This window comes from Notolabrus celidotus, chromosome 13 (genome assembly GCF_009762535.1).
Source record: "Notolabrus celidotus isolate fNotCel1 chromosome 13, fNotCel1.pri, whole genome shotgun sequence".
NCBI classification, from domain to species: domain Eukaryota; kingdom Metazoa; phylum Chordata; class Actinopteri; order Labriformes; family Labridae; genus Notolabrus; species Notolabrus celidotus.
In genome coordinates, this window is record NC_048284.1 from 11,788,455 (window position 1) to 11,932,633 (window position 144,179).

At 40.1% G+C, this 144,179-nt stretch overlaps 4 protein-coding genes across 7 annotated transcripts in view; 2 read left to right on the plus strand and 2 right to left on the minus strand.

Annotated features, from left to right (window-relative positions):
- Window positions 1-9,131: 9,131 nt before the first annotated feature.
- Window positions 9,132-34,120, plus strand: armc2 (armadillo repeat containing 2). Of its 3 annotated transcripts, none has more exons than XM_034699098.1 (18): window positions 9,133-9,347; window positions 10,949-11,228; window positions 11,478-11,550; window positions 12,763-12,928; window positions 13,407-13,533; window positions 16,578-16,648; window positions 17,309-17,416; window positions 18,514-18,698; window positions 18,797-18,899; window positions 19,261-19,475; window positions 21,163-21,308; window positions 23,689-23,788; window positions 26,146-26,464; window positions 29,252-29,374; window positions 29,471-29,584; window positions 29,988-30,120; window positions 32,831-32,985; window positions 33,199-34,120. In XM_034699098.1, the coding sequence occupies exons 2-18, from the start codon at window positions 11,011-11,013 to the stop codon at window positions 33,330-33,332; spliced, it is 2,490 nt and encodes an 829-aa protein (XP_034554989.1). In that variant the 5' UTR covers window positions 9,133-9,347; window positions 10,949-11,010; the 3' UTR covers window positions 33,333-34,120. The 3 variants fall into 3 exon arrangements, with proteins under 3 accessions (XP_034554991.1, XP_034554989.1, XP_034554990.1); XM_034699099.1 differs by having other exon boundaries at window positions 16,581-16,648; XM_034699100.1 differs by lacking the exons at window positions 32,831-32,985; window positions 33,199-34,120 and having other exon boundaries at window positions 9,132-9,347; window positions 29,252-29,372; window positions 29,988-30,099.
- Window positions 34,121-34,989: 869 nt separating this feature from the next.
- Window positions 34,990-113,867, minus strand: sesn1 (sestrin 1). Of its 2 annotated transcripts, XM_034699101.1 has the most exons (10): window positions 113,745-113,867; window positions 111,543-111,857; window positions 39,935-40,000; window positions 39,631-39,831; window positions 39,342-39,524; window positions 38,875-39,108; window positions 38,510-38,764; window positions 38,237-38,427; window positions 38,000-38,144; window positions 34,990-37,768 (listed from the first exon to the last, which is right to left on the minus strand). In XM_034699101.1, the coding sequence occupies exons 2-10, from the start codon at window positions 111,813-111,815 to the stop codon at window positions 37,682-37,684; spliced, it is 1,635 nt and encodes a 544-aa protein (XP_034554992.1). In that variant the 5' UTR covers window positions 111,816-111,857; window positions 113,745-113,867; the 3' UTR covers window positions 34,990-37,681. The 2 variants fall into 2 exon arrangements, with proteins under 2 accessions (XP_034554992.1, XP_034554993.1); XM_034699102.1 differs by lacking the exons at window positions 111,543-111,857; window positions 113,745-113,867 and adding an exon at window positions 41,239-41,511.
- A 3,151-nt stretch (window positions 113,868-117,018) lies between these two features.
- cep57l1 (centrosomal protein 57, like 1) lies at window positions 117,019-123,425 on the plus strand. Its single transcript, XM_034700012.1, has 11 exons — window positions 117,019-117,226; window positions 117,640-117,811; window positions 119,984-120,172; window positions 120,282-120,403; window positions 120,640-120,753; window positions 120,839-120,916; window positions 121,878-121,961; window positions 122,066-122,131; window positions 122,234-122,496; window positions 122,578-122,722; window positions 122,889-123,425. The coding sequence occupies exons 1-11, from the start codon at window positions 117,206-117,208 to the stop codon at window positions 123,093-123,095; spliced, it is 1,461 nt and encodes a 486-aa protein (XP_034555903.1). The 5' UTR covers window positions 117,019-117,205; the 3' UTR covers window positions 123,096-123,425.
- Window positions 123,426-128,074: 4,649 nt separating this feature from the next.
- cd164 (CD164 molecule, sialomucin) overlaps window positions 128,075-144,179 on the minus strand; it is an 18,172-nt gene continuing 2,067 nt past the window's right edge. The window contains exons 2-6 of the mRNA XM_034699025.1: window positions 143,859-143,930; window positions 135,460-135,528; window positions 135,007-135,135; window positions 132,037-132,114; window positions 128,075-131,924 (exon numbers count right to left, since the gene is read on the minus strand). Of these exons, the coding sequence (XP_034554916.1) occupies window positions 131,752-131,924; window positions 132,037-132,114; window positions 135,007-135,135; window positions 135,460-135,528; window positions 143,859-143,930 (521 nt within the window). The 3' untranslated portion in view covers window positions 128,075-131,751. The remainder of the gene's footprint in view (window positions 131,925-132,036; window positions 132,115-135,006; window positions 135,136-135,459; window positions 135,529-143,858; window positions 143,931-144,179) is intronic.

A 144,179-nucleotide genomic window follows, 5' to 3' on the forward strand; every position in this document is an offset into this window, starting at 1 on the left:
ATAAAAAAAATACATTATTATTCTTATGTCAAAAACAATTCCAAATACATTTTTTCCCTTAAATTATATTTTCTGCAGCAACAAAATGCATATAACTGACGGTACTGAATATGGGTAACATGTTAAACACTGATTATCAACGATCAGGCTCACAAAAATATTCTCTGTGGACATAATCTTATAAAGTGAAGGCTCATAATACTAACAGAAAAGTACTTCAGACTCACAGTGTCCAGTTTGTTCAGATGTTTGTTGCTGTTGTTGTCGCCAGCCAAAAGGTTGTTCAGTCCAGATGTTTGTTCCACGTGACAGAAAATTGAAAATAAAAATGTGTGTTTCGAGTAATTTCTTAACAATCAATTAATCAATAATCGCTTAAGTGTGTACATCCCTAGTATGTAGTGAATCAAGGGCAGCTGGGTTGCGATTTTTCTAAACCTTTCTCTTTATATTTAAGTTAGAATTTTAAGGATATATTTTGCTCGTTATTTGTTTATCATATTTCGATTTTTGCATATTTAGTATTTATTTTGTTTGTTTTGTGATTGGGTAACACTGTGGGCACGTGAGGTTATTTAAGTAGCATTCGGTAGGCAGAAAGCAAGCATGAACCTGGGTGGGCTTGTGATTTTTTTACCAGAGTAAGAGAGGCAGCAGGAGCCATGACTAACTATGTTCTTTGTTTGCTTGCTTACCATCAAGAAAATGAATCATAAGAAATGCAGAACTTTTGTAGGGACAATGAGCAGTGCATCAGTGACCCTTTGATTATGTTTGATTAAAGTTTGAGTTAAAACATTTGATTACTTACTCAGTTTTTTAGACAAATTGTCACCACAAAAATGAAAAAAAATCATGTCCTATATATATATTGCAAATGGGAACGTAAAAGATAGAGATTAAACTGTACTATGTATCAAGCTATCCAAATGTTTTATTCAGTTGCAATATAACAAACTCTGTAGAGTGTTTGAGGACAGAGAAATTAGCTATTAACTTAGACCATAATTGTTTTTGTGCTGGACCATAAGCATGTTTATTTTTGCTTTAAAGATGAGATTTGATGTTGATAATCTGTTTTATATCCCTACTGTTGATGTGGTATCTAAAAGCAAGTGAAAGGTAATAAAGCAATATATTACATATAATTTTTCGGCTTAAAAGTGCCCTTAGATCTGCAGACCTTTACAAAACAGTTGTTTTTGTATCCATTCTGTTTAATTTAGTTTAAGGTACTCAATCTTGAACCTTAAAAGCCACTTATGCATGACACAGCGGCATAAAAACAGCCGGTCAGAAATAATTGTCCTCTGATGTGAAAAACAGCCATGAGATTATAAAAGCTAATACACCATTATTATTTTCTTAGCTCGTAATAAAAAGAGTGATTGCACCGTTGATCGAGTAACAGCATTGAGTAACAAATGACACTCAGGTAGCAGGAGAAGGTTAGTTATTGTCATGCATGCGTAAAAAGACACAGATGCACTTAAAAAGTCTGACCCTGATTAGCACAACCAAAGCCTGTAAAAGAACAGAGTCTGTAAAGGAGCGGCACAGGCACAAGGGCGGCCTTCACCAGCCCCTGTGTGCACTTGCTGCGAAAGGCCCATTGTGAGAGCGCCGCACATACCGACCTTGATGCTCACTTTACAGACTGAGTGTTATTTATCCAGGCCGAACAACACAGGATGGGAGAAAAGATGTGCAAAATCACAAATATGAAAATACTGCAAATAAAGGTCTGCCATGTTATAGCACATCAATACATCAATGGGTGTGTGTGTTTAGCATGTTTCTGTGGTCAGATGGCCTTACATGATGCAGGGGAGGTACACAGTGAAACACAGAGACAGGTCATCACCCACTCCAGACTATCTATTCATAGGAACAGACATGAGCTCCATCAAGATATGGCTGAGTCGCCTGCATTTTGATTAGTGTACGAAATGAGATGGATATGCCTCAGTGAGATCTGTGAGGGCGATGGCAATCTCAGGGGGAAACAATAATCAGTTCCTATCTGGGTCTACATAAGCTATTACTTCTTAATAAGAGAGTTCTAATGCATATCTGGGGAGTTAAATGGTTTTAGAAATACAATTATTTGTTGTATTTTTAACAGGTAGATAAGCAGAGTAATACTCCTAAATGTTGATTTCATTTTCCTATCCTAACCCTACATTTAGATCATGTCATCTTCTGTCTTCAACTGAAGAAAGTCTACCCACACTGAAAAAGAGAATTGTTTGTTGTTTATCTTTATTGTAAGCTTGAGTTTTGAGTGTATTACAAACCCTGCTTGCCCGTATCGTCGCGTGTCTGCGTCGAGCCTCCTATAAAGCTGTCGATGCGTAATATGAGTGTGTTCGTGTGAGATATTTTATTTTCCATGCACACAAAGAGCGATGAGTGATAAGGCAGTGACTGTCTGCCCCGCTTTATTTGAATGTCTGTGTTCAGTGTCAGTTCACTCCTCTGTCTGGCATTCAGCCCAACTCTGCATCTGACGAGACGGTGTGGAAAGACTATCTCATGACATGGATGTAGACTGCTTGACATTTATTATTAAAAAAAAAACTGTCAGGGAAATGATTTAATGGATAGAGTATACTTACTGTAAAAGATCAAACGATTTTCAAACTTCTTTTTTCCTTTTCTCGCCTAAAAACTGACAGCAGCACTAATCAAGTAAAAATCTGCTTGCTGCCCACAGAGAAGTTACAGTTGCATCTTTTTATCTCTATAAAAATGCAGAGTACACACTGTTCTGACCTCTCCTCTGCTTAAGACAGCAAACTTTCCGTAAAGCACCTAATTCATCACATTCTGACAAAGAGTGTAGCTGAATGTATAATCTTGAACAAGCTGAAGATCACACGCACCATCACGTCAGTCATAGAGGAGCTCACTGCTGCTGACCAAGTACAAAAACCTCAAAATGACTGACTGCTAATTTGTCATATCCTAATATCAACCAACTGGCTCATTAAAACTTTGCCAAGTTGCTGCGTACGTCACCGCCTGAAAGGCTGACTAATAAGTTATAAAAAGCAATGAGAGACAGAAAAGCAGAGAAGTAGAGTAAAACAGAATATCTCTGTAATTTAGAGTCTTACAAAATGAAAGATTTTATTTTTTGACATTGAGACAGGTAGACTGAAATAAAGTTTCTGTGCAGCACCTTGATTTCAAAGGTCAAGAATGAATCATTGACTGGGTAAAGCATTGATATAGTCTTCGTGAAGAGGCCCATTGTTTTTTAAAGCAGAGTTTCAGCCTATCGGTGACAGTTGCCAAATTGAAAATGCTAAAACTCGTAAACTTATCTTCAAAGCTAATGAGTTATATTAAAAAAATCACCCTCAGTACAGTGACTTTTCAGACTCAAATCATTTTTTGTACCAGGCTGTAAACATGTTTATTTTAGCTGTAAAGATGGGATGTTTTAAATGGAGGTGTATGCTGCTTAACCCCAGAACACTATCGCCGGGTTATTTTCACCCGAGCAAACACATTTACATGATTTTCATTATGTTGCGTTTGTCTGAGTGTCGTGGATCCCTGGGTAGCTTCAGTATCGTCTTTGACGTCTTTGAAGGCGTGGGTGTCTCCCTATTCCAAAACCCACTTTATCCTACAGGCATGTGTTCGGGTGATTTTCACCCTTTTCTGTTTCTCTCTCCTGCAGCTGTTTGAGTGTCAAGGAGACTGTGCCTTCACCAGGGAAGTCTCAAATGTCCCAGGAATGGGTGGACCGAACACCAAGATTCCAGTTTCATTGTTTTTTGTTGTAGAAATTTTTGGTCCCAAATTCCAAATGTTCAGTAATTTTAGAGCGTTTTTATAGGGTTCCCCAATGATACTTTTTTTCATTATTTTAGACATTGCACAGTTTAAAATAAAAGAACACTAGTCTAATTTAAAAAAGTACTTTTTATTGGGTAAAAAAAACAGTGACGGTGTTACTAATTTTAGCGATAGTGTTTTAGGGTTGTGACAGCCTCTTGTGGACACTCAATGAACTACAGTTTTAAGCATTTCCATTTTTATTTTATTTTTACTTTTTAACTTGTTTCCGTTGCTGTGCTATCAGCGCTCTTTGTTTGGAAAAGTTTTTCAGGTCTGTTCCCTGCTTCTAATGCAAGTACACACTTTTATTTTTAGTTTTTAAATGTTCTTTCTAAAATGTCCTTCAATAAAATTAAATGTTAAGTATTCAGACACAGCACAACTCAGGGAAGCAGAAGTACCACTGGAGAACTTTCCTAACCTGACAACAGTAAGTTCTCTGATATGTCATAAATGGACACAGGCCCCATATACAGAACCAACAGTCATCGATGCACCATTAGCTGGATGTCTTACCCCAAAATGCTCCAACAAATCTAACTTTAAAAAAAAGGATGTGTACTTCTTGTTACATCAACTCCTTGGCTTTTAACCCAGCATGAGAGTTGTGGGGTATCTGTCTCTGTCTGTTCTTTTATTGGATATTTATTTGCTCTTACAGTGTTTTTATTCTTTTTATTTTTAAAGTGTTTTATTTGTTTTATCATGATTATTTTATTTTATTTGACAGTGCTTTATGTTCTGTGTGTTTTAACTTATGTTACCTCACTGTGCAGCACTTTGCTAAACTTGATTGTTTTTTAAAATGTGCTATATAAATAAAGTGGATTTGATTGGATATTAATAAACACTGCGATAAACAGGCCCAAATGATAAGATTAAACTGGTACATTTTAAATAGTTACTCAGGTGTTTTAAGTCTTTTTTCAAGAAAAATGCAACTTTTCCTGGTTCAGATTCTCATTCTGCCTCTTACAATTAAATAAAATATGTGATTTTGGTATGTTCTGAAAATTATTATTATTATCATTTTTATTATTCTAGTTATTTCTATCATTATTATAATCATTCAGTCATTCTAATAAGTGCTCTCTACATTTTTGAAAGTTTTTTTACATTTTTTGTCATCATGTAACCCAAACATGACATCAAATAATTAAGAAACACTGTACTCCTGAGAGCGACAACAATAACCAGCTGCATTCTTCGTATAACTAGAAAGGTGAGCGGGTGAAAGACAGTAAAGGTAAATGCCCCGTCTGGAGACAGGAAGAAAACAGAGGAGAGTTGGAGAAATGCGGCTCTTCTGGGGTCAAACCAGGACTAAAGGGTGGGTGAAGACGAGTGAAGAAGCCCGTGTCCTACCAGCGGAGTTCAACCCGTGGATCCAAGCTTCTGGACGTAGACAGAGCTGGTTACCAAGGAGACACACCACCTTCAAGCAGGACGATGGCTCTCACAAATCAACCCCTTCATCCTGTGACGTGAGCAGGGGGGGACATCAGTGACGTGTGTGTGAGTATACTACAAGTGTAAGTGACAGAGTGGCTCCACAGGTTATCTCAAACATATAGATTCTGACTATAATAAGGTCCACTGCTTAGCATGTCACTACCAACTGGCCTGTCAGTATGTTTCCTCCTCCCTTAGTGACAATGAAATCACAGAGACCATCTACCTCCTCCCATTGGCTGCTGAGCTCCATGGTGATGCCCTCTGATTGGGCCTGCCCAGCATGCACTCTCGGCCAATCAGGTTCACTGTATCCAAGAGACTGAAGCATGTAAGGCTATTTAAATCCAACCAGAGACTCACAAGATTGTTCAGATGTATATTTCACTGTGAAAAAATAAAAGGAGCAGGGGGGTAAAGGTTTATGAGTGGACGAGTGTGCAAATCCACAAAAACCTGATTGGTGTTCAGAACGGTCGCCCCATGTAGACGGGCTACAGAGACCCAGAGCGGAGTGTGAATGAACTTCTGTGTGATGCACTGAATCCTGAATCTCTCTATGAACATCCACAACATTCTGCTCCAGCTCTGCACTGATGCTCGATGTTGCATGTTCCACGAAGCTTGAAAAGAGCGAGGATGAGCACGGTCAGAACAAATGGACAGCGTGGTAGAAGCCAGAGGTTTTTTTCTCTACATGTATTTGTGTCAGGGGGGACAGAAAGCTGTTGGTCTGTCGTGTTGCACTCTGGACTGGGAACATTGCATCGAAGAAGAGCAACTTGAAGTGGAACAAAACTTCATAGTGCAACTCGCTCTGACGAACACGGCGTGAGTCTGTTGCCATTTTGAGTCCACCCTTTTTTTTGCGACGTCACACTTTCTACAAAATGGCGGGCGAATCCTGATGTCCGTCACGAAACACAGAGGGAATATTGCGCGCTGGACAGGAAATTGTGCAAAATGTAATGATTTTGCTCAAAGTGACACATTTGTATTTAAATAGTGTAAACAGCTAATGCAAGGCTGCTTAAAATATTATTTGTATATATTTTTTGTTGAATTAATTTCATGACTTCAGTCACATAAACCTGGAATGAATGCTAAACTCCTTTACACTGTATTTATTTATAAACAAGCGAGCTCTTCTCTTCCCTCACATGTCCATCTGTGTCACGGAGGATGCACATGTATGTGGATAAAGCATGCTCTCTGAGATTACAGGATTATAGAGACTGACCTGTGTGTCTTTAACATGTCAGAGAGGAGAGAGGTGAAAGTAGGATACAGCCCTCATCGCTGCTCCCAACTACAGCATGACAACAACAGAAGTGCAGAGTGGAGATATTTCAATACGAGCAAAAGAAGATTTTTTGTGAATTGAAATGAATTATATTTGTGAGTTCATGCTGGTATTTTCTTGTTCTGTATGTCATCTATATGCTGTCATGTGTAGAAGATTTTAAATACAGACCACAAGGGACAGTTACGTGTGTTTTAAAGTCAAATATCTGACCTTCCCTGCTGCTTTTACTTGTTTTTATTCAACTACAGTGTATTTAACAAGTGTTTGCATTTTAATGTTTTTTTTTCTTACTGCCCTTTTATTATGCTCTGTAGCATTTTGATATTATTTCCAAATGTAAAGTGCGTGATAAATAAAATATATTATTATAATTTATTATTAAATAACTAGTTCTGCTAGCTATATATTAAAAACGAATTGAATAAACATATAATATATTTTTTTTATTTAACTAAAATTTTAATTTTAAGATTTTTTACTAACTTACTAGATTTTTTAATGGCAGCTTTAGCCAAGCTGTTGCTACAAAAACACCACACACCTGAATGTCATCATTCTATTTCTACACTGGGTGTTTTTTTTAAACCTGTCAATGCTTTCCCTTGAATATTTTTAAATGTACGTCAGCAAATTGCTTTAACATAATAGAAAAAAATATTTTTAATGTGGGCTCTTCAGATCTTTCTTTCAAGAGAATAATGATTTATATTATGATTACATATAATATGTATAACAAAGTATGTGTCTGTGGGTATGTGTATAATGAAGCGATATATAATCTGTATTTCTTGTGTTTATTTTTTTTTTTCCTTTATAATTTTAAATCACGATTGTATGGGTAACATTATCATGCATACACAGTATCTTTGCTAATTTTTTAAATAACTAGATACAATAAAAAAAATATTTGTGCTGTAATGCAAAAACATTTTGGCATTAGTTGCATTTGGATAAGTCATAGATTAAAAACATTTTCAGTGCAGAATGAAGTCAGGACTATTTTCACTGGGACAGTCAAATCATGGCAGGTGTAAAGTATGTTTGACTTAGATGAATGTATTGATTCATCCATCTTCACCCATTCACAAAAAATTAAATTCTTAACCATTTTAAAGCTCATGTCAACTTTTTTGTAATGCTTCGAAGTGTCTTCAATCTTATATTCACCCATACTGTACGTCACCATAATTCAGAGATCTGTCTCCCTTCCTGCTACTTTAGGCCACTACAGATTACCCTGACAGGTTCGGGGACTTGAAGGTTTTTCAGATTTTGATCAAATACAAATGATAAATCAACAAAAAACATTGCATAGACAAAGCTTTACAAGCTGAGAAGGTTACACAAGGACTGTCTTTGATTTAGGGCATGGGTTCCCAAACTTTTCAGCCCACGACCCCCAAAATATAGGTGCCAAAGACTCTCGACCCCCACTGTCCCTCAAAGTGATATAACGTGGCTTCATTTAGCTGGTCTGCAGATAATTATCCTACCTATATGAGCATGTGGCTGTGTTTCCTGTGCCGTTATGAATTAACCCAATGCTACTGATGCTTTTGATAATCAGCTGTTCACTCACCCTAAACTTAGGAGTCATCTGGCAAAAAGAAAGGCAAAAAACTCATTACATTTTCTATTTTCAAGGTTTTATTTCAAGTTTAGCTACTATTTCTGTCTATATTTTTTACTATAATGGGCAAAATTTACTATTTTTGGATAACTGTAGTCCTTCAACTTTTTATTCTATCATTTCTGTATTTCTTTGTTCACAAGTTAACAAATTATACATAAGTAATACAAAACTAACAACTGGAAGAAAAAAAAAATCTAAATAATAATAATGAAATAATAATAATAATAATAATAAACAAGGAAGATAAACAAACGAAAACAAGGTAAATAAACAAAAATAAATAAATGTTTTTAGATAACTTAAAAAAAAAACATTCTGGAAGACATCTCACGACTCCCCATTTGTGTCTCGCGACCACCCAGGGGGTCCCGACCCACTCTTTGGGAACCCCTGATTTAGGAAATAGGTGCATCAAAAACAAATAAAACTATTCCTGAATAAGAACATGTGCAAAAATGAGCATGAAAACAACTTAGTAAACTAGCATTAAAGTCATAGCTTATTCTAAATATTGAAGGCTATTACCAATAAATTATCATACAGACGATTTTTCTCTGCAAAACTTCCATACCTTTACCAGCTACAAGCTGAAGGCAATACGGACAGTATTCCATTTTATAATATATTGCTTTTTTTGGAAACAAAGAGATTGAAAGCAAGACGTTCATTAGTAAAATTGGCCTACTTTTACACTTTATCACTACTTTTACTTGAATAAAGTTTGGTTTTATTGTCGTTCACCCATGTTTATTGAACCATTGTGTTCCCAGACTCTTAATAACATATATTTTGTATGAATTAGTGGCAAGAGACGGCTGCATGACTTACATGATGTCGTGTCACGCTGAAGTTTTCTCCTCTCTTAATTTGAAGCGCGTCCCCGTTCGGCGCGTCATCGCCTCTCAGAGATGAGCGCGCACACATGTACCCCGGACTAGCTTGTTGCGTTCATGGTTCAAGCTGCTAAACTGAAGAGTTTTCAACCTGTTTTCAACACTCTTCAGGTGCCATGGTCGTTTCGTGTTCACTTAGGGGGCTGGGATTTACACTTGGAGTGGAAGCTGCCCCTACTATCACCCACGGAGACTTTTATTAGGGTTAACGGTAAGTTTTTGTGGGGTTTCTCTGCCTTCTGCTCAGTAGTTTAGATAAAATCCACGTTAGCCCAGTTTTCCTGTTCCCTCTTAGTGTTTCGCCTTGTCATATAAAAGTTTGGAACACTTCAGGAGTTTTTAAAAGCTCTTAAAGTGAATATAAAGGCTCAGTTGGCCTTTATTGTGTGCGAGTTTCTCTGTTTGTTTACCATCTTACCACAGCGACATTTGGTCACCATGGAGACGGAGCGTGAACGCGCTCAGGGACTTCTCAGTCACCCATACTGAAACTGACTTTCATTCTTAAAGGCTTTAAATCCATTACATTTGAATCAATAGAGCAGAACTCATTTCAGTTCAGGGGCCACATACACCCCAAGTTGATCTGAAGTGGGCCGGACCAGTAAAATTATAACACAATAACCTATAAATAATGACAACTCTTCATGTTTCCCTTTGTTTTAATGCAAAAAAAGTACAAGTACATCCTGTAAATGTTCACATTTAATGAAATATCTTTGAACATAAATAGCTGTTGTATTTTTTGCCATTATAAGTCTCATATTTGGGCAGAATATTTTACTCTTTAAGCCCTGAAAACTGCTGCGAATACACCAAACGCACAGGTTACCTATTCACCTGGCATAGAGTGCAATGTTTACTGCAAAAGAACAGATAGATTATAATAATGAAGAAGGTAAAGTTGATTATTTTGGACCCCTCAGCTCCAGCATGAACAGTTTGCTTGCCTGGACAGTGTTGTATGCAGGGGTGTAGTGCTATTGTTAGTAGTTAGTGGATCATCTTATAGTGCTCTAAAAAGTCTTTATGAATATGCAAAAAGCAAGTTATCTGTTTTCTTGATTTGAGATAAAACGCTGTTCAGGTGCACTCAGTCAGGTCTGATTTTATGCGACCCCCAGAGGACAAATTTGAAATAGTAGTTACTTTTATAGAAAAATGACAGTTAATGTCTTCCCTGTCACTTTTTCACTTTGCAAAGGCGTTCCACGGGCCGGATTGGAACCTCTGGCAGGGCGGTTTTGGCCCGTGGGCCGCATGTTTGACACTCCTACAATAGAGGATGGAGTTTTGTAATTACACTTTTTAAAGAAACTACAAACATTGTGTTGATTAGTAATCGCATTGACATTGATAATCAGCTTTATGCTTGACACTATTTGTACTTTACATTACAATACATTGATCAATATTCCTGCAGGATGTTGGCATTACTTTCTACTCAGTCAAATTAGTCTATTTAGGCTTTTATACTGTCAGACTTATTTTACATCAAGCACTTTCTTTACGTCTTTGGTAAGATGTAGCTACGTACATTTCCTCTTGTCATTTAGCACATTTCAGATGGAAATATTGGCATTTTAAGTTCACTGCAAAAATCAATCTATAATTATGGGCAGGTGTTATTGGTTAAGATTTTAATACACTTTAAATAGCCATATGAAATAGCAAGCATAAACTACCCAGCAGATAATTGTTAAATGAGCTGCATGTGTCAGCTCTCTTTATTTTAAAGTCTTTATAGATATGTGTCCTTTATTTTCTGGTGTTGTTTTATATTGTAATATCTCAATTTTTCTTTCCTCACAGTGAGATGACCTAATGAAATCAAACCCCTTGAGTCACTTTCAGACTGTCTCAGCAAATGTCACATGGACTCAATGGAGAGAAAGCATGATATCTGCAGCCCCTTCAATCCTCGGAAAAATGCTCTGAGGAAGACGAGTGCAGAAATTGTGAGTGAAGCCAGACAGTCCCTGCGAGTCCAGTCCACCCAGCGACCGTTTACCCCCAGAGATGGGCACAGGCAGCTGTTTGGACAGAGCTCTGCTCGAGCAAGTCAGGACAGCAGGCCTCCATCAGCCTTTAGGTTTGTTTCAAACTCAACGTTAATGAAAAATAATAAAATCGACCACTGCACAATGTAATGACTTTACTGTGACTTTATGTGAGTAAAGTAAACATATATGTTCCTGCAACTGACCAGCACCTGAGTATGAAGGTTGGAGAGCTTTATTTACCGTTAGTATCAACTTAAAGGAACTTCCTGGTGAGGTTCAAAGGTCAAAGATGTTTCCTCTGTAACATGAAGTAATGTTCCTTTTTTCTCACTTTGCAGTCTTCATGCTCAAAACTTTGATGCTCCTGACTCTAGACCAGGTTCAGGGACTCGCCTCACTCCTCTGGGCCATGTAAGTTCTCTTACACACACACAAACACACACATCTATAAAATATGTGGTAGAAATAGTCATTTGTTTTAATCTCCGGTACATTAATGCACTGTTTAATGTTTGACATTTTTTTTGTTTCACAGATAAGTTTATTGACATTTTGTTAAATGCAAACAACACAAAACCAAGACAGCACACAGACAGTGACCCAAAACAACAACAACAATAATAGTACATATTATATTAAAATTTAAATGATATAGAGAAGCGTATACAAATCAAAATGTATAAAGAAATAGGAAAATAAAGTAAATAAATAATTAAGTAAAGGATAAAGGAAGATAAATACAAAAAAATATTTAAAATTAAATACAAAATAAAAACAATTAAAAATAAATAAATTGTTATTGGTCAGTCTGCCGCCCTCAACATCACTTTTGAGAATTGCCACAAAGGCAATCACCTAATCAGGGATCTCAGAGAGGTCCAGCTCCTGCAGATACTTAAAGAACGAGTCCCACATCCTGTGAAATTCCCTCAGGGAGCCTCTCATTAAGAAGATAGTGGTTCTGTGGGTGGAGTTACACCAAACAGTGCCATCATAGCATTTGGTTCAACTGATTTTCCGGTTACTTTGGACAGTACATTAAAAATATTCTGCCAGTAGGAATCTAAAGCCGAGCAAGACAGGAACATATGACCATGGCTGGCCGGAGCCTGATGACACCTGTCACAAATTGGGTCAACATCTTTTTAGATTCTAGATAGTTTAACCTTTGTGAAGTGGGAGCGGTGTATCATTTTGCACTGAATCAGTCCGTGTTTGGCACAAATTGATGATTTGTGAACTTTATTAAGAGCATCCTCCCAAAGTTCCTCCGAAATATCCTCTCCCAGATCCGCCTCCTAACATGCTTTGATGGGTTTAAGGAGACTAGCCGCAAAGAATGTATCTGGTTATAGATATGTGACATTAATCCTTTCAAAACAAGAACATGTTTGACCATTTAAACTATAACAGAAACAGGATACACACATCTCTGCTCACCAATATAAAGTCTTACCTGTATTTAATCAGTTTTAATTATAATGCTAATGAAAAGATGAAAAAGATTGACCTAATAAGTAATCGAGATAACAGGATCTTTGTAAACTTATGTTTCTGATGCATTCATCTTCTGACTCACTGTTCACATCATCACATGTCATGAATATGTTTCTCTGGTACCAGAAGCCAAAGTCTCCAGCCCTCTGCCATTCTGAGGATCCATTCAAGGCCTTTCCCAAACCCCCCACTGACCCACTGGAAACAAAGAGGGGGTTGGCAGGGGCGCGGGCACGACTTCTCCGGGCTGGATCTCTCACCACATTACCTCCTGTAGAGGGGAAAACAGATGGTACGGATTTTAAAAAAGAAAAACTGATGAAAGGCTGAATCATTGAGAAAAAAAAAGGAGAAATTCAAAGATTATACAGTAGTTGCTGATACTTGTTAATCACACATGTTGTGCTCATAATGCTAAAAACAGCACATGAGAAGAAAGAAGCAGAAAACATAAAGCTCTTTGTGTTTCATTCATTGCTGTAAATCTTCAGTGAAGGCGTAGTGCAGGAGCAGTTTTCTCAAAAGTAAATGAATGGATCCATTCACTTGCTGACATACCTGATTTACATTCTCTGTGGTTGGGCTTGATGAAAAACCAAATTTACTGCTGCCGTTTCTTTAAAATCCTCACCTCATAATCTAATATTCAGAGGAAATATAAAGATAAAGAGAGTGTTAGAGAAAAAAAACTGACACATCATACTTTTAACTCATGAAAGAGACAAAAACCTGTAAAAAAAAAAACGTCTCTACATCCTCTCTGTGTGTAGTGAAAGAGAAACTGAATCCAGGCCTGGGACAAAAGCAGCCTCCAGTTAAAAGACTCCCCAGTTCAGACCACAGCGAGGTCTGCAGTGGTCCCCTCAAACCCAGCCCACGCAGAGCTGCGAGTGAAAGGTACGCTTTCCACCCCTCTGTTTGACTTACAGGATCTGTCCATCTCACTTGCCTGCCCCCCCACACCCCCTCCTGCTCCCTCCTTTGGACCAGAGTGACAGTTCAACAATGAGTTAAAGATTTATAGGCACACAAAGGTTGCAGTGGTAGCCATTACTAGATGGAGTTGATTGTGTCTCCCGTTATTGCCTTTCATCAAATCCTCCACTGCCACCTCTTTGCTTTCTTGCTTCCATCTTTTCATTTGAGCCGCTTTGTCCAATGCATTTTCTGATGCTTTTTTGTTTTCCTGTTTTAGTTTATAACTCAAGTCAACTCAACTTTATTTATAAAGCACCTTTCATACATAAAAACATGCAGCCCAAAGTGCTTCACAGAATAACAGAGAGACAGAAAACAACAGCAATGGTAAAATTATAAAAGGGAGGATTATAAATAAAATACTTAAAAATAAAATAAAATCAATACAGTTAAATTAATAAAATAAGTAAGAGTGGAAAGAAAAGTTAAAAATAAGGTAGCATGAACAAGATCAGGTGAATACAAAAAATAAATAGATAAATAAATAATTTAATTTGATAAATATATGTTAAAGAAATGATTCAAATAATAACAAAAATAATAAACTCAATGAGATGTTTAAAGAAAGAAGTATGACAGAAAATGATTTACTAAGACTGGTATTAAAATGAAACAACATCGGAGAAATTAAATCTAGAGTAAGTTGTAAGGGTTTTGTTTGTAAGAATAGTTCCTATAGAGTTTAAACAGTATTTGATTGTGATTAGAGGGACAACCAAAAATACAAATATTCAATTTATGACTGCAGCTCTCAAATGATGAAAGTATATGAGGCTTTAATGACTTTTCTGATAGTCTTTCTGTATTTAAAAAAACGTGTCTCAAAAGACAAAGGCTTCCAGAGCACTGGATCCAAAACCTGTTAGGCACATTCAGATAAGAGTGCTGTCAGCTGCGTATGAAGTGACACCAACAGTGGAGTCAGTTTCTTAAAGGTACAACTTATTCTTCATCCTGTTACTCTGTTCCGATATTAAACCGTCTTATAGTTTGCTGTACGGTATTTTTGGGTCATCATTAAATCCAGTTTCTTAGAAAGCTTCACTCCTGATGAAATGCCTCTATCCGTCATCACAATCATGTGTCAGCTTTTACACCTCCACAGTGCGGAGAGGCTACGAGCTCTTCTCTTTTCTGCCGATCTCATCAGCTGCGTGTCAGCACGAGAGGGCATAACTCTGGGCGTGAGGTCGGGAAGTGTCGTTAGAATCCATCCCCTATCGATCGGGTGGGGCCGGAGAGCGGGACAGACCATAAAACACTTTTACAGGAAATCTGGGCTACCGCCCGCAGCCCAACCTCCTCACCTCCGTCCTCACAAGCCAAGTTAACAGAACCATGTTTGTATAACTTGTTGCTGGATAAGATTAAAGACTTCCTCTTTTGATAAGAGTGAGGTCCAACTTTTTTGAACTACTGTTCTTTGGAATTGCAATGAACGCTTAATCGAGTGAAAAGTACAGGAAAAGTCAAACCAGGCGTACGCTAAATGCAAGTGGAAAAAGACACAGCACGACAGATTAATGTGATGAGTTGGATGAGATATAAAGATAGGGGAGATTAGACATCCACTAGGTTCTTTTTCTCCAATAAGCCGGAGCTTTATAGCTCCAAATGGCTCTCTATTAGATTTGGGTGCCCATCTGGGCAAGGCTGGCAGCAGCGTGTGTTGTGACTGTAGTGCACTGGCCAGGCCTAAGACAAGGATGAGGTCATGTCTCAGAGAATGCAGTATCACACAAAGAGGCCTTATTATCAGCCTCTTAATCCTATCATAGAGAGCCAAAGCCCCCTCTCTGACATTCACTGCAACATGCCTCAGCCAGCACTCCCTGCTGTATATGCTGCATGTGCCAGCTGATACCAAACACTCAATCTCTTTAATCACAACAGAAAGACACAAGCACCCATGTACTGTATGTTAATGCTGATGCCTTAAAGCAATGCAGAAGAAAAGAGGAATGCTTTTTAAAACGCTGAGGGCCTTTTCCTGTCTAATACATGTCATGGAAACCATGAGTAAGTGTCACTGGGTTGTAAAAGCTCAGACAGAACTGATAACATAATGACTTTGACAAAAGTGTTTACCCCATATTCAATGTTCTCTATTCATTCTCTGGTGTGAGATTTGAAAAGTAAATCTTGATGTTATAGAGGCAAGATTAAGATGACTGAATATTTATATCTATTTATCAATAATCATTTCCTCAGTTTGTACAGTAGTAATAAGTCATAACAGGCGACCTGCCATGTTTCACAGGATTTATTGAAGCATTGAGTCACTCTCAAAGTGTTAGTGGAATAGAGCAGACTTGGCAGAATAGAGAGAGGTGCAACGATGACATGCAGAGGGCAAGCCACAACACATAGCTTAGCACGACATGGGGCGTGTTTTGGGACGCACTTCACTGTTATTGCACAGACAGCTCACAGTGACAAAGCATGAACAGCTTTAACCAGACTGCCCACAAAGCCCAGATGTAGGTTCCTGTCTGTTAGAGCTCTTTATGTGATGCACAGACACACAAACTCACAAAAACTTACAGATACACACACACACACACACACACACACACACACACACACACACGCACACACACACACGCACACACACACACGCACACACACATGTATCTGAAAGACCTCAAATGATTCTCCTCAGACAGGCAGACACACTTTTCAGATAAGTGCACCTGCACACAAGTCCCAACCTCTGCTGCAACAGGGACACCTAGTGGCACTGAGTGAAACTACGCTTGCAGACTTGTTGACAGAATACAATGTCAGCAACTTTTTCAAGAGCTGTATTATTTGGCACAACAATTTATTTATTTTTCCTTTTACCGTTATATATTTTTTTACAACATGAGCAAAGAGTCAATTAAACTACAGAGGAAAAATGAGATGTCACAGGTCTCCAAAGCGTGATGTAACCAGACTCCTTCTGATTTTCTTTGTTCCAGCAGCAGGATAAAACAGCCCGGTGATGACTCAGGAGAGAGACCCACTGAGTGTGGAGCAGGACAGAAAACAGGTTTGACCAGATATACTAACTTGCACACACTGCAATTTTTAACATATCTTACAAAATGATAAGATTTGTTCTGCAGAAAGTTTAAAACTGTAATCACAACATGTCGTTTTGAATTTCACCTTTACTTTCTCAACCCCAGCCATATAAGGTTCATTTAAACAGATTTGGCCAGAAAATCATGGCCACACCCCTAAAATGAACAACCCTTCCTGGTGTCAAATTTTGATTGGGTTGCTGTTGCTAAGTGTTTAGTTTTCACCCTGAGAGACTGCCTACAAATTGTTAAAAGAGCTGTTGGTTTGGGCAACCACAGTTTCCTGCATCACACCAGGCTATAGGGTATGCAAATGTTGAAAAGGTGCATGAGGTGCCTCAGAGTATGCAGACATTTGCGTGCACAAACACAAGCACATGTGTTTCCATCTCACATGCACACACTCTCATGCCCCATGCTTAAATTATTACATATCAGCACAGAGACAGAAAAAAAGATATTCAGAGGAAGTGTAGCTGTTCATGGTGACCTTTCATTGTGGCATCGAACTTCCTGCTGTTTTATTTTTACACGGTGAACTTGTGAACCGGGCTCGCAGCACATGTTCACTGTCTGGGTTTTGGAGGTGGCAATTGGCTAACTGTAATTCTCTGTGCACATTTCAGAAGCTGGAAGTGGAGACAACAACACCAGCACAGTGGAGGATGCAGAAGCAGTGATGTGGAGTAATGTGATTGCTCCTCTTCTGCAGCAACTAGAGAGCGTGGCTGGAGGTAGTGTGAAAAATGCAAAAAGGGTGCCCACAAAAAAAAAAAACTGCACACATGAACCATACAGCGCTTTTGTACAGGTGTATTTATATAACCCCAAAGAATATCTAATTTCTGGAACCTACTACACCCACAACATCAGTTCATGATACATTTAGTTGAGGAATTTTAAATTTAAGATCTAATGTGGCCATAATAATTTTGTTTCTCTTCTCTTGTAAGTGCCTCATGTTGCTGGCACTTTTATTTCATTTTTATTTCATTTCACTCTACACTCTTCAGGAGTAAAAATAGATTTTTAGCCCTGGCAGATAGTCATGCATGCAGTCCCACAAAATGAAAAGCACTGTCATTTCAACCACTGAAGAAAAGCAAACTAAATACTGTTATGTTTGGCATCCATGCAGAGCTGTCTTCGCCTGAACTGCAGTCTGGCAGCTCTGAAATGAAACCTATGGTTGTAAATATTTTAACACTCTACAAATTTAATGGAAATTTCATTTGAAAGATAAATGTTAAATATTTATCGTACCAAAAGGCCTTCTGGCTCATGCATAAAACACCTCTCAGATTCAGTGGGAAATTACAGTGGCAGTGTAAGAGTGTGAGACTGCAGCCAAGCTTCTGTAGAAATGGCCAAACCCAGTTATTTATGCAGGGGGAAAAAAAAACGTTTATTTTAACTTAAAAAAACACACACAAGGAAAAGACTCCACCCTTTCTCTTCCTCTCTGCGTCAGAATCGGTGCTGCCTGCTGCAGAACTGTTCCCTTTTATTTGACCGTTGAAACCAAGCGCAGTGTCTTCGAAAAGGAAGGGAATGTTCTCTCTTTTACTGCTGACCAGGGCATTATTAATGTAGAAGATTTAACCTCAAGTTCCTCATGTTAATAATAAATGTACATCATGCCATAGAACTTCACTTTAGTGCTCCAGCATACAACCACATACAGAAAACATCACTCATCTGTATTTACACACACACATACACACACACTCACACACACACACACAAGAGTGTCCTTTTATTTTGGGATGTTTGTCTCCTCTTACCATGCCTTGAACTTGACATCATTTTTTTAATGTAATATCTGTGCCAGGCGGCTCTGTGGGTTCAGTGGACTGCCTGTGTGATTTGTGTGACGGTCTCTACAGCACCTTGGCAGAAGCAGACATGCTTGGCCGACGCTGTAAGAGGAGGTCAGGGATACTGCGAACACTGTTCCGCCTCATCGACCTCAACTCTACCCAGCTAAACCTGCACATCGCCAAGCTCTGCCTCGCCGTGAGTCATCTTGGGTCTGTGTTGTTGTGTCTGCTTCGAAGCCTCCCAACACAAGGACTCCTAATCTAAAATTTCTTGAACTTTTTTTTTTCCTCCAGCTGCGTGTCAGCGGAAACAACCTACTCAACATCTGTAAGCTTGTCTTCCAGATCAGCCGCAGCGAAAGCAATGACGCCTTCTTCCAGAACAACTCTATCATAGGTGAAGAACACTATGTCAAGTCAGGATGATCTTCACCAGCGTAGGATGAAGTTTCTTAGAGATACTTGAGAAAAAACAAACAAGTTATGTAGTCAGTTTAAAGGAGCACAATGTTAAATACTTGTCTTGTGTTTACTGGCCAGATTTTCCCACTATTAGACAAAAATGTTGTGTTTACTTCTGCTATGTAAGCTGCCCCCAGAGTGAAGTGTTCTCTAGTGGCCTGGGGTGAAGTTTTATATGTCTGTTTTTCAGTGTCTGGTTCCATTTGGTTCCTTTTTTGGAAACTCTTGTAAAGTTCCTGCCTGAATTTGTGCGTTGTATGGATTCTAACATTTGTGGGTTTTTTCTCTGTGTTTAGATTCACTCCTGGGCATTTTGAGCAGTGAGGATGTGTCAGCCTCTGGTGAAGCTCTGCTTTACTGTGTTGGGACTCTGAAATTCCTCTCCGGAAACAGTGCAATCCTCAGACTTCTGCTGGACAAGAACTGTTTGGGTGTTTCCCAGAAACTCATTCAGAGGCTCCTCAGAGTGGAAGACGGACACTTTACTATTGCAGGACACATCCTCGTACAGGTGTGTCACAGTGCAGAAAGCACTGCATGTGCTTTAATTTAATGTACACCAATTCTTCAGTCAGTGAAAAACACAGTTATACATTACCGGTCAAAATTTTTAGAACACCCCAATTTTTCAAGTTTCTTATTGAAATCCAAGCAGTTCCCGTTCATTGAATAGCTTTAAATGGTACAAAGGTAAGTGGTAAAAGGCCTTTTTCAGTAACAAGAAATGGGTTGCAGTTCTGCAGCAATAGAGGTTAGTCAAGCCTTGAAAGTAGGTGCAACCAATTCTTACAGGTGTCCCAACTGTCCTTGATTACTTCCTACTCCCTCTGTCTGCATAAAAGTAGGCTGTTTTCGAAACCGCCTACTATACTAGCAGTACGTACTGATTTGGCTAAAGTCCAGTATGTAGTAAGTAGTATGTGAACAAGAGCAAAATCTGCAGTTTGCCAAAACTCCCTGGATGTCGTTCTGATTCGGGAAAATTTCAAAGTATGCATCGGACCAGTCTGCCTCGCGCACTGTTTCCCACAATGCACAGCACTCGTTCCACTTTTTCTTTTCTCTTCTTTTTTGACGGGGGGAACTCAGTTATGGATGCTGTGAAGTTATCAAATTAAATATAAACAACTTCTTAACTTTATAAATCATAAGTGATGCTAAAGAAGCAGTTTCTCTATGGGCTTCGCCGTTCTTTACTTCCGTTTTCCGAAACCGGAAATCCAGTGATGTCATACAGAACAGTCATACTACATATTACATTTGAAAGGCAGTGTGTAGAAGGCAATACCTACTGTCTACTACATTAGTAAGTAGTATGTAGCAGGCGGAAACAGCCGAAGTGTTGGAACACACTGTGGTACCATACCCTCTTGAGCAATATTTGGTCTTCTACTCCAGAAAGTAATGTGTTGCTTAATAAACGGCAAGAAAAAGGTGCCAAAGGTGGCTACCTCGATGAGTCAAAAGTTTAGACTACATTTTGGTTTATGAATTGATTCCATGATTTATTTTTGAAATTCAATTGTTTATTTGTTCGATGTTTTCATTTCAGAAAACAATAAGACATTGAAACATTGACATTGACATTACATGAGACATTCATTTTCAATAAAAAACTTAAAAATTGGGGTGTTCTAAAACTTTTGACCGGTAGTATACTTGTTCAATATAAAAAACTCATCGTTACTTCTTTTTGTGTGTTTTGGCTGATCCAGATTTCCCCACTATTACACAGAAATGTTTTTGTTCGGGTCTGGTATAGAAGCTGCTTCAAGGGCATAATGTTCTCTGCTGACCCGGCCTCTTTGGTCTAAAACAAACCTAACATCACTCTTTCGAAAATGATTGCTTTGAACGGCATAAGTCGGCCCAAGCAAACACTCCAGCCAGCGTTTCATTTGATATCTAACACAACTCATTAAGCTGTTAGTGGAGGGAAATATGCAGACCATGACTTTTCCAGAACGTTCAGTTCTGCCGCGTGTTGGAAATGACCGTTTTCCTCTTGTGATAGAATGATTTATGTGCGTGCTGAATAGTTTCCGGTCTGTGTGGCGCTCTGCACGGGCCAGCAGCCAGCTTTAATGAGCACATGGTAGACATTGTGTGCGGGCCACAATCGCAAAACACTAACATGTAATACTGACATATATATGAACGCTATAAAACACCTCTGTCTGACCTTTTGGCCCCTGCAGCTGACGGCGACCCTGAGGAACCTTGCAGATCATCCAGATTCCCGTCCACTCTTCGTCTCCTTCTCTTTGCTGTCAGAGCTCTGTGAGGTGCTGCGTCATCACCGCAAAGACCAGGACATCTGCACCAACATCTCCAGAATATACAGGTATCACACATGCACTTCTGGTTTACAAATTAAAACCATCAGAAGCTGCTCTTAACTAGATCAAAAGTAGCCATCTGTTTCACCCTCACACTCCTGAGATCTCTTCTTTTAAATCTTACCCTCTTACATGGAGCCTTTGTAGTTTGGTCTGACGAAAGAGCAGGATGTGGTTACCACCTGTCTTTATGTCTGCACCGTTAGAAAATCTCACACAGCAGTGACACAGCTCATTTCTGTTTTGCCTGCAGCTTTATTAAATAGTTTTAATAAAGACGTCTCAGTGTGTTAAAGAGTGAAGCCTAAAAGCTAAATGTAACTACATGTTCAAGTTGTATAAGGACCTTTGATTTATTTATTGCATGTTTATGGGAATGGAACTCAAACAGCTAACTCAACTAAAGTTGACTCTGGCTTTACTCACAGTTGAGTAAACTTGCTCAAACAAATCATCATGTGAAAAACAGCAAGGTGCTTTAGGTCACGAAAGCTAAATAAAAATGCTACAGTCCCAACAGTGACAACAACTCTGACCTAGACTAAAGCTGATATATGGCAGGAAGAAGGATAACTTGGGACACAGGATGTGACAGAAATCTTCACTCACTGTAAAAGATGGCAAACTTGACATTTATACGGTCTCTCTTACTCCAGTGCAGACAAACTTTTCAAGTCCACATCAGAGCAGGCGAGCCATCACGACAACAGAGACTGTACAACTGGAAAAAATCTACGGCCCCTTATGTAGTTCTGCTAGCAAGGATGCTCAAGCATGATAGTTAAGGATCTATGCTGTGATCATTTCAACACTCAGTATTCTAAGTTAGCATTTCTAACGTTAGCCAGTGCCAGATCTAGTAGGGTGTAGCAGCCAAGCAGCAACCTCTGGTGTTAAAAAATTAAGCCAGTGTGGAAGTGGAAAACCGGGTCCACTTGAGACTAACTTCAGGAGACTCCTTTAACACACATGTTAAAACGCTAATTTTCACAGCAGAAATAAACATGTCTTCAGCCTGGATCAAAAACATGGTTTGGTCTGGATATTTAACTGTTATACTAAAGGGGGGTGAATTTCTCTTATAACTTTTTGAATATAGTAAGACCCAGAGTTATGCATAGATTTGCATGATTAGGCCTGTGGCCAAGTTTACTGAGAGTAGGGTGCGTTGTAGCTGTTTACCGGGGCCTGCAGCAGCTCCACCTCTTTGTCTGCTTCTCAGGTGACTGAAAGTGAAGGATGAGTCAGAATGCTTCAACAGTCTATGACAGCAGACTAACTTAAACTTGTTCTTACTCTCATATGTACTTAGACCAGTATCTCGGGGCCAACACTTTGAGATAAACATTACAAAGTCTCAGTTCAAGCTGCTGAAGTTAAAAAAGGACACCGTATTCTAGATAAGATGGAAGAAGCACTGAGCTTTAACGCCGCTGCCAGGCTCCTCACACACACCAATAACAGGGAACACATCACACCATTTTCAGCCTCTCTTCACTGGTTGCCTGTGGGTTTTAGAATTGATTTTAAGATTTTAACACTCAATTTTAAAGCAATAAATGGACTGGCCCCTGAGTAACTAAGCGAATGCCTAAAAATGTATGTCCCCAACTGCTGCCTGAGATCATCTGGCAGGTCCCTCTTGGAACTTCTGGAATGACCTGCTGGAGTAGATCAGGCAAGCCACATCCTTGTCCTGTTTTAAATCTATTTGAAAACACACATTTTTAAATGTGCTTTTACTTCATAACTCATCAATGACTTTTAATTTCTGTACGTTTTTTATTATTGTTTTTACTTAACTCACTTTAGCTCTCCGTACCTTTGTCATGTGCTTTTATGTTTTTTCTCTCGCTATGTCTTGCACTCTGTAAAGCACTTTGTAAACAAGTTTTTAAAATGTGCTATATAAATAAAATGTATTATTATAACTGAGTCAGACAGACCCTTCTCATATCAACTGTGAACTTCTTACTCCAGCTCAAACGTTGTGCAATAGGTGTCAGTTATAACAGTGACCTTATGTAGAGGCACATGGGATAATGTGAGTGAGTGAGTAAGTGAGTGAGTCCTGATATTCAGTTTGTAGTCACATGTCTCAGCCTCCTGCCATAGCACAGTTACCTCATCTGTGAATGAAGCATGAAATATAAAAGTGTAGCACTGAAGAGTGAAACTAAATGTCCACATAACAGAATTAAAGAGGCAGAGGTAGTACGGTGATGATATAACTCACGCTGTGTGAGCATTTTGCCTGAGATAATGAAAGAATCCATGGGCTTACTGCTCCATTAGCAGTGTTGATTTAATCTCTCCATATTTAGTCAGCCCAGCAGAGCAGCGGCTGAATGATCAGAGGTATTTGTTGTCCTCTCTCTCCCTCAGTAAACTCTCCTCTTACTCTGAGTGCCGCCTCGCTCTGGCCCAGACCCCCGACTGTTACCGGCTATTTTTAGAACTGCTGAGCAAACATCACCAAAAACAGGTGAGTCCACCAACCTCCTCTAGTGTCTGTGTGTGTGTGTCTGTGTGTGTCTCTGTGTGTGTGTTTATTACAAGCTTTTCCAGCGTTTATGAAGTAAGTCCACTCAGCGTGTTTACCCTTAGAGCAAGTTTGTTTATGAACTTCAAGTCCAAGCACATCCACAGGACATTGTGTCCCTCTGCGTGTAGTGCTTGTGTCTCTTTCTCTGCCCTGCTGTGAGTGTGTGTGTTTTGACATTTAATCAGCCCAGGAGGGGCTGGTAAGTCAAGGAAGGAGAGGAGAGATGGAGGAGGAAAAGTAAAAAAAAAACATAAAGGAGGTGATTGAGTAGAGGTGAGACAGAGGTGAAGGGGAGGAGAGACAGAGAAGGGGAGAAGCAGGAAAAGAAAGACGCGGGGCTTTGGCATCAGACAGCTCTGACATGTGTTCTTAATCTCATATGAAGTAAACACTCACCCACGCCTTTTCATACACACGCAAACACGCACACACACACAGATTGGAGGGTAAGATATGTAATGACTCCTAGGACAGCCTGTCCTGTCCTCATATCAAAGTCAGCGTACGTTTATTGGAGCAAAGAGTGCGTCTTCGCTCACCTGCTCCTCTTGTTATTTACTAAGTAGAGTCAGGATGAACGGATGATGCAAGCTTTCATTTGTTACCTTTTTTGGCCCAGTCAGTGAGATGACTGACTGAAAGGCAGGGTGGAACATGTCTGTACAGCTGTGAACTCACAGGCACTGTCAATGTGTTACACCTAAAGTGGATTTAGATTTAGTACGATTTAATTTGGTACCCTGATTGTTTTTCATCTCACATCAGACACACCCTCTCTCTCTTAACCCTCCTGTTATGTTCGTTTCTTAGGGACAGCAATAATGTTCCTGGGTCAACTTGACTCGGGGCATATTTAATGATCCAAAAGTGCCAGAACCAAAAATATTTCCCAGTAAACATTTTTTAAATCTCATTATTAACTCATTACTAAACATTTAAATCAATATTTAGTGCAATGGTGTTCTTTAAGTCTCACAGATCATGGTTCATTGAGGATAGCTCACTCATTTTTTATGAAATTCATGTTAAAACTTTTTTTAATGTACATTGAAAAGCCCTTAATATAAATACAATAGTTTTACATGACATAGATTTTTGTTGATTTTCTTTTACATTTTGATTTTAATTTTTTATGAAGTGATGTTGATAAATTACCATGAGACATCTCTTCTGTCACAAGCTGCCCAGATCTTTATTCTGTATTTAGCTGGTTTGGAAGGCATATATTACCTAAGATGGAAGGAACCTCTGAATACCACTAGCCTTCCATCCACTGTGACATTAGAAATGCGAAATAATACTTTCAAACTTTTTCTTTTTTAGATTTTTGAACTTTAAGATGGGTCAATTTGACCCGCAACATAACAGGAAGGTTAAAAGAGATCTTTCTAAATCTTCAATAAATATTCTATTTTTTGCATCTAAATGCAATTATAAGGCAGGCCCAAAATTGCAAAAGAATTGACTGTGTAAACATGATTAAATAATGGGAACTGCGCTCATAAGAAAACACCAATAAAGGGGCGCTGGTGGCCTAGCGGTCTAAGCGCCCCACATACAGAGGCTAGCGTCCTCATCATAGGTCGCCGGTTCGCCTCCCGACCGGTCAACCATTTCCTGCATGTCTTCCCCTGCTCTCTACTCCCCACATTTCCTGTCTCTCTTCAGCTGTTCTATCAAATAAAGGCAAAAAGCCCAAAAATGTAACTTAAAAAAAAAAAAGACCAATAAAAACAAAGAAAGATCATTTTTAAAAGAGACATAAAACAGTATGTTTCTGTTTTGTATGATTGAGGTGGTTTCTTGACAAAAAATGTAAAAAAAATCTACTTCAAACACAACTACATGTTTCTCTGTTTTCATTTCCATTTGCATTAACCAGTTAAAGCTAGTGTAATGAGTTTTTGACTAGTTAGAAAACAGACTGTAATTAATACTGATGCCTCTGGATGATCAACAAACTCAAACAAGACCATCAGAAACAAGATTATTCACTCCTACAGAGCTGTAATTAAAACCTGGACACCAAAAAAAATGACTGTTAACTATTATACTGTATTGGCTGTACTGGAATGATTTTGACATCTGAATCAGGTTTAAGAAGCTCAAAATATACCTCATATCCTGTCCCCATGGTAGTTGTTTCCTTTAGCAAACAAATTAAGAGGTTTTCTGAAACTTTTCCTTCCACTGTTTTGCATTTCAGCCACATTTTTAACAGACAGAAACATCTGAACACCTTTTTTCTACCAGGCTGCAGATTGAACACTATAGTATTCTCCCCTCCTCTCCAACAGGACCTCGTCATTCGCCTTCTCTTCACCCTCGGGAACCTCACAGCCAAAAGTGAGGAGGCTCGGCTGCAGCTCTTTCAGTGCGAGGGCAGCATGAACACACTCCTGCAGCTGTACGACAACTACCAGCGCAGAGACGTGTCACCACAGACACCCCCACCGAGTGATCCCCCTTCTCCCAGAAAGCCCTGCACGCCGCAGGAGGATGACGACGTGCTGGTGAAGCTGATCAGGGTGCTGGCCAACATGTGCATCCACCCGGCTGTGGGTCCAGCTCTGGCGACCAACATCTCATGCATTCAGCTGCTGATGGAGACACTGGGTGAGCAGAGAGCAGGGGCAACTCATACTGCTGGCGTCTGTGTTCAACCAAATCAATCCATCCATCCAATTCATCACAATACATTACACTTGAATGTGTTATGTGATTGAGAGCCATGATTAATTCACCATGAGCAAGGAAAAATCTTACATGAGACAGGCAGAAACCTCGAGCAGGACTAGACTAATTGGTAGGAAGCTGTTTACCTCGATCAAATGGACCATGGGAGAGAGGAAGAGACAGAGAGATGGAGGTGCACAGTGACAAACTCACAGACAGAGAAAGAAATACAATAACAAAAAACAGCTGATCATTATAACACATCCCTTTGTTTTTTTAAGAGAAAATGAAAAGAGAGGCAGTCAGTGGGAGACTTCAATCATCAATCAATCTTTATTTGTATAGCGCCAAATCACAACAAACGCTTTTACAAACATACAAGGTCTAGATCGTACTCTTTGTCAAATTATGAACAGAGACCCAACTTCAAGACAGGGTAAGACTCAGTCTTACCCCACCTTAATCCACCATGAACATTGCACCTCGCAGTATTGAGCTAGTTACAGTGGCGAGGAAAAACTTCCTTTTAACAGGCAGAAACCTCAGGCAGAACCAGACTCATGTTAGACAGACATCTGCCTCGACTGAGTTGGGTCTTGAAAGAGGGATAGAGGGAAGTAAGAGAGAGAGGTGATAGTGATGAGATGAGTAGTAGATGCTGTTGCCGCTGAAGTCCAGCACGTCCGTATCAGCTGGAGTCCGGAACGTCCGCAGCAGGAGGATGCCTACGGCAGCTCAGAGGAACCTACGAGACACTGGAGCTCAGGGACTCCAGAAAGGTCTATGGTTAGTAACTTTAATGGGACAGGTAGAGTTTAAGTAAGTGATGGGGGGATTGGGGGGAAGGGGGTGAGATAGGATCCCAGTGTGTCAGTGCACCAGTTCCCCCGGCAGTCTAAGCTTAAGACTAAGAGCTGGTTTAAGCCTGAGCCAGTTCTAACTGAAAGCTTTATCAAAAAGGAAAGTTTTAAGCCTAATCTTAAAAGTAGAGAGGGTGTCTGCCTCCCGGACACTGACTGGTAGATGATTCCAAAGGAGAGGGGCCTGATAACTGAAGGTTCTACCTCCCATACTACTATTAGAGACTTTAGGTACGACCAGCAGGCCTGCATGTTGACTTGCTGCTTTAAGCTTTAGATGTGTCTTTGATTGGAAATCTCTGTCGTACAAAGGAAGCAGTGTGAAAAAGAAGTTTAAAAATAGCTGTTTATTGCATTGTGTGTACAAGAAGTATCTGCAAGCACCAAACCACTTCCCCTGTGTTGGGAACAAAACATGACGTTGGTCGAAAAACACGCTCCTGATGTCTGTTCACTCCACCACCAGCTCTCTTCTCAGGGCTTTTTGTTCGACATGAAGCACATCCTCTTTTGGTCTGCATGTGTTTTTTTTTGTTTTGTTTTTCTCTGACAGAACGAAGCGCTTCGCTGCATGAGCAGGATGTTCTGTCACATCTCACAGCCGACTCGGTTTGTGTGTGTATGTATGTGAAATTCTCCCGTGTGGTTAGATGGTTTCAGGACAGGTTGAGCTGAAACACAGGTGGGTGTGAAACTCTCAATTTCTCCGGCACCTGCCTCCCACACACAGTTTGGAGAACAGATTAAACAAAGAAAACTGAGGTCAAAGTGGTGAAAAAGATCTAATTACAAAAGATAGCTGAGTTTGCGAGTGATGCCAGAGTGTAAGATGGGTAAAGTAACAGAAACATAAAATGAGTGACTGATAAAAACGTGGCGCTGCTGTGACACAGCTGTAAACAGAAAACTAAATAAGAGTGCAGCATGAAAGAGCAGACTCGACTGATCAGTGTCTTGTTTTGATCGAGTGCCTGTCGGACTGTGCTGCTTCACATTATAAGTGAAGAAGGGGGGTGGTGGGGGGCACAAAGCCACATTTCCAGTCAGAACTAGAAACGAAATTCAGTGTGACACAGGCGCCGGGTGACAGAAACCGCAATATCTGCGATTTATGAGCGAGCACACGACATCTGCTGCTATATCGGGAACAGACTCGGTTTCCGAGCTGCTCCCCGTGTCATGGCTGGGTGGATTGGGTCACACTGACCTTTTGTATGTATGCCAGCCCACGATCAAAACCACCACATCAGGCCAGAATTAACTACAGATACTGCTTCATTTGGGATGATGCCACTTAAGGAAAGCTGAGAACCACAAAGTCTGACTTCTTAATGTTTGCTTCTTATCATAAGTTATTAATAATTCTGTTTATCTATTTCATCTAATGGTAACTTTGGGTGTCTTCATCATACTCATAAAAAATACATCTTAACAGTGTCACTGTTGCAGAATGGATCAACAATCTTCCCTTACTCCAACTATTCTCCTTTATCAACATGATGAGAGGATGAAAGCTTGTACCTGATTGGTCATCATCAGGTGGAAAGCTTGGGCTCATTGTGCTCTGTAAAAGCATCATTCTTTTGCAAGGAAACTAAAAGTGTTGTTTAAAAATTCTCACATCATTCTGACTCCTGTCACTAGAAAGAGAAAGCAAAGTGGACAGTAATCGTTCAGGAACATGAGAGCTTGCTCCTGCTGACCTGCAGTGCAGATGCTCCCTCTGTTGGCTGAATTTTAAAGAGGGGGGATTGTGAGAGCAAATCAGAAACTTCTACTCTCCTGTCTAGGATAATGTTAAATCAAAGTTACTGCGCTGATGATGCTTTCCTTTCTTGTTCTTTTTTCCCCCCTGTGTGTGTGACAGAGCTGAGGTGTGTGCAGGAAAGTGAGGAGCTGCTGGTGAACGTTGCTGCCACCATCAACAACCTGTCCTTCTACCAGGAGGAAAGCTCCGTGCTGACACACAATCAACTCTCAATCTCAAAGTGTGAGAAAAAGAACAACTCTTAATGAAGAGAAAGATAAAAGCGTGTTTTTTTGCATTTAATTTCTCTCCCTTTTTCCCTCTTTCTTTCTGAATCAGTGATGTTGAAGTTGTTGCTCAGCTCCAGCATGAACGCGGTGCTCGAAGCCACACGTGTTTATGGGAATTTGTCACAGTCCAAGGATGTACGTGACTTTATCATGCAAAACAAAGGTAGAGTATACGTTGGACATAAAACCACCAACACAATTGTTCCATATTTTGTTTATGACTTATGGTCTTTACTGACTTTGCAGGCATGTTGTCATGTTAGAATAAAAACTGAGCCTTTTTATAATTAAAAGACTGAAAACACAGACTCAAATGAAGATACATCTCCTGCTAAGATGTATAAATCATCCAGTCATAAAGTCACAGACTGTCCGCTACACAGTGAGCATCTCAGCATCCTACGTGTCGTGTTTAGACTGAACTGAATCTGCAAGGCCGGTCGGTATAAACATACCTGCTGACTGTGATGATAGCAGCTCTCTTGTCTCTGCCCTGCTTTGTCTCCTCTGCTCCCTCACACCAGCATATCTCTCTCTCTCTCTCTCTCTCTCTCTCTCTCCCTCAGTGCACCAGTTTCTAGTGATGCTGCTGGACTCCAAAAGCACAGAGATGTGTTTTTCAGCCTGCGGGGTCCTCACCAACCTTGCTCTGGATCCCCCCAGCAGGGTCAGCCTCTCACTGGAAGGGGCTGCTGCAAAGTAAGGATCGATGCTCTCAGAGGTTTAGAGTTTGTTTGAAGTTTGTTGGACAGATTTGCAGCTCGGGTATGAAACACGCACATTTACAGATCTGAAAAGGTCATATTGAATTGAACAATATGATGATGACAGAATTACAGAAGAAAGCACCTTGGCATTCAATGAACACAGCACATGACAGTGAAAATCAATAAAAGACTCATCCATATTTATAGGATAACAACATTTTTGCTGTGTTTCAGCTGGTTGATATTTGTTTGACATAATTGTACTAAATACAAATAACCAGTGAGAAAAAATGCCTTTTGCATGGTCTTGGATGAAAAGATCAAAACATACATAGGCATTTTTCGACCGCAGGAACTTTACCCCTGAACTATGTGCGTTTCGACTGGAGGAACCAGGGTCTAAATTTAGTTCAGAAGTAGATAGTGTCCCCTCTGAAAATCCCCTGCTTGGGGGGTAGTACTTTTCAAAGGTCCTTGGACTTTCGGTTGAACGTAACGGTGTTTGTGGAGTTTACACAGTTGTTGAAACACAGAGGGAGTTCCTGGGAATGCATACTAGTTTAGTTTTTTATTAAGATTTCAAAAATATTATTTAATCAAATGTTTTTTCTCCATACGTCACTGGCTTGATTTACACAATCTACCTGGGACTTCAGCATGCGGTCGAAACGCAGACAACGATGGGGGCACAGGAACCGTTTAGTTCCGGGGAAAGTAGTTCTGGGGGCTAAAAGACCGTGGAACTTTTGGTCGAAATGCACCTTATGTGTGTATCTGTTGTATATACTACATACACACTGCAGCCCAGACATATTTAGCCTAGAAATTTACCTAACTCTGTGAAAAGGTAACAAAACCCAGCACCTGAAATCTTCAAACAAAGTAATTTCACTCTGTGACGTATCCACAACTACAGTGGTCATCTGTTTGATTTAACTTGTGGGAAAACCCACATAAGTTTCCACGTTCCATAAACAGAGTCAGCTTTATTGGATAAATACACAGAGGTGTCAAAAGTATTCACATTCATTACTCAGGTAGACGTAAAGATACTTTAAAAAGACTTCTGTAGAAGTTAAAGTATCAACCATAGACTGTATAAAATATGGACGTAGTATCCGTGACGTCACCCATCTGTTTCTGAAGAGCTGTTTTGAGACCAATCGGCTGCGGCAGCCATATTGCTTCTGTCGAGCCAGTGTGACGCAAAGAGGCGGGCTTTGAGCCTCCTAGCCAACAGCTGCAGTGTTCCCACAGGCAGCTGTGCCTCTCATTAGAAGACTGGTAATCTCAATATCTTCGAAATTGCCGAATTAGAAAAAAATTCACCCCCCTCACAGTGAGAGGACATCGAGAAATTAGCTATTCAGACTACACTCATCTTTTGTACCAGGCTGTAAACATGTTTATTAATGCTGCAAAGATCGTCTTTTCCCCATTCATGTGTATGTGACTTCCGGTACTTCCGGAGCCAGCCTCAAGCGGATCCTCGATGAACTGCAGCTTTTAACACTTCCGCATTGACTCATATTTTTAGACCGGAGGTTGCCGCTTGGTATCAACTCAAGCTTTTTACTCAAGTAAAAGTGTAAAAGTACTGGTTTCAAAACTACTTAAAGTATAAAAGTAAAGGTAATGTAAGGGGGAGAAACGCGATTTAGGAGAAAAGCTTAGGCTGTGCCACAGGGGCCTATAATGCACTACCCCACCTCCCAAAAACACATTTTTCTGAAGGTCATAATGACTATAATGTTATATTAATATGTTAATGTTGAAATATTTGGGTTGCACCTGTTCAGCCGCATTTATACCCATTGAAAATGAAGGCATTTTAGTACAATGCAAATACATTAAAGAACCGTATATGTGTACTACTGAGCATTAACATGTTTCATGGAGCGGAAGATATGATGACTAGTTGCCTATAAGTATTGTAATGGTGCAAAAAGTCAAACTTCACAGGCATGTTATCAAAGGCTTTATTGGATAATTTCCCCAACCTCACAAACCAAGTTGGTCTCAATGATCCATCAGACTCTTGGTGAAACAACAAAAACGTAATTTAAATGATCAAACTTTCCTTGAGAAGAACACCGTGCTGCGGTTTTCTGATCTCTTTAGAAGTTGCAGCATCACCAAATACCAGACACACACACAAAGAACATGCTGCTCATCATGTCAGCCTTCATGAAAGTGGTTTACAGTAGTTTCACAAACTCATGAGAACTGGTTTATTAAATTTCAAGCTTTGATCTTCAACAGAGGATCAGTACTTGAACGTTTAAAGTCATGCTTCCTCCCTCTCTCTCTCACACACACACACACACACACACACACACACACACACACACACACACACACACACACACACACACACACACACACACGTGCACACACACGTGCACACACACAAAGTCCTCTCTCAGTAGAAGTCAAGTGAAGTGGAGCTAATACCCACAAACCTGCTGGTCATGTGAATCCCTCTGCCTCGAGTCATCTGATGTGTGAGCGTCTGTTTGTGGTTGTGTGTGTCTGCCTGTGTGTGTGTGTGTGTGTGTGTGTGTGTGTGTGTGTGTGTGTGTGTGTGTGTGTGTGTGTGTGTGTGTGTCTGCCTCTGTGTGTGTGTGTGTGTGTGTGTGTGTGTGTGTGTGTGTGTGTGTGTGTGTGTGTGTGTGTGTGTGTGTGTGTGTGTATGTGACCAGCCTTGTGGACTGTCTGAAGGACTTGGGGCCGGGTGATTGGCAGCTGGCGGGTCAGGTCTGCCAGGCGTTGTGGAACATGCTGGGTGGAGGGTCTGAGAAGCTGCTGGACACAGAGGAGAGAGAGTCACTGCTGGAGATCCTGATCACATACTCAGGTTGGTACACAGTGTTATTACTAATCCTTACATAACAAGGGAGGGAGGCTACATGCTCTCACTCAAATCAGGGGCCCTCAGGGGGAGGGGGGAGAGAGAGGGAGAGAGGTACCCCCACCGTCATAACCATAACAACTCCTTACATCACACCTGGAAGCTAAAACCTGTCACTGAAACTAACTCTCACTTCACTGTCTTACAATCACTCCTCAGAAGAAGAAGAGGCCCTGAGGTGGATAGAGAATGAAGACATGAGGGACTACCACAAAGCATGCTGGGAGATAGAGTTCCTACCTGTCAGTCAAAAACTGATGAAGATGCTTCAGCCTTCAGACCAGACAGCATGAGCAAACTAGAACATTGATTTTAGAGTTTTATGTTTTATATTTGATTTATATTTATTTCTAAAACAGACCTCCAATGAGTTTTAAAGGGAACTGTGAATATTTGTACAGAGTAGTTTCATTTTTCATAAAGAAAATAAACCTGAGTCAGCTTGGTTTCATGCCATCAGCTGTAAACAGATGTGAAACCCACACCTTTATGTTCTCCTAACAAAGTGAAACTGAAATGCCACTGCGACAGGAGCCTGCGTGTTGCCTTGAACGTACTTTGTAGACAATGCATGCTCAGAAGCAATATGGCTGGTGGAGCCGTGGGAAACTTTCACAAAACTAAAGCACACATTGAACTTATAAATAAGATGGCAGCGATCCCTCAGGTCGGTACAGTCCACAGCAGAACAGCTGCTTTTCAATCTGAAGCAGACGTTGTGAGAAGTTCAATGACTCGTCTGTTTGGGTTTGTGAAATGCTGTCTCACCGTTCATTCTCTGGTCTTGTTGGATTTACTTGTCAGTCATGGAATCCGATGTTCTCTTTTTTTAAACATCAAATAACTCATTAAAAGTCCAGAGAATGAACACTTGAATCTAAACCAGCATGAATAGTGCTGATTGTAATGACAGATTTGACATGTAATTTAATTTAATTGTTTTACTTACTTTACTCTGAGTCACCAGGGGGAGCTCTTAATGTTTTGGCTTCACCTTTGGGAAGCGGTTGTGCTGTCCATCTTATATAAAGTCTGTGTTTTTTGTCCAAGTGGATTTAATAAACTCTGTTTATAAGAGAAACAATCTTTAAAACTATTTTAATGGGGCGCTGGGCACCCCACATACAGAGGCTACAGTCCTCGTTGCAGGGGCTGCCGGTTTGATTCCCGGCCGGTTGACCATTTCCTGCATGTCTACCCCAGCTATCTACTCCTCACATTTCCTGTCTCTCTTCAGTTGTCCTATCAAATAAATATAAAAAATATTTCAAATATATATATATATACATATTTTCATATTTCAGATCCACAGTCCACCTACAGACTCAGGTTTTTCCAGCATGGCCATAACATGTTATGACGATCACCTCATACAGATAAAACAAGCTGACTGTAGATATTTGTTTGTGTTTCATTCAGACAGTCCTTGATGTCTTTCACATGGCTGGCATCACACCTGAAAAACAACAGATTAAAGGTGGCTAATAAAGAAAACTATGCTTTTATTAAATCACAAATAAAAACAGAGGAAGATTAAAAATGATCAGATATTCTTTTCCAGTCAGTATGCTGCAACACTTAGACTTTGATATCTTTGTTGTTGTTTTTTTTACCCTTTTGTTACTCCCTCCTATTTCAGTACCAGCAGCTACACTTTCTATCCTGTCCTGTTTACATTGCATCCTTGTTTTTCTGCACTTTAACTTGTTTCACATAAAGCACACAGAGGCCTTTAGCTCTACACCTACAGGGACTTTTTACTACCAGCTCTTTGCACATTTTGGATCAGTCTGTTTTGTACACACACTGTGCTGTAAAAGTACTTTTATGATAATGTACTCTTAAAAACAGTTCACTAACCTGCTGTTGACCTCACACTGAAATCTTTTATTGTCCGTGTCTTGTGTGTCTTTGGAACTTGTACGTAATAAAACCGAAGAGAAAAACATCTTGCTTCTCATAGCCTTTATTGGTACACAGATATGAGGCCAGGCAGTGCTTACAAGTTACACCAAGTAGCCTTTAAGTACAGCATCTCAAAAATCACATCTTTATAACATCAAATCGAGTCGGAAACGGCACTTAATGTAAAAACCCTCAGTGTCATTCCCCCCAAGTTTCACACAGCAGTGACCTTAAAACAACCACAAGACGAGCTGATGTGACAGAAACCTTTAAATAAACGTATTAGCCAGGCTACACACATTGTTCTCTACATTTCTTTATTCATCAGGTTGATATGAAAGACAGTTGGCTGGTTGGTATCGGTTGTTTTATAAATGCTGAATGCTATTGGTTCGTCACATGGGGAAGACACAGAAATGTGAAGGCAGTTTGGTCAGTGGGGGTAACGCTGAGGTTGACAGACATGCCTCTGCAGCCTTGATGGGAAAACACCCTGAATTATCGGCCTGATAACCTCACCGGGGGGGGAAAGTGGCACAGAGGCAAACAGGGGAGTGAGGTAAAGTGTCCTACAAGGAATTCCCCCTTATCTGGATTTGAATGTTGGTCAACAGGAGCAAAGACTTTGTCCTGGACCTGGAAAGGGAACAGGGACAGGTGTCTGCTTCCCTGTGAGTCATCCGTGGATCAAGCTGTGCGGTAAAATAACACATGAAAGGCCCTGGACTGACTGAACTCTTCCCCTGAGCTCGGGTGATGAGGTCAGCTTTATGATCAAACAGCTGAGTGTACTTTGGAACATAAGGTGATGGAATAACTTCTCATGAGTCATCTCTTTGCATAACAGCGTTCAACTATGCTTGATAATTATGAGTTACTGTGTAAATGAGCTGATGGGGACTGATTGTGCTGACTGCTCTGGTTCCTGAATCATGTCGGCCTCTTCACATCTAAATACAATCTCTTTGATGATGCCATGAAATCAAGACGTTGAGGAGAAAACTACGAATGATACACAACAATTTAATATCATAGTTTATTTTTTTCATCTTTTTTTTTTTTTTATATAAAAAAGTGTCAGTAACTGACATCAGTCAGAAGTTTGAAAAAAAAACCTCCACTTCCTCTCAAACCACTTCCAAATGTACCATTCCTTTATCCTCCTCCTCCTCCTCACTCATTCATCTGTCTGATTCTCTCAACCAACCCTCAGAAGAATGCAGTACTTAACTGGTTTTAGTAAACATAAAAACAACAGCAGAGGTTTCACACCCCTTCAAAATAAAATTAAAAAACAAACAAAAGCTGCTTTTGCACTGGTTAGACTTCCCCAGCAGGGAAATAAGCACAGCTACGACCGCAGTCGGGCCTGTGTGAGCCCACCGGGTCCCCGAGCAATGGGAACGCGGCAGCCCGGAAAGAGTCTCTGCTCACCAAAGAGCACTTCTTAAATGTTTTCTAGAGAAAAACAGAAGAGGTATTCATTTACTGGTAAATTCACAATCCAAAGCTTCGAAAGTGTTAGGGTGACCAGGCAGCTGGGATAAGCGGAAGACAGATACGGTGTGGTTCGGGCAACCGGAAGCAAATCCCTCCTGGAAAACCTGGTTTCTAACGCTCCGTTTGATTACCCTGCCCCTCCCCATAAACATTACCAGAAAATAAAAGACATCATCATCATCATCAACATATACAACAACAAATGATTAACAGTTATCTCACAATAACAGAGCTACAGCAGAAGCAAGAAGTCATTCCTTCAAAGTGCCTCGCTTTTTTTTTTTTTGACACATGAAATTCAAAGACATTTACTTTTTGTTTTCATCCACACGTCAGTCACACGTCATCCACACGAGCAGTCAGACTCAAAAAGGGGCTCAGACAGTGTTCTTTGAGTTTCTCTCCTCTCCTCAGATTAGCTTACATTGACATTTGAGTTTTGGGATGGGGGGGGGGGGGCTGAAGGGGAAAGATGGAGGAGGGGGTAATGCAGTGGATTTCTGATGGATAGGGGTTAAAACAAGGTTAAAATGGGGTGTGAGGGTGATTTCAGGGATCAACATGACCCCCGCTGAATACAACAGGGGGAGCAGCAGCATCAGCACGTATGCACACTGTGCTGGATAGTTCAGGCACACGTAAAAAAAAAAATTTAAAAAGGAAAAAAACTTTTGACAAAAGTTAACTCTTCCATGTCCAGTTACCACATCGACAACACTTCCCTTAATACAAAATGAAATAAAAAGACTCTACAGAAACTAAAACAGAAAACAGTGATGACAGAATCAAAGTGCAGGCTGTTCGTCGCTGCACGGCATTCTGGGGGGTTTCACTCTGCCAGGAGGCGGAGGAGATGCTGGAATACTGAAACGTCGTCCTGGATGCATCCTCCTGTCAGTGCTCAGACTCCCTCAGCAGAGCAGGAGTTTGCTTCCAGGCTGCCCTCTCTTGGTCAGTTTTGGCACTGCGGGCAACACTAACCAAGTTTGTGTATCCTCTTTAGTTTGAGATGACTTTCTTCCACAGTTCGTTTTTTTTTTTTCCTCCACTTGTTTATTTGTTCTGATCCTCTTCTCAACATCCATCCAACGAGCTCTGTCACAACCCAGGGCTTCTCACCCCCCCTTCCCCCTCCCCCCTCCCCCCTCCCACTTGATTTTCTTGTGTTTTTTTAAGTGTCCCATAAAGAACAACAACGACAGTAAAAAGACAAACGATAAAAACGCCAAAAAGCACTTCATGTCATGTAGCGGGTGATCGCTCTCAGAGCGTATAACAGTTCTGCTTGCATTCGCGCTTCCATAAGAAGCAGATTAACGTGAACCTGCAGGAGAAACGAGAGAAAGAAGAGACAACGATTAAGCACTGTTCAGAAATTATGCAGAAGAACAGCTACTACAGATGTGAATATATGTATTGTTTGTTCCTGAAGCCATTTATCCTTGCATCCTTTCTTGATTTAAATATTTCTATACTCTTATTTCCATCTTCTCTCCTGAGTGAGTAAGAGTGACTGTATGCTAAATATATGAGCTTTCACAGTTGAGGAGCTCACCTTCTCGGAGTGCTGAAACTGCCTCCAGAAGCTCTCATACATTCGTCTGGTGGTCTTCTCAGGACAACACACCATGGTCTTGATGTAGATTTTAAAGCTGCGATCCAGAAGCTGGTTGATCTCCCCGTAATCATAGTCGTCATACCTTAAAACATCCAGATAGAGACACGGTGTAAGAACACTGAGGCAACATCTGTCACCAACGTTACATCACATGACATGTTTCCAGCAACTGACCTGATGCCGAACATGCAGTGGATGTAGTTCCAGATGGCCCTGCGCAGCATACTGGTGTCCACATCCTTGTGCGTTGCCATGGTGTTGTAGGTCAGATTGTAGGCCATCTGGAACTTCTCATCCAGCATCTGACCCACATCAGGGTACAGTCTGTTGACCAGGGAGAAGCCGTGATCCTCCCAGCTGTAGTCCTAAAGAAAGCAAAGATGAGTCATTAAAAACAGGAAGACGGTTTTTAGTGTATTCAGGGTTCAGGTGATGAAGGGCCTTTACCTGCACTCTGAACGTGGGCACGTGCTCCCCCCTCCTGGAGAAGTCCTTGTAGCCGTAGCTGGGGTCCTCAAAGTGCCGGGAGATGTCTCTGGAGGGGTTACAATCCTCGTCTCCTGCTGTGACCACCAGCATGCTCTCTGTCTTCTCCCTCTCGAAGCGGGTCGCCATTTCCTCCTGGCTGGCCTCCTCATCGTCCCGGCATTCCTGCAGCTGCTTCATTCGCTCCATCAGAACCTCCACCTCGCCACACATCTCCTACAGAGAAAACAAAGAAGATAAACATTAAGGAAGGAGTCAGTTTATCATGTAAAGAAGAAACATTCACAGTTTCATTTTATCTCTTTAAAGAGTTCATTAGCTCTTACCTGGTTTCCAAGCGGATCATCGTGATTAGCATGACCGTTGCCGTTAGCAATGTCACACACACAGTACTGGCTCAGGGAGGGGGGTCTGAAAGTGTGTCCACCGTCACAGTGGATCTCAGGCGTGATGCCACAGCCGAAGGTAAAGGAGGCCAGGGAGTGGTAGTGTGTGAGGAGGACAACAGCGTGGATCACCTCTGCCAAAGACCAGCTGTGTTCCTCCGCCTTCAGAAGACGCTACAACAACAAAAAAAGGGGGAAAATATGAATTAAAGCCATTAATGACATCAACATCAACCACCTGCAGTCGGAAAAAACGGACACACTTCTTACTCAATACTTAAAACGCCAAAACCCATCCAAGTTATTAGCTGCAGCAAAACTCCAGCCTCCACCCATGATCTCAGCCTGTTACATAACCCACTTTCATGTCCCCTTCCACCCTCCAGAGCAGTCCCCCACCCTCTCACCTCCATGTGTTCCTTGGTGAGAAGCCAGGGTCGGTGGGCCAAGATTTTGTTGAGCTCCCCGAGCTGCTGCAGCTTCTGCGGCGCTCCATCGAGACCCTTCAACCACTTGGGATCCCCTCCGACTTGAAGGAAGTCATTCACGTGCAGGTTGACCAGGTAGGAACACTGATGTCTAGCTGCCGCCTGCAGGGTCACCAGGGAAAGGGACATTAACCACCAGATATTCAACACATACTAGAGATTACATAAGGCATGTTGTTGAGAATCCAGAGAGGGAACACGAATGTACCATAATGCCGATGTAGTGTCGGTAGTGCAAAGACAGGGGTCCGTCCATCTGCAGCAGGTAGTGCTGAGTCCGGAGGAAACTCTCCAGGTACTGCGGGTGGAAGCCCATAACCAGGGAGATATTGTCGAGGCGACCGAGGGCTGCAAATGCATCCTCAAATATTGACTGTGTCCGGGCGTCCACTTTACTGACTTTGAGAATCTTAACAGGAAAAAAAACAACAATAAATAACGTGTTTATTACATACAAGTCATGCCTGTGAGTCGATTAAAAGTCTCAGCTGAGATTACACACAGCATCTTACCTCTTTTTCGGGAATAAATCTGCTTGGTCCGTTTCCTAGGGGTCTTGGGATCCTTATTCCCAAGTCCTGCAAGACAAAAAGGTGAAAAACATTTAAATATAAATACCACAGGGGGAGCAGAGCACATCGATCATCACTTCTCATTTCTCCTGCAGTGTCATTTTTATTACTTCACTGGAGAACATTTTGTGTATGTGACACCAGTAAACCTGCATGTATGTGATATATAACATACATGTGCAATACTTGATTTCCAGTGCAATATTGTAATTTATCCAATAACATATTTTATTATTATATTCTTAAATGTGCACTCTGGCCAAGGCTAAGTTAACGTATCAAATGTCTTTAAAAGTACTTCTTTACCTTTCTTTGTACAGATGGTATTTTTATTTGGAACTTTTGGATTTGTGTTTATGTTTATATGTCTATTGCCCTTACTGTCTTGTTGTGTCTTTACTGTCTTCTTGTTAAGTACCAGTGTTCCATTCACCACGTCCAATTCCTTGTGTTTGCAATATCACCTCGCAATAAAGCTTTCTTGAATCTTGAATCTTTATATATCTTAACTGGACAGTAATACCAGAATCTTATTTGGAGGTTTGTCCAGTTTTCTGCAGCGTCACTGTGAATCGCTGCACAACACGGACTTACACTAAAGACCATTGATGAATAATGACAAATCACAACACAACTTTCTCAGATAGAAACATTTACATCCCAAGCTCTCTGAACTTCCATGCGCCCCAAAAAAACAGCTGAAATATGTAAGGAATAATAGTGAGGTGTGTTTCTGAGCCTCACAGTTTTGTGGGTTATAAGGATAAAATGTAACAAGTTGCATAAATAGAATAATAAAAAGCTGTTTTGGATGTGCATTTAGTTCCATTGCCTTTATGATGTCCTGTAACTTTCCGCTGCTTGTCAAGACATGTCCCAACAGCGGACAGTGTCCCGCAGAGCACAATGAACCAGATGAATGAATGACCCAAGAAAATGCTAATTATTCCGAGCTGACACAGAGTTAAAAAACACGTCTTTGAACGCAACATTTACATTGTATCATCTTTACATTCGGAAAAGGATACTTCAATGAAAAAAAACAAATGTCGATGTCTATCTAACCCAGTGTGCACAAAGTCTTGTTAGTGGTAAACAAGCTGCACAAAGACACTGCACTGCAGAGGAAAACACGTCGACTACAAAACGTCAAACAGTCTTCAGTATCCAAACATCAGGGTGAAGCTTTTGAAGAGGAAGAGTTTTTTTTTTAAAGAGTGCTGAAGCTTTTTTCTGTCTCTTACCTTTTTGCTAAGCCGTTCACAGTGGGTACATATCTTTAACAGGCTTGACACTGCGAAAGAATTATTCTCCAGGTTCGCTGCCGGTGCGACCGCGTGCCTCATCTCGTGTCCTCGCTACACTTTGATTAATTTAAGGGCATAAAAAAAAAATTAAACATGTATTCTGGATGGCTGTGTCCTCCTTCTCTTTGTTCCTTGAGGCACACTGGGTAAAGTGCTCGGCAGTCAGCTGTTGCAGCCCTCCAGCAGAATACCGTCCGCACTCGCGCATACATTCGGTAAATAAGTCGAGGCTCTTTTGATTGACGTGCTCGGCAGCCAATCAGGAGTCACATACACGTTCCAGGCAGCCAATAGGAGCAGGGAAGGGCACGTGAGGGCGGAGTTAACCATGGGGCCCAAACGTGAGCAGAGAGAACAAATCCCCCCTCCTCTAAGAAAACATCATCACTTCTCTCTCTGCTTCTTTTGTTCCCTGCTGCCATTGATCATGATTGAATTTACAGTTATGCATTGCAGCCTTTGTGCTAAATAATGACAGCAGTCACTACACTACAAGGTGATCACTGATTGATTGTCCTTTCCCAATCATTTCAATCAATACTAGAGGATCCACTCTGAAGGAGGTGGTTTAATGTAACCCTGCCAATGGAGCTGGAAAACGAGGCATGTGTTCTGTATCTCTGTAATGTGCATGCAGTGAAAACAACAAGTCAAAGCTAGCTCTACCATGCAGCAGACTCCTAGCTGCCCCCCCTTATTGGCATCCTGCTGCACCAGGGGGGTAAACTGAGCCCTTAGCTGAAGAGGGTAAGAGAGTTTGTCCGGCACAGATCTGCACCAGAGCCTGATCGCTGCAGGACCTGCTGCAACAACAACAGCCCTTCAGTTAGTGGTTTTTGCAACGCAGCCTATCAGACCACAGATAATGCCATTCCTCCTCCACCAATCAGGTCAAGCCGAAGGAGTCCTTTAACAGCCAAGAGGAAGCAGAGATAAGGAAGGCAGCTCTTATGGCTTTGTTTATCCCAGCTTGACAGTAACACGGCCACTGGAACAGTATATAACTGTTTTATCACACCACAGAGGTTGAAAGTCAATGATCACTGAAATGATATTAGATGAGATGTACTGAAAACATCACTGTGTACTAAAACTTTTATATTACACTGTACATAGCCCTTTGCTGTGGACATGCTGTGCACTAGTCGTGATGTTTTTGTCTGTGACACTTCCAGTAAACAACAGATAAACAGTGTTTTTTAACTTTGGAAGAACATGTTAGTCAAGTGTTGGTTGCTCTGTGGATCAACACTGACCACATTAAAAAGCATCCACATATTGGCCAGCGTTGTTGTGCCACACACATGCACAACTATGCGTCATGATTCTGCATGAGATTTCAAAAAAGAACATGTTTTTCTTGCAGAACAGAGGAGGCTCTGCTTTTCTAACATTTCACAGAAGCTCATTTTATGGATGCAAAACTCCACAACAAGGTTTGATTGTTTGAAAAAAGTTTAACATGTATCAGATACTGTCCAAGTTTATTCTCTCTGCAGTACGGCAACTCTGGTTGGAGAGTTTGGCTGAACTGTGAAGGGACCCCAATAAAAGAGCAGACAAGCACGTAAAAGTTGGTAATGACAAGGAGACGATTAATCCCAGCCAAGAAAAGGCAAGTCTGCCCCTGTGCACTGTGATCCAGAGCCTGCCCGGCCAGTTCTGCAACTGACTGTCAGTTAGATAGCACAGTATTCAGCAGGTTCATTGTGTGGATCCAGCCAACCCCCCTAGCAACCCCTCCCTTCCACGCTACCTCTCCTGATGCTACAGGATGGGGTGCGGGGCAGCTGTAAACATGTTCCCAGGGCTCGAGTCAGCACTCCCGGGGGCTGGGAGCCCCATGGCTCAGCAAAGCTGCAGAAGAGGCTGGTCAGCGTTCGGGGCTTACGACACACCGAAACCTTTTCACATGAAAAAAGCGCTTAGGCCTCGCGGACAGGGCCAAACACTATTGTCAGGGAGCACGCACTGGCTGAATGCTGTGTGAGGCTTTCATGTACCCACATCAGGAGTATATACTGTATATGTGTGAGTGCAGTGATCCAGACATATCTGCTCCTTCTTAGATCAAGACTTTGATTATATCTCAAGTTTATCAGTGGAAAGTTTCTTAGTTGGAACAAGTGCTGTATTATGTGAGCAAACTCGAACCTGTAAACAAGTTACAAAAAATCATAAGAAGCTTTTGTGATCTGGAAAGACTGAGAAAAAGACCCCTGAGTTCTTCTACTTCTGTTAAAATATACATCTAGTTGTAGTTCCTGTAACTGTAACCCACAGTGTTGACAGTCTGCATCCTTGGACTTTATTTCATGTCTCTGTTGTTGACACAAATAAAGACTATGAGAGAATATTTGACTCTGGAAATCAATATATTGTTCCTCATTTGAATTACAAGCCCTTTGTGTGCTCTGTGGTGACCTCTGAAGCATGTTGAGAACACAGTGTGACTTGTGAGAAACCACAACGCAGGTGTCTCAGGGGAGTCTCAAAACTTCATCTATACACAGCTCCATAGTTTGATGTCATCTCCTGAGGGTTTGAATGGTGCTCTTTGTGGATTATTTCTACAAGCAGACATGCTTTTATGAACATGTTCCAGTAAATAGACACAGCATGGCAGCTGAGAGAATCATTAGCTGCTGTAACAGATAAACCAGCGGCTGTGTGAGGTGTGTGTAAGTGATGGGCGTTTGCAGTAAAGGGGGTCAGGTCAACATTAAGGAGATGAGCTGAATGTAGAAAAGGCTCCTGGGTTTGTTTTAACAGTGTGTGTGTCATCAGATAGTGATCTACGGGAGGCAAACCTGAACAATGGACACATTTCCACTCTTACGGTAATAGTGATAAAATATCACCATAATAAGGTGATACCCAGGAACCAAATGTTTTTCTAACATTACATTTTAGAGGCCTTTTTTCGAGTGTAGTTTAATATCTTTACAAGGAGGAGGTAACTCAGTCCTCATCATATGAATCAAAAGTCTCGTTTATTGGTCGGTTCAACATATACTGAGATTTTAAGCTATTTGATGGTTTATTACAGCAAGTTTGGCAGTTCTCTTGTCCCTTCCCTGACGCTGTGGCTCTTCTGTGATTGTGCAAAGACATATTATTTAGCATTATCCCATAATAGCTTCCTGTAGCCACAGAGGCTGTTGTCCAGGAAAAGTTACATAGGCTCACAATGCATGACCCCGTGGTCATTGGACCTTAATGACTACCTGACACAGAAAAGTATCAGAGTTCTTCACAAAGAGGCAGGAAGGAGCTAAAAGTTTCAAAGCTGTGTCCGGCCGTATGTGGTTCAAACGATGACTAATGAGAACATTTAAACCAGTACAGACGCTGTCATTATGTCTGCTATGTTCCAGGTTTGCAGTATGTATAAACTTGGGTAATGTGACTTATCATTACAGAGCTTATTGGTTTATGAGCACCCCGAAGACAACTGAGGATAATAGTCTAGAAGAGCATTTGAGCATTTGCTGCCAACTTAGCAACTTTTGAAGTCAATTGACAGCGGGAGCCATATTGGTGATGCTGAACTCAACCAAACTTAGTGTGGGGAAAAGAGGCGGGGTTTGAGCCTCTCAGCCAGATATGTGTTTCCGCCAAGCAGCAACCTCCAGGCTAAAAGTATGAGTCCAATGCGGAAGTGCTAAAAACTGCAGTTCATCGAGGATCCGCTAGAGGCTGGCTCCGGAAGTACCGGAAACCACATACACACCAATTCAAAAAAGCCGATCTTTACAGCAGAAATAAACATGTTTACAGCCTGATACAAAAGACGAATGTAGTCTGGATAGCTCATTTCTCGATCGGCACACACTGTACAGGGGGTGAATTTTTTTCTAATGCAGCAATTTTGAAGATATTTAGATTAGGAGTCTTCCAATGAGAGGCACATCTGACTTGATTGACAGGCAGGAACACTGTAGCTGTTGGCGAGGAGGCTCAAAGCCCGCCTCTTTACGTCACAATCACTCGACAGCAGCAACATGGCTGCCGCTGACGATTGGCTTCAAAACAGCGCTTCAGAAACAGATGGGTGACGTCACGGATACTGTGTCAATATTTTATACAGTCTATGTGTTCCCGCCTGTCAGTCAAGTCAGTCATGTCCTTATTTGGGCAAAAACTCGTAATCTAAATATCTTCTGAATTGGCGCGTTGGAAAATAAATCACCCCACGTACAGTGTGTGCCGATAGAGAAATTAGCTACGTAGAGCCAAGCTGTTTTTTGAACCAGGATGTAAACATGTTTATTTATGCTGCAAACATCGTCTTTTTTGAATGGGTGTGTATTTGCTTTCCGGTGTTTCTGCAACCAGCCTCAAGCAGACGCTTTGATGAAATGCAGTTTATAACACGTCCACATGTGCTTCATATTTTGAGTCAGGTGGCTGTGGCTTGGTCTGGACATGTCAAGAGCTGCAGAAGTAAAAGTTGCTTGGTTCTGGTAGAGTCAATATGCGGTACCGGCTCCACAAGATTTCAGTTTAACAACTTTTAAGCGACTCTTCGGGGCTAAGACTTTCTAATTATGTGTTTAAACAGTCATGGATCCACAGTGTTATGCCCAACTGCAACTTCGTTAACTTTAAAGTATCTTTTTAACAGCTAAAAACATGAAAAGAAAGATATTCATAATTCATGTCACACTTTAAACAAGACTGAGAAAGTGTTTCCCTTTATTGACTACCGTATAGATGTATCTCTATTAGTCACACTGAGTGAAACCTCTAAAGTTAGATTATCTCTGAAGATCAAAGTGACAGCAGTTAACAGATACTCTACAGTCTAGCATGTTGTTAGAATGTTTAACAGCAGAGTAATGAGGACAGAACATATATTACTGTACAAAATGTTAAGGAAGAGGATACTAAATCTGGGACAAGTGATTAGATTTGAAGTAAAGTAGCTGTTTCATTAAGATCCACTGTCAAGAATTAGTTCACTAAACTTTTAACAAGGCACAAAGTAAGGCAGCCACTCTCTCAAACGTTCACTGAAGCAGTTGTTTTTCCTTTATAAGTGTGGAGCAGAATTAACAACAGCCTCAAAGCAATAAAGAGGGTGATAAAAGTTGATGAGATTAAAAAACAGAGAGAGGAAGCCATGCCAGGCATAAACTCTGCACACATGTGTTTCTGTGCTGCGGCTGCTGTGTTTTCTCATGCAGTTAGACGCGAGGGAACCGCAAAAAACTGAGGGGATGTTCAACAAGTGGCAGAAGTCCACCAAACCCGTTCAGACTTAACCTATCAGAGCACAGAGGAGAGGAAGCAGAAAACTTTCTGACACTGACACAAGCCTAGCAACAGGCTTCAGCCAATCAGGGGGAAGAACAACAGTCAGAGGAACCAATCTTCTGTGCTCTCTCCCCTTCTCTCTCTCTTTCTGCCTCTCTTGTTTCTGTGAAAAAAAAAAGAAAAGAAAAAAAGTTGTGCTGTGGTATGAAGTTCACTGAACAAACCAATCTGGTTTGTCTCATAGAAAGTCCTTTAGGTTGTTGATGTGTTTGCTCAGTGGTCATTTCTGCCCGTTTCAGATTGTCTGACAGAAAAGAAAAGTATCCTAACTCTGCAGCAAACACAAAACCACACATTCAACTCAACCCAGAGGCTCACAAGAGCAAGAAAAAGTGTGAAAAACAACTGTAGACTTTTGTTCCCCTGTGAACACGTTACTCTAAAACTTGTTGTAGCTTTCTTTAAAAGTTCACTCAACTTTTAAAAAGGTTTAGGATTTTCAAAAAAGTCAAAGAGTGAAAACTGTGGAGTGGGACTGTATCCCCCCTCCCCACTCTCTAAACAAGGCTTTAGGTTTGAGCCTGCTGGTCTATCAGTGAGCTTTAACTCAGCAGACTGGAGGGTTAACCCTTACCTGTCCAGCTGCAACAACCTGCAGACTTTTCCTCTTGTTTTCAAGAGCAACTATAAGCATCTAAAACTGGTGCTAAGTTCTCTGTAACCTGTTGATCACAAAATTAAGGGTTAGAAGTAAAGGTTTAAAAGTGGACTGAGATTTTCTTTGACTTCATGGTCTTTTTGTTAAGACTTAAGAGCCTAAGTTGGATGATTCTTGACCAGAGTTGCCCCCTTTTGGCTCTCTTGCTCCCCTTTCTTCTCATTTTTTTCACCTCTTTACTGATCTGTGTGTATTCTGGCAAGCTATCAGAGCGCAGTGGTCTCGCCAAGCGCCGGCCTTCCTGAGGGAAGAGACCGAACCCCCCCCCACCACCACCACCAACACCAATCTCCCAGACCAGCGGGCCTTGGACCAGCACACACCAACACAGGGGAGGAAGCAGCGTTCCCTGGATTCCATGAAATGTAGAGGAACTGCAGGAGAACTCAGCGAGAACATGGAAAAGAGAAGAAAGACTGAGAAGGAAAGGGGGATCTGGGGCAAAAGATAACCCCTCTTTTATGACTGCTATAGTCATGTATGCACAGTTTTCTAAAAAAACTGAGGGTTACAGGCCAGAGGGAAGAGGCGTTGGTCAGCAACCTCTGCGTGCACGTGAGGAAGAGTGAGTTCCCGGGGATGTTATTCTAACAGGGAGAGGGCAGCTGTCACAATACAACATGCTGCAAAGAGAAGATCCATAGAAAAACAGAAAATACCAAACCCTTCCCATGCTATCTTTAGCCTGATATGACAACCAATCACCGCCAATCAATGCAAAATCTCTCCGCTGTTCCTTCTATTTCTATTAAAGATCTTAAACTCTTCATAAGGTTTTCTGAAGGGAAACACAGGAGGGTGAGGCCAAAAGTTCAAAAGACAGACTTCTACAGAGTTTGTTTCAGATACAGAAGACATGGACTAGCTTATCTGTACTACCCCTGTTAGCTGAAATCATGGGGCTAACATTGCTGACCCTAAAACCACCATCGGGTCTCGAACAGCCCCATAGAAAAACAGCCCCTCTGGTCTGATGCTGTTGTGCACCTTCTGGCATGCACAGCTGTTTTTTTTTCTCTCTTTCTTTCTCTCTCTCTCTCTCTCTCTCTCTCTCTCTGTGCAAAACCTCAGACTCTGCTGACTGCGCATAAAGAAAAATGACTCATGTCACTGGGAACCTGGCCAAGAAGTTGTTGATCATCAGCCTCTAATTGTTAATGGGCACTGTAAACCTGACACAAAAGATCAGACCCTTCACCTGTTTGTGTGAGAGTGCAGGAAAGGAGATGATTCATTCCCAAAATAACCAATAAACAACAAGGTCCAAAACAGCAGCTCACAGCATCAGATGTTAGAGGGAAGTTTGATCCAGAGGCTGATGAGCCAAACAAAAAACAGAGTTGCACCACCTCTGTGTAGCTGCTTGCAGAAAACAAGTGAGTCAATCAACTCTTTTTATGTAACAGAACGAGGAGGGTGGACTGCTTTGGGAGCAGCGGTGCAGTGTGAGGTACAGCAGCCTGGACAGGGGATAGAAACATGCTCTGATGAAATCTGATGTAATTCATCATAGAGGCAAAGATTAGAAAGGATTGCACCCTGCATTCACTAAATACATTCCCACAGCAGCAATTTTAAACAAGGGTCACGCTCAGGGTGTGAAGATTGATCGTTGAGCTTTGCACTTAATCAAGAGTGGTACAAATGGATATCAATGAAGTCATTCAAATGTAAGGAATGTGATAATAGTTATCTCACGAGCTCATGATGAATGAGCGACTAAAAGACAATGGACAGTGAAACTCTGCGGGGCCTTCAAAGAGAAAAACATTTGACAATCCTTCAGCGATCATGAGACAAAGCTGAGTTTAGCATCCAATTGTTAGAAAATTGCTGGCTAACATTAAAATAAAAACTTTTTGTTGAACAAAACACTACAAAACAAAACTATTAGCTCTTAGCTAAGTGAATGCCTTAAAATGTATGTCCCCAATTGCTTCCTGAGATCCTCCGGCAGGTCCCTCTCTGAACTTCCAAGGGCGAAATTAAAAACCAGAGGGGACTGGGCCTTTGCAGTCAGGGCCCCGTCACTCTGGAATGACTTGCCGGAGGAGATCAGCCAAGCCACATCCTTGTCCTCTTTTAAATCTCTTTTAAAAACACACTTTTTTAAATGTGCTTTTATTTCTTAACTCACCACTGACTTTGTAATTTCTGCATTTTTTATTATTATTGTCTTTTACTTAACTCACTTTAGCTCTCCTTACCATTGTCAAGTGCTTTCGTGTTTTCACTGGCTATGTCTTGCACTCTGTAAAGCACTTTGTAAACATGTTTCTAAAAGGTGCTATATACATAAAATGTATTATCATTATTATTATTATTAGCCACTTCATAGCTAACAGTTACATCAGTGGCTAAATGCTAAAGCTAGCTGCTGTCTCAGATTGGAAAATAAGCTATCAAACATGTTGTTATTTGAAACGCGACTATATCTTCACTCCCTGTATGGGGCAAAGTAGTGTTTCAGGTTATTAATGACTATTCATAGATTTATTTAGCCTTAGTATATTTGAAAATTGTTGTGGTAAAGCATGTAAAAAATATAATTGAATTTTGTTGTTTTTTATGCTATTTTAGTTCCTTTTTTGATGAGAAGACACTGTCTCTTTAATATAGTGGGAGGAGTCAGCAGTTTTGTCAGCTATAGTCCCCATTGTCATATATCACTCCTGATCAATAGAGAAGTGGTTAATTGACTATGATTTGTCCCATCCTAAATATATACTAATTGGTGCCAATGGTGGTGAAAGTGGAAGCCAATGTAGAAGTGCAAAAATCTGAAGTTTTAAAGCATCTACTTGAGACCCCAAAGGATCCCATATTAATGAAACCTCCATTACTGCAGCAGAGTTAAACATGTTAATAATGTGTATGGTCCCAAAAACAGTTTTTGGTATGTACCTTATTTATTTATTCACACATGATGTAAAGGTTTTGAATTTTTCTATACAAGTCAAGGGTTTTAGTTTTTATCAGGGTTGATGGAAAGTTGGGTTGAGTGAGCATTGCCAATGACGCAAAGTCTTGCTTTTGTTGGGCTTCAAAACCTCTCTTCAGAAACCAGAAGGTGCTGTTACTAAGACTACGTCCATTTTGATAGTCTATGATTTATACCAGTTATTATGTAAGAACTCCAGCAGTACATTATAACAGCCCTGAGCTTTACATCATAGGTAGATAATGCTGGCTGTGTAAATATGATGGAATAAGATGTAAGTGGTGTCTGTCACGTTCGTCAGTTTCACTTCTGCCTTTCTCTTTCCCCCGTTATATCTCCATTGTCTGTAACCTTCACCACAATACATTTGATTGCACAGAGTGGATGTGATACTGATCTACTTTAAGGGGGAAGGAAGTGATATGGCCTAATCATGCCCTCAGAAACATTTTGACCAGGTCCTGTTTCTTCATTAATAAGCAATGAGCCCCAGTTCTGAATGGCAGAACAAAAACGCTGGCAGAACCTCATTGAGGTGCTAAGTCAGGGCGACTGCCTCATTAATGTTTAAAAGTTTATTAAATGTCTGTTTGATTGGAGGGGAACTCAATCAGCTTTGTCTCTGTCCTCTTCACCCGTCTTTTCTGCAGAAACTATTCATTCATGTTGAATAAATGCGCTGTCAGATATTGTACAGTACAGTGAAAGGTGAGGGCGAGGAGTCTTATTTAAATACATGTTTAGTTGACTTTAGTTAACATATAGTGCATGTCCGGCCTTTCTGACTGAGTGTCACTGATTTGTATTGATTCACAGAGACTTGAGCCCCCATCATATTCAGTATGAGATTAAAGAGTGGGCAGTGACTGATACTTTGCTAAGTCTTGCCCTCAGTTACTTCCTGTTGCCGCAACTGCTCAGCTTTATGTTGCACATATACAATCAACAATGATAACAGAGACAGATATAACACACACACACTCTTGGTAGTCTGTCAAACAATGGGTCTTTGATTTCAGAGGGTAGTAGATGAATTAGGTTTTTCATTTCCAGCTAACCATTGTTGATTTTATGGCTGAACTAATAACTTTTTTTTTTAACTCAACAATATTTGTATTAGTTTTTTATACAGCTTAATACAGTACAGTGAGCTCTTGGAAAGAGCTTAAGATATAGAAAAGAAAAACAGTAACCCCCTCCCTTGTTCCCTCAAATTCCTTTCTACTGCCGGATATTCATGTCACTGTGCTTAATATCAACTTCTGGAGTTAATGGACAAATAAGAGCTGGAATTGGGGTATCATAACGCCTGAAATAAAGAGGATGACATAGAAAAACAAAAAATAAATAAAATGAAGTAGCCTACTGTGCGTTGGGAAAGATACAGAAGTAGATGAGTAATGGAAAAGTGAAAAAGTACGAAAGAAAGATAATAGGGATTCAAGTTGTATGATTATAATATATAACAGATGTACATTCAAAAAGAAAAAAAGACTAGAAGAGGAGAGTGCTAGTTTAAAATGATGGGAGTTTCTGAATGTGGTCCAGCAAAGGCCCCCATATCTTTTTGAATTTGTTGTTACAGTCAGCGACCAAGTAACGATGAACTAATAACTTTTACAAGATGTTTTTATCAACTGTCGTTAGCTAATTAAAGCAAGACAATGACTTTTTAACATTTTTGTTTGCCTATGTTTTGTAAATTTTAGAGCACTGCAATAACTAAGTCACTTAAATAGATTTTAGGGATATATCCTGTTTTAAAGGTGATAAGCACAGGTATGATTTTAAAGAAAAACTGTCTGCCTCTCTCTAACCCACACCTGTGTTTTTATTTTCTCTCCTGAATGAACTCTGTTTCCAAAAATACCCGGCAGCATCCAAAATTACTACCGGGAATCAACAAGCTTATCAAAGGTCATCGACAGAAAACAACAGCACATGTACTTTGTAATAGACTGGTCATTAATGTGGACTGTTTTATTCAAACAGTAGAAAACATCCACAGAGAAGCCAGCAGACTCAATGTGTGCAAACAAGTACCAACATACACAAACTCATGGCACATGCATATGCATGTTTTTTTCTCTTTAGACTGTGAGTTCCTCAAATATGAAAACACAAGCACATGACATGAGATCATGAGATCAGTACTGTCCCCAGCAACAGTGGAAAAAATGCAGAAAATGCTTGCATGGGCACTTTATCTTCTAGTCCAGAAATATGTCCATACATACAACAAGTTAAACAGTACATGCAAAGTCTTGCACATGTCTTATTCAATAAACAGTGAATCCTACTGGGAATATTACCAGGGGATGAGGAGCAGAGTGGCCATGCAGCTCTGCTGAGGGTCCTGCTTCTAATTGCAAAGAAAATCCTCACAATCTCCTGGTTAAAGCCACAGGACCCCACAGTCACACAGTGGAAGAACAAGTTGAAGGACATTTTCTATATGGAGAGTATCACTGCGAGATTACAGTTAACAACTGATCTTTTTCAGATAAAGTGGGCACCTGTTGCTTTGTTTCTCTCTGATGAGCTGATTTGTGGTATACATGATTATTATTATTTTATTTTATTGACTTTTTTTTCTTTTAAGTTTACTGTGAGGATTTTTAAAATATTATTATTATTGTTGTTGTTGTTTTTGTTATTATTATTATTATTATTATTATTATTATTATCCTAATTACTATTTATACAATTATTTATATTGTTTTTATTTTTAGTATTATTACTATTTTTTATGTTTGTGTTAATCATTACAAGTTTAATATTATTATTATTTTGTATGTTTGTATTTACTTATTTTTAATTGTGTACTATCTATTTATTTATTCATTTATCTTTACTTTTGGACTATGGACAAGGTTTTTTTCCAAAATCTTCTTTGTGTTTTTTTTGTCTCTGAGTCTGATGGCTGCATTGTAGTTTTGTGATGTTGGCTGAGTCTAATAGAAAAGAAATAACAATAATAAAAACAGTGAAATAATACAGTTTAATAAAACTTAAATCTGTAGAAGTTTTCAAAGAGGCTATTTCTAACAAACGGCAACTTCTTCAATATTTGTACTTAAGCACAATAAACTCTTCAGAGTGATAACTATTGCACACAGACTACATTGTGTTTTTTTGTTTATATATATATATATATATATTTATATGAGCCATGGCTGAAAAGTGAGGGAACAATGCATCTCAAATAAAATTATTTCAAATCTGGTGCACAAATATATTCTCAAGAGACAGTGAAGGTTGTTAATCTTAAAAAATAATCATTCCATTATCAAAACTCTCTCTGTATGTGTTGAGTTTGTTTGAAACTCTTCATGGACCATAACCCTGACACAAATATGTGTGTGTATCTGTGTGTATCTGTTTGTATCTGTGTGTATCTGTGTGTCTGGACCTCATGCCACAGGTAGTGTTGGATATATTTGCTCTGTGGTTAATCAATAGCAGGCCTGTTGGACCAACAAAAGAACACATCAACTAGCGAAACTCCCCTGTGCCAGTCATATCTATCAGTCATCATCAAATTTGACTGAAATATTTCACAAGCTGTAAAGTGTCAGATAATATTAGGAAGTAACAAAGCGTCCTTTCAGTGGAGCATTTCCTGATTGCTATGGTGATGAAATAACACTGGGATGTCTGCAGATCCATACAGGAGTTAATTAATGCTTTTAATCCCAATGTTGTGACTTTTATGGAGGTTTCAGTTCTAACTCTTCAATCTTTTATTGTGGTTAAACAGCTGCACAGATAACCTGCTGTGCACTGATGTGTAATAAGTGATCTTACATAACCAAACGAAAGGTGGACACCATTGTATTAACACCGCCAGAAGGTCTGGCAGTGCTCCTGTGGGTGTCATGTTTGATAAAAATCACTTAACCTAGAAGTAACTTGATGAGCAGTAATAGTACACCCTTTGGTTTGGTTGGATTTGGCACCGGAGCGAGTCATGAGTGTCGGAAATTTGAAGTGTCCACATAATTTTTAAAATGTGGAGAAAAAGGATATCATTGTGATAAAGTTTGAACCTGAGGGATACTCACCCCAGAGTGAGGAAAATGAAATGATCTAAGTACACAAGATGAAACACGAGGATGTTTTCACTTTAAACGATGGAAAATGTTGTCTCATAAGAGTCCCAGAGCTGCAGTGCTGCTGCTGCTGCTTTAGTCAATTTCCTACTCTATGACTTCATATTTGTGCAAATGTGTTCAGAATAAGATAATTTCTTTAAATTTAATTGCTGCATTAATTCCCGCCAGCAAAGAAGACATTTGTGTCATATGTGATAAGAAATGTAATAAAGACTGTAATCAGACGCAGCCAACTCTGATAAGTGACCCTCATCAGTGATTATGTCACACATAATGGACATGAGGGTTAAAGAGGGCATCCACTCTGAATGAAAGATGGAGGGTGGAAAGAGTGATGGGAGAGGAGTGATAAAAGGTAAGAGGACAGGGGGAGAGGATTATTTGATCAGCGCGCGAAGAGAAAGCGCCTTGGACCTTATCATGGATAAGTAAACAGCCTGCACCGTCTGGAGTGACATCATTGTGCCTGAGAATCAGTAACCAGCCACTTCCTGTGCAGCGGGGGAATCGATGACTCTGTACACTAGATTACCTATCTGTGACCACTCACCTGAGAGGGCCCACACAAACACACACTCTGCACGCTCTACACAAGCACATACATGGGGAGCGTTAGCAGAAACAGAGCCACTGTCACAGTTCTCACCGAGGGGAACGGTCTGTGTGTGTGTGTGTGTGTGTGTGTGTGTGTGTGTGTGTGTGTGTGTGTGTGTGTGTGTGTGTGTGTGTGTGTGTGTGTGTGCGGCCTCAGTGCAAAGTCAGCCCATTATGGGATTAGTGGCGGCCTCAGCACAGTGCAGGCCCTACTGTTGAAGTCTAAAGGGGATAATGGCTCTGCCAAATCAGATTTCTATCAGGTTTCCCACACAAACACACACATGCACACACCTTAAAACCAAAGCAGCATGGCTCAGCACCAATCAACAAATCTCCCCTGATCCCCCTGCTCTCCTCAGGAGCATTTGTCAACCTCAGTGCTCCCTGCCAGTTTTTCTGCTCAATCAACAGAGTATTATTATGCAATCAATCTGAGGTTTACAAAGGTAATAAAAATGAAGAAGTGTAGCTTGAAACATTTTGAACCATGCAAGAAGCTCCTCATAAATTGTGTCACCCATAAATGGATGTCTCATACTGTATCTGGCTCAGGCGTTCAGCCTGATTGACATTATTGTAGCTGAAAGAGCTCACAACAGTCTTTCAGCTAAGTAGTAAAAAAATGCAACACTCCAGGCTTGTTTTTCTCGCCAGATGTCTGTCAGGAAAAGTTCAGTTTCATCAGCATAGTTCTCAGATTGCAACAGTTTGTCTCTGTCAGTGCGAGCAGAGGAAGAGCAAGGCAGCTAACTGAATGAAGAAAAATGGGTAAGTGAGTTCAGCACAGTCCTGAATCACCTGTATGTGTTATAAGACAGTGCAACAGGGAGGAGAGTGAATAAGAACCAGGACAAGAATGGAAACTGAAGGTGAGAAAATATCAAACACTCATTTCACACAAACGAAACAGAGCAAGAGAGAAACCTGAGATCAGAGGAGGTAAAAAACGGACTCTTCTTCATTTTCAACGCAAGACTGAGAAAAAAACTCAGTGTGACTAATTTAAAGATGCATATCTGAGTGGTTGTTTTGCTTTCCACAAAGAGCAGATTGGGTTTCATTATCACATACAGTACTGTGTATTTGTCTTGTTATGAACGGAGCCTGTGGTTAGCCACAGCAGATCTCTCAGTATTGTTTTTGAGCGGGTAACATGAAACAAACAAATTCCACTTCTATTTATTATGAAGGCTCACCTGAGGCACAGTCTGTCTGTCGTCCACGTCCTTTAAAGATACTAAACGGCAACAGAGCAGGCCGTCTTATATTCCAAGAGGAGGGGGGAGCTAATAAGCAGTGATGGTCCATCAATCAGTCACTAATCAATACTTACAGATCTCACTGAAAGGGCCATTGATTTGTCTTTTTTGACAGGCTGCTTCATGATCTTTGATTAAATCACTTATTAAATGTTGTGCTGCACACCACAGCCTGGAGCTTGATTCACTGAAGTTACTGACTGAAGCTTTTTCTAATCTACATTAAAGCTGATTTTAGTACACTGAAGTTACTGAAGTATATATAAGATGTCTGTTTAAAACATTCTGATGAGAGAGAGAGTTTAGCACATAAAGCTCGATCTGAGTATGAAGGTTCTGCCATGAGTTTGCTAGCTCACATTAGCCTAGCCTGTTGTTTTGTACAGATTAAACAAACAGGATATCTCATGTTAATTAGTGAGCTTAAGAGGTCCTGGGGGCAGATGGTCACCTACAAAACAGAGAACTGCTAGGTGCCTCCACCTGTTTTCACTCTTCACGCTAAGCTAAGCTAATCATCATGTCACAGTAAGTTCATATCTGAAGTAAAATACATTAGAGTGGTATTGGTCTTTGTATCCAAACGTTCAGCAAATGCATGCTCCTAAATTTGATCAGCAGTTTGTTTGGACTAAATAAAATGTAGAATGAGGGGAGAGCATAGACTGTATAAAATATGGACGTAGTATCCGTGACGTCACCCATCTGTTTCTGAAGCGCTGTTTTGAGGCCAATCGTCTTCGGCCGCCATATTGCTGCTGTCAAGTGATTGTGACGTAAAGAGGCGGGCTTTGAGCCTCCTAGCCAACAGCTACAGTGTTCCCACCTGTCAATCAAGTCAGCTGTGCCTCTCATTGGAAGACTCGTAATCTCAATATCTTTGAAATTGCGGCGTTAGAAAAAAAATTAACTCCCCTACAGTGTGTGCCGATCGAGAAATGAGCTATCACGACTACACTCGTCTTTTGTACCAGGCTGTAGACATGTTTATTTCTGCTGTAAAGATCAGCTTTTTTTAATTGGTGTGTATGTGGTTTCCGGTACTTCCAGAGCCAGCCTAAAGCGGATCCTCGATAAACTGCAGTTTTTAACACTTCCGCATTGGAGTCATATTTTTACACCGGAGGTTGCCGCTTGGTACAGACCTGCAAGTAGCTGCCTTTGTGATGAGACAAGCTAGCTGTGTCCCCATGTTGGCAGTCTTCATGCTAGGCTAAGCTAACCATCCTTAATTTTTAGTGTTAAGGTTTCAACCAAAGATAACTAAAAGTTTATATTCTTATGACTTACTCACTGCCTCTCTGTAACATCAGATGAATCCAGACTTGTGACATTTTTCAAGAGCAGAATGCAGACATTCTAATAAATAAATTATGACACATTGTTTTGAAAGCTAACATTAATTCGTTTTTTGTGTGGAAATTTGGATTTGAAGTGTCCTGTTCACCTTCTGCCCACTAGTTCAAAAAAGAAAAAGATGGTCCTGTTTAATGAATCACAATAACCTGCATGGGTATATGTGTGTGTTCTTGTCTATGTGTGTGTGTGTGTGTGTGTGTTACTGTCTGTGTCTGTGTTTTTGTGTGTGAGTGCTCAGGCACACATGTCTGGAGAGGAAATCTATTCTCTTGATGCTCCGACATTGGCCTGTAGCCTCTAAAATCTCTGACCCGCCGCTAACCTGACTGTAAGGCTCAGTCAGCTCTCACTGCACGGAGGACCATCCTGCTGGGTGAAGGTGCGACTCCCACAGGAAGGAGTCGCACAATACTTGGCTCTCCCTAACGTACAACACACACATACACACTTATTATCTGCACAGAGGCACACACACAAAGGCAGATTAGGACAAACTTCAACACTCACACATAAAAGGTAAGCACACAATCCCTCTTGCACATGTTAAATGCACAAGCTTGCACACACACACACACACACACACACACACGCAGTCTCGAACAGACAATGGACAGTGGAACTGTGCCATAAGGGAAGGCTGTTGTCCAGTCACTGGGCAACTGGGGCAGCAGATGGTCATCTTCCCTTCCACTAACACCAGCAAGGAGGGAGGTGAAGGAGGGAGGTGGGGGGCTGAGGAGGGGTGAGGAGACTCGGCAGAGTGGTCTCCCAGCGAAACACCTCTCACCAAGTACATGGGAATGACTCAGCCACAACCCATAAAGCAAATGAGCTGGACACTGATTCCCTGCGAGTCTGCACGGAGTTACAGCGCAGAAATGGAAAGTTTCCCCCGACCGAGGTGTACTGAGTGAAGCGCACAGTTTGCCCAGAGGGGGGGGGAGGTATTGCTTTCAGAAGTGTTTGAAATGAATGCCACAGGGCTCAAAAAGTCAACCAAACGAACTCGGATGAACCGCAAACACTCACAGGAGAGGCGGAGGAAGAGTTTAACTGAAAAAAAGGCTAAAGTAGGAGAAAGGTCAGTTCGGATGGGAGAAGAAACAGGAAAAAAAAAAGCGAGAGGAAGGTTTCATATCCTGTTGACCAGTTGTTGAGCTGCCAGTGTGAAAGTTTCGACTGGAGAACACGCATTGGTGTTTACAGAATTGTGTGTGTGTGTGTGTGCAATAGAGGAGGAGAAACAGGAGGAAGTGCCTCTATGGGTGCACTCTGTAAAACTGTGAACACTACAAGCTCATCTTATGTTTCAGACCTGCATTCTCTTTTCCTCCAGCGTGTCAGGAGGCATGTTTTGAGGTGGCTTAACCCACAACAGGACTCATCTTACATAAATAAAGGATATATTAGCTGCAGAGGACTCAGCAAACACGGGACAGACATGTGAGCTGTCTGTGCTCCGTGTTAAAAAAGATGTACAAGCTCAGAAAACAACTTTGCATGAATGGAGCCTCTGTGAGCGCCTCCTTCAAGAAAACATGTTTGTCAGAGGAGGAGTTACATCACAGTGGAGGTATATGAACGAGGGAAGAGTGCGAGAGAGAGAGAAAGAGAGGGAGAGAGAGGTTGAAGGATGAAAAAGGTGAAAAGAAAAGAAAGTGAAAACAGGGAATGTGGGTCAAAGGAGGAGTGGAAAGAAGCAGAGAAAGGTGAGCCGTGGTGGTAAATGTGGGTCATTAAGAGAGGGAGAAATGCTGTTTCTGCTTTACATTCATGAGTCCAACTTTAGACTGTTTCCAGTCTTTTCAAGCACCTGTTTACCTCTATTCTGTCAATCAATACCTGTCGTTCTCCATTGCTATTCATCCTCCCTTGCTCCTCCCCCCCATTGTTCATTTCTCCCTCTGTTGCCTTTCATCATCGCCTTCAAACACCACCCCCCCCTCCCTCCCATTGCTGCACTTGTCAGCAGTACAGTTCAGAAGAATGTGGTCAAAGAAGGATTCACAGCACGCCTAAGGGTCTGCAGGAATTACTCAGGTCAGGCCTGTGTGTGTTTTTGGAGGATGCATGTAAGCAGAAGGTTAAATAAAAGGTGAGGAGTTACTGAGGGTGCCTGAAGTGACATGTTTGGATGTGTAAGTGTGCTTCTGAAGGGCTTGTTCATCTCCCGAAAACTGCACAAAAACAAATAATACAGCAGATTTTTTTGATTGCTTCAATGTGCCTGCGGGACAAAAACCAAACCTACAAGTTCTTCTCTCCCTCAGTGAAATCTTTCTAAGAACTCGCTGGCGGATTCCTGAAAAGCCGCGGGCCCATCTGCATTTCAGTTTTCGAAAAACAACTTTGTGTGCCAAGTGCTTGTGCAAAGATTTTTTCGCGCAGTCAACTATGACAACATTAGGGAGTCCTCATGTAAGCCACTTAGAGCAATTCTTGTTATTTCTCCCCTCTCTCCTTTCGCACCCCCACCCTTCTCCCCTCTGAGTTCTTCTCATTGCACAAACACAGACCCCCAAAAACATGCTTTAGATTGAGAGGAAAAGAGAGAAAGAGGGGGTATGAAGGCAGAAAGGAAGGGGGGGGTTAACCTACATAGTAAGCCATGTTTCTTTCCCTTTTTTACTCCCAGCAGACTCGGCTTCAGTTTGATAAATAGCAGGCCCCCTCAAAGCAACAGATGCTACAGCTCAAACCCCAGCAAATACATCAGCACTGTAAAAAAATAGAAAGCCCTCAGCCAAGGCTCTCCATGACTGTTCCACATAGTGACAGCCTGCCTGAAGAGGAACACAGCAAGCATGAACAGCACACATTGAAAAACAGGGGCCCCTCTGTACTGCTCCGGAACCCCTGCTGCAAAAGACAACCCAGTTATAGTCGTCTGACAAGCCTGCAGTCTGCTTCAGGGAGGCAGTGACTTCTCACACGGCTGATTGTGTCGTTACACCCCCAAGCTTTCTGGTCAATTTAAAAGCTTTTTTGCAACATATAATTCTCTGTATCTCGTGGTTTGACACTGCAATGACTGCTACTTCTCTTTATCTTATCATCCAAGTTACAATATTCCTCTGTGTGTGACGTTCAGACATCTCCTCTCCCCGCATGGAAACAATTGTTGAAGAAGGAGAGCAGATTTGTTTTCCATGAACTCTAAAAAAAAGACTAAAAAAAACACCAGCCTCTTGAAAAGTGTTTTTCCTCTCTGAAGGCAGGCCATGTTTTCTCTTTAAAGCAGACAGAGGCTGTTCTTTAGGGGATTGTTGGGTGTGTTGTGTGGGAGAAGGTCTGCTCTGAAGTTGTTCTGTTTGAAGGAAATGAAACAGAGGAGCAGAGGGTGAGATATTTAAGGGACAGAGTTTTGGCTCGCGAGGTGAGAATGAGGTGTTTGATTAGGAGTGTTGATGCGATCAGCGCTTGTTCAGTGTGGTATTTGAGGAGGGGGGCTGTCATTATACAATCCCTCCAACTGTAGGACCATCTGTGTGACCAGACTGATATGGAAGGAGTGTTATTTAAAACATTTATCTGTGAGAATATCTGCAGCAGCTGCTAAGATAAGGAGAGTTTGTCTGCATCTCACAGAGCACATGACTATTGTATTCCTGTGTCTGTTGACTGTCTTCCCTCGCTGCATCTGTTTTTAGATATGCTCCTGAATTCTTCCTGTTTTGTTTCGCCTCCTGTCTGGATTTTATGCGCTTCATTTTCCATTTAGACACACAAAAAAAATCAGCTTTAGCAGTAAACTGTACTACAATGTTTGTTTTCCTGTTAGCTCGGGTGTGTAGGACATCAGCTGTGGCCTCGCTTTACCAGCTATCTCTGTCTGAAGGGGTGTGTGTAACACTCGAGTGTGTTAAAGAGCATATTTCCCGAAGTACCTCCCAAGAGCTCAGGAGCAGACACTGCCAGAGGACAAGATAGGAGGACAGATTGTCCCGTGGTCACTATGACAGCCACAAACACACATGGAAACAACGTCATGACCTCAGACGGGCCAGAGAAGCTTCCAGAGCGTCTAGATACAGTTACACTGACCAGAGCTTAAAAAGTGATGATACTGTCTGACCAACACCACCCTGTCTGACTACACCTGATTTAAAAATACTCAAATATAAGTTGTATTCATCTGTCTCAAGATATAACACTTAATCACCCACTCTGGCTCATATCTTTATTTTTATTGAACCAGGTATTCAAAGGACTGTACAATATAGACCTCACTCTCATCGCTCTCATAGTGTTTCCTGGCTGAAGCTTCGCTCCGATCAACAGAAAACTTCTAAAAACCCACTGTACTCTACTTCATTGATCTCAAATGTCTGAGTATTTTGTAGCTTGAGTGAGGTACAGTTCAACAGGTGTTGGTGGAGATCAAGACGAAGCTAAAACCGAGCAAATATCGGACATGACACAACACAGCCTTCAATAGATGTCCAGAGATTCTCCTTTTAAGTACACAAATGTGCAGGATGTACAAAATAAGCAATAACAAACATCAAATTAATATAAATTGGAATAATGTCACCCCATTTACATTGCCACTTCAAGGCAGGATATATATGCCCCTGGTATGTTTTTTTTTTATAACTTTATTTATAGTTTTTTCTTTAATTTAATGGAAAGGTATCATATCCAAGCATATATATTTGTTTTGTTGTAAGCAGACATCCATCCAAAATAATACAATTAAACAGATTTATTTGTAAGTAGAACTTTATCAAGTGTTAAATATTTTATTGAACAATCAATTCTTTCATTGAAGAACCAAAACATGAATGTTGAGTTAAAGGGGACATATCACGCTTTTTTCATCAATATATATTGGTCTAAGAGGTCCCCAAAAAATGTCTTTGAAGTTTATGCTCAAAAAAACACTTTGAAATCAGATTTTGGCCTGCCTGAAAAGTTCTCTTCTTCATTCCTCATCAGAACACTCTGTTTTCCCTCTGACCACGCCCCCTCCGGAAGTGGATGTGCCTCGGCTCTCCAGCACGTTGATCTAATGTTTACATGTTGGCTGAATATACACGGCTGCTCACAGACCCGCGTTACTTCAACCCTCTGAATCTGATCCTGACGGAGAGGCGCCTGCAGCAGGACCTTTCTGAACGATTGGTCATAGATTTAGTGTTCCTTGTTGTTTTATTTGTCAGTATGTAGACGTGTGTCTTGGTACACAGCTACGAACATGTAGCTATGTGGCTATGCTAACTAGCGCTAGCACTTATCCATGATAAATAAAAATCATCCACTAGATCTTCAAATCTGCAGACGTGGGGAGTAAAACCGACCTCTGCCAGAAAGGCAGCGGGACCTTTCTGAAGGATTGGTCACAGATTTAGTGTTTCTTGTTGTTTTATTTGTCAGTATGTCAACGTGTGTCTTGGTACACAGCTACAGCTACAGCTACAGCTATGAACATGTAGCTATGTGGCTATGCTAACTAGCGCTAGCACTTACCCATGATAAATAAAAATCCTCCACTAGATCTTCAAATCTGCAGACGTGGGGAGTAAAACCGACCTCTGTGTTTATTAAGACAGCCTACAACTAGCATGCCTCCCTCCTAAGCTCCTTGTTAGCACACATGTGTGCAGGTAATGAAAAACAGAGGAGGGGTTGAGTTGTATTTTATACAGTCTATGGGCTGAACAAGCTCCGAGCTCTGACTCCGTGACAGACCGGATATTGTTGTTACGTAACAAAAACACTGAAGTCTGAAACGGCTGGTTTCACACACATTTACAGAAAGGTGGAGAAATCAGAACAGGGGCAGAATGGATTTTTTTCATTCTCGGGGGGTTTGTAGACATGCCAGGGAAACATATTTCAGGTAGAGAATCATTAAAAAGTCCATTTTGCATGATATGTCACCTTTAAGTATTACTCATCCCTCAAACCCAACCCATTCAAAAATTAACAAAAATGCAATCCTTACAAAGTCCCATTCAAAATGTCAAATGAAAACCTTTGTCTGCGTGTTTCCGAACAAGGACCAGTTGCGCTCTGATGATGGTGGGATCTGGAGTATGATGGAGGCTGTAGGTGCAAGGCCTCAGATCCACAAAGTCCCTTCCACCAGGTGGTCTAAAATATATTTCCCCCAACTATATTTAAGTTCCCTATCAAGAGCCAACCTTCAATTTACTAAATTCCTGGTTTATTCCCATTTATTCCCATAAATTCTTGTTAATTCCCATGGAAAGTTTCCAACTTTGAAAATTCCCGAAATTTTGCAACCCCTCCTCATGGCACATGACTAACAGTGACCCTAAAGCATACTAGAACATGTGAAGTATTGAAGAGGAGGGGTCCAATGTGATATTTTTATTGGGCCCAATAAACCTGGCAGCACCCTTGCTTTTAATCTAAATTATTTTCTGTTGTTTATTCATGTAGTATTAAAAAAACATGCCATGTTTTATGACCGATACAAGTTAACAATTTCAGTAGCTTTGAGTACACAGGGCAGAAAAAAATTACAAAGCAGAAGTACAGCTAATCTACTCAAAAATAGTGCATGGGTATTATATACAGGGAAAGGATAAGCAACAAACATTCCATATCAATATATAGATCTGATTGTTACCTTAACTTTACTCTTAAACAAAGTTGGTCAAAACACCGGTAAACAACCTGCATTCTCTCTTTATCCAGATTACAAACAGCTAAATAAGCTTAAATGCTGTAACTCCAGCTGCACAACAAGCAGCCAATAATGTCAGGGGGGGTCAAAACAACAGCACTCAGACGGGAAGCAGAAACATTCCTCCTGCAGGAATAATGCTGCTTCATTAATGATGGAGTAGTCCTCACCACAAAAAGAAGACATAGATTTTATTTTGTTGTTGTTCTTTTTCTCTGTGAGTTTCTGAGAGTCTACGTTACCCATCACCCTATCAGGTATCACTGACGTAGGATAGAGTCTGCTCAGGTGGAATTAGGGCAATACAGATTTTTAAAAAAGTTACAGAAACAGGCTGGTGTGTGACAGGATTTTCTCAGGCAGTGACATCACGCTGTGGGAAAGTTACTTCATGTCTTTTCTTATCTGCGACTGACCTCAGAGGTATTAGACGGTGTTTGTGCGTGCAGGGAGAAGGTCACATGAGAAGCCCTGTGTCCTAATTTCACTGTGTGCAGCCTCAATCAACACCTGCATGTGCACACCTTTCATACACACATAGAAACACACTGCCAAACATCCACAGTCATACACAGTGGAGGTCTTATAAAGATGGAAGACAAAGAGGAAGCCTGTCCAGGATTATGGCTGTGCAGGAAGGAAGTGGAACACACCCCTGGATCTGAAACAGGAAGCAGCCAGGAAAAGAGGGCTCTGACAGGACACACACACACACACACACACACACACACACACACACACACACACACACACACACACACACACACACACACACACACACACACACACACACACACACACACACACACACATAGACAAGAACACACATTAGAGAGTTGCAGCTCTGTGGTCATGAGCTTTAGCACTGACTCTGACAAGAATTTATGGGGTGCTCACTAGAGAGGCAACAGGTGGATTTAGAATTGTGTTGCACTTTCACTATTCATCATTACCATTAAGCTGCATTTACACTCAGCTGTCTGGCTCGGCTTGGTACAGTAAGGACATGCGTCCAGTGTCAAAAGTTTGGAAAGGTACCAAAATAACTGATCAATACTGGTCTACTTTTTGGCACCCTTCTGTCAGGGTACCAAGCATATACAACCCTAAAGAGGGGAGCTAGACACACTGACTGAGAGAGTTCTGAGAAGCAGAATATAAGTTGTGTGTATTAAAATCATCGGTCTGAAATAGGGTTGGAAAATTTCCGGTAAATTTCCAGAAAGTTTCCGGTAAATTTACATGGGAAGTTCAGCCGGGGAATTTTGGAAATATTCCAAATTGGAAACTTTTCATGGGAATTTATGGGAATTGAGGGTAATTTAATGAAAATGTATCATATCAAAGCATATATATTTGTTTTGTTATAAGCAGACATCCAACCAAAATATAACAATTAAAACAGATTTATTTGTAAGTAGAACTTTATCAAGTGTTAAAATTTTATTGAACAATCAATTCTTTCATTGAAGAACAAAAACACGAATGTTGAGTTAAATATTACTCATCCTCCCGGCCCAACCCATTCAAAAATTAACAAAAATGCAATCCCAACAAAGTCCCATTAAAAATGTTAAATGAAAAAGCATCTTCCCTCAAGCTTCTCAAGCCTAGCCTCTGCATTTTCACTCTTCAGTGTCACTGTCCAGCCTTGTTGAGGATCACTCTGCGTAGATGGGTTATGCTAAAATATATTTTCCCCAACTATATTAAAGTTCCCTATTAAGAGCCAACCTTCAATTTACTAAAATTCCTGGTTTATTCCCGTTAATTCCCATGGAAAGTTTCCTACTTTGAAAGTTCCCGGAATTTTGCAACCCTAGTCTGAAAGAGAGTTTGTGAGTGTGTGTGTCAAGCTACACAAACATGGGATTTACATTCTGTTTTAATGGAAGGATTTAATGTTTCACTTAATGTGAGAAAAGGAATCAAGGATAAGCTTATCGACTTATCCCTGAAACAACTCAACCTCAGGGAAACTTCAAAACAGGAAGAGTCTGGCAGTGATTCAACTCAAACAGGTGTTGAAAAAGGGTTGAGTCATCTAATATTCCAGCCACAGAAAGGTGATACGGACTCAAAGAGTTATATTCAAATCTGTTGAAAAAGCAACAAAACAATAATCTATTACCACAGTTTGTTGTCAGCAAAGACAGCTATCTATCTAGTGATCATAAATTAGACATCATAGACTGAGAAAGGTACAAGATACCTGGGCCACTTAGTAAGGGTGATGAATAATAAGCTGAGACTCAATGAAACAAACGTGTACTGTATTAAAGTGTTTTTGAGTTAATGTTATGTTTTGTATGTTTGAGTTTTAGTAGAACTGGGTTCATGCCAGTCCTTGTTTTAAAGCAGAACCTTTATGCAGACAGACAGCAAACACACATTTAGCTGAAGAGAGATCCTCAACATCGTCCTGCAGGCGTACAATACATGTTGACAGAGAGCACAACGACACACACACACCCACACCCACACACCCACACACACACACACACACACACACACACACACACACACACACACACACACACACACACACACACACACACACACACACACACACAGCAGTTAAGCAGAGGAGTCAGATCAGGGTTGCCTGGGGTCTAGGTGGGGTGCTGTTTCTCCCAGGCATGTTTATGGACATGTCACCATAGCTGCTCCCAATATTCCTCTACTGTCCTCCCACAGCAGGGTCAACACAACCCGAGTCCCCTAAGGACAAGACCTGTCTGTGTGTGTGTGTGTATGTGTGTGTGTGTGTATACTGTATGTGACTGCGTGTGTATGTCACTTATCTGTCACCTGGAGTTCTGCTGTTCTGCACAGTAAGTAATGATGAACTGGTCTCAGCAGACAAAAACAAACAGCTTAAACATGTGGCTTGTTAGTTCTCAGCAGCAGGAGGAGACTTTTACACCTTCATGTCAGATGTGCTCGAGTTTCTGAGCCTCGAGAGCTACAAGTATCTCTAGACAGACGAGGTGTGAATGACAATGCACTCGTGTTGTTATGCAACACTTCTGAAGCGCTATCATCTTACACAGAGAGAACATTAAGCTGCTTTATACTCTGTGAGGAGTTTCATTAAAAGGCAGAATGTTTAACTTTACTGCAGATCTGTTCTTGATCATGTAACTCTTTTCACCTGCGTGTAGAAATTAAATTTCTTCAGGTGAAAGGTGATGTACGTGTGCATCAGGGACACAAACACACACTTATATTACTTGATGCATTAAAAGTCATCCTTAAATTGGTAAATTTAACCACAATTCCAAAATGGTTGAGACTCTAAAATGCTGATAGAGGTGGATTTTGATAGTTTGCAATTATTGTAAACTCTACATTTAATTAAAAATAGTAGAAAGACAACATATCCTAAACTATGGAACAGCCTGCCGGAGGATCTGAGAGGAGCTGACAGAGATATTGAGACTTTTAAACATAAACTAAAAACGTATTTATTCTGTCTGGCTTTTATGTAGGGTTAAACAATTTTATAACTTACCTTTTACTATAATGTTGATTTAAATGTTGCTTTACTATTTTAGTAATTTTAACTATTATCCTATTCTATTTTTATGTATTTATTCACTCATTTATTTATTTCATTGATCTACTTAGTTTTATTGATATTTTTTAACTCTTATCCTTATCCTTTTTAAATCTATTTATTTTAACTATTTGTATTCTTAAATTTAATGCTTTAACTTATTCTAATTACACATATTTTATTTTATGTTATTTTATTTTTTATTATTATAACTTTTTTATTATTATCATTATTCTCCCCTAATATGTCTTGTTATTGTTTTATTTCTGCTTATTTTCTTGTTTTTCAATCACTGTAAAGCATTTTGGGTTGCATTTGATTTGTATGAAAGGTGCTTTATAAATAAAGCTTGATTGATTGATTGATTGACTGACTGACTGACTGACTGACTGACTGACTGATTGATTGACTGACTGACTGACTGACTGACTGACTGACTGACTGACTGACTGACTGACTGACTGACTGACTGACTGACTGACTGACTGACTGACTGACTGACTGACCGATTGATTGATTGATTGATTGATTGATTGATTGATATCAAATGTTGTCATTTATTGTTTTATAAAAACGATATGCTCTTTTTAATATCTTGAGAGTCTAGAAATAATGTTAGTTAAGCAGGGTTTATAACTCTGCATTGACTAAACACCGGAGCTAAACCATAGTGGCTGAAGAATCAGAATCAGAAGAATCAGAATCAGAATCAGCTTTATTGGCTAGGTATGCTTGAATCAGCTGCAAGTTGTCGTGAGCACCGAATACTTGCATACTGGAGTGACCGTGTTGCACCCTAACACTCCACCTAAATGCTCATTGGCAGTGCCATTATGTTAGTCCCAGTGCCAATATCCGGCCCCACAACATTCTCTGCTTGTTTGCATTCAGGAAACCATGGTTACTGAATGGGAGTGTTTTATGTTGGAGTTGGAGCTGATCAATGTTGAGCAGCAGTTGATCATATTGCAATTTAATGCAAACAAAAAAAGATAGGAGGCGTCGTAGGAGAAGGAATATATGGCCGCTGAATCAGTGTAGGCATAGGAAGGGGGAACGAGGCGATACCAGAGAGAGGCATCTGCAAACCAAGCGGTCCAATCACAGGGCTTGTGGTCTGCATTGTTTCACCATGTAGTTACACTACTGAGAAGGTGTGTGTCAGGATACATGAATAGGGTTCTGTGTAGGTACAGAGCTACACAGACGCAGAAGTATTGGCTTTACAGGGCCCAGATGTGAGAGCAGCCCGAGGAGCTACTGGACACCAACTTTCTCTGATCAAGATCTTGACCTGCAATCCTGACATCGGCAGCAGAGCTGGTGAGAGCAAGTTGCCTGATCACAAACTTATAACTAGGGTGAGATGAAACTTTATGACCTTGCAAACTTTCAGAAGAAAGGGACGAGTCTTTCTCACCCTGCATAACCGCCTGTTCACTTTACATGATCTCTTATTAATTAATTCATTTCTTTGTTTTTGTATTAAGAGGGCTGTTTACTCCTGAATATCTTTATAACAACAGCTGTTTGATTACATTATCAAGTTGCTACAAGAGCCTCCCAGCTTCTAACTGATGGAGTTTGTTTGAATGAAGATTAGGGTACCTAATAATAAAACAAAAAAAGCTGCCACAGCTGAAAGGTTCTTTTAATCACACACTAGTTTGTGTGTTTGTGGGTGTGGGAGAGAAAGTTTCTATCTCTGTGGCTAATATTTTCCTGATCTTTGCTGCGTAGGGGCTTTGTCTCAAGCAGCTGCACGGGCTACCTGCCAAAAATAAGCACTCCCACTCTCCTCTCCTCCTTTTTTCGCCTTTTTCATTGTCTATTCAGAATGGTACAATGTTTTTCTCTTCTTTGTTTCCCACCTTTATCTCAACTCAGTCATCTTCCAAAGACTTTCCTCTTTCCCTTACACTATCTATGTCTCTCATTACCCTCATGGAGACTTCAGAGACGGAGCCACTGACACTGATAAGGAAGGGGAAAACGTAGAACGCGGAGCACCCATCTGCTAATACAAGAAAAAACTAACACTAAGAAGGCGCAGAGTTCCCACTGTCCAGAACTTCTCCTGAGTGGCTCCGCGCTCTCTTTGGTTTGTGGTCCTTCCCTTTTCCTTTCTCTGTGTTCTTTGGCTGTTCTCGCTGCAGTATCAGCATCCAGTGCGTCTCAATGTTTGTCACAGTGCATGTGTATTACTTTCTGTACCCCTCACGGAAAGTACAAAATTATAAACCAGAGTATTTATGCATGTTGGCGGGTGCAGAATGTAACATAGGGGTGTCAGAGTTCAGAATTTAACACCCTGCAGCCATCACTCTTACCCCGGGGCTTACATAACACCCAGGGAATGACGCATTGTTGGTGGAGGTGGAGGGTGGGGAGGTTTGGCACATGACCCTCAGCAGATTGCCCGCAGGTCATTTACCCTGGGAAAAGTGATTATCCTGTCTGCTGGCATGGACATCTATAACACTCAGGTGATGCTCGTGTTTTAAAAACATCTTTTCTGCTGGCTGTAATCTCCATCAAACATTAACTCAGACTGGGCACTGACTTCACTGTTTTACTATCAAATGTTTTGTATTTGTGTCAGCTTGTTTGTTGACAGTCCCTTACAATCGAATCCTCTTTAAATGCAGAACTGGAAAACCTCAAATTCTTTTAAAGTCTTCATTTTACATCAGGGAGGAAGAGCTGGCTTCTCATTTCTCACCCTCATAAAAGCAAAGTTTAAACTGAAATGAATACACGATTTAAACTGATGGTTCCAAGTCCATATTAATGTATTTGAGACTGCATGATAGTCAGCAGGAAATCTTCCAAACTGTAGCTCTTAAAGAGGAAGCAACTGAATTTTATAATCACTGCCCTGAAGACAAAAGTTTGGAAAATGTTAAGACCAACCACACAACATACTTTACACCAAAAGTATGTCCTGTGGTTGAATTCAAACATGTTTATGATGCCATTACAGTGAAAATAAAGACAGTTATTCAAAATAAGCTGAAAACAGTCCATAGTGTTATTAGGATGATGCAGCAACCATAGGCTGTCTTTATCGATCTGTCCAGCATCTGCTTTCTCTATCTTTTTTTTTTGGGGGGGGGGGGGGGGGGGGGGGGTGGGGGCTTTTTGTGCCTTTATGAGAGGACAGCTGAAGAGAGACAGGAAATGTGGGGAGCAGAGAGTGGGGGAAGACACGCAGAACATGGTCATGGCCAGGAGTCGAACCGGCGACCTCTGCGACGAGGACTATAGCCTCTGTGCATGGGACGCCCAGATTGCTAGGCCAGTGTTTTTAAACCTTTTTTGAGCCAAGGCATATTTCTTACAGTAAAAAAATCTGGAGTCACACCACCAACCAAAAGTCTAACAAAATGACACATTTAGTCTCTCAATTTATGGATCTATTTATCAGAGAGGGGGACTTTGGCTACTTCTTTAACTGCATCCTGATGCAGTTAAAGAAGTAGCAGAGAGTAGCCAAAGCATCTCATTTACACTGGCTTTTGCAGGTAGTATTAATGTCTCTGCCACAGTGTGTGAGTTTTTTTGAGTTGGCTTTGAGTTCAGCTACTAAGCAGCTAGCTTTGAGAGCTCTCGCAAACACTGTTGTAGTTTTTCTCATAAAAGTTGCCTTTTCCACCGCCCATATTACGCTTTTCATCCAGGTTAGAATTTATCCAGGGCCCAGTTTGGAGTTTTAATTTTTCCTTTTTGAATATTTATCCATCTCTGTTGTACGCCTACGCCTTATCACATACACCTCTCACTTGCATCATTAATTCCATTGTCTTAAATTAACAAGGTCATTAGTGCGCTTTATTGCCACCCAGTGGGTGGGTAGCATAGGTCAGTATATGGACGAGTACTGAATTACTCCGCCAGTCACTACACTGTACAGACGCACTACATGGCAAATTGTTTGCAGTAATATTTTTTTTTGGACTAATTAAGTGAAATTAGAAAATGTCCCACAGCACATCTAACGATGTGTCACGGCACACTAGTGTTCCACGGCACAGTGGTTGAAAATCACTGCGCTAGGCCACCAGCGCCCAGATCGGTAGGCCACCAGTGCCCCAATCTTTTTTTATAAAATGTTCAAAATATTGGTTTAAAAGTTGATCAAAGTTTTCTAAAGCCCAAGACAATATATCTATGGAGCTATTTTTGTCACAAATCTAATTATAGTAATGCTTAAATAGATCCAAACATACATTTACAGATCTAAACACAGATCTGGAAATATGTACACAGATCCACAAATGCATACATGTATCTACATATGCATTGTCCGCAGATGTGTAGGCTAATTTTAGGAATGCACAGATGAACATTAATGTTTAAAAGTCTAAAGTGTTGCTGCTCCAAGAGCAAAGAAATACACACAAGTCTTCACTGAAAACTGAGGCAGGGCTCTCAGTTGGCGATCCCTCATTTGTGACTTTTCTTCAGTTCTGCTGTGCAAGATCTGCATATTTGTGTGGAAATTCACAACTGTATGAAGCTATTCACAAATGTATGTGGTCAGTGTTAGTTAGCCCTTAGCTCAAGCACACAGGCATACCATGGCTTACGTTGTTTGTAAAATTGTCTCCAACTTTGTAAAAGCGTTTCATCTTTTGTAAATTTGTTTTCTTAAATGTAAATTTGTTTTGGCCTTGGTAAAAGTATTTTGCTAATGTAATGTTGTTTTATAAAATATAAAAATGTTTTCCAAAATGTAAATTTGTCTCCAACTTTGTAAAAGTGTTTCATCTTTTGTAAATTTGTTTTGTCCTTCAGGGCCACTGTAGTTTTTGGTCTGCTCCTTAAAGATGCAACAGAGATTTAAGGTTTCAATGTGTGCGCTTCTACTGGCTCTGCTCCGTTCAGCTCCGACAATCCAAAGTCCTCTCCAGCAGTAACGCAAAACCTCAATCTTTGCTCGAAGCCGGAGCATGCTGCATCAATTGGCACAGAGCCGAACGAGCGAGACAGGAAGTAAGACACCAAAACAACATTAAAACATGTAGTTAATCTTCAGAGTAAAACTTCAGGGTGTGGACGTCAGCAGTAAATCGACAGTCAGAATGAGCAGAGCCAGGCATGGGGTCCACAGGTCAGAGATCTTCAGAGGCCAGCGACGACATCATCATGGAGATAAAAAACCTGATTCTGTAATTACGGTGTCAAATCCTCGGTCTTGTGACTCCAAATGCTCTGTACTGCACACTGAAAATGCAGCCGGGGAGTGTTGATCATAGACTGTAAAAATAATGGACGAAGTATCCGTACATAGTATCACCCATCTGTTCCTGAGCGCTGATTTGAAGCCAATCGTCGGTGGCAGCCATATTGAAAACTGCGGAACTCAACCAGGCAGAGTGTGTTGTAAAGGGGCGGAGTTTGAGCCTCCTAGCCAACAGCTATGTAATCCCGTCCGGGAGTCAAGTCAGTCATGTCCTTATTTGGGCAAAAACTCGTAATCTTAATATCTTCTGAACGGTTGCTTTTAAAACAAATTCACCCCCCGTACAGTGTGTGCCGATACAGAAATTGGTTACGTAGAGCCAAGCCGTTTTTTTAACCAGGCTGTAAACATGTTTATTGATGCTGCAAAGATCAGCTTTTTTGAATTGGTGTGTATGTGGTTTCCGGTGTTTCTGCAGCCAGCCTCAAGTGGATTCTCGATGAATTGCAGTTTATAACAATTCCGCATGGGCTTCATAGTTTGAGACCAGAGGTTGCTGCTTGGTGTTGATGAATGAGAGGGGATGTAGCCCTATCACAATGGAGTGGAGACAGACTGAACACGATCTGGTGGGAGCCTTGCTGTTGCAGATCTGTGTAACCATTCAAGGATTGCTGTGCACATTTGAGGACGAATGCACACATCAGTGGAATAATGTGCACATTCTTGGATCTATGTACACATTTGTGGAAGCACTATCACCATACATCTTCTGTTGGATTTTTAAACCTCTGAAGCTGGTAAATGTGAAGAGAAAGGGGATTTAAAGAATCACTTCTGAAAGTAGAGAAATGGAGTTTTCAGTTTGTATCATGTCAACAAGTTTGAGGATGATGTTCTTTGGTAAGAAGAACCCCAACTCTCCTCTGACACACTCAGTAGGAGGTGGGAAAGGTCAAGTTAAGCCTTCATGTTTCAGAATAACTCCAAGCCAACAAGTATTACATGTCCATGAATGTTTTTGCACATGGCTCCAATGCAAGCGTGTGAACGTTTAGTTCCATCTGTATCAGTCGTTCAGGGTGAGAGAGGAAGAACCCAATGGCCTTCTTCTATCTCCCATGCCCCCTGCTTCCTGCTCCACCCGCCCCCCCTGCCCGGGCCGGCCTGAGGATTAGCTGGTGGTCACCCCACTTTGCCCATTCTCTCTCTGTGTGTGTCCCCTCTCAGCTCTGCCACCTCAGCGTTTGGGCTGTTTGGACAGGAAAGCCCTCCGCCAGCTGCCTACAATAACAAGCCGACCTTAGTCACTGTCAGTGTGCGAGTGTGTGTGTGGCTTTCAATGTGTGTGTATGTGTGTGCAACAGAGAGGAAAAAAAGGTTTCTGGAGGGGAGAGGAAGACATGGGTGTGAAAGTGGGAGTAAAAGTAACACAGTTAGAGGAGGAGATGTGTGAAATTAGATATTGAAATATCTAAGAGAGAAACTGACAGATGCTATAATTGGGCATCGTTAATTTAGTTCAAGTAAGTTATAGTTTTACTCACTCATAAGACATAGAGAAGCAGCTAAGTGGAAAAACACACTAAAATGGGTCACTGTTTGTGGTTTATTCAGATTGCTGTTGCCCAATTACAAGTCAACACTGACTTTTTGGCAGCAAAGAGGAGAAAAACCACTAAAACTCCCTGTAGATTTACACAAGCATGGCTGAGTTCACCATCATGGGTTCAGTAGATAGAAAAAAAGACATGATGAAATATCTGAAGACTAAAATGAGTTCACTCTTCACACTGGAATATGTGTCATATAATTGTCTGAGTAAAAAATGCTAACTAAGATCTTCACATTCAGCAACTTGAAATCTAAAGAGCCATGTAGAGCTGTGAAGCTGGCCTTCTTTTCAGGTCGATCAGTGCTGACGCTTGGTGCAACTATAAGTAATAATCCAGCAGTTACCTTACAGTGTATCAGATGCACTTTTAATACTTTTTCCTTCTAGAAAGTTGTCTGCTGTATATCAGTGCGATCAGTACACAAGTGCGAAATGCAGAGAGAGGGTTTTTATTGTGTCACAGTGTTGCACCCAAGGCACTGATTTGCTAAAAAAAAGCATGCTGGGGTACATAGTGACGTGGAAGATGCTGGAGCTGCTGTTTTCTCACAACTTTCCTCCCTCATTGGTCATATATTATAAGAAGACACTGGTATGTTGTCAAGTTAGGATAGGATAGGATAGGATAGGCACTTTATTGTCATTGCAAAGAGATCCAATGAAACTTCATTTGGCAGCATTTCCATACAGCAGTTTTCAATCTATCAATCAACAAATATAATTTAAAAGGTACTAAAAATAAATATTTACCTATATAAATATAAATATGTGCATTTGTTGCTTTAAGTAAGTAACTGACAGTTATGTGCAGTGTGCTGTCAGCAAAGTGGCTAGAGTCAATAAAAACAGTTTTTTGGGTGTAAGGCTGGGTCACATGTTCTGCATTATGTCCACCGCTTTGGGGAAGAAGCTGTTCTTAAATCTGTTCGTCCGTGTGAGGATTGTTCTGAGTCTGCCTGCCTGGGGTGCATTGAGTCCCTCATAATGGATGAGGCTCGTTTGTGCAGTTGGGTTGTTAATAAAGTTAATAAATACGGTGTTGTGGTTTGTTTGAAAATACTTCAATTCAAGTCAGGTGGGCAGAGCAACTATTCCTACTATTGCAGATTTTAAAAGTAAATATTGCACTTCTGTGATGTTTAAGGGTTGAAAGAGACAGATATATTATCCAGAAGGAGCAACAGGTCCTGCACTTCCAAAGGAGCTGAGGCAACTTCATAGCATATTCTACATAAGCATATTATCCACTTTCTGATAGAAGTTTGTGGTTTGTATTCTCAAGGTCCAGGCCGGTGAGTGCAGGGCAAGTGATGTCCAGGCGGAAATGAAGTTAGTTCAGGTTTGGCTAAGTTCCTACTTGATCAAATGAAAGTTTTATAGAGTCACTTTTACAAGCTAAGGCATGAGTTTTCACGTCAGATCATCTCACTGTACCTGAACCCAGACAGTTTGGAAAATGGAGGAAAGCATCATTCAGCCACAGGAAGCAAGAAGAGCAAGTGACTTTACATGAACCTCTAAAGCTATGCAAATCTAACCAGGTGTTAAAACCTCTGCACTGAGATGCTGGTTGAGCTCAGTTGGTAGGGCAGATGGCCCACATGCAGAGACCACAGTACTAATCATATCCGTAGTTGGTTTGACTCTTGGCCTTGTGACCTTGGTGTGGGTGTACCCCACAGTCTTCTTGTCTCTGTTCAACCGTCCTGTCGAAAAAAAAGCCAAAAGGCCCCCCAAAACATCTGCACTTGCAAAATCTTACCACCAAGTTTGTAGGGACTAAAATGTAGGGAACACATCATGTTCCCTAAAACCCTACTTTCACATTTCTTTTAAACAAAAGAGAAACATCTGATATTATTTTATTACTGGGTGCTGATTTCTTTCTCTGAGGTCTTAGCTTACTGACTTTGTCACTAACCGGCACCACTTCAAAGTAGACTATTCATGGTTTGTACCCACCCTAAGACCAAAGTAGATGCTCCTAGTGTTAATGTAACCATAATATAAAGCACTGACTCACCTTCCTATTTTCTGCATGCACTAAACAGCTGGTAATAGAGTCGAACTTTTTAGCTGAAACGGGTAAAAATAAGCTACAGTAAATATCACACAGAACTAAAGAGACCATGGTGTACTTCCCCTTGTGGTCTCAAACGACCTCTTACCCGGTCTCTCAAGCAGCTTCCTGTGTGGGGTAGCACGCTCTGAGCCTCACTTCCTGTGAAAGACACAAACTTTCCCTCGCAGCCTTTTCAGTCTTCCTCTTTATTAAATGTCTCCTGTTGTGACACAGGAAAGAGCACTGCTGGTTTTGAGCATGGCATCAAACTGGTTTGTGCAAATGTGTCCCAGACACCATACCTCACTTCATCAACCACCCCCATCCACGTAGAGACCCCTCTGTTGTTACAAGTGGCTTTGTGTGGCGAGGCCGCAACCAAATGCCCCACAATGATAGATGAACTAGTTCAAACCGGTAAGGACTGTGGGATCCAGCAAATACACCACACAGACCACAGACTATGTACAGTACACACGCATAAAAACAGAGTCTATCATGCACTTCTTGTTCTGCACGCTCAGACATGACTGCTGTGATTTAAATAGATTATTTCCAAGCTGCACGCTCACAGATACAAACATATGGGAGCGATTTCTGCAAAACAGCTCCATTAATGGCTTACCGGCTAGCTCATGCAAGTGTACAGCTCCATGTCTGCTGCAAACACTTTGATGCAAGTCAAACTGCGACTTATGTGTGCCACATTTTCTCGACTGCTGTAACCTTTCAACTTAAGTAAACTGACCCAGAGGCTGGAAGAACATCCAGTACAGACGGCAGGAATGTTCACATACTTTCTTTACCCACGTACAAAAAAAAAACAACAAACACTCAGCCGATGATTTATGCATACGTGCATTTGACAGGCACTTGATGCCTATATGTGCAGATGTATGAAAGGCAAAGATAAGCAAAGTAGGTTAAGAGGTATGGATAACAATACACCCATATGCTCTTGTGATCATATGTTTATATTGAATTGTTTCCATGAGAATGTGTCCAGAGGGGGAAATGAGACACAAAACTTGGCAGAACATGTCTGGACATGTAAATCTCAGCCATCAGCGGGGCCCTGCACAGGGTGACAGGCAGTTAACTGAAATATACAGAGTATTACATATGTATGCTGCCACACGCACACACACACACACACACACACACACACACACACACCACACAACAACACACACACACACACCACACACACACACACACACCACACACACACACACACACACACACACACACACACACCACACACACACACACACACACAACAAATCATGTGACATGTTTACCTGTCTGTGGGACATTTATTGCACAATATCTGAGACATGACTGATATAGCCGTACAAAAATGGAGTTAAATGAAGTAAAAATAAGTAATTTCAAATAGTGAAATTATTATCCAAAATAAGTGCAAGGTGTCAGGAATGTTATTGATTAGACAAGCGGTTCCCAAACTTTTCAGCCGGTGACCCCCAAAATATAGGTGCCAAAGACTTGCGACCCCCACTGTCCCTCAAAGTGATTTAATGTGGCTTCATTAAGATGGTCTGCAGAAAAGTAGCCTACCTATATGAGCATGTGGCTGTGTAATCTACTGCTACTGATGCTTTTGATAATTCACTGTTCAATAACCCTAAACTGAGCAGTCATCTGGCAAAAAGAAAGGCAGAAAAGCCATTTCATTTTCTATTTTCAAGGTTTTTTTTCGAGGTTAGCTATTAATTGTTGTCAATATATTTTACTATAATGGGTAAAATGTAGTTTTTTTAGATTAAAAAAAAAAAAAAACATTATGGAAGACATCTCACAGCCCCCCGATTGTGTCTCCCACACTTTGGAACCACTGGATTAGACATTGGATTTTCAGGAGTAAGTAGTATGTCAAGCTCTTCTCAATCTGCAGCAGTATTGTGAACAGGTGAGATCAGTGACAGTAATTCTCGGTAACAACTTTTTAAAAAAAATAATTTTTAAGTTATATTATTGGCCTTTATTTGATAGGAAAGCTGAAGAGAGACAGGAAATGTGGGGAATAGAGAGCGGGGGAAGACATGCAGGGAATGGTTGACCGGCCGGGAATCGAACCGGCAACCCCTGCGATGAGGACTGTAGCCTCTGTATGTGGGGTGCTTAGACTGCTAGGCCACCAGCGCCCCTCTCCGAACGACTTTGAGTGTGGTGTCATTTCTTCATCATCTCAGACTGTGGGTTTCTTTTCACTCTCCTAATCTGTCTGAATCTACATCTTGTTGCTGACTGTGTGCAAGCTTGGGATGTGTGCATTCAGTCGTCAAAATGGTTAAATGTCGACACCTTTGCTAGTCTGAACCACATTTACTTTGCTAGTCTGAACCACATTTACTTGTCTGTTAAAAAAAATTCACCACTTCGCCACCTGCCACTACCTGGGGCTGCAGCCCTAATTAATGTTGATGTAGAAAATAGAGAGAAAGTTGTAGGCTGTGTCTGGTTAAACATATAACCACTCGACCAGAGCAATGAGTAACCAACACAGGCATTAGGATGTTAACCATACACTGTATAAAATATGGACGTAGTATCCGTGACATCACCCATCTGTTTCTGAAGAGCTGTTTTGAGACCAGTCGGTGGCGGTAACCATATTGCTGTTGTCGAGCGATTGTGATGTAAAGAGGCGGGCTTTGAGCCTCCTAGCCAACAGCTACAGTGTTCCCGCCTGTCAATCAAGTCAGCTGTGCCTCTCATTGGAAGACTAGTAATCTCAATATCTTCAAAATTGCCGCGTTAGAAAAAAAAATTCACCTCCCTACAGTTTGTGCCGATCGAGAAATGAGCTATCCAGACTACACTCGTCTTTTGTACCAGGCTGTAAACATGTTTATTTCTGCTGTAAAGATCACCTTTTTGGAATGGTTGTGTATGTGGTTTCTTGTACTTCTGGAGTCAGCATCAAGCTGATCCTCAAAGAACTGCAGTTTTTAGCACTTCCGCATTGGACTCATATTTTGAGTTCGGTGGTTGCTGCTTGATGTTAACCTGCAAGGTGGAAGTCTGGTGGTGCTAGCTCTGCTATTGTTAGCTACACTCATCAAACAATTTAACATTGTTTACCTGCATTTGAAATGGTATCACATATATAGGTAATTATCATATTCCTAGTCTCTTTGCAAGAGCTTTAATTTTTAACCATTGGCCAAAAAAACATTAAAAGTAAGTTAGCGGCTCAAACAGACTCATTGAATCAATGATAATTAACTTCTTATCAACAGCAGATACAGCTGCCTGATAGCGGGGTTGTAATTTCTGCTGCCAAAGTCAACAAAAACAAGCTAAAAATGAACCTGCCGGTCTATTTTACTTTGAGCTTTCCTCCTGGAAAATTATCAACAATTACTGTCCTCTGGAAATGTGCTCAGTCAGAATGCAAAGTCTGACTGTATCTACTGTGAGGGGAGGATTATGAGTAATTACACTTATACTTGTAAGCACACTAACACAGTGACATACCATAGGCTCAGCTAAGCCATCAAAAGGGCTTGCATGCTGGGAACTATTAGAGTACATTACTGAAGCTAAAGCCTCATCAGAGGGTTGATTATCTAAAATATTTACATATTTTCCTCTGATTTTTTTTCGTGTACAGTAGATGAACAAAGAGAGCTCTGTTCAGATAGCCTGAACACCAACAGCAAAGTAGATGACAGAAGGACATTAAAGCTGAAGAGTGAAGACAAACAAATGTGACATAAGAAGTAAGGGCCCAGTGTCAAATGTGTTTTATAAGCACTGGTTCCAGGACGCCTCCCAACCCCTGTTTTTATCACATGAGGCTCACAGGGATCACTATGTGAACGAAAGTAACCCATTAGTAACCCTAGCCTTTTCCTCAGGCCGGCCCATGGGTCACTTATGCCCCAAGCACATCCAGACACTCACACAGACACACACACACCAATACACACAAAGACACACAGACACACACAGAGAGAGAGAGATGGTAAACAAGGAGGGAAAGGCACCATCATGCTTTCAGCTTTCATAACCAGTGCATTCTCCTGGCCTTGACCCTGCCAATAAACACTCTACAGTTTATAAATCTGCACACCACACACAGAGAGAGAGAGAGAGAGAGGAGGAGAGAGAGAGAGGAGAGAGAGAGAGAGAGAGAGAGAGAGAGAGAGAGAGAGAGTGCTTCTCAGTGTAGACAGAAGCAGGCACTGTTCAAACAAACCTGTATTAAAACTTAATGTCTACAGTTTTTTTGACCCCACTCATCCAAATTCAGAAATCTAAATCATGCACGACCAAACTGCACACAAGAAAGAAGGGTGGCTGTTGTCAATATTTTGGCTGCCTTAGCAGAGGCCATGTGTGCACACTTAAACTATAAAAAACATTCATTCATCCAAAACAGACTTCTTGTAGAAGAGATCATTAAAAAACAGCAGGATAAGGGCTTGTTCCCATTAACTGTATTTTCTGCACTTGCATACAAAATCGATGATTCAGTGTTTTCAGCAAACATAGTCATAAGCACAAAAAGGCACTCTCTCTTCAGCTGTCCAATGCAATAAAGGTTAAAAAATGCAGCAAAAAACAACTTAAATACAGTAAGTTGTGGGAGCTGCCAATGCAAAGATAAATGCTGTTAGTGGACACAGGCCCTCACTGGTTCTGGGAAGTCACTAAAAGTACAAATTTATGTAATCAGGATTTACTATTTGTTGTGTTACACATGATTACACATTATAATTTTGAGGTTCTTTAATTTCTGAATTGAAAGGTTTAAATATTGCTTTAGCCTCTTGAACATTTTTATGTTCAAGTTTGCAAATTCTGGACTCAACAGAAAGAGAACTATTGAAAAATATCAAAACGTGATTAAATAGTGAAAATATTGATTTCCACCAGTGTCTGTGGGTCCTCCTGACCAATTTTAAGAGCAACTACGTAAAAATATATTTGATAGCTTACATTGTGGACTGTTTTTACTTTGGTTTAGGCGGTAGATAAACTCCCCCTGTAAAGCCCCTGCTTGGTGGGTAGTACTTTTCAAAGGTCCTGGGACTTTCAGTTGAATGTAATGGTGTTTGTGGGGTTTACACAGTTGTTGAAACACAGAGGGAGTTCCTGGGAATGCATACTAGTTAAGTTTTTTATTAAGATTTCAAAATATTATTTAGTATTTTTCTTTTTCTCCATACGTCTCTGGCCTGATTCACACAATCTACCTGAGACTTCAGCCCGCGGTCAAAACGCAGAAAACAATGGGGCACAGGTACCTTTTAGTTCCAGGGAAAGTAGTTCTGGGGGCTAAAAGACCCTGGAACTCTTGGTCGAAATGCACATTTTGATTGTCTTCCATTCGATTTACCACATTAAGTAGCCACAGGAAGTAGAGGGGAAAACAATTTTAAACACCAAACTTTTTCATATGAAGGTTTCACAATAGGTTTTATAGCAGTCTTTATTGGTTGATATCAGTGCCTTGAAGAGCACTGGCATCCCCTACAATCATTCATCATGTACACTAACCTGTTTACATGATGAAAGATTTTCTACCTCTTCAAAATATAAGAAGAAACTCTGTCTAACAAAACTGAGACACAAACATTCTGAGCTCCTCCTACCTCTTAGAAAACAACAGCTCTCCTGACACTAACCCACCAACTAGAACTTGCCAGTTTACCCCATGACTTTATAAGGCATGGTCCCTGCTGTCCCAGACAGAAATGTATATAGTCACATGTAATGCAGACATGTATGAGACAACGCTCATGTATGTCAAATATGAAAAACATGAGTGCCTGAGCTGCGGTTGAGGGTGATAAACTGTCTCCTTTGTGGAGTGTGAGGGCTCGCCCAACCACAGAAACATGTTGATGTGCTTAGAAGAGATAAAGACGTTGATGTTTTCTTTATCAACAAGGCCGTATGTGGTCATTTTAAGGGAGGGGCTGCTGCGTTATAAATGCTGCTGACTAAATTAGGAAGGCCTGGTTGTGATTTTAAAGGGGACTCAGCATTCACAAACACACACACACACACACACACATTACAGAGAAGCAAACAAACATCCTAGTTTCCTAGAAGTTTCTGAACAAGCTCCAATAGCTGCTTCCAGAGCGTACACGTCCTCCCCCTCCTCTAAGATATATTCCCTTCTGTTTCTGCATAATCAACCTCTACACTGCCCCCAAAACAACCCCATCACCATCACACCCCTTCCTCTGCACCCCCTCCTCATCCTCCCATCACTATTTGGCAGCACATAAACAGATTCTAGAGGTGTGTCTCCTCTAAGCCAATCAAAGCGTCCCCAAGACGTGCATCTGGGCCAATCGGAGCGGCCAATGGGAGGGGCCGGTCTCTCCTTCTGTTAACGGCAGTTGTTGTTTTGCTGCTCTGTGTTTCTGCAAGTCTTCACCGTGATGGATGGAGGGAATAGAGAGCAGGTCAGGTCAGGCATTAATAAGCTTTGAGTGCTTGCCCGCAATTAGGTGGGGGCTAATCCCAATTTCACAAGTGCACACACACAGACACACACTCACTTTGTTTTAGCCAAGAACATACACACACACTCTTTATCTCCATCTCTATCCCTCTCCCTCCCTGACACACACAGAGACCAGACTTTGTTTCCTGCACATTAACATCGTTCACACCCTCTCCCTCCCACACACGCACACACTCTCTCCCCCACACGCACACGCTCCCTCCCACACACGCACACCCTCTCACACACACACTTGCAGAGGGTGTGGAGGGCACTAGCAGAAAGAGGGCCTGTCCAATACCAAACGGGACACCTGTCAAACCAGTCAACAACAAGCTTAAACACAGATAATTTCAACAACAACTCAAAATGAATTCTTAAAAATAGACTTTAAAAAGTAATATTTTGGAAAGCACCACAGATTATGCAACAAACTCTCAGTAGAATAAAAACATTCATGACTTGTTTTTTCTCACTGCTCGCTCGGTTAGTCAAATTTGTACAATGTTCTTGTGTTGCACAATAAAGCAAACCACAGTGTTGTTTCCAACTTCTAACCTGAAACATGTCTGAAGACAAAGCACAAGCAAACACAGCCCTCATCCAGAGAAGTGTCGCTGCTCAGACAACCTGTGAAACCAGCAGGTGAGAAGAAGTTCCACTGACTGACAAAAAAAGTATCTTCGTGTGGCGACTGAATCTGAAAACAGCCGGTGAGCATGAATCCCTCTGTTCTTCTTCTCGCTCGTATGACGAGGGGAAACTTCAGTAACAAGGGAGTGATGACAGTATGTTTGTGTGGACTTCTCGGTTGGCTGGTTACCTTCACACACCTGCGTTCAGAAACATGCAGACACTCATGGTATTTCACAGATACACACACACAGATCTTCTTTTCCCTCAAAACCGATGTATAACAACGCCCTGCTGACCCATATTCGTAGGCGAGGATAGACAGGCTGAGGTTGCTGCCTTTAAAGGCTGAAACGTCCATCCATCATAAAATAAGAAGGCCTGATTCATGCACATGCTGTGCTGTTAGGCCTTCTACTGCCAGAGTGGATCAGGCTGTGGTGGCAGTCCGTGAATGCTTCTCTGTAAAGCAGCTTTTCAGCAGAACCATTAACCAAAATGGATTAGGGAGAAGCCAATCACCACACATCACACTGCTGGGCTCAACACTTACTTTGTAGAAGTTGCTTCCATGCTGGAATCCAGACGTTAGCTTATGGGTGCAGAAACTGAAATTCAGACCGCCAATTTTTTTAATCATGTTTTTGAGTAAGTAACACACAGGGCATCCATACTGAAGGTCAATATATAAATGTGACATATTTGAACTACAAAAGCAGTGTTTATCATGGCAGCACAACCTCACTCTCCTTTGGATCAGGAGCATAAACATTTTTAAGAGCAAACTCAAGACTGACCTTTTTAGTCTCGCTTTTAACTGATTTTCATTCTCATAACAGTTTTATTTATTTACTTATTCATTTATCATCTAGTTCAAATTTTAGTCCCTTTTTATGTTTTTTTATCTTTTTTTTAAGTAAAGCATCTTATTTTCCTTTTATGGTTTAATATTTAAGTGTTTCATTATCTTAGTAATTTATTTTATTTTATGTATTTATCATTTTTATTATAGCATCTTATTTTCTTTCAATGGTTTAATATTTTAGTGTTTTATTATCTTAGAAATATATTTTATTTTGTTGATTTTAATTTCCTGTGTTGAGTTTTAACATCTTACTTTACCTCCAGTGTTTCCTCATTAAGATATAATGAGAGCGTTTCCTCAGTTCGTTCAGCAACTTCTTTTTTATTTGTAATTATTTATTTTATTTTATTGTTTTTATTACTATTGTTGCATATATTGTGTTCATCACCTTAGGATTGTGGGGTGGGTTTTGGGGTCAGGGCTGGGTTGGGATTAGGATGGGAGAGGGTCTTTTTCTTTTATTTGTGCAGCACTTTGTGTTAAAATGTCATTGTATGAAAAGTGCTGTATATATAATGTCTGATTGATTGATTGATTAGCAAGATGAATGAGCTTTTCTATTTACATCATGTTTTATACTCATGGCTAATGAGTATTTTTATAAATAAAGTCTGATTGATTAATTAATTGATTGATGGATCTGGCTCTAACTGTAAAAGAACTAAAGTATCAAAAATTGGCTCACCATCGAAAACATTAAATATTTGTTAAGCTTTGTATTTTGTTCATAAACCTTTGCAAGTGTCCTTTATTTTTTCTGATAGCAAGATACGTATTAAGTATAAGAACCGTCACGTTAGAAAAAAATTCACCCCCGTACAGTGTGTGTCGATAGAGAGATAAGCTACGTAGAGCCAAGCTCTTTTTTGAACCAGGCTGTAAACATGTTTATTAATGCTGCAAAGATCGTCTTTTTTTAAATGGTGTCTATGTGGTTTCCGGTGTTTCTGCAGCCAGCCTCAAGCGGACTCTTGATGTATTGCAGTTTATAACACTTCCGCATGGGCTTCACAGTTTGAGACCGGAGGTTGCCGCTTGGTTTGGTTTTTGCTTATGTCTTGTTTGACTTATAATTTGTAGAGTACACTGTTATTTATTTTGACTGTAGCAACAGCAACAACTTTCACTGAGTTAGATTTTTTTCAACAGTCCCAATTTATTTATTTATTATTTATTGATGACATACCCTGCTCTATCAAGCTAGAAGCAGACATGAAAAATACACTGAGCTACATACAGCAAATGTCCCCCAGCCATCAGTTGGCTCGGTGTATCTAGCAAAACATACAAGCCATAATGAGCAAACAAACCGAGCAGCTTGGATTTCACTGCAAAGAAAAATAAGCAGAGCGTCCAGACGAGCAACCACACGGAGCTGACAAAGACAGTGACAGATGGGGTATACAGGCATAGAGAGGGGAACACTGTTTTGTAAGGACATGTTTTTTAGTTGTTATGTTTAGATAATGAAATGTTAGGAATGGGATGAATAGAGAGGTAGTTTAAAATGAAAAGTATAACCTTAGTTAGACTGGTATTCTGATCAATCCTTCTATAATGTCACAAATTTGCGTTCAGTGTTTTTCTGTTGCATAAGTTACCGTACATTACTTGTTTACTTTCCCCCTTGACATCACACATGCCCTGTGCTGTGTATAATTCATGACAAAGGGTCCTTATACAGTTCCTTCCTTCCCCTCCATCATTCATGACGCCAAGTGACGAGGGGGGAGCCAATGGGCAGCAGACACACCCTTAAAACAAACCAATGAAAGCTGAGTCATACCCTGAGGGGAGGGGGCTCTGTCTGGGTCTTCAAGGTTAAAGTGTGAGTTGATATTAGAGATATTTACAAGTGCTGAAAAAAAAGGAGAAAAAAAAAGGAAAAAAGAGAGAGAAACGCGCTGACTGAGTGACTGGAGGGTTTGTGTATATTTTGGGTTGGTCGGTTGCCAACCTTTATGTGCCTGTTTTCCTCAGAGCCTCCGAGTGTTTACTGCAACATGACTAGAAACCTACAGAGGAACAGACAAGGTGTGGCAATCTGCCAACAAAGACTATTCAGCAACCAGATGGAGAAGTTGTTTTTGTGTCTCTAACCATCGATCTCCCTTTGGCCTACATACTTCTGTGCTCTCAAGAGTTTAGCCAAGCTTGGCCCCTGCTATTCTTGAGCTGTAAGGCCAACTGTAAGTCAGACAAAATCATTGAAAGTAGTCTGCTTTCTCCTCCCCACATCTTCCCCGGGGACTTGTTTTGTTTGCCCTCTTGGAGCATTTTTCTTCCAACTTCATCATCCTCCTGTTTACTGTTGCTTCTCACTTTTCTTTCTGCTGTATCCGTTCATTTACTTCCAGTCCAACCTCTAATTTTCTCTCTCCTATTTCTTAAACAAAAGAATGCATTGTCTCCAATAATTCCACTTGTTAGGATGTCTGTCTAATGTGCTCTTTGGCCTCACAGATTACACTTTGAATTTTCAGTGAGGGGCTCATTCTTACTTTTAATCACTACTGGCAGAGGCATACAGTAAGCTCCCAGTAAGCCTAGTTAAAATGCTTTCATGAAGGCAGTGTGCCCTGTCGTGCATTATGTGATGTATTGGAGCCTGCAAGACAACACAGGGGACATAAAAGACCTGGTTTACTTTCTCTTTATTGTTTACTGGGCTCTCGATGGGCTTGTACAGTGCCAAAGACCTTTATGGATTAAAGATGAATCCTCAGGTAAGTCCACACTACTCATTAGCCTTTACAATAATTCCGGCAGGTCATTTAAATCCACCTGTAATTGGTTCTTTCTCCTAAAATACAGATATGTGTACTTGCTCTGCAGGAGAACCTCTGAAGCACTCTCATGGATTTGTGGTGTTTCATCAGGTAGGCAAACATGTTATGAAACATCAATTATGTAAACACAAAGGATGATATATAAGTATAAAAGCATAACATTGAATGTTACCTTAGTGACGGCCCCGCCCATCCAAACAGAGAGCCTGAGTCATGTCTACAGTATATCAAAGGTCTTTTAAACAACACAATTGTTGTTGTCATTTTGTGTCATCTGTTCATAAAGCTTGCTCTTTAAACATCAGAATTAAAGCCACTGTAAGGATTTTTTTACTGGTTTTAGAAATAGTCTCACTCTTCTACTGATGCCTTCAGGATCTACAGAGAAACAACAGATTATCAGCAAGAAGAGTGGTTATGTCTTTAAACTGAGAATCAGATTATCCATGAAAAAAGCTGATACAGCGCTCACCCTGAATTGTCTCTGTTTAGACAGTGATAAGTAGGTTAGCTTTTTAGTCTCACATTTAAGTGTAATAAAGAGTTTTATTTTTATTCTTAACAGTTTTATTTATTTATTTATTTATTTATTTATTATCTATTTCAAATTTTAGTCATTTTTATTCTACTTTATTTATTTATTTTAAGTATATCATCTCATGTCATTTTAATGGTTAAATATTTTAATGTTTTATTATCTTAGAAATGTATTTTATTTTGGTGATTTTCATTTCCTGTGTTGAGTTTTAACATCTTATTTTACCTCCAGGGTTTCCTCATTAAGATATCATGAGAGCGTTTCCTCAGTTTGTTCAGCAACTTCTTTTTTATTTTTCATTTATTTATTTTATTTTTATTGTTTTTAATACTATTGTTTCATATATTGTGTTCATCACTTTAGGATTGTGGGGTGGATTTGGGGTCGGGGCTGGGGGTGGGATCTTTTTCTTAATTTATTATATTTTAAGTTGTTTTTATGTACAGCACTTTGTGTTACAATGTCATTGTATGAAAATCGCTTTATAAATAAAGTCTGATTGATTGATTGATTGATTGATTGATTGATTGATTGATTGATTGATTGATTGATTGATTGATTGATTGATTGATTGATTGATTGATTGATTGATTAGCAAGATGAATGAGCTTTTCTATTTACATCATGTTTTATACTCATGGCTAATACTGGATCGGGATTATTAAAAAAGACGTACGGTTTCTGTTGAAGTACTGTTTTAGACGGAGAAACTCTACGACTAGGGCTTTGCTTACAAAAAGAGCTACATGTCTAAGAACAGAATATGATCTTTGTGCTGGTGTGTGAATGCTTCACTTCAATTTGAGGATAAAAGAGTTAAACAGTGTGCAAAGTTACATTATTCAGACATTTATTGGGACACCTGAGCACACATCATGGCGTTAAAACGCTATGCCTTATCACCTTTTGATAGCTAACAAATCAGAGTTTCCTTTGTTTTGTTGTCTTCACGTTACAGTTAGAAATGTAGCTTTGTCAATAAATTTCCATCACTCTTTATCTGCAAAAAGTAGTGTTGAACAAAGTGGTATTAAAAAGAGGATCAGTGCTTTTATTTCTTTTTTTTCCGTTTAAATTCTGGACTTGAACATTATGCCATTTTTTATCATACTGTTCTGTCAATCATATTGTACTTTTTGACAACAAAAGAAGTTTGTATAAAATGTATGTAATGAGAACCAAACCAAGGGTTGGAGTCACAAACTGTGAATTCCAATTCCATTATAATTTATATTACTTTTTGTGTCTTTATTTTATTTATTTGCATAAAATGTAAAAAAATTAAGAAATTAAAAATATGAAAAAATTTCAAAAATTTTAAAATTTTAAAATTTTAAAAATGAATAAATAAAAAAACTGAGCACAAATGATTTACTTTGACTGTAAGAAACAAGAATATCATTGAAAAAAAAAAAAAAAGAGGTATATCTGTGTATCTGTATTTATTCATTTGCCTCCACAACAATTACACACTTTGGCCGGAGCTACATCCTTATGACAGTGGTTGACAGTGCTCATGGGAAATAAGTCCTCATCTCAGAAAAAAAAAACAATAAAGTTGATTTCCCAGAATTTCATTTGGAAAGAGAAAGAGAAAACATCATGACTTTAATGATCTTCCGCAGGTGGTAAAATGTATTTTGTATTGAAGCCAATCTTGTTATTCAAAGTTAAAGTCCTAAACAGCCCATAATCTTGAGGGGCACGGCTAACAGATGCCTACTTTTTCTGTTATATGACGTGTCAGTGACCAACTTGTAGTTCATAACTCAGCTGACTTCTTAAAAACAAGCCAGTAAAGTATCTGAAAAATGCTTACATGTGCTGCACTGACAGAAGATGCCATTTAAGCGTGGAGCTGTGAGGTAATGTGCGATAATAACATTCCAGGAATGGTGAGAGCAGGGGCAGTGTGTGTACATGTATTCGTGTGTGTGTGTGTGTGTGTGTGTGTGTGTGTGTGTGTGTGTGTGTGTGTGTGTTTGTGTGTGTGTGTGTGTGTGTGTGTTAGTGTATGTGCGTCAGGGAGGGTGGGTGGCCAGGCCTGGGGGTCTAATAAACCCACAAGGTGTGAAGGCATGATGTAACAGTATCTCTTCCCAATTACTGTGTTGGGACATGTGGTACAAGTGTGTCAAGAGTGTAAACAAGTCTGTGCGCTTGTTTTGCTCCTTGAAGATGAAGTTTCCGTTCTTCATTTAGTCATGATTTAAAAAATGTTGAACAAAAAAAAAGGGAACATCAGCATTTCCTCTTTGACATGTGAGTCTTCTTTTAGTTTAACACCAGCGTGTGAGGAGACCAAATCAACAGAGACAGCAACCACACTGGTATCACAGTTAACACACACACATATATATATATACACACAAACAGACAAGCAAATATAGATTGGTGTGACAAATACACACAGAGGGGCAGAGTGTGATAAACATGCTGATGGGCTGCATTCATCCCCTTAAATAGATCCATACTGACTTTGACATACATTACTTGGCTGTGTTAGAAGATAAATACACTCATAGATTCACCTTATAACTGATCTAAACTGCAGATCAGGGTGAATCTTGGTTTAAGTAATATCATAAAGTGGACAATAGCTCAAATGTTTGCTCGCATATACTTCCTACATGAAGTTTACAACTGAATCCCCAATGGAGGATTTCATTCATTTTAATTTAGTTTTTATTTTACTTTATTGTTTATTTGGTGTCAGAATTAGCAAAACTGATATACCATGAACCTTTAAGTTGACAAGACTCGCTTGTTTGCAAACACTTCCGTTATTATTCATCCAGAGATTACAGGGAAAATGTATCACGAAAATGTACACATGTTTGAGGTCACATGATGCTCATACAAGATGAATTCATTTAACTCTGTTTTTGGTCATTTGAACAAGCGGCAACCTCCGGTCTCAAAGTATGAAGCCCATGCGGAAGTGTTATAAACTGCAATTCATCGAGAATCCGCTTGAGGTTGGCTGCAGAAACCAGGGAAACAACATAGACACCAATTCAAAAAAGACGATCTTTGCAGCATTAATAACCATGTTTATAGCCTGGTCCAAAAAACGGCTTGGCTCTACATAGCTAATTTCTCTATCGGCACACACTGTGGGGGGGTGATTTTTTTTCTAACAAGGCGGTTCAGAAGATATTAAGATTACAAGTTTTTGCCCAAATAAGGACATGACTGACTTGACTCCCAGACAGGAACACATAGCTATTGGCTAGGAGACTCAAACTCCACCTCTTCACGTCACACCATGCCTGGTTGAGTCCTGCATTTCCAATATGGCTGCCACCGTCGATTGGCTTCAAAACAGCGCTCAGGAACAGATGGGTGACGTCATGGATACTACATCCATATTTCATACAGTCTATGCACTTGAAGCAGATGTCTGGCCCTTTGGCTGCCATGCTCCACCAGCTATAAGCTAAATGATAATGTGGTGTGTGGTGCTGAAGAGATAGTGTACATTGGGTTTTTAGAGTTTCTTTTAATGTTGAGGATACATACATAGAACTCTTCTAAAGCAGCGGTAGGATGCAGATTAACAGGATGTTGATATATGATATGAAACATCTCTGTAAGCCGTCACTACAAGGAACAACTTTCAAGGTGTCATTTGATATCTTCAAAAACATGACTGGATTAGAAACAACTACGGGTTCAAATTCAATCCAGAGGGTGAAAATGCCTCAAATTTTGTCTGAAAAATAGCAGCAGGTATGCCAGACTACACATCTGTACATAATTTATAAGCAAAACAAAACTTATCTTCGCTTTCCAAAAACAGCAGTATGTAGAACAACTTCTGATGTATTACAACTGATAACTTCTGTTTTAGACGGGCAAAGAGGAAGTGAAGTTGTTGGAGCTATTTACATTGTTTCATATATTTGATTATTTTTTACTTTAACCAATTAATTCATTGTTATTTCATTTAAGGTAATTATAGGATTAAGTTTGATGCCTTAGGTGTTATCAATATATTTCGTTACTCACTTTTATAGGTTGATAGTTTTGCACTGGGTGACGTGTAGATAGATGGGCAGGTAAGGTAGCAGGGGCGGACACCGGGGAAGGTGAATAGTTTTTTACCAGGTGATGTGAGAGCACAAAGACGCTATCTATTGTTTGAAAGAAGCCCAAAGAACTACCAAAGAAACTACATTACTTGGCTGGACATTGGCAATCTTTGGACCCTGTGTACGATCCAATCTCCCCCTGCCCCGTGGCCGGTTTTGATTTGAGATTTGTCTTTTGTAAAGTGAAATAGCCACTTCAGAAGTTTTATCATGTGAGGAAAGAAAACAACAGTCTGGTGCGAGTGTAGAGGCACACATATATTAAACTTTTAAAATCTTAACAGTTCTCAACTTCTCTTCAGTTCTGTGAGGTAGCACCAAAATGATCTATTTCAAAGGCTACAAATATTTGCATGAATCACTGGTGAGTTATGTCACCCACTTGTTCCTGAAAAGGTTACCTTGCTGCATTGCTGACTCAGTCAGTCTTTCGGTGTATTTAACCACAGGCAAACAGGTGGAGCTGAGGCAGGTTTGTACCCTCCAGGCAAACAGCTCCAACACACCCGTCTGTGAACCCAGCCACGTCCTCTGGTTATGCAAACTTTTCTACCAGGCAGTAAACATGTTTATTTCAGTTGTAAAAATTAGCACTTTAACATGATGGATAAACAGGAGTGCTTGGCTTCAGCAGCCAGCCTCAAGTGGACACTCAAGGAACTGCACACAAGTTTAGCCTGGCTTTGAAATCATTAACAATGATCATATTACATTTTAACTGGGTCAGTAGAGTCAAGCTGTCAGGAAATAATGATCAAATCATTATGTACATCTTATCTATTGTGTTCAGTATTTGGTATGTAGTATCAACCAAGTATCTGGAATGTATCCAAGAACAAAATTGCATCAGAACATCTCTGATTACCAATGAGCAACGGACACCTCCCCCATTTGCTCGTTCTAAATCTATCTTTAAACTTTATTTAATGTTGCATTATCATCAATAAATCATTTGGTGAAGTATCTATCATCCAGCCACTCACTGTCAGTCAGCTATACGTCCTCAGACGACTACAGTCTGGACAGCATGTGAGGAGGATCAATATCATCTGAAGTATTTTGGCACTCTGTCTGGTTTCACTTACAAGACCGGAGGTTTCATGACAGCTGGCAACAACATCAAAACATATATGCCATTAATAATTGTGTCAAACATAGATAAATATAGAAGGTATCATCCTGTAGGTGCAATGCAAGATCCTGTAACATTTCTTCTTTTCAGATTGAGCCTCAAAGGGTGGAAAAAAAAGAATGCAACTGAATCATAGGGCAAAATTGTAGAGCACTTATGGCAAGTAAAGTAGGTCACCATACCCCTGTCGTAATGAACATGTGACACTTTGAACTTATACTTTAAATGCCCCCCAAAAGAGCAAGAAGACAGCTGGCAGATTTGAATACTTTATCCCCTTAAAAGTAGAAATGAAATATGTAAAAGAGCGCTAAGTCGTCCCTTAATCATATAGTGTAGATAATACAGACTAAAATTGAAGTTTACTCAGAAAACAGAACAAACACAACGAGATAGAGAGAGGTCACTCTTCTATAGATTTCTTGTGTTCTTTAACCTCGAGAAAGAAACTCCAACATGAATGTGTGTCAGATTTAGGGCAGACACACAGCTCTCAATGAGTGTTTTCCTTCCCAGAGTAAACACTCTGAAGCTAACCCACTTGTGCAGTTTTTTTTTAACCAACACTGCCTGTCAGTCACAGAGGCAGACACACACTCTCGCCTTACGTGTCTCTACCACACACACACACACACTCAAACTCTCACACTCCGGCCAGCAAAAGAGCCGGGGTCAGAGGTGAACGACTGTGGGAACGCGGAGGTCTCGCAGCGTGAAACTGTCACCGTCCTGACAAACTGGCCTGTAACATAAACAAGCGCACATACATCAGCTCAGGACAATACCCCCAGAGAAGAGAGAGCACAATACACTCCATCACTGCACACTGGGCCTGAAACAATACCACACACGCTGAAACAACAGCACAGCCAGGCTAAGCCAACATGGCAGTGGGCAAAGCTTGAAGCAACAGCATTGGGTGAGCAGAGACACACAATGGCTGCAATGGGAAACGATCCATCAGGTGCTGACACAGCGAAGTTCAAGTCTCCAAGTGTGAGGTCCTGATTGACCGAGGCGCACTGAAGAGTCAACCGTGTGTGTATCGTTCCATGCTTGTACTTCAAGACTAAGAAAAATATATTACAAACAAGTTTATCACCACAGCTGAGCAGAAAACTTATGTTTTTGTTGTTTCAAGTAGAAACAATCCTTTTATTTCCCTTTCTTTTCTATTTGATTTATTGTTGACCATTTTTTTTGACCAAATTATGAATAAGTTGATCCATAAAATGTAAAAAAAAATATTTTGTTTTCTGGAACTTAAACTATATGCAGTGAGGAACTTTCTGTTTAGGGAGATTTTGGCGCCCCCTGTGGACAAAGCACTCAACATGTTTATTTTTTATTTTTATTTTTTTAAAGTTATATTTTTGGGCTTTTACACCTTTATTATAGAGGAGAGGGCAGTGGATAGTGTAGGAAACTGGGAGAGAGTGGCCTGCGGGAAGTGGGGGGCATGCGGGAAAAGAGGCCGCAGGCTGGATTGAAACCCGGGCCAACCGCTCCATGGGCGTGCAACTTAACCATTAGGCTAAGTCCGCGCCCCTCAACACATTTCTTTGCTGATTTTTTTCTGTGAGTGGGGTTTACAGACAAAAAAATCCAGCTTTTCATACAAAGATGAATATATCAAATATTCATATATCATATATACACTACTGGTCAAAAGTTTGAAAACACCTTCTCATTCAAGGGTTTGTATTTATTTTAATTATTTGAAACACAGTAAATTAATACCAAAGACATCACAACTATTAAAGAACATATGTGGAATTATTTAATTCACAAAAAAGTGTTAAACAAACCAGATTATGTTTTATATTTTAGATTCTGTAAAGTAGCCCCCTTTTTCCTTCATGACAGCTTTGCACACTCTTGGTATTCTCTCAGTCTGCTTCATGAAGTGGTCTCCTGGAATGGTTTCTAATTAACATGAGCCTTGTTAAGAGAGAATCAGCTTCACCTGGATTCAAACTAATCATATCAATATCGTACAATATTTCCCAATCCGAGCAGGACTGTGTCCATAATAATGTGTTTGTGTATTCCAGCTGGTAGAGCCGGCTGTTGAGCCTGTGTGGTTTGTATCCTAATAGGGGCTACCTCAGACCAGTGCCTGGACCGCAGCCACCGGGACTATTCATGCTGTGTGACCTGATCCGCAGATGCCTCTAAATCCTGCATGCTCACTCCTATAAATCTCTCAAGACGTGTAAACACAAACACACACACACACAGATTCAAAGGGAGAGAGATCAACACACATAGAGACCCACATAAAAACACAGAGAAAGTCACACACAAACACACACACAGACACACACACATCCTGGATGAACGCCCGGTGACCAGGGCAAAAGGAAGAATTAAAATCATGTGCAGCATTGCATGCATTCAGCTGGGTGCATGGAAAATTCCCATCCAGCAACTTGACAGTGGAGTCAAAACAGGCTACACACTGGTACAGAGCGCCCTCCTGTGCCCACACAGCTGAACAGCAGCTGCTTCAGATGCACAATCATGTGTGTGAGCGATGACACCACTCAATGGGCTGTTCTGTTTCATCAAGCACAAGGCAGAGCATTTAAGACTGTGAGGCTGGACCATAAAAGGCATACATTGATTTTTCACAAATAGAACATCCACTGGACAATAACTTCTATCATTAATTTATGAATTCAATCAAATTAATCCTGAACAAATGGCATGCAAGTCGATGGATGAAAGTGGATGAGCGGAAGAGGCCGAGAGTACGGCGAGCTGCAAGTCTGCAGCCACAAGTGCAGCTGCAGGGTTTATCTTGATGGGCTGTATTGAATAGGGATGTTGGGCATTGCCAGCTTTGAGACTTCCAAGATGTCGCTTTGGCCTCTAGAAAATTGTAATTAGCACTTTTTACATCTTTCCACCTTTTAAAGTCTCAATATATTATCAATTCATGGGTAGGTTATTATGATAAGCAGCAGATTAATCAGTCATGTAATGCCCTAGAGCAGGGGTTCCAAAAGTGTGGGTTGGGACACAAATGGGGGGTCGTGAAATATCTTCAAGATTATTATTTTTTTTAAGTTATCAAATAATATTTATTTATTTTTGTTTTCGTATGTTTATCTTCCTTTTGGTTTGTACTGTTTTTTATTATTATTATTATTATTATTATTATTATTATTATTATTATTATTTATTTTATTTTATTATTATTTATTTATTTTCATCTATTTGTTGGTTTTGTATTACTTATGTATAATTTGTTAACTTGTGGTGAACAAAGAAATGCAGAAATAATACAAAAAAAAAGTTGAATAACAATAGTTATCTTAAAAAAGTACATTTTACACATTATAGTAAAAAATATCGACAAAAATAGTAGCTAACCTTGAAATAAAACCTTGAAATACAAAATGTAATGAGTTTTCTGCCTTTATTAGTTTCCAGATGACTCCTAAGTTTAGGGTTAGTGAACAGTTAATTATCAAAAGCATCAGTAGCAGCAGGTTAATTCATAAAAGGCACAGGAAACACAGACGCATGCTCATATGGGTAGGGTCATTTTCTGCAGACCAGCTAAATGAAGCCACATTAAATCACTTTAAGGGACAGTGGGGGTAGCGAGTCTGGCACCTATATTTTGGGGGTCTCGGGCTGCCCTTGAGTATTACATTGTGTGATCTTTGGTCTGAATGAAGGTGGATAGACGGTAAGAATAGGATGTTCAGCCGGATTTAACAAGGAAAATAAAATTCAACCTATAAAAGCTGGGATCTGTTCACGATGGAAACTATGTCTTTCAGAATATATATGGCATTTAGATACCAGACACTTGGTAGAGTCATACTGGGAAAGTGCAGGTGCTGCTAATAAAATAATAATGTCTTTGTTCTATTTAAGTGTACCTGTTAAGTTAACCCTAATGAATCTCTGTGACAAGTTATGGTAATAGATCACTGTCCTGATTTGTGTGATACAATCAGGGCTTTAAGTAGAAAAAGTGCCACCACTAATCACTCATTAGGTGTGTATCGTGTGGCCAGTATCAGTAAATCATTTGTATTATGTCCTACATTTTTTCCATCAGGCTATATATACAGTAACTTTGTTATGAGGTACAAAAACATCATCAGGCCTGCACTGAGGGACTCTACAGGAGAGTGATGAAAACAAACTAACTCAACTTCCATCACACAACAGAGACAGACACGGGAAGGAGAGGACAGTTGCTGTTGACGTTAAACAGACAAGTGAGCGTCATGTAACACCTGCTAAAGGACACAGGTGTCATGTAGTGCACTATGGGTAACGCAGTATAGGTGCTGTTATGAATGGCCAGGAGAACCTGTAAAGTTGGGAGGACAGAACAAGGTATAAGCAGCTGGTATTCTCGGTACGCTAGGAGGTTAAATTTAGAAGGGGGGGTACTGACAGGGAGGGTTTCAGCCCACTTAGAGCATCTGATTAACATTAATCCTACATTAAGCATTTTTTGTATTCTTCAGTTTATCAGATATCATGATGTCAATTATTTTCAAGCAGTTTATCATTTATATTATAATCATTGTACACTGATATTACCGTTATCATTGGCCATGTATCGGGTATTGTATCTTGAGTTACACTGCAGCCCTGTCCATGCATACGTGGATATTTTCTAAGACCTAGTTTTTTCTCAGCGTTTTGACCTTTTGAGAGCAAGTTAACTGAAAACTGAAGTTTTCAAAAAAGCCTTCAAAAGGTGATGATTTTTGAAAACTTCATTTTGTCATTTTCAGCAAATTAATATGCACTCAAAATCTAAATTTTGGACACACCTTCTCATTCAATGTTTTCTATTTATTCTAATTATTTTCGACATTGTAGTTTAATACTGAAGACATCAAAACTATGAAATAATCTGGTTTTGCCATAATATGGATTACAACAGTAGTCAAATAGGGCTATCCATGGTGTACTAACCCTACCTCTGAACAACACAACTGATGGTCTCAAACACATTAAGAAGGCAAGTCATTCTACAAATGAACTCTTGACAAGGCTCATGTTAATTAGAAACCATTCCAGGAGACCACTTCATGAAGCAGACTGTGAGAATACCAAGAGTGTGCAAAGCTGTCATGAAGAAAAAAAGGGGCTACTTTACAGAATCTAAAATATAAAACATATTCTGGTTTGTTTAACATATTTTTGTGAATTAGATAATTCCACATATGTTCTTTTTATAGTTTTGATGTCTTCAGTATTAATCTACAGTGTTTCAAATAATTAAAATAAAAACAAACCCTTGAATGAGAAGGTGTTTCCAAACTTTTGACCGGTAGTGTATATCGCTTAATAGTTTTTACATCCATAATATTAACCACTCCACCACGGTTTGAAGAACTCTGTTAACAATAACTTCTCACTCAGGAGGACGCTCAATACACATGCACACGATCTTCTTTCACTGTGTTTGACGTAACAGACTGATTAGCCTATCACCACCTACTGGCCTGGCATGTTTATGCAGGTGTATTCAAAATGTTTCTGCGTTATCGTGTGGACCCAGAAACATTCAAAAACAACTCTGGTGTGCACTGCAAAAAGCCAGCCTTGAAAACCCAGAAAAAATATACAAAAATTGGGGATATATTACTTAAACTAAGCAAAATGATCTGCCAACAGAACAAGAAATGTTGGGTTGTCAAGACTTTCCAAAACAAGTAAAAAAATCTAACCTCAATGAACCCTGAAATAACTTCAAATTAGTGTATTTTCTCTGTGCCCCCTGCCCGTCTCAGCACCATGGGGAGCAGAGCTTTCAGTCGCTCTGCTCCCCAACTCTTGAACTCACTCCCACCAGACATCCGAAACTCTGACTCACTACCCCTCTTCAAATCAAAACTCGCAACCCATCTGTTTCAAACTGCATTCCCTGCTTAATTTCCACTGCCTCATTTTAACTTGGTGTTACTTTGCTTGTTGTTTTTATTTATTTTATCGTGTTGTTTTATTTATTGTGCTTTAATCTGTCTGTAAAGTGACCTTGAGTGTTTTGAAAGGCGCTTCTAAATAAAATGTATTATTATTATTATTACTAATAACAAGTGCATTTTTCTTGATAGAAATACATATGAGACTTCTTTTCTCAATATGTTGAAAAATATTTTTAAATTAAGTTGATTCAAATGCCATTTTCTTTTATATATATATATATTTATTTATTTATTTTTTCATCTTTTATTTGTAGAGGAGAGGACAGTGGATAGGGCAGGACAGTGAGAGAGAGTGGGGGAATAACATGCGGGACAGAGGCCACAGGCTGAACTTGAACCCGGGCCAACCCCTTCATGTCCCTTCATTAGGTCAAGTGGCTGTCATTTGTTTTAATTGTGTGAAGAGATACAATTGTGTCAAAGTAATAATTTCTTATTTCATGCTTGAAATAAGAAATTATAATTTTGAAGAAGCAGTTTTATACTTCTGAGTGTTGATGAAACAGCTTTGTAACAGTTGATATTCTAGTTTCAAGCATGTATTACTCAATATAGGTCATAAAATCTCAGTAACAAACTGTAATATCTTACTGAGATGATTTAGGACCAAAACACTCAAAACAAGTGAAACACTCTAACATAAAAACTGCTTATCAGGCAAAAACCCTCACCCTTATCTGAGATATTCAATATTACTTAGATTTCAGTTTTTGCAGTGTGGACAGGATGTTTTTGAAAACGGAGAGACAAAACTCTGTATTTAAAGATATCTGTATACGTGTGAACAAAGCCTGAAACTCCAGCCCCTGATTATGGCACTCAAAGTGTCAGCTGAGGAAAAATGGCCTGTTGGCAGAGCATGATGTGCTGTCACATGATTAAATACCCAAAATACTCTGTCACAGCTGATGTCTTGAAATGCACAGGTGCAATTCATCTTTTTAACGATGGCTCCATTCCATTCATGTCTAAGTAAACCATGTCAGACAGCAGGCACAACAAAAGGCCCCTGGAAGCACCTGAGTGGAACTCTCTATTTAGCAGTGTTATTAATGATGCTTATGATTGTGTTTGCCATGATATGAGAGACCTAAACCAAGCCGACTAAAGGTTTTGAACTTTAACATTTAGACTAACAGCTTCCACAGATACAGTTTCTTCAGCAGTAAAAAAGAGTTGAGCACTAAGCTGAGGAAAATAAGAACATGAGCTAATGAAGTTACAGAAGGCTTTCTTGGCTTCATGAATAATTTGCAAAGTTTACTTCCATAGCGAGTTATAAATATCACATTATGTCAATGGGAAAGAGTGAGAGAGAGTTGTTGATTCAACAGCCCAATGTGAACGCCCTATCTCTATTCTTAAACCTCCTGATAGGAGCACCACAAATCCTGCCCTGCCTGAGACTGAAGCACGCATGCACAGCAGGAGAACATGGCAGCTTTTATTCTGACACACTCAGCTGATGATAGCCTGAGCCCACCAGCTCTTTATTCATACGCCCTCTTTTTTTTGTGAGTGTTTCCTCCCTTTAAAGTGTTTGTTATTCCTCTCCCACCTCCTGCTGCAGCATTTTGTCACTGTTGTCCATCACCACGCCCCCTCCCCTCCTTCCCCATAACCCTCCCCTCCTCCTCCTCCTCCTCCTCCTCCTTCTCCGGCTCCTCCTCCTGCTCCGTCTTTAACAGTCTCAGGGTGTGTGGGTGAGACATGCTGAGCCTTGCAGGGTGTGCTGATGAAGAGAGAGACAACTGTAAAGCAGGGTGCATTGCAAATATTGGGGATCAGGTGACTAAGTGTTCTTGAAGAAATGTCATTGTTATGATGAATTTTAGATTTATTTGAGGCTTTACTCTGATTTTGAAGCAATATAAGTCCTTATGTAGTCAGGTTTGGGTCCAGGATTAGTCAGGTTTTGAGCCAAGTAGGCTCAAGGTTCCTGAAAGCGGGGCTCATGGGGGTGCTGGTAGTTTTCCATTGGAGATTGCAGACTGAATACAGATAAAAACAGCATTTGTTCCTCATCCTCTCTCATTTTCACCCCTCTGTTTTACCACTAAAGCATCAATCCTTTTCCAGTTTCTCCCTCCATTTCTTCTACAGCCTTCAGCCTATATTTTTGCAACATTTGTTCCCCTGTCTTCCATCTTACTCACTCTCAATTCCTGAATAGCACAGCCAGAAATAATTGCACACAAGCCACCAACCCCCCCTCCCAAGTTACCCACCCCATCATGTGCACCTCATGCCACTGGTACCATGACGACTGCTTTGGCTCTGTAAAAAAGCTCATACCCAACACTCGCCAATCTCTCCGTCTGTGTTGGGATAACACAGCCTTTACATGTTTCAGGGAAATAGTCCCTGAAACTGAAACAACCGTCCTTTTCTTTTGACTGAAAGTGGGTTTGAGATATTTTCACGTATGTAACTCCGTCTAAAAACAGAATCGGGGTTCTTTTTTATCATTTATTCAGGCTTACGACAGGATTGACAGTGACCTAGATGCACACTTCCCACATGCCCCCCCTCCCCTACTCTCTAGTCTTCCTCGCCGACAGCATGCTGCACTGGGTGGTATGTGGGGGTCTGTCTGTGCAGCAGGATCAAAGTGGGAGCTTGTGGGTTATATGCTCTCCTAACATGTTAGAAATGATCTTTGTTATACTATCCCAGAAAAACAACCACGAGATGCTAGAAAGTCAAGATGTTGTATAAAACCTCAGACTCTTGTGCAAACCTTTCTCCGCAAGAGACACAAGAATCCCACTGCAAAGATATTTTTGTAATTTCTAGTCATTACTCTGAGTTTAAGCCACATTCACCCGAGCAGACAAGATAAAACATCACATTTCAAGAAATCAAATGCAAATAAAAGGGCTTGTAAGAAGTAACGAAGTCTGACAGTGCAGCAAGAGAATGTAAGATTTGAGTTTTTGCAGTGCAGTCAGGGTTTTATTCAATCACTAAAGGTTACTTATACTGCATATTAAAAAAGCTGGGCACTGTGTGTGTTTCTTATTTACAGACAGACTCATTTGCAGCACAAGAATAAACACACAACATAAAGAAGAAGTCAAAAAGATAACCACGTTGGTCCATCCATCCATTATTTTGACCGCTTATCCCGTTAGGGGTCACAGGGGGGCTGGAGCCTATCCCAGCTGGCTTCGGGCAGAAGGCAGGGTACACCCTGGACAGGTCGCCAACCTATCACAGGGCTAACACAGAGAGGCAGACAACAGTTCATGCACACACTCACACCTACGGGCAATTTAGAGTGATCAATCAACCTGGTGAGCATGTTTTTTGACTGTGGGAGGAAGTCGGAGAAAGAGCCCACACATGCAGGGGGAGAACATGCAGCGCTACCAACCACACCACCATGAAGCCCTACCAACAATTTTGGTAATAAAGTCAATTACACAAGAGCTGAATCCAAGCTTTTCTCCTTTATTGATAGGACAGCTGAAGACAGACAGGGGGACAGACATGCATCAAATGGTTGAGGCAGGGAGTTTAACCAGTGACCATAGCCTCTGTACATGGGGCGCAAGTTTGAACCGCTAGGCCAACGACCCCCTCAACAATAATAGTTTTCCTCCTCCGCTGAATAATATCTTCGTCCTCTGTGCAGCCAGTGAATTGGTGTAAAGTGTCCTCTCATACATACATGGACTCTTCATTTTCTCAAGTGTTATCATTTCATCTCATCTTAACACAAATGTATCAACAGAATATGCAGCATAAGAAGTGCCTGCATCACCAGAGCTAAAAAACACATTACAAGAGGCATGATGGAGTGTGGACAGGCCTTAAGTGACCACAGTATGATTGCAACACTTTGTATAGCTTTGAAGGATTTAAAGACTGTACATAGACACACTGGCAAGGAACACACACACACACTGTCCCATCAACCCTTGCTCCTGTCCACACTGTCCCATCACTCTGCCCAGCTGGCAAGCAGCTGTAAATCCACAGCTTTATTCCTCTATCACTTCCTCCATAGCCATGCAGCGAGCATTTCACTGTACAGTTACTGTGCCAAAGGTCACTGCCTGCTGCTGCTGCTGCTGCTGCTGCTGCTGCTCCTTTCTCTCCCCCCTCAGTTTGCAATTTGTCTGACCTGGATCGAGCAGAGATTGCCCATAATCCAGCAGATCTGTCCAGACTACAGGGCTCCCTCTCTCTCTGTCTCTCTCTCGTGCTCTCTCCCCATGGGTCCCAACTCTATTTACACAGTAAGCAGAGGTAGGCTGGTGAGGACTGGAGGCATGCACACAAACATGTAGAAACATTCAGTACAGTCAAAAAGAAACGATCACATGTACACACACGTTCATACACACAAGCATACAAAAATCAACTCTTTGATGTCACTGTCACAGGGAGACAAAACTTCTAAAAACTTTATGAACCGATGTCAACATTCACAACTGGACTTTGAATCTGCGTACTTAGAAAAGCATTATTGCAACTGTCCACACTCTCTGTCAAGGTTAACAAGTCAGGTCTGTTTAAACAGCCTGCCCACACGATGTCACCTCCAACAGCTGAAAGAGGGTTTCACACCAGAGGAGCTACAACTGTGCATTTCAGTCCTACACCACACAGTACACGTGCAATCTCCATGATTAAATCAATGGTGAAAAAGCAACATGATCAATATGTGATGTCAGCTCCAAGGACCTGGAGACACTCCCAAGCCTTCTACGCCGGCACAGACATGTGTTCATGGTCATGAAGATGAAGGCCGGATGCACAAAAGCATTTTGACTTAATTAATGACACATATGTGTTTATTACAGGGGCTACTGAGTCATCCTGAATGTCCATAATTAGCTAAATAAGTATGTGTAATAGTTGAGAAGCAGCTGAAGCATGAAAGATCCACTGCCTTTGTCTTTGTGGGAAAAATCAGGGAAGCAATACGACTTAAGAAGTTTCACTTCGTATTATATTATATACTTTATACATAAAACTCCAAAGAAATCCCTCCCTAAACAGATACGAAACTCCACTGACTTACAAAATTTCCAATCCCAGCTCAAAACTCACATCTTCAGAACTGCTTTTAACTGTTAATGTTTTATATGCACTGTGTTTCTATTTTGTTTCTTTCTCATTCTGTCGTTTAATGTGTTTTATTTGTGAGGTGTCTTAGAGTTTTTTTAAAAGCGCTATATAAATAAAATGTATTATTTATTATTATTAATAATTTTGTAAGTATTGTCCCTTCTAGGCAATAAAAGCTGTAAAAATGAGTGAAAAAAGATTCTGTGTGCACAAGATTTGACCCCATTTCTTTATCCAAAACTAGATGCCAGCTTATCTTGGAGAAGAAAAAATAAATAAGAAAGTGTAAATGTGCTATTTTGCATGGGGGGAAAGAAAACAGCAATAAGTTTGATAACTCCATGTAATAGGAAAGATGAAATATGAAAATATGAATTAAGCTGTAAGAGAGTTCTTTTTAAGTGAATAAGATAGCCTTACCTGGCAGAGTTTATCCCGAGCAAATTGTCAGGTCTGTCCATAAGAGGTCATTGTGTATCCACTATTATTGTTTCCTTTTCACAATTGCTGGCAAATTTAAGTTATCAGAGAAGTGTGGACACCATAATGGATGAACAAAATCTGATCCATGGTCTATGACCTTACCCTCTTTGGACTCTTATTCCAGGATGGCTGATGTTGTGTTTTTTCTACACTCAAAACAAACAAAACTGGAATGACTTTTGTTTTTACTTTTACTAATGTTGCTATACTGTTGTATCTACCTGTCCATTCCAAATAAAGATACAATTTTTTTTTTTAAATGAAAATATTAGATAAAAGTTTCGGTCCCCCTGATAAAAATGGAACCCATCAGTTATTATATTTGTTGCACCAGTACAGAGTGACATGTTTGATTAAAAATACCCTTATTTCAATGCAAATAAATATCTATCTAACTGTATTCTTTGGACAAAGAGTTCTTTGAGGATTGCAGAAAAACCTCGGTACATGTTGTTCAACAACCTGGCACGTTTTTGAAAAGATTAACGGAGATTAATCCTGCAGAAAAGCAGGTTTGTGACTTGAGTGTTTTTGATAACACATAAGGGCACAATCTGGGGCTATACGCTGCTGTGAAAGGCTGTATTACGGTTTAGGTCTTTGGAAAAAGAAGATGCTTTTTGTTGGAATTAGTTGCAATGCTAACAAGCTGCAATCCTATAAGAAACGTGAGTACTGGTAAGAAGAGATGGAGTTCAACGGGACTGGTTTGCATTTCCAGTTACATTGGACTGTTTGCCTTATCATTTGGACAAATTCAATGAGACACTAAGTCTGTTTGGTATGTACTGTACATACTGTACTTCCATCTCTTTCTCCCTGGTCACTTGGTCTGTGGAATCTGAGCAGCCTACATCACAAGAACAGGTTGATCTTTCCCTAATTCAAGTATGGGTTAGAGGGCAAACACAATGGTGCAATTACATAACACAAAGAAACCCCTCTCTGTCTCTGTCTCTGTCCAGCAGCCCAAGACTGGACCTCTTTCATCCAGCAAGGGAACATGGTGAGCGGAGACAGAGCGGGTCGATGGAGTCTGCCCACCCCATCCATAGACTCAGAACAAACAGTCACTATTGTCTCTCTTGATTTGTGTGCATATGTGTGTGTGTGTGTGTGTGTGTGTGTGTGTGTGTGTGTGTGTGTGTGTGTGTGTGTGTGTGTGTGTGTGTGTGTGTGTGTGTGTGTGTGTGTGTGTGTGTATGCATGCAGTACATTTGTCTTAACTTGTGTTTCTTTATGCATAAGATCGATAAAGCTCAAGATTGACCCTCTGACCAGCTGACCTTCTGACAGCGTCTGCATATGTTGACAATACTCGCAGGATTTGCACTCTAAACTGATTTTGACCCTCATAGCTTCACCCCAGCTGACCCTCATACACGGACGGCTTAAGGGAACCTGACCCCTTCCCACAAACACAGAACCCTATTTTCAGCGATGACCCTGTAACCCTTGACCTCTAGGACTCAGCAGTATTGGGTGAGGGGGACAACACGACAAACATTCAAGCAGATTCCTTTAACTCTGACCACAGCTTGTCCTGCATATTTACAAGGTGCCTTGAAAAACAAGCACTGACTCCGTTTGAATGAAAGAGCAAGTGAGGAGAGTGTGGTCTAAAAGTGAGAGGTGTTTCTGGATATTTGAATGTATTTATTTCTCTAGGTGGCACCAAGCTTTGGTAGTAACTGGATCTACAAAAACAAGGTGGGCATAGGTGCAGCATGGAATACCGATCCCTCAGCACATACAAAGATGTACCATCACTCTTATTTTAAAGCAATAGTTCAACTAATTGAAGAATTATTTGCTTTCTTGAAGTAAGTAAGTAATATGTACAGAAAGTTTCTGTCATCCACACAGTAATAACCCTCTGGTGTTTACAATGAAGCCAATGTACAAGTGCAAAACAATTGCAGTTCTCAGAGTGTCCACTTGAGGCTTGACCCATAAGACAAGCAGACCCCATTAACAGCCATTTTTAGATGCCCGCTCTTACAGCAGAATTCAACATGTTTACAGCCTGGTTCAAGAAACCGTTTTGGTTATGCAGCTCATTCATTCATCCGTACATACTGTGTTAAGTTTTATCAAAACCATAGACTGTATAAAATATGGACGTAGTATCCGTGACGTCACCCATCTGTTTCTGAAGAGCTGTTCTGAGGCCAGTCGGCGGCGGCAGCCATATTGCTGCTGTCGAGCGATTGTGACGTAAAGAGGCGGGCTTTGAGCCTCCTAGCCAACAGCTACAGTGTTCTCGCCCGTCAATAAAGTCAGCTGTGCCTCTCATTGGAAGACTCATAATCTAAATATCTTCGAAATTGCAGCGTTATAAAAAAATTCACCCCCCTACAGTGTGTGCCGATCGGGAAATGAGCTATCACGACTACACTCGTCTTTTGTACCAGGCTGTAAACATGTTTATTTCTGCTGTAAAGATCGTCTTTTGTGAATTGGTGTGTATGTGGTTTCCGGTACTTCCGGAGTCAGCCTCAAGCGGATCCTCAATGGACTGCAGTTTTTAGCACTTCTGCATTGGACTCATATTTTGAGACTGGAGGCTGCCGCTTGATTAAAACATATCAGTTAAGGTAATATAAAGGCTAGAAGTCATAAATACATTTGCATATTTAGGGAAGCAGCTGAGTTCCCTGTCAGGTGAATGTGTTAAAGCTGTTTGCCACCTCTTTGCCTGATTCTAAGTTGATCAAAGTTAGGTTGTGTCAGTATTTCAACATGGCACCCTGCCCACCATGGTTGGGCTTCAAAACCTTTTTCAGAAACAGATGAGTGACATCACAGAGCCTACGTCCATTTTTTGTAGAGTCAATGGCTGTTTTCAAAACCGCCTACTAGCAGTACGTACTGATTTGGCCAAAATTCAGTATGTAGTAAGTAGTATGTGAACAAGAGCAAAATCTACAGTATGCCAAAACTCCCCGGATGTCATACGGATTCAGGAACATGGCACAGTATGCATCGGACGAGTCTCTCTTGCATACTGTTTCCCACAATGCACAGCGCTCGTTCCGCTTTTTCTTTCCCCTTCTTTTTTGACGGGGGGAACTCAGTTTTTATGTGCTCTGAAAATTATGTAATTCCATATAAACCACTTCCTAACTTTTCATCATTAGTGGATGCTAAAGAAGCAGTTTCTCTATCAGCTCGGCCGTTGTTTAGTTCCGCTTTCTGAAACGGAAATTCAGTGCCGGCTGGCTGACCATGCTACATAACAGTTCGAACAGAACAGTCATACTACATACTAAATTCAAATGCAGTATGTACTAGGCGGTACCTACTGCCTACTCCAATTGTAGCTGGTATGTAGCAGGTCTTTTCGAAAACAGCCTATGTTGTCACCACTAAGCAATGAAAACCAGAAAACAGTCCAGCACCAAACCCCACATGAAACCAGATTGTGAATTTTATTTATTTTTTTGACAGATTGTCAACATGAAGTCAGAAACATGTTCATTTGTGAGATATCAGTATTTTGGTAGGTGGACTAGTTTATTGGTTGGTTTCTTTGGCATCTTATTTCACAAATAAACATGAGAGTTTTCTTGATTTAAACTTCAAATTATCAGCAAAAAACAGCAAAAGGGTGATGTATCAATAATAGTGAACAAGTACAGTAAATGCTAATAAAGCTTTTTTTTTTTTTTTTTTTTACACAAGTGAAGGAACACATTCTTTACACACCACAGCCTGCCAACCAACAAAGCATGTTTCTTGCTTTTTTAGATGATCATTGGATTTACTTTAATAGATGATAAAATCACACAAAAATACTGGTGATTTTCACACCAGAGCAACAAAAATCAATAAAATGTTCGAAGCAAAATGTTTAAAAGCCATGGGTGTACCCGTGGATGTTATTCTCACTAAGCAGGCGGCCTTCCTCCTCTAGAGGAGAGGGGGTTGCCATGAGGAAAGGGCTGTCTGTGCTTTCAAAGATTTTGTCTTTAATCAGCGGATCTGCAGGAATTAAGAGGTCTGTCTGAGCTCCGAGACCCCCTCACCCCCTCTACATCACTGACAATATTAAAAAAAGGTGTGTGTGTTTATTTTTTTAGTGTGTTGGTTCAGGGGATTCTCAGCCAAGGGACCAGAGCGAATATGAGCCGCCACACTGGGCTCATAAATGCACCTTTTGGCAAGCCTGCAGCAAATGCAGCTTAGCATAATTCAAAAATACCAGACGGTGTGTACTGTGGTACACTGTTAAATCCACAAAGCAGCTTTCTCCCTCTCTCATCTCCCTCTCTCTCTCTCTCAAACCCTCTCCTCTATCTTCCTAAAAAAACCACTTCCGCACAGACAGGAATTAATGCCACAGCCAAACTAACATTACCTCAGAATAACAACATGTCAGGCCATCAAAAGTTGCCAGGCTTGATTTGTTTATTATTTGAAGCCTCATTAAGAGGAACAGACCATGGCTAACACTGTCTCTACAGCAGGGGTAGAGCCAATATTTTGTTCCCTCTGTGCAATGACAATTTTAACAGCCAAATGTAATAAATCCAAAATGCTCAAGCACAAACATTAATTGAATATATTTGTTTTCAGGATTTATCGGCAAGTCGTATCAGGGGAGATAGAGACAAGAAGGCAAGGCTTGTTCAGAAAGAATGACGACAACATTAATCAAATCCACGTACATCCTGCAACTTGAATCCAAATGACACTGCACCATATCTGCAATATTAACACAAACTGCATGGCATACTTACCCAGCTCCTATTGATTCAATCGTAAAAAGTTGATGTCAACATGGCACTATTCTACCCTTCTTTATTTAATTAATGACAGACCCTGTAGGCTAACAGCATCATGCATAAACAAGTACCTAACCACATGAAGTGACAGGACATGCTGATCGAGTTAAATAAGCTACACTGACAAAAATATTATGGTTACGTTGGGTGTGAAGATGGAGAGCTTCTCAGAGTATTTTCAGTAAACATGTCTGGTGTGTGTGTGTGTGTGTGTGTGTGTGTTTGTGTGTGTGTGTGTGTGTGTGTGTGTGTGTGTGTGTGTGTGCGTGTGTGTGTGAATACCCACATTGGTGAAGTGTGGATGGATTTTTTTATGGGTATGACTCAGTGTGCTTGTGAACATGATCTAATAATAAAACCTTGAGGTGTTTGTTAATTGTTCTTTTTGATTTTCCAGAACCCGTGTTGCACTTTGAATAAATGTTAAATACTGAATGATTATGGGAATTTATATTGACTCTTCAAACCGTTTATTGTCTTAGTTTGGTTATTGGTTACACACAGATATGATAACACTGACAGAATAATTCATGTTCAATTGTTGAGAACATGTAAATTATTCCTGATTTAAGACAGAGAAATTATCCTTTTTATGTCTTTGATCCTTAGGAAAATCAAATAATGTGAGGTTTCATTGATCTAGAGTTAGGTAGACTTATTAAATGATTAAAGCTCCTGTAAGTAGTTTTATGGCTGGTTAAGAAATAGACTTATATAGTTACTTTATTAATGCTGATGCCTCTTTACCAAAGCAAACTAGAACATCAGCATACAAATTGACCATTGCTATAAAGTTATTTTAAATGTCAGAGACCCTTGACAGAAGGTAGGCGCAAGATGTTGGGATTGAATACAACGATCTCCAAAGATATACACACAGTCATATTTTTGTGTTAAAATAAAACACAGAGATATAAAACGTACACCTGTACGAGACCAAATCAGCATAGAGTAGACAGATACTGCTTTGTCCACAGGGGGCGCCAAAATCAACACAAACCAAAGTTACTGCTGGCAGACCATTTTCACATATTTTGGAACTGCCCAAAAATCAAGTCGTATTTGGGGGGAGTAATTAAGGCATTACAAAACATTTTTGGAGCAAGGATTGACTGCTCATTCTCAACTATTTATCTGTGTAACATTGCAGCCCACCTCCCAGCTAAGGATTAATACTTGTTAAAGATTTTATTAGCAGCCAGCAAGAAGGCTGTGACAAGAAAATGGTTGCAACCCAATCCCCCAACAGACACTGAGTGGATAGACATTTTGTTTACTATTGAAAATATGGAGAGAATGAATTACTCACTAAACATAGGAACAGAAAAATGTTTGCATTACTGGGAAAAATGGACTGTGTACGTAGCATTGAAGGATTAATAAGCCATTACTGTATGAACTGACTGTATTTCCACTATTATAACACATGGATGTATAGATGACATACTGTTTCTGTTTCACTGAGCTGTGTTGTCTACCAATGCCTGTTTACTAAAATAAAGTATTAAAAAAAACTAAAAGTTACTCACAGGAGCTTTAATAATCAAGATACATTTAATCTTGAAAATACCTCAAATGTTTATCAGTAAAATCTTTACTTGCATTGTGTCATAATGTCTTTAGAATACAAATCATCATATCATTATAGTGTGGAAGTGTTGCTTTGCAGAAATATAAATGTATGATACTGTGACTGTATTTTTTATGGGTGAATCTATTTTTGTGTACCATTACATTATATGCTCGTGCTCTTCTCCATACATGTATTTATGAGGCTGAAGTGCTGCATTGGTAAATCCCTGGATCTGGTAGTGTTTAAGTGTTAATGAGTTCATGGTGTCTCATCGTGACCCGAATGTAATCCACTTGACAAAACATGCAGCGGGTCTTGACTACTGATGTGACTCAACCACATTGTTTGAGATTCTTATGAAGAGGTGAGGAGAGGGGCAGATGGCAGCAGAACAATACCATATGCATCACCAGAGAGGAGATATGACAGCTCGGTGCAGTCTGATTTAACAAAAAGCTCTCAGATATCATTAAAGAGTTTCCTACCTGGACGGCCTGGAGGAGCCGAATGCATCGCTCACTGACGTCCTCAAAGGGACATCGTTTAGCGAGCATGAGAAGGTGAGCCAGGGTGTCATTCAGGTCACTGGTTGGAGGGCTTCCTGACGGGGTCGGTGATGTTGGCGGTAGGGGCTTGATGGCCTCCACTTTCCTCATGACCTCCTGACAGATGTTCTCCATTGCTTCATTTCTGGAGGTGGCATCACGGCTGACCAGCCCATCCCATCTCCCCAAAGACTCCTGGTCCTGCACTTCCATCTTCTGATGTGAGACTAGTGTTTGTGTTTGTCTCACGAAAGGCTACACAACAAATAAGACATGAAACAGTCTGTGTTTAAATCACATTGTGTTTATCAGAGGTATTCTATGAGGGGACCGTAAATGGGCATGTACGTCTATAAAGGTTTTTCGATCGCAGGAACTTTACCCCGGAACTAGAGACTTTACCCCTGAACTACATGCATTTCGCCCGGAGGAACCAGGGTCTAAATTTAGTTCAGGAGTAGATAATCTCCCCCCTGAAAAGCCCCTGCTTGGGGGATAGTACTTTTCAAAGGTTTTTTTTCTCCATACATCACTGGCCTGATTTGCACAATCTACCCGGGACTTCAGCCCGCGGTCGAAAAGCAGACAACAATGGGGGAACAGGAACCTTTTAGTTGAGGGGTCCCGGAACTCTTGGTCAAAATGCACCTTAAAGTAACTTCGTGTTAATTACAACTTTATAATTATATGAAAAATGTCCTTTCAGAAAAAAGGATGGGCCATGAGATGAATCCACTATCTACAGTAAAACCATCTGACAAACATATGTTTTGAATAATTCAGCAATAAAATACTAAACAAATCAACATATGCAATAACAATGCAACAAAAATATATGTAAACATCCAATGTTTCAATAGAGAAAATGCATAACACATAGCACTACCAGGTTTATCCACATAGTGATAACAAAAGGATATAAAACGTGAAGCTGTTGGAACAAAAGATAGATAGATAGATAGATAGATAGATAGATAGATAGATAGATAGATAGATAGATAGATAGATAGATAGATAGATAGATAGATAGATAGATAGATAGATAGATAGGAACTTATTAATCCTTTGGGAAGGTCCCTCAGGAAATTCAGATTCCAGCAGAAAACTGAAAACTGACAAATACATTTTATCACAAGATTGTCAAATTGCTTGTCCCTAGTATGGGGAAATATGTCTCACGGTTCTTTTTACTCTCAGACAGGCAGTATTAGTCATGCTCCTTCGGATATACAAGGACTTAAACCTAGATTATGCAGCTTTTTATTGAACAGATCATCAGTTATCCTCTCATTTCATCACAGTCCTCCTGATATTGTGCGCCAGGCTGACCACTGCCCCCCCCCCATCCCTGCATTTTCTGTCACACTCCCTCATCTCTTACTGACTCTCTGACTGCTGATGACATTATAATGCATATTAAATTGTATTATATAATTATATTTTCTATATTATATTATGTTATATTACATTATGATTGTTTACTACAACTTACGGTCATACTACATACCCATATTTATTTATTTATTCATTGCTTAATCTGTCATTTCCAACCATAATCACACCATGTCAATCTTTCACTACGGAAACATTTTTAACACTGCCTGTAATTACTGCTATTTAATCTAAATTCTATTTGTAACATTATCTAAATTTTATTCTATCTTTATTTATCTATTTTTATTTTAACTTATTTTATTTTACTAATTTGAACTTCTTGATTGTACTTACATCTGGGTTGCTGTAACAACTGAATTTGGGGGATCCATAAAGTAATATCTTATCTTATCTTATCTTATCTTAGTCTGTTAATAACTTCCAATAAAAAAGCCTTGTTAAAGTAGCTTTCAGACTGTTCACTGATATTTTAAGAAGCCATAATCAGGCAATTAAGTGTTATTGCCTCCCAGTTTTTGCTCCCAGTAATGATTAGTATTACAGCTGATGACATACTGTGGTTTTCAATGTCCAACTTAATGGGGTCCATTCAATCAGGAGCTGCCTGTCTTTCTTGTCAGGGCTTCAAAGCTGTCTGTTAACAAAGACACCAGTAAACAACCTCCAACCCTCGGCGAAAGCAGCCTTCCTTAACACCAACCTTTCACTGTGCACCAAAAGCAAAGCGTGTCATTCACAAATACTCACTTTATCCACATTCTTCGGTGCAGGTCTTCAGCTTCGGGACGTCTTCTCACAGCACTGACCAGTAACGTTAGACCCAGGGTAGAAGCAAGGAGGAGGCAACAACTTCAGGGTGCATGTTTAAATGGCAGACAAATTCAACCAATGAGAAGCGGCCATGGGCTTCCTTAGGGCGGGATCTCGTGGATGCTGGTCAGTGATTGGTCGGATGCCAGTTGACAAGCTCACAGGAGAAGGTTTTATGGGAGTTGAGTTCTCCTCGTTCAGTGAGTGCTTTGGATGGTGGTTCTTCAGAAATACATCTCCCGGCATACCTTTCGAGCGCAGACCCCCTCCTCTCTGTTGTTTATCAGAAATTACAGACAGAAAAATGAGATAGGAAGAGGCTGATATGGATTTCCTTTTAATTTGTTTTTCTTTTGAGCTCTTTTTTCTATTTTGATTGACTGTGAAATGTGACCAACCAAACTAACAAATATGTTCAACATTTTAATCACACAGATATCACTGGTGACACAGAGGTTGTGTGATGTGTACAGTGGCCCTTAAGGACAAAACAAATTTACAAAAGATGAAACACTTTTACAAAGTTGGAGACAAATTTACATTTTGGAAACATTTTTACATTTAAAAAACAAAGTTACAAAATCAAAACACGTTTACCAAGGCCAAAACAAATTTACATTTAAGAAAACAAATTTACAAAAGATGAAAGACTTTTACCATTAAATCTGACTCCTTTTAGTCTGACTCTGTTTAGCCTGAGGCTGTGTGGTCTGAGGCTGTTTCATCTGAATTCTGATCAAGCGGCAACCTCCGGTCTAAAAATATGAGTCCAATGCAGAAGTGCTAAAAACTGCAGTTCATCGAGGATCCGCTTGAGGCTGGCTCCGGAAGTACCGGAAACCACATACACACCAATTCAGAAAAGATGATCTTTACAGCAGAAATAAACATGTTTACAGCCTGGTACAAAAGACGAGTGTAGTCTGGATAGCTCATTTCTCGATAGGCACACACTGTAGGGGGGTGAATTGTTTTATAACACGGCAATTTCGAAGATATTGAGATTACGAGTCTTCCAATGAGAGGCACAGCTGACTTGACTGACAGGCGAGAAGACTGTAGCTGTTGGCTAGGAGGCTCAAAGCCCGCCTCTTTACCTCACAGTCGCTTAACAGCAGCAATATGGCTGCCGCCAACAATTGGCCTCAAAACAGCTCTTCAGAAACAGATGGCCGACGTCAAGGATACTACGTCCATATTTGATACAGTCTATGATTCTGACACATGATGAAGGTTCTGTGGAGATATGACAGAGCTTTTCTGGAGACATGATGCTTTTTCATCTGAGGTCTGACACCTTTCTATGAGACCAGAGGATGTCCTAATATGTAAACCATGTCCACCTCTGTTTGGTTCTTCTCCATCAAAACAAACTAATTTACCCCTCACTCGATCACTTCCGGATCACTTCCGGTATTTGGTATACTTCCGGTATTTGGTACATTCCCTTTCCGTAAAAGTGTAATGTTAATTTGTTCGGAAATGGTAAAAGTGTTTCATCTTTTGTGAAAAAAAAATTCTTAAATGTAAATTGTTTTTGGCCTTGGTAAAAGTGTTTTGATTTTGTAATTTTGTTTTCCAAAATGTCAAAATGTTTTCCAAAATGTAAATTTGTCTCCAACTTTGTAAAAGTGTTTCATCTTTTGTAAATTTGTTTTGTCCTTCAGGGCCACCGTAGATGTGCAATGTAGATACTGCATGTCTTGGGTTAGGGACAAAGGTGTATGTAATAAATGAGAAAACTGAAAAAATAGAATCTGCATAAGATGACAAAAACATATACAGATGATAAACACAAATGTAATCAGACATTGACTCCTTCAACCTGCCTCAGTCTCTGCGCTCTGCTCTTGGGTTCACAAGATTTGTACTTCCTAACACAAACAAGTAATAAAAATAATATTGCAGCACACTGTGGAAACTGCTAGCATGTGATGCCCTTTGCTGCAACAGTTTATTTGAACACTGGTTCGCAAATGTTCACAAGATTATTGATGGATTTATTGGTTAATGACACTTAATGGCAATAAAAAGTCTTTGAAACAAAGCCAAGAGAGCACACAGACAGTGACACACAACAACAACAATAATAGTACATATTATATCAACATTGAAATGATATAGAGAGGCGTATACAAATTAATATGTATAAATAAATAGCAAAATAAAGTAAATAGATAAATACAAAAATTAAATAAAATATAAAAAAAATAAAAATAAATAAATTGTTATTGGTAAATATATGATCTTTAAAAAAAAACTATCCTTTTAAATGTATGATGTCTCAGTTCCATGAAGTTGTGTTTGTTGTAGTTATTTTTCCTTGAACTAGAGCAGGCATGTCCAAAGTATGGCCCGGGGGCCAATGCGGCCCAAGGTCCATTTATTTATGGCCCCAAGCTTCCATCTTAAGATGTGTTATTCATAGCAAAGAAATTAATCACATTCTGAATCATCTGTACTTTTGCAGTTTCTTTCAATCGACAAACAAAACTAAAGTCAATCCAGAAATGTCTCAAAAAGCTTCATATGGACTACCTGTCTAAAGCCAAAGCTCTGGGAATTCTGCAAGATGGCAATAAAGAAGAAACACAAGAACTCTTAAAGTGGACAGGTTTTCAAATTAATGTTTTTATCATGATGTGAAAATGTTCTTGATGAACATTAAAAGTTCAGAAGACACAAAAGAGGACACAAGACAAGATCAAAAATTTGAAATTGTACAGAGAAGGCAAAATGTGGTGCATAAAAAATCTTCAGAACTCAGGTAAATAATTATTTTGTTCTTAATATGTTCTTTTTCTTAACATGAAAAAGAAGTGTGGTGAAATACAGATTGTGATCCTGCCATAGGAAAATAATGATACAATATTTTTTCCAACATTGCCCGACCCTAATGAAAAACATTTTCATCCAGAAGAAGATAACGTTTGCTAATCTTTACATGGTACTTCCTAGTTACTGTTTTATTGAGAAAACATTTAAAATAATTGTTATTAAATAGAGATTTCATATAGAACTTTTATGATTCCTAAGTCTCAGTAGGAGTCACTGGCCCTGAGGTATTCTGACAACATCATATGTGGCCCTCTTTGAAAAAAGTTTGGACACCCCTGAACCAGAGTAAAGCATGGTGCTTTCTGTATTGGAGGGGTGAAAGAGGAAGCAGAGAGCAGGCGGAACCCATAGGGCGGAACCTCAGTGATGATGATGAGGGCGCCGAAGAGGAGGGAAATTTAAACAGTGCGGACTGAGTTCAGTGACAGGAGGAGGAACTGAGTCGCTCGACGAAATCAGTTTGGGAGATAAATGTAATTTATAACCTTCATAGTCAGTCAGGGTGTTTGTGTGCGGACACGTGCTTTGTTTGAAACGTGTCTAGAGCTCTTTGTCACAGAATGGAGACTCATCTGGATCAGGTAACCTTTGATTATCAGACAGTAGCTGCTAATGTGGCTATGTTAGCTCTGCTATTGTTTACTTTTGTCAAGTTGTGGCTGCTGCTAGGTAATCTGGAGTCAGGTTTACTATTACTTTGAATACGTGACTATAGTAGTAAGTATTCATGTAGTATGTAGCAGTCTTTGGACATATTTACAGGTAAATAAGTGTGTATTATTCCTGCTGCTGCATAATCTGATGCAAATATATTGCAATATAGTTTACTAACAGTTAGCATCCTCAGCAGGCTGCATTGGTGTGCAGCAGTTTGTCAAAGAAATCAACATACTGTTTGTGTTTTTTTATTATGTAATCGAACTGATTGATAGATAAAAATACAAGCTAGCTGAAGCTTCATTTCACTGTTAAAAGCTACCTCCTCCTCTTTTAGATTCTAGACTCACCATCCAAAAACAGCTACATCGGGAGCTATTACCGACCTCCGGACAGGATACTACCCATCCCGAGACAGCTGGATCTCACCGCTCACTCATCCATCAGCATGGACCCAAACATGACCAGCCCTCGATTGTCTCAGGCCAAGCCTAATGCTGACAGCAGAGGTATAACACATCTGTTCTGCAAAGCTTCTTGTCCCATTCAATGATAACCCTCTCAGGTACAATCACACAATACAAAGTAGGGTTGCAAAATTCTGGTAATTTTCAAAGTTGGACACTTTTGGGAATTTATGGGAATAAACCAGGAATTTACTAAATTGAAGGTTGGCTCTTATTATGGACCTTAAATATAGTTGGGGAAAATATATTTCAGTATAATCCTGGCTAAAACAACCTGATTTCATGCAAGTACAGTTGAATATCTATGCAGAGACACTGAAGAGTAAGAGTCGGAGTTGGATGTTGAGGAAGTGGACATGGAGGATGTTCATGAGACCCAGGAAGAGTCCATTGCCTGAAAGGGTTTATCAAAAATGCAGAGGCTAGGCTTGAGAAGCTTGAGGGAAGATGCTTTTTTATTTGCATGTTGAATGGGACTTTTTTGGAGGGAGAGGGGCTCTTTTCATTTAACATTTTGAATGGGACTTTGTTGGGATTGCATTTTTGTTAATTTTTGAATGCGTTGGGTCGGGGGGTGAGTAATATTTAACTCAACATTCATGTTTTTGTTCTTCAATGAAAGAATTGATTGTTCAATGAAATATTTAACACTTGATAAAGTTCTACTTACAAATAAATCTGTTTTAATTTTATTATTTTGGACCGATGTCTTATTATAACAATTCAAACATTTATGCTTGGATTTGATACCTTTCCATTAAATTACCCTTAATTTCCATAAATTCACATGGAAACTTTCCAATTTGGAATATTTCAAAAATTTCCCAGCTTAACTTCTCGTTGGAAATTTACCGAATTTTTTTCACCCCTTTGCAACCCTAATACAAAGTCACAGTAATACAGCATGATGCTGTACTATGAAATTCTCCACTATTTAGAGTATTTATGGACCTTTTAATATTGTTTTTTACTGGTGGCACTTTCTTTCTTTTTATCTTGTTTTTATTGACCAATCGTTGATTTTACGACTATCTTGTTTGTATTGATTTTGCTCTTATTTTATTTTATTTTTTTAATACTTTATTTTTCAAACATTTTTTAGGATACAAGATGCACAACTGCTCTGTTGCACTGTATTTTTACAAGTCATGGAAAGAAAAGAGTAAAAACCCAAAGTAGAATAATAAATAAAGTAGAAATAAATTAAAATGAATGTAAAATAATAACAGTAACAATAATTAAAACATTGATAACAATAGCAACAACAATAATAATAAAAGTAATAATACTTCTAATAATAATAGTTATTATAATATTACTAAAAATAATAATGGTAATGAATCAGAAGGAAGTAGCTACAGTTGTATGTTCTATCTATTCAGGTCAGAGAGCAACAAAAACAACAGTATTAACAGTAACAGTTTGGGGGGAGATGCATATGCGTCCCAAGAAACTACAGCAATAACAACATTTTTTACATAGATCAAAGTATATTAAATGTAAGTTAGGTTATCACCTCTTTGTGTGAGATATGTATTCCATTTATCCCAGAAAGGCTCATATCTGTCCCTATGCAGTCTTAGTTTGTAAGTCATATGCTCCATGCTTTGAATGTTTATCACAATGTCTATCCACTGATTAGTAGTGGGTGGATCCCTACAGAGCCATCGCCTTGTTATGGCCTTTTTGCTCGCCACCATAAACATTTTCAAGAGGTATCTATCACTTTTAGGTAACTTTAAGTCCATGTCTCCCAGGAAAAAAGTCAGAAAAGAAAATACAAAATCATAGCCCAAGACTTCTCTGGCTATTCTATGGACATCCTCCCAAAAATTTTTGATAGCCGGACAACCCCAAAATATGTGTGTGTGGTCTGCCATATCGTTGCCACATTCTCTCCAGCATTTGGGTTGTGTGTTGGGCTGTCTAGATTTTTTGTTTTGGAGTAATAAAAAATCTGACCATGAAAAGTCCTTCCACTTCGATTTTGCTCTTATTGATTGCTCATTTCCTGTTTTTTTGTTTTTTATTAAGGGCTACCTTAAGCACTTTGTCACTTTGTTTGTCTTGTATTGTCCTGTGCTGTTTGTTGTGTTGATCTTAAAAGGAGGCTGACTCACTGCAAAAAAAATCTACCCACAGGTACAAATAAAGTAACCTTGAACCTTGAAACTGAACCTATCAGTCTTTATCTCCATTTGAATTCCTCCTCAGCTGTTGTTGAAGCACTGAAGACCCTCCAGGAGAAAATCAGACGGTTGGAGCAGGAAAGGATGCATGCAGAGAAGAGCTACAAGGAGTATTCCCACAATGCTCCGAAACAACAGCAGGCTACATCATCTTACACAGTGCTCAGTCAACCAGCAGCAAGCTTGGCTGACACAGACAACTCTGGAAGGAAAGGTAAGTGCCGTGGGGACGCAAAGGAAAAACACTTTTCTTCTTTAGATTTTATGGAGATTTTTTCATGGATGCTTTTTTTTTTAATGAATGTGTCGGCTTGTGGTAACAGAAGTCGATCCGAGGGTCCAGTCTGCTGAGGCTCGGTGTAAGGTTCTTGAGAAGCAGCTTGACTACATGAAGAAGATGGTTGAAAATGCCAAGAAGGAGAGGAATGTTCTCATGGAGGATCAGGTACAAAGATGCAACAAGCTATAGAAAATAATTCAAAACCAAATCTTCGTTAAAGGATAAAACCTGTATGATAGTCTGCAGAGAAGCTGTAATAATGAAATAAAGTTAACTCTTACTATTGTAACCCTTTTTTCCTCCATGTCACATAATTTCTTGACACACTGTAAGTGGCATTAGTCTAAATATATCTGCATGTTACTAAGAAGCCATACAATCTGTGTTTTCTTCTACACAAGGCTACACTGCAGAGCCAGCAACCCAGCAGCTCAAACAGACGATCTCAGCGGGAGAAGCTTGAAAAACTTGAATCAGAGTGTCTCAAGTTGAGTAGGACCCAAACCCTGGCAGAGGTAGTTAATTCTTCTTAAATCTATCAGTCACAATATTGACCATAACAGCTGAATGATGACACAATAATTGTGATATTGTTTTCAGATGAAGCTTTCCATTCTGGAGCAAAAACTACTGAAGGAAGAGCACGAGCGTAAACTTGTGCAGGAAAAAGCTGACGAGGTCTGTCAATACACGATTACAGACAAGTCATTTCTGATCCCCTTGCCTGAACAGTCTTATATTTCAAAATTAATATAGAAAAATGAACAATTTTTAAATGTATCTTCTCTTTCATAATAACAATAATAATAATAATACTTTGTTTACATAGCACTTTTTAATACAAGTAACAAAGTGCTTTACAGTGGGCAATAAAAACAAGAAGAAGTGCAAAGCAAATCAATTAAAAACAAAATGAAATAAAAGCTTAAAAACATACAAACTTATAAAACAGACCCTTAAAATCAGAGCTAAAATTAAATAAAATCACACAATAAAAGCTTTCCTGTAAAAACGTGTCCTGAGTAATGACATAAAACAAGGGACTGACTCTGCACGTATGATCTCCTCTGGCAGGCTGTTCCAGAGTGTAGGAGCCCTGACTGAAAACGCCATGTCCCCTTTGGTTTTCAGTCGGGTCCTTGGAACAACTAACAGAGCACTGCCAGAGGATCTCAGACTGCGTCCAGGATTGTAGGGGGATAAAAGCTCAGAGATATATAGAGTTGCAAGTCCATGTAGTGCTTTAAAAGTCAATAAAATAATCTTAAAATCAATCCTTAAATCAACAGCCAGCCAGTGTAGATGAGCTATAATGGAGGTGATGTGGGCACATTTTTTAGTTCCTGTTAAAAGAAGAGCTGCTGCATTTTGAACTGTTTGAAGACGGTGGATTGATTTTTGACTAAGATGTGTACAGGGAATTACAGTAATTGAAGCGGGAGGATATGAAGGCATGAATACGTTTCTGGAGATCTTTTGCTGACAATAATAACAGTTCTCTACTTTTACCTCTGACTAAATGATCCCTTGTATGTTTGGTGTTGAGTAAAAATTTGAAATTGCATTATGCCAAAAAATCATCTTGACAAAAAGCTCGTCCTGACTGTAACCCTGCCACTAATGCCATCCATGTCCACAGCTGCAGAAGGAGTTGGACATAAACCTTCGATTGTCTTTGCAAACTTCTGTAGAGAAGCCAAAGAAAACAAAAAAGACAACCAAGGTACTCTCCTCACTGATAATGCTAATTAACACATGATGCATGTTGTTGAAGGAGGACATGTTTGTTTGCATACACTGGTCATCACAAGTTGTTCTTTATTACAGAAAACACCTAGACACAACGAGCTGGCATCACCACGGCACACAAAAATGCCCTTTGTGGCAGGAACCGTAAGTCTGATCTGATCTATAAAAAAGGATACTTTTTAGATGGTTCTTGTTTAATTTTAAATTCCATTCGCTTGATTTTGATTACCTCTACATCATTCACAGTCAACAAGCCCAAGCCATTCAGTCCACGCAAACGTGCAGAGTATACTCCACATGATGAAGCACCATCAGCCCCAGCTGTGTGACCGAGTAAGCTCGCTGCATACATCTAGTGTTGGTGTCAAGAAAAGCCTCCAAAAGCACTTCACTGCTTCTATCAGCACCTCTCAGAAGCCTGGCAAGGAGCCCCAACAAGCTGATCAGCCGCTGGGCTCGCTGTCTGACCTGCTGCTGGCTCTGCAGGATGAGCTGGGACAGATGAGCTTGTGAGTACCCTCTTTTTTTTTATTTATTCTGTTTTATTTTTACACATTAGTAATCTGTTTTTGTTTTTGTCTTTTTGGAAGTGAGCATCAAGAGCTGATGAGTCAGATAGATGCTGCTAAAAGTCGTGAGCAGAGGCAGGATCTGGAGGGAGAGCTGGAGAGGTTGGTGGCAAGGATGGAGGAGAAGGGAGTTCAGATTACTAAGCTTCGCAGCCACCAGAAGATGGTATGTAAAAAATCACTTCTCCAGGGACACACCTTTCACAATGTTTTTACAACTGCAGACATTCTAAGCTCAATAAGGAATTTAGATTTGTAGACATTTTGAATGCATCCAGAATTTTGTTTCTCAGATAGTAAGTGTCTTAATGCTTTCTGCCCCCCGTGCACAGGTCCATAAATTGACCAAGAGTCAGCCAGAAACTGATGAAAACACCACCAAGAAGCAGAGTGGTATCAAACCACCTGCGCCTTCACCTGTGAAGTCAAAACAGAAAGGAAAGAAGAGTGGGGCCACTCACAACAACCTACAGCTCCTCAGAGAGACACAAAAGTTGAGAAACAGTCTCAAACAAGACGACCTCTCATGGGAAACATGAGGTTCTTCTCAGAAAGAGATTTGTGTCCTGCCTGATACTACAGCTGGTTGATCCACAAGACTCCCCCTTGGTTTCTTACAGCGTGTTGTCCCCTTGTCTTGAAATAGCTTCTAGGACATTTGAAGTAAGAAATAAAAGGAGGGTATGAATGTTCTACACAGGACCTGATAATGTGTTACTCACCAAACCTATCAAAGGATGAGTAATGTATTAAATTCTGCACATGCACAATCAGATGTAGAGGGTGTGTAGTTTATGAACTATAATCTCAAATGAAGCTTGAGTTATCTATTTTAATTATTACAGATTTAATAAAGCTTTTCTTGTTCACATTTTGCTTCTTTGCTCACATGAGGTGGTTCGGGCATCTGATAAGGATGCCTCCAGGACGCCTCCCTTTAGAGGTGTTCCAGGCATGTCCAACTGGAAGAAGGCCCCAGAGTAGACCCAGAACAGAACCCGGTGGAGGGATTATCAAATCAAATCAAATCAACTTTATTTATATAGCACTTTACACACAACACAGTTGATCCAAAGTGCTTTACAACATAAGATGAGGAAAACAAAGAGAAAATAAAAAATAAAAAACACACAAACAGAGGGAGAGAGAGGGAAAGAAGAGTGGTAAGAGAGCAATATAATTAAAAAGGACATTAACAGTAATAATAACAACTGTAATGACAAGAAATACAATTAACAGTGCAGTGAGTATCTGAGCCAGTGTGGTTAGGTGCAGTTAAAAGCTAATGAATAAAAGTGTGTTTTAAGACGACTTTTAAAAGTCTCGACCGAGGGGGAGAACCGAATGGTGGGGGGAAGAGAATTCCACAGTTTTGGGGCACAGATGGAGAAGGCCCCGTCCCCATTATATCTCCCGGCTGGTCTGGGATCGCCTCGGGATTCCCCAGGAGGAGCTGGAAAGTGTTGCTGGGGAGAGGGATGTCTAGATCAATTTGCTTGGACTGCTACCCCCGCGACCAGACCCCAGATAAGCAGAAAATGGATGGATGGCTCAAATGTATTTTTCAATTCTGAAAGTTATTCAGACCTCTTACCTTGAGCCACTAGGTGGCAGTGCTTACCCTTTATCCATTTAAAACATGAAGGCTTTACTCCTGACACAGTTGTATCTTCAAATATAAGACATAACTTTCTAAAATAATAACTTTATAAACTTTCTGTCCCTAACAGTGTACAATAGAGATGCTTCAAATGCTTTGTGAACTCTCTCCCAGCAGCTGGCCGGACAGCTGAGTAAATGCAGCCCTGACCACAGGACAAACGGATGTGGTTTGTAACACTGTTCACAAGAGGGAGGACCTTCTTTTTGGACACAGGATTTTTTTTCCCCATTTCACATGGCCAAAACAGCTCCTTTCTCTGAAATTCAACCACGAAAGCTATCATTCATCCTCATTGTTTTCTGGTTGGATGGAAGCAGGACACATTTTTGTGGCATGGCCGGGGCTTTAACATTTGCTCTGTTAATTTGAGTCAGCCACCTTTTTATGAGATGAACAAACCACATGTGAAGCTGCCTCATAACATTCCTCCATTATCTCTGCATTATCTCTGCCTGAGTCAACATTTTTGTAATCTGGTGTCGTCTTTTATAACCAAGAGCTTTTTTTTTTTTTAAAACCTCCTCCGTCACAACTTGTACCACAATAATTAGAAACTGCTGAAATAATAAAATAACATATCTGACTGTCCTTTTCCATGGTTCTGGGTCATGAGAGAACAGAACAGCTTATTGTTTCATCTTGCCATCATTGCTCAGCCCTGGTATCCTTGGCATGACTCTTGAGTTTGCTGTGTTGTTAAATAGACTGAGCATGTCACAAGAGAGGGACTAAACTTGATGCATTGTTTCTCAGTGCTCCCATATTAGATTACAGAGCATGATTGGGCATGGCAATCTGGTTAGCCAGCAAGAAGTCCAGACCCTTCTATGGCCAGCATCTCCATCCCCTCATATGATCTCTCCTGACCCTGCAGCTCTGTTACCTTGTGATTGCACACCCTTCTGTTTGTCTGCTGGTGAATAACTGATGCATGCCGAGTGCTGCAGAGATAGTTTTTGAAGGGGTGTGAGAGTGTTACCTATAAAAGCAGCTAGTCCACATTATTTCTAAAGTGTGAGATTCAGACACAAGTAAAGGGGGACATTTGTCAACAGTGAAGCTTACAAGGTGATGTTTTGTTATGTTGCAATCTCCATGTTTTCCTGTATCTTTCCATTCACACACTAGCTGCAGAGTTGCAGATTGTTTTGAATGCACACACACAAGACAGTGATGCTGTCCCAAACATATTCTCTCTTGCAACCCATCTTTGGTTCCTGGAAACTTTGCCAGCTAAGGACTCAGAGCGACTGACAGGATAACAGCCTGCTCAGCACAAATCACAGTGTACACACACACCTCATTCAAGAATGTAGTTAACTGTACAAACTGTTATTCTTGAGTGTGTGCACACTAACATTTCCTTTAGAGCGCATGCTTTTTGCAACATAAGCAGAACCTTGCCGTGACCTTAGAAACTGATCATGTGTCCTGCCGGGAACACAATGGAAAGCAACGGGCTTGTTTTGATTAGAGCTGTGGTTTCTTTGTTGTTTTTTTTGGCTGCAATTGATACGAATGGGTTTCTCTTTGGTGAATGAAAGCTAATAATTTCAGTGTTAGGGCTGTTTTTATAATTGCATGAAGATGTGTACCACTTTTCAAAATCACAATGATTTATCCTTTTAACAGGATGAAAACAATATTAGGAGAACTTGTGCACAGTTTATATCACCAATCTACAGCCCTACAATCTGAGACTGACTAATCAGGCTTCTGGTTCATATTGAAAAAAAAGAAGGGCACGAGCACTCTGGAAAACCTTATATATGGTCAATTATAGTAAGGCTTCACAAGCTTTTAAGGCCTGTGACCCCTTTCAGTGAAGCAAATCCACTTGAGACCTCCCCACACAGGTTACAGGTTGTTAGCGAAGGTTTTCGTAGAGTTCCTTTGAGGATTTGAAGTATTTCTCAGGGGAATAAAACGGAGAACATGTAAATGTGTATTCCCATTGTATATCTATTAACTTTAATCAACAGGTGACCCCCTTTAAAGATTTCTGGATCTGAAACTTTGTAGTCAGATTACTTTGAATGCTTTTAAGCAATCCTTAAATGACTTGGAGGCTGATGCATCTGTCTGCAGATGTTTTCTTTACATGTCACTCATGCTGTTTTTCTGGAGGTATTTGTTGTGTTGCTGTTTTTCTGGAGGTATTTGTTGTGTTGCTGTTGTTGCATCTGCTATTTGTGTATTGTCTATTTGTAACTCTGTAACTGTGTTGCTGCCTATCTTGGCCAGGACTCTCTTGGAAAAGAGATTTTTAATCTCAATGAGCATTTCCTGGTCAAATAAAGGTTTTTAAAAAATAATAAATAAACAAGGTTTGGGTGCCCTATGGGAGGCTCACAAAACCAATGCTTGGAACAACAGCTCCAGAGAGAGTGTTAAAAGGGTTGGGTGGATATGGCTAACACAATATCAAACAAAGAGTTGATAAGAACGGGATCATGCCAGTAAATGATTACTGCTTTATCCATAGTCTGAAAGGATACTAACCAAATTAAACAGGAAAGCAGGTAGAACTGGTAGTTGGGTGAAACAGTATTTCTGTCTGTAAATGTTTGTGGAATGTAATGGCTAAACTATATCAATTACAGATATTTTTCATGTAATTCTTACTAGTCAATGTGAACATTTCAGATAACCCAAATTGTATTAATTTCCATGTAACCTGATGTTAAGATGGCTCCTTACTTTTCAAAGATTAAAAAAATACTTTAAATACAATTTTGACGAGAAGAAAGGACATTTTAGACAACACATATTTATTATTTCAAAATAGCAAGAACAAATTGTAGTAAAATAAATGAATTTTATTACATTTCTTACATCTGAGAACAGCTGTCACACTCAGACCTAGAGTGAGGATAGTAGGTCGAAAGGCTGACTGAAAAAGGAGTCGTCCAACCTCAAAATGTAAGAAAAAAGGTGGCAAGACAAAGTCTATTTGATGCAAAAATGTGACGTGTTTCATTGCCCTTAAAGACAGACCATGGATACATGAGAAAACAAAGAAAACTGCAGCAGAAAATATTACAAAATACTGGCCAATAACCATCATTACCTCCACACAGCACCACAGCCCTTCTCTAACTGCTTAAGCAGTGTGGATTCCCACCTTTTAAAGGCTAAGCCTCTCCCACTGGACCATACCATCTGTAAGTTGAATCCAAAGTAATCAATTAAACCATACTGGTTATTTTCCATGTCCAAATACCACGACAAAGTCAATTTACAATTATATACCACACATAAATGGGAGTCATCAAAACATTCACATAACACCCAAGCCTGAACCTATGCTAGGGTCATTTGCCACTGCCCAGCACCAGGAAGTACTGTGGTAAGGAAAGATGAACATAATTAGACACATACAAACCCATGGTATACAACCTTTGAATAATAAAGTCAACTCAAAACCATAACAGTGTGTTTGTATGCATTTCTGGGAAAATAGCACAGGAAACTTACTAAAGGTGTTACATGCAGTCCAGTGTGTGCACCCACCAAACTACCACTAGTATGCTACATGGCTAACATGTGGCATGTGAAATGAGTGATTGTGTGGTGTTCTGGTGTGGTGTGTTACCAGTGGCAGGGGTCACTGCCACAACAGCTTTGAATTGACCAGAGGGATAGCTCTCATGGTATCGTCTGTAAGCTAAAGGCACACAGTTAGCTAGGTGCACAAGTATTGCCAACTCCGGTTTTTATAGGGTTTGAGAATATCCTAATTTCTAGATTCAGATTATTGTACTATTAAATTGTTCCCACTTGAGATTTGTTGTGTAAATGATCAGGTCCAAGAAAGTAGACACTGTTTTCAAATGAATGAGGGAAGAACACCGGTTTGTTTAACAATATTCAAACTTTATTTGTTTTACATTGTGAAACTAAAGGCAACACTAGAAAACAAGGCACAAAATAAAGAGTTTGAGAAAAAAGGGGGCACAAAGAAGCATTTCAGGAGGCATTGTGGCACCTGCAAGTGTCTGCATGACTGTGTGAACAGGTGTGTCAAAGTGGGATGAGAGCAAAGCCAAAAATCGTACCTACAAAACTGATAGCCCCTAACACAAAGAGTACATTATATGGCACTGTTGTTTGTGCTATAGCATTAAAGCCTCAAGGCAAATGGAGGGAATGAAAAAGCTGGAACTCTTGAAATGAAACACTGCAAGGCTCGAAACTGACAGGAGAGCCTCCGTGAACGAGCTAATTTGAATCTTCGAATTTAAAAAATCCTACTGGACAGAAAACTAGTCATTCAACAGCAATGACTGGATATTCACAACCAAGTAGACTCAAGTGAGCGTTTACAATATGGAGGAGATGTTGCATTTAAGAATACTAGAGGTCTGTGGCTGTGGTTACAACATTACTGGAAAGTTATTTTAACACAATGAGCTGGTGGGAAGTATCCCAGGCCACAACCAGGCTTCCTCTCCTTTATAACCGTGCCATTCACTCGCTGGTTGTAGCCATTTCAGCAGCATTTAAAACACCTTGAATTCTATCTACCTCTCTCTAAATGCTCCTAAAATGGCAGCAAATAAGTACAAAAACAAATTCCCATACAAACAAAAACAGCCTGGTGATTGCTTAGTCAGCTTGTAGCTAGCAAATGCTTGGTGAGTTTGATCCAGAAGTTAAGGCTGAGTGTGACAAACCAGACACTGAAGCATAATACAACACAGAAAACCACTTCACAGGCATTTGAAAGTGCTGAGTCCCATTGATATCTAATAAGTGTGGCATATCATCCTAAAAACTAGAACTGTATATATTTATATTAACTGAATAAGGCACTTTTCCTTAGGAGGTGCACAGACAGAGCTAGTAACTTGTAGGAGGAGCTGCAGAGGGGGAACACAATGGACATCTATTAGTATCCATGGACAGCAGAGGTGTTTTTTGATGCACTGCGATGTCAGCATGTGATGCTGAAATTTAGAGGAATGCAGCTACCATGTCAGGAGTAAATCGCACTATGTGACTTACCAGCTGTGACTACAACTCAGTTATTTCTCTAATTCAGGGTGAAGGCTCTCCACATGCAAAGAATGAGCAAATGAATGCAGCTAAGGCAAAAACTCTGTCGCCTTCTTGCCATATTTGGGTCTTTGGGCTGTAGCCTAATGCCACCAGGTGATAGGTTAAAAGGCGTGTTAATGGTGAGCAGCAGAAAAAATACACTTCAAAATTATGAAAGCCGAAACAAAAAGAGCAGAGGATCTGCACTCAAAGTTCTTACTGTTCGCGGTCGTACAAACACTGATTAATCATCCATATTTACTTTATATTCAAGACCGAGTATTTATACAAGCATCTGATTTTTTCTTTTTTGGCAGAACAATGAAAACATTTACAAAGACAAAAATTACAAAACAAAGCTTGTCAGTGCAATGCTCAATCTCCATGCCAAAACTCAGGACTTTGGCTTGATGCAAACTGTTTCAAGGCATTCTTTCAACTAGCATTTGGGGCTGATCACAAATAATCAAGTGGTTCCTCAGTGTGTCTAAATCCTAAAGAGCATAATGCAATGCAAGAGAAAAAAAAAAATCACAACTCCAAGCATCCAGCATGCAGGTAAAGAAAGAGAAGGCTTTACAAAACATTCTGACGAGCCGCTATGAACAAACTGTACTAATAAACACTCCTTCATTTAGCCTTTCCTCAAGATGGAACCTAGAAGATAAACAAAAACAGGACATGGCTATTTACAGGAGAAGAATGTGGGGATCACACAGTTAGCAGCGAGCTAATAAGAGAACTGAGCTAAGCGTAGCCACTTAATTGTTGCGGTTCAATCACAATCCGCTCATTTACACAGCAAAGTTAGAAATCAAATATGCAACACTCATTTAACCACACTGCAACATTTTTACTTCAATGCACTCTCTCCATCTGCAGGAGTTTTAAACTAACCACCGTATTTCTACCTTTCCTTTAAAAATAATGCACCCCCCGCGTCCAAAGCTGCTCCAAAATGTCCCTCCAGCTCGTTGCTCAAGTCGTTCTAAATTACAACTGAGTTCTGAAACAAAAACAATGAAGTGGGAGAGATTTGGGAGCAGTACTGGGTGCAACTGAAGGGAGAGATCCTTTAAAATGATTCATTTATGCAAGGTCAGCAATGAGAAGACCATCATGCACTGAATACAGTCCTCCACTTATAGAAAATAAACTTCAATCAGACTGATCAAGGCCTTCAAGTGACTTCTATCTATTGTATTCTTCCACAATAAAAGGCTCTTCAGTCCAGCTGGGACACATTTCTCAAAAATATCAGCACAGCGATACCGTTTCTGTCTCAGAAACATAAACTATGGATACCACTCAGGCCTCAACCAGGAAAATAAAAATACAGGCTCGTCCTCGAGCATTTCTCTCTTTAAGTCATACTGAACATTAAAGGCACTTCACTGCTATCACTGTCCACATCCAGAAGGTGCATGCTGTTTTATTTATATCCTCATTCTTTTTAATGTACAATATTAAAATCTAATTAATGGTTCATATTTCTGAGATATTCTATGATCTTTCTTTGTGACCCACAAGAACTTTTCTGATGACGGGGGGGCCAGCTGAAAGCTCGCAGCCCGAGTGGGTGTGTTTGTGTAAAGATCAAAATTAATGTTTGGGGAGGTAAGAGGACGGGAGTCTAACTTTTTAGATGATTTATTGCATTAAGCTGCTCTTCTTGCAGCTGTATTTTTAAATGATTTTTCACAACTAGCTTTGGGTCAAAGATTTCCCCAGAAAACGTACATCCCTCCAAGGCGCCACCCAAAATCAAATCAAAAGGGATTGCTTGTTTTTTCCATTCTGACATCCGATGATTGGGTGTTGCTTTTTTCTCCCTCCTAAGTCGCCCCACCTTTTTGTTTTTTTACATCATCTATTAACACATATACATGATACAACTACATGGAGGGAGAGGAAACCTGCCCATAATTCACCCGGCTAAAAGCAATACTGAATCATCGCAGTCGTCATGTTTAAAAATAGTCGCAAACTCAAACAGTGTTTCCAAATAAAAATAAAGCTAAAACGCTTCCAGTTTGCAGCTATACTACTCCAGAGCATCAACAGGAAAGTTACTTTGAATACATGACTAATTATTCATCTCTCGAGTGGTGTATTTGATGGAATAATCATGAAGAGAGGGGCTGTAAATAACACAACCCCCCTCAATCTGCTGGAAATTTTTCTTCTCAGAGTGACTAACGGCGTGATGGAGGTGGGAGTAGCTGTCAGATGATGTAATCCATATGCTCAAGGCCTGAAATGCCACATCATCTGAGATCTGTTTAGCTTTACAAGTTAGTGATTTATCATACATACAGGTTAACATGGGTGCCTTTACATAGACTGCAGCAAGTGGCACAGACATTAGAGATCTAGAAAACCTGCTTGAAAACACTGTTTGAGTCTGCCGTGACCAGTAGGGAGTGCTTCCTTGGAGAGTTCTAGTTGTTGGTGAAAGGTGGATACTATGTGGATCGACACGAGCGGCCGCTTCAAAGGGTGTGGTAGTTGCGGTCCTTAGACTTGCAGAATTTGTAGAGGAAGAAGATGACAGCCTGCAGGCCCAGAACCAGCACTATTCCACCGATGAAGCTCGCAGCATCGAAGGTGTTCTTGTGAGGGGAAGGAGTGGGGGCGATCGGTGTGGTCGATGTGCTCGTTCCATCTGAGAGAGAAGACAGAGCAAAGGAACATGGAGATAATGGAGTTGTTGTTGTTTATGTGCATCAATGGGCAGCTTTACAAACTCAAGATCTATCATGATGTGAGACGCTTACTTGAAGGAGATGCAGTCGTGGGAATAGAGGTGTTACTGCTGTGAGTCGGGGCGACGGTGGTAGGAAGAGTTGTGTTGTCTGAAGTGAGATCACAGTGATAACACGTTTATTAGCCTTCAAACATACATTACATATGACTTTTTCAAAGTTGTAATCATTGTGATTTCAGTCCTAGTTTATTTAAAGACCCTCGGGGTCGGCCATGATGTAGGAATACGTAAATGTGGTAGTAAGTCAAACCCCTGTGGGCTGCTAATGTTTCAGAAATACAAACACTAGTTCATCTGTTTATGGCATGGCTGAACAAACCTGATATTCTAAAGAGAAGTCCATCGACTTTAATCACAAGTAGCTTCCCACACAACAGATGAGCCCAGTGAAATATGTTGCCTTACAGTGGATGCTCCGTCTTGTTGTTGACTGCATTGCCAATAGCAAAAATAAGACCCTGACAGATAATGCATGTATGTGCTGGGGCTGCTGGGGCTGCTGGTTATACCTACAATATGACAGATACAGGAACCTTTTCTACACGGTGTTCCAAATTATTGCGCAAGTTGCATTTTTGTGAATATTTTAAAAACTATGTTAACAGTCGTTTTCAAATTTGTTAGAAAAGTCAGATAGTGAATATATTTCTTCATGAGGTGATACTTTTTGAAGCCCTGAGATGCCATCCTGTCCTGGGAATAACGTGAGGCATGTGACGGTGCATTGTGCTTATGCATGAACACTAGCATCTTTTTCACTTTAGCTGAATGTCTTTTCCTCCATGGAGGAAAAAACTAAAGAGGATCACCTCATAAACTGGCCTGCCTGCTCACCTGAGCTCAACCCGACTGAGAACTTGTGGTCAATAATAAAGAAGATAATTTACAGTAATGGCAAGAAATACAGCTCAAAAGAGTATCTTTGGAAAGCCATACAAGGTACAGCTCACAGTGTCAGCAGAGAAGTCATCAGAAACTAAATCAGTTTACCAGTGACCTCTGACCCTCACCGAAAGAAAAGGAGGTTATATTGGACATTTGAGAAACACTTTAAATTTGAAATGTTTCAACGACATTAACAGTTTTATTTTCTATACAAATGTAAAGAAAACTGTTGTTTTTGTTGAAGTTTGAATACAGTTGTAGTAAATATTATTATATCCAATCAATAGAACATTAAAAATGGTGCCTAGTTTTTAATTTTCACAAGTTGTATGCTCTTATCACCAACTTGCATAATAATTTGGCACACTCATTTCTGGATATTATGCATTCATTTCAAAATACAGCCAATGTACTTTGAAAAGCATCATTTTAACCACACAGTTGAAGAAATATATTCACTATCTGACTTCTTGACAAATTTGAAAACAACCGTTGACATAGTTTTTAAAATATTCACAAAAATGCAACTTGCATATTAATTTGGAACACGGTGTACACTGTTGGCTGTATTTAGCACCCAGTTAGCTCACCTGTGCTACCTTTCTAAAGGCAGTGCTAAGAGTTTTGTAAAACTGTGGAGTTGGCTTGCGTTCTGCTCGTCTAACTAATGGTGATATCATTTCAAAATCAGCCCAAACATGGTTTCCTGTACTTTATGGGACATAAAGCACGCGTTATAATGGTGCAAACATATGTAATAACTAGGGATGCACAATATTGGATTTTTTGCTGATATCCGATACCAATATTTTTTTCTGCACACCTAATTGCAGCGTTCATCAATTATCTTCTGTATTGGACATAGCGTACAGTATTATGGTGGTACTCTTATCACATTTGTTTTTTTAATATTATTTTATTGTGCAAAATAAGAAAAATACTTAATACTTAAAACTGCATATTTATGAAAATTGCTTTCAAACAAAATTCATACAAAAACATACATCCTACTTAAAACTTGAATGATGCTCTCCCTAAGACAATCATAACAAAACCCACAACCAGGGCAAATTTGGCCAATTTCACATTTGACATAGTAAGTAAACCTAACCTCTGTTCACAGGGAACATGTGAAAAGTGCAACTGTACAGCAATTAAACCCAAATTAAATAAAATGGTTTACTCTTTGACAGTAAAAGTGCCTAAATTAGTCAGCTACATGTACCTTACAGACTAGGGGTGAGTATTGCCAAGAACCTCACAATACAATACCCATCACGATACCTGGGTCACAATAAGATAGCATCACGATATATCACGATATCACAATATTGTGATATATTGCGATATTCTACACAGTAAACTAAGAAGAAATAGAGATGGTGTATATGTAAATCACACAATATTACTCAAAATTGAAAGGACAAATTAAGTCAAAACTATTTGATTGAAAACAACTTTTCCACTTTACTGTTTTTGATATACTGAAGTTGTATTTTAGTTACAACTCGGCTAAAATATGATTTTTTTTTATTACAAAAATATCGATATTAAGAGTTGAAATATCGATATCATATTAGAGGTCAAAGTATTGCCATATATTGCCTTATCGATATTTTTTCACACCTCTATTGCAGAATGCTGCTTAAATTCAAATTTAACTTAAAACATGAGCCCGACGTGTGCAGCAGCCTATTATCTTATTGGTTAATTATATCGGCTGATATCGGCTGATATCGGCTTGTTGGTCGATAATATCGTGCATTCCTAGTAACAACAGTCTGAAACTACAGTCTTATAAAAGGTAAAATATTGAGTAACATAATACAATTCTAAGATTCAAAGAAAGTAAACAATGTGGCTGTCATCATTTCTGTTACATCAACTGCATGCTGCATTGCTTCCTGTGAACCTCTAATGCAACACAGGCAGGATGGGAGTTTTTTTTTTTTCCCTAAACTGACCACATAGAGGGTTAATACAAATACAAATAAATACTTAATGGCTGTATCAGAAAACAAAACTCATTGCATCGTATAAAGTGGACAGCACAGAGTTCAGCAGAGTGCAGCAGAGGGTTTCGTGGACTGGTTACCTGTGGTGACGCTGGCATTAGAGGCGGAGGTGGTGACAACAGGGGCAGGGGAGACTGTAGTAGGAGGGGGAGGAGGAGGAGCAGTACTCCCAGAGGCAGTTGAAGTCGGGGCTCTGGTAGTAGCAACAACTGGACAGGGAACCAACACCAAGATAGGGTATAAAGCAAGAGACACCACCCAAACAACAAGGTTATGAACAACAGAGCTCCCTCATTACTCCTCTTAGCCAATTAGTCTTTTTGGACACAAACAAAAGAAGACAGACGAAAGACAAACCAAAAACACTGAGCATGATACTGAATCAACACCTTATTAGAGCTTTTTTAGAGCCAAACAGAAGCAGAGAGTGTATACCCATCATGTGGGGAATACATAGTCCACTGATTCTCTTAAGGCCTAAAAGAAAATGTTAACATATCGCGTGTTTATAAGCACATTGCAGTTTGACTTACCTGAGCAGCTAGCATTGGTGCAGGTTACATTTGTTGCCACAAGCGTCATGTTGAAACAGCTGGGAAGTACTGAAAGACACAAAAATAACATGGAATAAATATCTGATTCATGCTTGATATGAAGTAAGCAATGGTGAGGTAAAACGATGATATCCCTGCCAGGACATCAATTTCAGAGCCAACTGATCACCAACATCACTTTCTCTCACTTGTTCTGTGCATACAAACAGTACAAAGGAGGCACAACAAGCAGGAGTCAGTTAATCTTGTTACCCCTCCACAGGAAGGTTGCAGCAGTCGCTCTGCCTGCCCACATCCTGCAGTCGGAGTACGCTGTTCTTTCCATCCTGCTGCCCCCATCAGAACACTTGATAACTTAATGACCAACATGTCTGAAACCTGTTTAGTTTGCACTTTTCTTACTATGTCAGCAATGTACATGGTAATACACAAACATGATGACACCCTGTGTTATATATTCATGACTATAACGCCTTGTACAAAGAGAGCACAGTTTACTAAAGTCAAATTCCTTGTGTGTTCAAGCATACTTGGCGAATAAAGCTGATTCTGATTCTGATTCTAAAACAACTGATTTCAAGGAAAATGTTGATTTGAAATATTTAGTCAAGCAAATTTCAGTTTTCAATACACTTCTTATATGTCATAATGAAACGATTATATAACGCTTATTAAAGTAGAGCTTACTTTCACAACTGTGTTAACCCTCCTGTTATGTTCGTTTCTCTGGAACAGCCATAATGTTCCTGGGTCAATTGACCCGGGGCATATTCAATTATCCAAAACTGTCAGAACCACAGACTGTATAAATAATGGATGTAATATCCGTGACATCACCCATCTGTTCCTGAGCGCTGCTTTGAAGCCGGGCGGCGGCAGCAGCCATATTGGAAATGCGGAACTCAACCAGGCAGAGCGTGACGTAAAGAGGCGGAGTTTGAGCCTCCTAGCCAACAGCTATGTGTTCCCGTCATGGAGTCAAGTCAGGTCATGTCCTTATTTGGGCAAAAACTCATAATCTTAATATCTTCTAAACCGTCGTGTTAGAAAAAAATTCACCCCCGTACAGTGTGTGCTGATAGAGAAATTAGCTACATAGAGCCAAGCCGTTTTCTGAACCAGGCTGTAAACATGTTTATTAATGCTGCAAAGAATTTAGTTTTTTAATTGGTATCCATGTGGTTTCCGGTGTCTCTGAAGCCAGCCTCAAGTGGATTCTCGATGAACTGCAGTTTATAACACTTCTGCATGGGCTTCATATTTTGAGACCGGAGGTTGCCGCTTGGTCAGAACCCCAAAAAATCCCAATACACATTTTTTTAAATCAAATTTTTAACTCCATTACTAACCATTTAAATCAAGATTTAGTTCATTTGTGTTCTTTAATTCTCACAGATCATGGTTCAATGAGGATAACTCACTAGTTTTTCATTAAAATTCATGTTAAAACTTTTTTTAATGTACATTGGAAAGCCCTAAATATAAATACAATAGTTTTACATGGCATAGATTTTTGTTTATTTTATTTTACTTTATTTATTTTTATGAAGTGATTTTGATAAATTAACACGAAACCTCTTCTGTCACATGCTGCCCAGATTTTTATGCTGTATTTAACTGGTTTGGAAGGCATATATTGCCTAAAATAGACTTTAAAAAGGGTCAATTAGACCCGCAACATAACAGGAGGGTTAACTTCAGGGAAAATTGATAATGCATAACATATAGATTACATGTTTTTACTGAAAGTTTTTCCTCTTTGATACATGGTGGTACAGAAGCTGTAAGTGGAAATTCTGACTTGTATTTCTGTTCTGTTTGATGACTTATAGTGTCATCATTTATGTGTTTTCTCTTTTATTTTGAAACTCAGATTACTTATTAACCCAGACAGAGAGGGACTTTGCCCTGCTGTGACGTCTCGTCTGTCCCAAATACATAACAAGAAGTCAAAACACAGTTTATCATTTATCATTTTACCCAAGAAATTCAATTTTACTGATTTAAAAGATGAAATTCTTCAAATTAAAACAACAGACAGATTTCAGTTGATGGATGTTAGATTTTTCAATGGGGGAAACCTGCCTGTGTCCCATATGAGACACCATGAGTCACTACTGAGAGCGCCTTGTGACTATAGATTATTTTCACACCGTGTTACATGGTGTTCCATGTACTGCTGTGCTTGAGGACACACCATCAGCATATTGCTGTTTATAACACTTCTGCATGGGCTTTATAGTTTGAGACCGGAGGTTGCCGCTTGGTCTAAGCGCGCCCCATATACAGAGGCTATAGTCCTTGTCGCAGAGGTTGCTGGCTTAACTCCCTGCATCGACAATGTGCTGCATGTCTTGCCCCACTCTCTGCTCCCCACATTTCCTGTCTCCCTTCAGCTGTACTATCCAATAAAGGCAAAAACAAAGCCCCAAAATATAACTTTAAAAATGAATACATAGGGGCACTGGTGGCCTAGCGGTCTAAGCGCCCCACATACAGAGGCTACAGTCCTCGTTGCAGGGTCGACCATTTCCTGCATGTCTTACCCACATTTCCTGTCTCTCTTCAGCTGTACTATAAAATAAAGGCAAAAAGGCCAAAAAATAACTTTAAAAAAAAGAATAATTAAATAGATAAATAAATTCTCTACAATTTAGACTTTTTACCAGACTTATAAATCAATCTGGCAGAGTCAAAACAAGGTTGTGGGAAATAATGTGGTGCAGATTTGTACTTCTTTCGAACAAGGTATTAACTAAAAAAACGGTGAAAAAAAACCCTGACATATCTGGTAATATAAGTGCTGAACAATGCTTTGACTTGTCTGGATCTACTCTACAGCTTATGGCTGACATGGATACACTAATGAGAATACACCAACAGTATATAGAAATCCTGAACGGCTGCACTTTGCCTTGACATGTCTCAGCCCTCTCTGGAATGTCGTTTTACACAACCTGAAGGTAAACTCTATAAGTAATACGGAAGTGAAAAATACTTTTCCCATAAGGCTTCAATGTGGGTTCAATATGAGGACAAGAGAGGCAGTTAAACACCTTTGACCTCTTTGTGGTGATAAAAATCTTCCTCTGAAGAGCTCCTATATGAGGGGATTATCATCCTGACATACAGGAACATCATAAATTGAACTGCGTATGTTCCTTGTTGTGCCTCTGGTGCTGTAAAATGACATCCCTGCTTGTTATATGATAATCCACAGCGATCAAACCCAGTGACTTCCTCCAGATGGCTGCCCATAAATTACAGAAACACCAACTTTAACGACAAGGCTGCAGCTATTGTTGAGAGCATCTTTTGTTTTTCTCCAAATAGGGTCAAAATGGATCTACTGGCCTGAGTTACACTTCCACAGCTCATAGGGCTGTGTTTACTTTGTGCTGGGTCTTCTTATCAGATTATGCAGCTCTGTGAATTTGCCCTGGATACAAGCAACAAACAAATAGCTGTCCTGTCATAATTAGTAGTTTGAGAAGCCTGGGCTTTGGTTTCTGTTGTGACAGTGTCCTTTTGCTTATGGTTTTACTATTTGTGTCGTTTGATGCCAGCCCCTCTCAGGTGTCAACCCAGGGCGCCGAGCATGCTCTAGACAGCATTTTTCATCCTTATCTATGTTATCGCCTCTTTCAAGCGTGTTAATCCTGCTACACTACAAGATAAAAAAGATAATAAGTAGGGATAGACCGATTATCTGCATTTTTATTCATTTATTTTTTGGGGGGGCTTTTCCACAGGAAATGTGGGGAGTAGAGGGCGGGGGGAAGACATGCAGGAAATGGTGGACTGGCCGGGAATCGAACCGGCGACCCCTGCGACGAGGACTGTAGCTTCTGTATGTGGGGGGCTTAGACAGCTAGGCTACCAGCACCCCGATATTCGGCATTTTGACGCATATCGGCATCAGCCTTTTTTAAAAATCTGACGGCCGATAACAGATCAATTTAAAACGGAGTTATTTTAGCTCTGATGCAGCCGCACCACCAGGTAACTCCAAGTAGAGTGTACACTTAAACCGAAGTGAGTGCTCGGGTCGGAATCTTTCAAAATTCGCTAAATCCTGTGGCAGAAATGACACCGTCTGCAGAAACTGTAGCCTAGCTTGTGTTCTATTTCTCCCTGCAGTTTCTCATCATGGGGACCGAGCTGAGCAGAATCCGTTGTGGCCCCTACAATAACTAGTGATTTAAAACTCATACAACCCCACTTCAAAAAACACTGAAATATCCCTTTAAAACAAAGAAAGTGAAAGATTAACATTTCAGTTATAATGACATTTTGGAAAACTTTAGAAAACTTCTTCTTTTTTTAATTTAATTAATGTTTGTTTGTTCATTGTATTCCATTGCCATTTATCTATTTGGTGACTACTCTATTTAAAACAATGTATCTGATAATTTTGTAGAGGGAAATTGATTTTTGAATGCAGGGACAATATTCATAGTTTTGTTAGGGGACATGTTTTGCTCTGATTGTGTCCCTAATAAAATGATTAAAAGAAAAAAGAAAAAAAAAAAGGTTTTCATATAATTTTATAAGACATGGTGCTGAGCCTGGGAGCTCCCTGCGCTTTGTGTTAGAATGTTAAAACAAAGATGTGTATAGTCTAAGATAAAAAAAAAAACTTTAAAATGTTGCAAATCTGAAAAGCTGTTTAATGAACATATGCTTAAAGGCATTTAAAAGAAGTTAAGGTTGGAGTTTGTATTATTCAAAATTTTGACGCCAATATTTCCCCTTTTACTGCAAATGAATATCGGCTCCAAATATCAGTTATCAGCCTCCTTGACTACTAATAATCGGTATCGGCCCTGAAAAAAAACATATCGGTCCATCACTAATAAAAAGCACCAAAAAGAAATGTTCTAATATGTTTTAAAATCTAGAAGTGAAACTTAATAAAGCTTGAAAGTTAATGACTCACTGCCTCTCTGTGGTTTAGTGACTCTAAAGATCGAGTCATTCCCTAACTGTTGGCTGCATTATTCTTCACGCTCTTTGTGCAATCTGAAATACGAGTCTGAGTCAAGCCGTGGAGAGGGGGGTCTTTTTTTTCACTCTCCTGTAGGTCAGGAGCATGTTATCTCGCAGGCAGCTGTGAAAGGCAGGACTGGTTCTCACCCTGATTCAAGATAGTGACATCACCATTATCACCACGAGGTTTAGGCAGCCACCGCTTCCTCGGAGATAAAGGCGCGAGTGGAAGCCTCAACTGCCGATCTCACCACAGAGAATAACTTCCGACCGAGAGATCGCAGCCTGTATTTAAAGACGCTGCAGAGCTCACATGTACACGTGTAAAGTTTTTGAGCATTTAAGCGTTGTGCTGCGGGGAAGTATGCTTCTGAAAGCCAAAAAGCTTGTTTACACTAACTCTCTAAACCAAAGATAAATCTGGGAAGGACACTGTGGTAGGCGGTAGCTCACTGCAGCAGCGTGGTTATGCTCTGCAACCGGCCAGAGCTGACCTTCCTGGTTTTAGTTGAGTTCATATCAAATAGGTGATCTATTCTTGAGTTTGTAGAAGGCTTAATGTCTACTTTGTGTGTGTGAACTGTGAATGTGTGGTATGGTTCATATCCTGTTTAGTAGGCTGTGTGGGTCAGATGTTCCGGTGTGTAACTAAAGGAGAAGATACTGTGAGAAAACATTTTCTGTTAAAGACCAAACATAAGCCGACAAACCTCCCTGACATTGTCTGCCATGGGTCTTTAACTTCTTTACAGTAAACATCAGATGATTAAGAGGGACAGATCAAAACCTTTAGGGATCCAACTATTATTTTCACTTTGGACTCATCTGTCGGTGACTTCCTCCTATAAAGATGAGATGCTCGGTTAAAAAAAGTATTTTCAAAGCCCAACATAACATGCACAAATGTCTTATTACAATACAGAGTTATATAGTTCCTGTCATAGAGGAGTTAGGAAACCAGGACATATGCATGTAAGAAGCTGTCATAAGTTAATTCTGAATCTTTTTTTTGTGTGTGTGTTGGCAGGGGGGATTATTTAAATTAAGTCAAACAGTTATACAATAAACGGTTCAATTAAAATGTTAAAAAAAAATGTATTTCATATAATTTATTTTATTATCATTATTTATTCATTTGTTTTTATTTCAATCTATTGTAATGTTTTGATATAAAGTTGTATTCCCTCTTAATGTTATCATGGGTGGGAGTGGTGGGGGATTCTATTAATCAGTATATGTCATCACTGTGAATTATTACTATTGTATTGAAAAATTCAGAGATAAACTTTGTTTAAAAAAAATGTACATTTATCTGCTTTAATGAATGATGTAATGAAGCATTTGCAGTTTGAGAAAATAAAACTCACCCTGAGAGGAAAGATAAATATAATCAACATGGCAGCCGTTTATAGACCACTATAACAAAAACAACCCCATGAAAAAATAATAACGTAGCGAAATCTAGGGCACTTGACATCCTCCAAGTTGTATTGTTGTAGTATTATTACTATTTAAATCTAATTTTTATGTCATTGTTTTGGTATTTTATTTTACTTGTGTTTTGTATTTCCTTTGGTTTTCATTCATACATTATTTAGTTTTTTGTGTATTAGTTTGAGGCATTGATAATAATGTCTCAGACTTTTGCAATTTGTATTTGGAAAAAGGAAAAACCCCAATAAAGAAAATAAAGAAAATAAACTGATTAATAGTTGAAGCTTTAAAATCTCTTTTAAAACACAGGACTGAAGGTTTAAAACATACAGAAATGGCTACACTCGTTTAATCAGTGTATATATATTTTGTTTGCGTTTGCTTTTGGGGTGTTTTCCACATGAGTGTATCGTGTCATTTTAAACCAGTTCATGTTATTCCCACAGGACTCTTCCCGTCTCCCTTGGCTCAGTGGAGACGCATCTAATTGTCATCTCACCTATCCTGTTCGACCACTTGATACATGACGAAGTGACGCGCCTTTATGTCCCTGTTTTACATAATAAAGAGAAGGAGGGCGTGAGGTCAACAAATCTCACACCAGCCTTTCCTAGAAAGAATCACAGCGTTTCATTGGTGAAGCCATCAAACAGGTCAGCTCCCTTGAGAAGCGAAACACCCGAGCTTCTCCTTTCACTGAGCAAAGTTCTTAACCGCAGGTAAGCAGAAAGACATGTAACAGTATGTTCTTGGTTCCCGAACTTCACCTGAGGCACAAATCCTGGGAACAACAAGGCTCATGAAGCTTCTCTTGTCTGCACACTCGTCCTCTAACTCGTGCCGTTATCCTCTCCTTCCTTCTGTTCCCCTGTGTGAGGATATTGCAGGCTTCCTGCCACACATTCCCTCGCTTCCTCTCCTGTTCGTCTTATTCACAGGCACTAGAGAGTAAACACGCTGAATGAACTCCGGCCAGCATTGGAGGAAGGCCCTCCAGGGCAATTTGGTCCACAATCAAAATACTCGTGAGGATTGTTTTTTTTTTGGTTTTTTTAAACTACAAGGTTCTGGCTTCAGCAAATTCTGCTCGAGAGCTATTTCTGCCTCTACCTTTTAAAATACAGACAATCACAAGTGTTTATTGCATCGTTATACTCACATTTGAAGTTATGACAAAGCCTACAATTTTGTAAAACTCAGCTGTTGTGACCATAAAACATGCCGCCTAATATCAGGAAGCCACAACGAGCTCAGATTCTAACTTGCTATAAATCACAAAGCAAATGAGGAACACCCAGTGATTGGAAATCCGTTGTTAACTCCACAAAGCGATCAGTCATGCAGTTTTGCTATGGCAACTCCTATTGACTTGTATGATGCAAATGTCATTATCACAACCAACAAATTACAACAAAATATACAACCACAGCAAATTTCTCCACTTCTCCTTCTGTGCTGCAGAAGTCACGGAGATCTTTCACGTGATGCCGGATATTATTTCCATTAACATAATGGAATTAGAAAACTGTGACACAGAGATGAAGGCAACCATCAGAACTAAATATCCACATTTTCAGAGCCTTGCCTCCTCAGCTCAATCAATTCCTTACTTTAAATATATTGCAGTACAAAACAGTGATTCAATCAATACAATCAGAACAAAATGAACACCGAATGGACCCGTGTGTCTGTTATTTACCTCTGAATCAGCCCCATCAGATAAAGCAGTGTTGGCTAGTATGCCCCTGACATGTTCTGATACAGCTCAGGCTATAAGTGAAATTGCAATGACATCATGTAATAGTCAGCAGTCAGTGCCATACATTCTCTGCATGTCCAGGAATCATGTGTCTGATCACCCCAGCTGTCTGCACAATCTGGGACAAACAAAGAGCAACGTATGCCACCACTTAACCTGCCACACACACACAAACACATTTAGGACAGATACTCACATGTTTGGCAACTAACCCACTGGCAGTCATTGGTGCTTTCACATGAATCACATGGCAGAGAGGGACATTCATCTGCAAAGAAATCACTCATCAGTTAGTAATATACACTCTCTACATTAGGGATGTAACGATATATCACAAATCGGTAAAAATGGATACAAATAAGGGTGGATTAAAATCGATTCAACATCATTTGTATCAGGATATAATTTGTAAACAGTAGAAGGCGCTATCTGCATTAGACTCCGCTTGTTCAGATATTCAGCGTGTTAAAATCTTGAATACCTCAATATGATCCGTAGCTGTTTAATACTGTCAGTA

Excerpts from the sequence above, each read along its gene's own strand:
- armc2 (XM_034699098.1), top strand. The coding sequence starts at position 11,011 with ATGGACTCAATGGAGAGAAAGCATGATATCTGCAGCCCCTTCAATCCT. Across the intron at positions 13,534-16,577 it reads CGCAGAGCTGCGAGTGAAAG|CAGCAGGATAAAACAGCCCG; the intron begins GTACGCTTTCCA and ends TCTTTGTTCCAG. Across the intron at positions 19,476-21,162 it reads CAGGACACATCCTCGTACAG|CTGACGGCGACCCTGAGGAA; the intron begins GTGTGTCACAGT and ends TGGCCCCTGCAG.
- sesn1 (XM_034699101.1), bottom strand. The coding sequence starts at position 111,815 with ATGGAAGTGCAGGACCAGGAGTCTTTGGGGAGATGGGATGGGCTGGTC. Across the intron at positions 39,525-39,630 it reads GACACTACATCGGCATTATG|GCGGCAGCTAGACATCAGTG; the intron begins GTACATTCGTGT and ends GTGACCCTGCAG. Across the intron at positions 37,769-37,999 it reads AGTTTCAGCACTCCGAGAAG|GTTCACGTTAATCTGCTTCT; the intron begins GTGAGCTCCTCA and ends TTTCTCCTGCAG.
- cep57l1 (XM_034700012.1), top strand. The coding sequence starts at position 117,206 with ATGGAGACTCATCTGGATCAG. Across the intron at positions 117,812-119,983 it reads GCCTAATGCTGACAGCAGAG|CTGTTGTTGAAGCACTGAAG; the intron begins GTATAACACATC and ends ATTCCTCCTCAG. Across the intron at positions 122,723-122,888 it reads TTCGCAGCCACCAGAAGATG|GTCCATAAATTGACCAAGAG; the intron begins GTATGTAAAAAA and ends CCCCGTGCACAG.